This window comes from Hesperophylax consimilis, chromosome 27, assembly GCF_061612785.1.
Source record: "Hesperophylax consimilis isolate HC1 chromosome 27, BYU_Hcon_1.0, whole genome shotgun sequence".
In the NCBI taxonomy this organism is placed as follows: domain Eukaryota; kingdom Metazoa; phylum Arthropoda; class Insecta; order Trichoptera; family Limnephilidae; genus Hesperophylax; species Hesperophylax consimilis.
The window spans coordinates 816991-939311 of record NC_142862.1 but is presented as its reverse complement, the minus strand read 5'-3'; the positions used below and the strand labels follow the sequence as shown (position 1 = coordinate 939311).

Genomic DNA, 122321 nt, shown 5'->3' with positions numbered 1-122321 from the left:
ATAATGTCTGATTACGCCTAAATGGGATCGAAATGACAATCTAGTCTATTTCAACGGAAGCAATCTTCTCAAGAGTCAATATTTACAATGGAAGATGCTCCGAGGAACTAGCGTCATTGGTTCCTTCGGCTCCGGTGCATACTCAGGAAACGCGCCAAACGCGCGTTGAACATATGTACATGGTTGACATTTGTCACATGAGAACGGGTCGCTTCTACGACTTGTTCTTGAGTTCAACAGTTCGGCTGCGGAACGATTTTCTGAATTTTCCATGCATTGGTATTATTATTATATGGCAACACTTTTTATTTTTTGGTTGGCACTTCTGAAATGTGAGACTATTAAATAGTCATTAATTTGATTTTCTTATGTCATAATTGATAAATAAAACATGGTTTCTATGTATAACCCTATAACTCAGTTAATAGTGCCGACCCCCACCTAATTCTTACAGATTCGGATTCCCCAGCCCTAAATTAGTCTAAATCAAGTTCAATTTCGGTTATTCGAGTGACTCCCATAAACCGAATTTTACCCAAGATATTCAAATAGGTAATGTTATACATATATTTAGATGGCTTTTGAATTGTAAAAAAATAGTTTATTTACAAAAACTACAAAAGCATCGAACGTCATTTCTCTACATTCAAAGTAAAAATTACAAAGTCTTATATTTTAAATTCGTTTAAATAAATAATTTTAAAAGAGAGTCACCCTATTTGCCTTGCGTCATGAATACTGAAAAAAAATTGCCAATAAAAGTGATTTAATATTAATTTTCAAGGTGGAAAACACAACGAAAGGCTTATCGGATATATTGTTTTAAATAAAAGAACTGCATGTTTATTTGATACTTATCTAAATATTTAGTCATACTAAAAATATCGATAACCAACCTTGATCGAAAACACAAAAAATAGAGAAAACTTTCAATATAATAGTGTTGTGATAACGCCGACAACACCTTATATAAGTAATTTTCATAAAATATTGTACCAAGAAAACAATTTATAACAGAGAATACTATCGAAAGTTTTAATAAACTAATTCCAGGAAGGATATTGTCCCAAAAATTGTCGATGTTGTCTCTAATTTCCAAATTATGTTTGATAAACGTCAAAATCATGAGGCTGAACGAAAGGGTTAAAAATCAATTGTTGCCATAAACAGAGTTTTGGCGTAAGTACCTAAATACTGAGTCACGTGACTAATTTTTATTTCGCGCTTGCGCTTTTGCTTGTACATTTTTCAAAATGAAGGCTGCCCGTCTCGCCGAAATCACCCCGTGTTGTTTCTGAATACGATTTTTCGCTAAAATATCCATAACGTCGGGTATAAAACCCTCGCGCGAGTTGATGTGTAAGTGATTCGAGTGCGTACGTATTTATTTTATTACTGCGGGTGTGTCGTCCTCGTTATATGGCGATTCTCAAAATGGAAGTTCCTGCCCACTTTTATTAGCAAATGTTTTTATTCTAACGTCTTTTGTTTCGCGCGTGCTAATAACAGTATGTTACTTTGTGCCAATGTGTAGGAAACATCTCCCAAATCGTAATTGACGATGTAATTTCGCGTTTAGAGCAATATTTACGTTTACATCGGTGGTTTGGCCTTGGTTCCCAGCGCAATTCCTATTTTGACAGTTGTTCACTGCCAAACAAGGAACATATTTCATAAAATTAAACATCAGAACCGCAGAGATCCTAGCGGCGTAAAATAGAACCACAAAATCACTCGATGTTTAATTAGATTATGTATTTTATTTTCTACGATCGTCTTATTAGTTCTCTTTCGCTCCGCTAGACTGCGTTGCAAAAAAGTGAGACCGAGGAGTTTAACCGAATTGATGAGAGTTTCCCGTATTGTCATCTCACGTAGTGTAGTATTTTCTGCCAATCTCCTAAGTTGACGTAATGCCTGGCCGGTGCGAATTACCTTCATTTTTTCACCTTGTGTCTTTCAATTACCGCGTTATTCTTCCGCGGACTTACGCAGAAAACCTTCGAAACACGGCGCAACGACCATTTTTCTAACGTGTTTATCTTTCTCCGGTTTAATTTCTCAATGTTTGATCAATCCATGATGTCACTTTATGCAAATTTTGAATCCAGCCTTCTGTCCAATCTAGGTTTGTGAATTGCGCTATTACCGTATTCACTATCACTTCAAAGATAAAAATGAATAGTGCTAGTTCAAATAACAAAAATTTACGTTACCTATTCTTTTAATCCTGAACAATTTCGGATCCCGATAATATGACCTTATTTATATCCAAGTAAATAACTTCTTATTATTATTTATTTCACGTAACCACACATAACCTGAAAAGAAAGTTACCTATGTTCGGTTGAGATATCAACTTGTTGAAATCCATTTAAAATTTTAGGGCTTTAAAATAATATCCAGTTCTTAGTGATGTCAGTTTAAGTTTGAAGTGAACAATGAACTTTAACACAATTTTTGGTTTACTTATATTTGTGTTATCCAAAGAACAGTGATTCTTATAATCTCTCGTATTGGAGGTTGGCTATCATACGAGCAATCTTCACCATGAAGGCTGCAGCTCCGTAACTACGGAACTCCACGGAATTGGACTCGTAAGAGTCACATAGTTTTTAAACCATGAGATGTGGCGTTTTCCTTAAATAAGTCTTCTACCAATCATTCCGTCGATTTTCAGTCGGGTAATCTTGTATTTTTCGTTCCTCGTGTTATGTTCAAGATAAGACCATATCAAAGGGTCATCTTTTTTTGTTTCATTGTCTTATATGTGAACTTCCTGTGCAAAGTTAAGTTCCTTTGCCGACAACCTTCAGTTCTTATAATCTACTAGCTGATATGTACCCGGCGTTGTTCGGAGACTTTTCTCTACTTTCTACAAACATAATATGCATGTATTATATATATATATAAACCTTCCGGAAGAACTTCTCGAAATGATAGTGGAAACCCTATCAAAAGCTGATGCGTAGCTTAGAAAAACTAAGCCCACAAACAGACAGACGCGGATAGCGACTTTATCTTATACTATTAAGAGAATAACCCCCCAGCTGGGTGTAAAACCAAATAAAATAAAAAAACTGTTGTAAAATAGAGGCGTACCCTACATTACTTGGGGATTTCCACGCTTTTGTAACATTTTTATATTATTGTTATCCTAATTAAAGAAGAGTTTGTTAATTTTGAACTTGCAATTCATTAACAACTGTCCGACCGTCGATTAATTGTATCACAGGCTGATCGTGAAATCATATAACAATTTCGTTATTTAGTAGACCTGGTAGTGTAGTTTTCTAGTATGAAATTGTTTATTTTCTTTTTGCTACACAAGTCATGATATTTGAAAAAAAGAACACCTTGTGATACAGTTACTGTGAACGGGGAATTCTTGTCGCTAATCGACAAGTTTGTTTACTTAGCAAGTATGTTTGCGAAAGATGAGGAGGTTCATAAGGATGAGTGAAAGCTGAAGATGGGAATTTCAATTTATAGAGGGCTGAATGAATTAATATCTATTACAAAGTTGTCAAAGAAAGTGAGGTTAGAGTTCTGATGCTAGTGATGAAAAGATTCCATTGACGATGAATGAAGATTTAGAAAGAAAAAAAATTTACATATTGTTTCTGTATAAGAAAGGTGAACTAACTCATTGACTCATCAGCTCTGTTAGGACTGAACACAATACCAGATCGAAAACCTTATTTTATGTACAACATTTCAAGTAGAAATGCGCCCAGAAGTCTTAATTCGGACGTATCTGAAATCTTTCAATAAATACCCTAAGAGATATTGATATTTTCCACTGTAACCTTGAAACATTTCAAATTAAATTTATCTTACAATGTACTTAAATCAAAACAATTATTTATTTATTGTTCGTCTATTCTTTTCACAATTTTTTTACTTTTAATATCTACTTGCTTCCTAATCTGTAACCATAAGCAAAAGGTTGTAAATGGAACCTAACTGATTTATTTTATATTCAAAATATTAAATGTAAAATTAATTAACTGTATGTTTCCAAAATAAACTCAAATAAAAAAAAGAGAGCTTAGATGGTTTGACGGAGAAAGGAGTTTAAGAGAATATTATGAATGACAGGTGGACAGGAACGGTTCAGTACAGTTCTATTAAGTGAATCAAACACTTGAGTTGGCCATGTCAAGAGTCGGAAAGACTATGAGACAAAGTATGAATATGAATGAAGTAAAATGATTATGTGCCAATACACTTGTGTGACTTTGTGCTGACCTCTGCAGTGAAATGACTTGATAGTTTAAAATAATGTGTCTCAAGACAAAACTATATAATATAAGTAATGAAATTAGATTATCTTTCTTTCTACTGAATGTGTGAAAAAAATCATTATTTCTTCATAAATTGAAAATTTTTCTTTTCTCTCGCTTCGTTCACATTTCAAAATACATTTTATTTATATCCGAGGACAAAATAAATAAAAATTATTCATTACATGGTTTAATTACACAGATTAATTAATTCAATAATCATTCAAATGTGGGTGGTTAGGTTAGTCACAGGCGACCATGAGAAAGCCTGTGTGACAAAGTTCTGTACAATTTCAGTTGAGGGCAATGACTGTGCTATAATTATAATCAAAGTGAGGGTAGGCAGAGAGGTTAGACTAAAATGTTTCATGTTCTGACTTGTAATTTAATTTCTTACATTCTGTTACTTGTATTTGTTGGGAGTGGATTGTATCTACGACTGTTTTTAGATTTTGCAAGCTTTCTGGTATTTATGCGTTGAATTCTTCTCGGGACCTTTTCTATGTGAGCGCAATTGGAGCAGTCCAATCCAGGTGCCGATTTGCCAAGGCGCTCATAATACCTTACATCCAACACAACGCCCTTGAGATTATTTTTCAAATAAACGGCGCTACATAAAATTACAAATATTATTGATTACCTACCTACTACTTGCTGGCAGGCTACAGGTTTTGACAACGGGTGCACTAATTTTACTTGCATGAGGAGCTGCGCCGTTTGTTCAGGGTCGGCCCTGATCCTTCTTTATGTAGTCTTTATCCGTTATTTCGGTCTTCATTATTTGGTTCATATTATAACACTTCGCTAGATATATGAGCATGCCTCTTAGCTTGAAATGTTTAAAACTCTCGTCACTTTTGATGGCCTTCAAGTTGTTGATCAGCACCATTTTGAATGTTTGACATTTGAACAGTCCATCTCTCATCTTCCCCTTGTCATTTTTGGGTCAGGGGCCCAAATCGCATCAACCCAATGCCACCTGGTGTCCCTGTCCTGGGCTACTTTGTCCATAGTAGGCCCAGTCTCTCCTCGCACAACCTATAGAGTTGCATATCTCAACTTAGTCTGAGACAGCCCATTGGATGTCTTCCTTCTGGAATCCCACCCAAACCGCCTCAATTGCAATTTGTCGAGATATATTGATGTTAAGCCCTTCTCTGATCGTCCGGTTTCTTATTCGATCCCCGCCTAAATCCCGTAACGTATTCTCTCTTTTATCCTTCAGATTTGGTAATGAACAAGATTAATCTTTCTGATTCTGACCTACGGATTTATACACTTCTAACTCACTAAATAATTATACGTTTTAATGAAAAGATAATACTACTAAATCGAATGAAACATGAAACAAAAAAATATAAAAAAGTTAACGGTCTCGACTGGGAATCAAACCCAGGATCTCTGTGTTACCGGGGCAACGTCTTTAATCACTCGACCATTGGCACCTAATTATTATACATCATTTTTGTCCAATTCAGAATTAACAATATTATCTTGCAACTATTTTTTCCCATATTTTGGCAGCTACCTTTTTGAATGATTACAGAGTTCTAAAGAATTTTTTGTAACCTAGATAGTGTCTCGGATAAACACTATCCAATTTTTATTTATATGACCTATTGACTTTTTACAAAAGTCTAAATGAAAATTCAATTTTTATTGAAACAACTTTTCTTTAATAACTTTTGAAGGTTATATCCATCAATGTAATTTATATAATTGAATAATAAAATTAGATCCGATAGATAATAGACAGAGATACCGGGTTCGATTCCCAGTTGAGACTGTTATCTTTTTATTTTTCCCTGTCTTGTTCTGTTTCATGTTTCGTTTAGATTTATTAGTATTATATTCTTCAATGATATATTTACATTGGTGGGTATAACCTTCGAAAGTTATTAAAAAAAAGTTGTTCTAATTAAAAATTGAATTCTATGTTTAATTGTAATTTCAGATCTAATTTCCGAAAGAACCGAACCGAAAGATTAACTTACTAATAATAAATTAATAATAACAAAGTAAAAATAATATTGAACGCTAAATAAGAAAAACCTATTATTAAATAAATTGTGAGTGTAACAAGTGTTGTCAAGTTATCAGCGTTATTATTGTTGTGAATGGTTATTATTTATCAGTAAAAGTGACGCTTGCTGGTGCTGAAGTGATGAGAGTTAAGTGTTGTGCCTTCCTATAGGAACATGAAAGGAGATATGTTGAAGATATTATCCCGACAGACCTCACAACTCGCTGATACATAGCGACAGATCCAAACTTTTGGAATAAGTGAGTATATATATATATATTTTTTTTTTTGAGATGATCCAATTAATCAGGTACTTTCAATCTCCTTTTACCTCCCACTTCCCGCAGCTTCACGACATACCCAGATTCATATTGAACTCAATACGACTGACTGCTAATCGTCCTACCCTCTGGGCTATCGGTCATAAGAACAACGTTCAGTTGTAAGGCTGTTGAAATCTGAACTAGAAGTTATGTCTACGTCTCCAATGGACCAAGACTAATATGAAGTTGTGTGAGGTAGGAACATATGGGGTTCCTCTTTTATATGTGATACTGAACAAAATTACCAACTGTCCGTAGCCAATCGGACTACCACGTTCCCACCTGGGGAATGTTGTGATGCTGAAAGAAATGTTGGTATCGGGTCATGAAATATTTGAGAATTCAGATCTGATCAATAAACAAGCCATTGCAAGTAAGTTACGGTTTATTCTGATTGGTGAATTCTTACTGAGAGTATCTTTCGTTAGTTTATATATTTTTGTATGATTTTATTTGCCCGCTGCCTTGTTTTTCTCCAGATATCCTTTACTTTGCTAGCATCATCGTCGTCAGCTACTTGGGGTTCAGTGTTGGCCACCTTTGGTCCGGAGCCCCTAGATTTAGCAACCTGCAAAAACCCCTCTCATTCCATTCCCCTATCATCAAACGAATTGCAATATTTTGTACATAGACTATAGATGTCATTTGGGAATGCTGTGTTTGTTCTACTGGTATTTTAATGGAGTTCCTACGAACTAATATCATCAACCCTCCTACAAAATGGGACTCTCCAAGACACTTAACTTCTTCCCTTCTTTTTTTTTTGATGATACTTCACACGACTTTCCTGGGCGACATTCTTGGGTGGGGTTAATATTTTTTTAAATGTTGGTTTGTGTTGAAAGGGGTACATTTCTACTTATAATATTTTTATTTCTTTTAATTTGCTCTAATTACTACTAATTTAAATCATTTTCTTATGTAAGTAAACAACCTACTTTTTTATAATGAACTAATTCCTATGACCTTGACTAGTGGCGGTTCGTGCCTCTGGTCTATTTGAGTAATAGTTTTGGCAGAAAGAATGGATGGCAGGTTGTATATAAAAAACTATATAAAAACAGTTTTCGCAAGGTACTAACACGCGACCGTGTCATTTTGCTAGCAAAAATAGTCATGATTTCTGTTACGGAAAAGTTGAAATGTTATTAGTAGCTTTATGATGTTGGTAAAGTAAAAAATATAATAAAATTTCTTTGGTCCGCTTATAGATTTGTTTTAGCCAATCTAGACTAGACCGTTGATGTTTTTAGTTTAGATTGCAACATTATTTTCTGGCAGCGAGGATAGGACGCAAACATAACCTATCATTGCATTTACTTTTTGCTCCTTTCACATAAATTCAAGGATCTTTATTTTGGCGTGAGTAATAGATACTCTCACAACAAGAGCCAAAACGAGGAACGGAGAAGTAAGGGGGAGAAGTAGCAAGAGATGGAGAGTCAAAAAAGACAAAGAGAGGGCAGAATGACAAGGAAGAGACTAGGATATCAAATAAGTGTCAAGAAGAAGCGAGAGGAAGCAAGAAAAACCACAAATAAGTGTCAAGAAGAAGCGAGAGGAAGCAAGAAAAACCACAAATAAGTGTCAAGAAGAAGCGAGAGGAAGCAAGAAAAACCACAAATAAGTGTCAAGAAGAAGCGAGAGGAAGCAAGATAAACCACAAAGAAGCAAGAAAGTCTGGAAGAGCCAAGAAGAGACGAGAAGAAGCAAGAGAGGCAGGCGAAGTCAAAGTGAGCTAAGAAAAGCCAAGAAGAACCTCGACGAGCCAAGAGTAAGTAGCCTTTTGAGCTATGAAGGGGATAGAATATTCAAGAAAAGTCAAGGCGTGCCAAAAAGAGACAAGAGTTAAGAAGAACCGAGAATGACAAGAAGGGGTGAGAAGATGCAAGAAGAGTCAAGAAGAACCGTGAAGAGTCAAAAAGCGGCAAGGCAAGAATAAGGAAGATGTGAGGGAAAAAAACTCTTTATCAATTCCTTTATTTCTGCCAATCCTAAATTCCAATATTGGCTTATTAGGTTGCCACGTATACAGGTCGATTGAACTCCAACATCCTTCCTCTCCTCTGAGCAAGGGTTCCATGTCCTAACAAATCGGTGCCCCCCTGGTGTACCGGTCTCACCGGGACAACAATGCCCCTGGCTGGAATGGTACATTCTATCGTGAGTAATAGATGCTCTCAGTAACGCTCAGGTGAAAGACTTATATTCAGAGTAGAAACTAGGCCTATGGCCTGAGTGGTTGCGGGAGTTATTTAGACCTTTCCCCAGATTAATAAATTCATGTATTTCAGGAACATCATTCATATAACACTCATATTATGTACAATAAATTATTGTACTTTTGGTAAAAAAATACACTTTTTGTTTTACAATAACAACAGTATATAATGGCACCATTTTCAATCCTATTCAATCTTGTAGCCATATTCTACAGTTCCACTGTGTTTGACATTACATGTATATTTTGATTTTAGCAGACATTTTTTTTGCCAGATTTTTTGTACTGAAAGTAAAACGGGTTATAAAAAATTAAATATGTATCATAAATTTATAACGTCCTTCAGTTCTTTCCAACTCAATAATTTTTTCCAGCTTTATCTAGTGGGGATGGAGAAGAAGAAGGTGGGAAGTGCCTGGCTATTCCGATCCGGTCACCAAACTCGGCTAAAGCGATTTCAAGCAACTTTTCGATGTTAAATAATGGTCTTTCACTAGGGCGATACTGAAAGTATCCACCACTCAGGAACGTGCTGCAAATATCTCTACCCGAGAAGCATACGGATGCAAGTCCAAAATTTGAAGAAATGAGTTTTTGATGAAGACATGGAGTAAATTATCATGTTCATTAGTGGCAGAAAGATGCAAGCCCTATTTTGAATATTTATGGTATTTTCAAAAATATATAAGGATGCAAGAACCATTACATCGTAGAAGCATAAAGATGTACATTGGACTTGCATCTTTCTGCCTCTAACATTACTACGCTTTCCATGGAAGTAAACATTCGAATGTAGACTCAAGTCCATTTTGCGTCCTTCTGCCTCTAATTTCTATGTTTTCTGTGGAACTAAATACAGCAATCCCAGTGCTCGGAGCTGTCATACATTAGTATGGAATCCAATAAATAATGATGAAAAAGAGTATTTCCGTGTATGAATGGATGACGAGGCTCAAGAAACAGAATTGTTCTGAAGAGACTGATAATGGAAACATGGGTGGTGATATTATTATTGAAGACTTGACCATGTCACTTATTTATTTATTTATTTACCTTACCTCATCATTATACTACTGAATGGACTATATAGGGATGGAAAACAAGGGGCAAATGAAGTAGCTTCTTGCCTCTTAAAGTGGATACATATACAGCGATATGGGGGATAATGTTGAAGAAATAACCGTATGGTCTGACAACTGTGCAGGTCAAAATAGAAATATAACAATAGCCATATCCTACGTATGGCTGGTTTTACAAAAAATTAAAAACCTCAAGATCATTCATCATAAATTTTTATTACGTGGTCACACTCACCTGGAGGTAGACTCTGTCCATTCAGCGATTGAAAGGTCAAAAAAAAAAACTACCCAATTCCATAATCCCAAACATAATTCCCCACAAAAAAAATTCAAAATGAGTGCTCCCCGCAAAAAATATTATATCAAAAACCGGTGTATTTTTGTTTAAAAAGTACGCCTTCGTTGGCAATACTGGTGACCGCGCGCAAGCTGCATTGTTTGTTTTACCGCGGGCCCGCGACACTTTTTCAAATTGGCGGATTGGCGGGTTTTTTGAAAATGGTTCACGCGGGCCTGGGGTTGGGCAGCCTTGGTATATAATTTAAAATGAATGAACTGTGAAATATCACAAATTTACTGCATATAATTTAAAATGAAAGAACTGTGAAATATCACAAATTACCAAATGAAATTTACTTTCGCGCATCGGGATTCGAATTGTAGCACAGGTTCGTAACTACTCGATCACCTTATATGTGATGAGAGATCACAATTGAATCCAACTGTGTAGTGACCAAATGTGACCAGCCTCACAACGAAGATGCTGCAATTTCACTGGCCTGAATTATTTACCTTGCTTCCACAATCGCTGAAGTTAAAACGAAAGATCTGCACATATATACCGTAACATTATTTGAAGCACCAATTATTTTTTCTTTCAAAATCCTATTTCTCTGTATTTCCAATCTCTGGTACTTAGCGCATAATTTATTTGCTGTATTCAAATGATTCGCGTAAACAGCCGTTCCTTCGCGTAAAATAATATTATCAACGCGATATGCATATCCAACTTACTTCTCATCAGAACTAATAGCCTCACTACAACAAAAAAAAATACTTCATAAAAAATTCAAAAAAACTCTGAAGAAAATCGACTATACAAATTTCAGTGAAAGTAGGAAAAAATGCAAAGATCTCTCTAAAATCTGTTATAAAACATATATAAATTCTATCGAGAACACAGCCTTAAACTCGAACAATCTCTGGAAATTTATTAAAAAAATAAACAACGACAGCACAGACTATCCTCCAGAAATGCACATGGACGACAAATACGCCAACAATACGCAAGACATTGTAAAACTTTTTTCTGACTTCTTTAAAAATGTTTATGATGATGAAACACTAGAAGAAAATATTCCTTCATACACATTCAAAAAAACCACACATTTAACAGACTGCTACATCACCGAAGAATCTTGCAAAAAAAAATTAAATTCCTTAGACATAAACAAGTCTGCAGGCCCGGACACCATCCCGCCAATTTTCCTAAAACAGTGCTCCTCCGTATTGTCTAAACCACTAACCATTTTATTTAACCACCTACTATCCTCTGGATATTTTCCCGTCTACTGGAAATCCAGCTATATTATTCCAATATTTAAAAAAGGTGACGAGACTGACATTTCAAACTATCGACCAATATGCATACAATCTGTATTACCCAAAATCTTTGAATCTTTAGTTTTGGAAGAAATATATCCTACACTAACAAAATTAATAAATGACAAACAACATGGCTTCATTAGAGGTAGATCAACTACAACAAATTTACTACTGTTTCAAAACTATATATTGGAGTCTTTTTCTAAAAATAAACAAGTTGACTGTATATATACTGATTTTTCGAAAGCCTTTGATAAAGTGTCTCACAAAGTACTGATCCAAAAACTTCATGCTATAGGAATCAGAGCAAATATGTTAAGCTGGTTAAGTAGCTACATATATGGTAGAACTTTACTTGTTAAAATAAAATCTTTTTTATCTAAACCATTTTTGGCCACTAGTGGCGTACCGCAAGGTAGTCATCTTGGCCCAATTTTATTTATTGTTTTTATAAATGACATAGTCAACTGCTTTGAAAATGTCAATGTACTGCTATTCGCCGACGATATTAAATTATATAAAGAAATAACCTCATTAAACGACTGTCAAGTTCTTCAATCTAATATAGACATGCTAAATAAGTGGTGTTCACAAAACAATTTATATTTAAATGTAGAAAAATGCAAAATTTTGACCTTTTCCAGAAAAAAAACATCACAATTTTTTGGCTATTCAATAAATAAAACAAATTTAGAAAGAGTAAAGGAAATGCGAGATCTTGGCATAATAATGGATGAGAAACTAGACTTTACGGCCCACATTCAACAAACTGTGAATAAGGGTATGAAAACATTAGGTTTTATATTAAGAACAATTAAAAACTTTAAATCTTTACAAATCATAAAACTATTGTACATATCCCTTGTTAGAAGCCTGATAGAACATAACTCCATAGTTTGGTCACCCTTCTATAATGTACATATTCATAATGTTGAAAGAATTCAAAGAAAATTTCTACGCTTCGTCAATTTTAAACTTAACATCCCTTTAGAACACATAAATTACCAGTCATTATTGAATCATTTAAATATTCCGACATTAGAAAACAGAAGAAAAATAAACGACCTAACCTTTTTATTAAAATTATTGAACTCTAAATTCGATTGTTGTGAACTCCTGCATTTAATAAATCTACACATACCTACACGAACAACTAGGCAAATATCAACATTTTACATACATACATCTCATTCCAACTATAGTTTTCACTCTCCAATACAACGTTTACACAGTCTTGGTAACAAATACTTAAATAATATAAATGTATTTGACAATAATTTGAACTTGGCCAACTTTAAACGGAATATGTGCGAACTATTTTTACATACTTTGTAAATTATTGTTATCAACTAATTTTATACCTTCTTATTAACATTATCGTTGATTTGGAGGATTTTGGCAAATTTTATATTTTTTGTCGCACTTATTTGCACTCTATCCATACCTAATTTTTTAAACTCTTATATTTTATGTAACCTATATTTTGCTAAATCTGACATTTTTATATGTAATCTATATGTATTTTTTTTTTATATAAAATGTATAACTAAAAAAATAAAGATGTACATTATTATATGTAAAAGCCCTATGGGCGTTTAAATGAAATAAAATTAAAAAAAATATATATATATGGTAAAACAAATCTGGTGTTTCAATCCCTTTTGTCACCTTGTGGGAATTGCATATGTTCATCTCTAAATAGTATAAAACAAAGTCGCTATCCGCGTGTTTGTTTGTGCGCTTAGTTCTTCTAAACTACGCAACAGATTTTTATAGGGTTTTCACTATCATTTACAGAATTTCTTCCGGAAGCTTTATACATGCATAAAAAGTTAAAAGTAGAGAGAAGTCGATGTTCTGTAATCAAGTCGTAAATAATATAATCGGGCGCTTTCATTGCTAAGGCTGGCTAAACCTTATGAGATACATGAAAATGATGTACTACGGAATTGTATATCTTAAATAGGCCTACAGAAAAGTCCTAGATGGTGTATGTCTTATCTCCTAAGGATATCCCCTAGCAACGCCGGGTACCCGTCGGCTAGTAATGTTATAAATGTAACAGCAGCTGTCTAATATGTTTGAAGTTTGCAAATCAATGGATATATAATAGTACCCAGTAATACGTTTTTTTATTCGTTATTCGAAATGTTTTATTCGTTAGTTGTAGTATCCCCCATCCAAGCTAGTTATGAATAGGACAAAGATCTTCGAAATGTCTGTAATGATGAATTCCCCCGAAAATAGCAATTTTGTACCTACATAATATTTTGAATTATTTCGCATGATTCGCAGGATTTATTTTGTTGATATTAGTGATGAGCATAATCTGCATGTTTTACCCATTTTCAAATAATGATCGATTGAAATTCTTTCGAGTGCATTAGTTTCGAAACACCATTAAAACAGTAAAAGAGAGATGAAAACGACAAAAGACAGAGAAGATTCTAGAACGATGAGTCACGTAAAACCTTTCTCTGGGACTACTATAATGATCGGTTGGTGAGAAATATAATTCGATTAATTCATATAATATTTAACCATTTCAGTTTAATTCAGAAATGTTGCCCAAGAGACTGATTTAGGGTTGTTTTTTTTTTAGGCTGAAAAACTTCTAAGTAAGTCTAATGTCATGGTGTTTGAAAGATAAAGTACGAAAACAGTGTGCAATTAGTTGTGAATGATGAATACTTGGAGCAGGTGGACGAGTTTGTGTATATGGGAAGTTTTAAATGCAGGTAACTCCATTTCAATGGAGGACTGAACGCAGTTGGCGCCAACAAAAAAATGTCCAAAGAAGCGAAGTTAGCAGTCCACGATGGAGTTCTGGTACCTACCCTGATGTATGGAAGTGAGGCATGGAACTGGCAGATAAAGGATGAGAGTAGATTGAATGCTGTTGAAATGAGATCCCTGAGGCGTATGTGTGGTAAAACCATGTATGATCGTAAGAGGAATGTAGAGATCCGCAAAGAGTGCAAGGTTGATGTAAGTGTAATGAGTAAGATCAAGACAGGGACGCCTAGATGGTTTGGGCATGTAGAGCGAATGAGCGAAGAAAGGAGGATAAACGATGCAAGTGCGAATGGTAGCAGAAGTCGGGGACGCCCGAGGAAGACATGGCACGACAACAAAACAAAAAAATTCAAAAGAAGCGAAGCTAACAGTCTACATTGGAGTGCTGGTACCTACCCTGATACGCGAGGAAGGATGAAAGTATACTGAATGCTGTAGACATGAGATCTATGAGGCGTATGTGTGGTAAAATCATTTCTCGATCGTGTGAGAAATGTGGAGATCCGACGATGAAAGATGCAACGAAGAAAGGAGCGTAAGAATAATATATGACGCAAATGTGAACGGCGTGATGGTTAGTTAGTTAACTGTAAAGGGCATGACGATGTTTAAAATGAATAAATTATTAATTATTTTCTACGTACGTAATTCGTTCAACATTTGTTCTTATTTAATACCAGCGCAGGCCGCAGACCAGCGAGAAATTACGAGGTAGTCTGAATTCTCGACAATCAGTTCCAATTTTGAAAATTTTAGTTGAAATAATTTTCTGTTAAAAATATTATATTGTGGGTACTTTATCGCTTGTCTAAATTCTTTAAACTACCGCCACAATTTTAAAAATGAAACTTAAATTCAAAACAAACCCGAGTTCTAACCGAAATAATTTCGGTTATGTGTCTGTCTAATTATTAGTATTTTTGAAGATGTCCAAAATGACGTTTTGGTAATAATCGTTCGAATCATTGAGTTAGATTATAGTTTTACGTCCCAGTGGGAGATGTTCTGTCTTTTCGTTTTCAAACCCATGAGAATCAAGAGGATGAACGTCGATGGCGTCCGTACGAGCTCTCACTGGGATTAGTTTGATTCGTTTAAACTAGAATATCACTAGTCTCAATAGATTGTTTGATGCCCACACTGGCTCTCATTTATCTATGATTAATCGATTAATTAACATCAGTTCATCCGTATCAATACAATCATCAACACAATTCAGCCAGCACACAAATACACTCGTGTAAATAATAAGTAAGTTACGTATTGCATCTATCGTTCAGTCGCGACTGCAACGGTGTCGGTGTGACCCCTTGTGCATATGCTTATTGCGGGTTTGATTATCAGACAGATAAGCGAATTGCACGCCGCTTAGTGCTTACTGTTTTGCTCGGTTTAAATCTGCAGTGGAATGCAATCTTAACGGTGCAGTAGCGGTGCATTTTAACGGCCAAGTTATCGGAGAAAGTTTATTGATTTGTTATTTGTATCAGTTCGTTACTTTTGAAAGACAATCTAAATAGAGGTTGATCGAGTTTGAATGAGTTCGACCCTATGAAACTGAACATTTTGCCGGCAATAAACAAAAGGATATCTGTTGTATTATTCTATGGTTATTTATATGATCAAGGTAGACTTCAAGTAATACTTCGAGATTATTACTCTGATTAAACCGATTACAAGATTACGGATTAGTCTTAAGGCGAAGCTTAATGCCAAATCACTATTTTGATTAATCTTTATGACGAATTGGTGTACATTATGAATACCAAAAAATATACTTCAGATAAATTGAAGGTTTTCCTATCGCTTCGCTTGAGTAGAATACAAATAAAAAAATAAATTACTCAATAAAAAATATAAATGCAAACTAAAAAAAAAATTTTTTTTCAATAGAAATTTTTGAACGCAAAAAGGAAACAACTTTTAATAAATACAGTATTATACCTAAGATTATCTGTAACAGTTTGACTTGATTAACTTTTTGGCTTTCTTATAAAATTATTTAGAAAATAAATAAAAAACAGTTTTTTGCTTGAAATGGAACGTTTCTAGACTCCGTTTGTCAAGCGATTGTAATGCCTATTACCTACGATACAAGGTATACCAAGAATATACACATTTTTGGCATGTAATGCCAAAATGCTATAATGCATATAATCCCCTCAAGTCGTAAAAATCAACGATGTACTTAGTCAACAAAAAACAAGTCACTTCGGCATACCTGAAGGTACAGTCCTGGGACCGTTATTGTTTATCATTTATGTAAATGACATATTCAATCAAAGATTAAATGGAAAAATAATATCTTATGCTGATGACACTGTCATAATAATTGAAGGTACTGATTGGAATAATGTTAATAACTTAGCAAATACTGACATTAATATACTGAAAAATTGGTTCGATAAAAACCTCCTCTCATTAAATACTGAAAAAACAAAATGTATCCCATTCTCTATCAACAAATTTAAATCAATACAAGAATTAAAAATTATAATACATCAACTTAAATGTAACAGAAATAATTGCAATCAAGAATGTGCTATACTTAGTCTAACTTCTGAAATTAAATATCTTGGTATATATATAGATCAACATTTTAAATGGAAAAAACAAATTTGTGAACTTGTCAAAAGAATTAGAAAATGTATTTATATATGGAATGTTTGTCTTTCTTTTAAAAAAAAAAAAAAAAAAAAAGAATTATAAGACTTTTCTAGTCTAAGAAATATTCTTAGACTAGAAAACCTAAAAAGAGTGTACTATGCAATTGTACAATCTATATTACAATATGGTATTATTGGCTGGGGAGGAATTTATAACAATATATTAAATCCACTTAAAATAGTTCAAAGATTGATAATTAAAGTAATATTGAAAAAACCATCCAAATTTTCTACTGAGATTCTCTTTTCAATATTAAATGTACCCACAATAGACAATATACAATATGTATATGTATATAAAAAATATTCAATTCTACAAATTTATAAAGAAATACAGTTAAATAACTTACAATTCAATTCATCGGCAAGATATCAAAAAACTATCAAAATCCCAAAACTTAATACAAAGCACACACAAAATACCTATCTCTATCTAGGTATAACATATTTTAACATCCTTCCATTATATCTAAAAAATATTGAAGATATTCAGGAATTTAAAATAAAATTAAAAAATTACCTAAAACTACTATAAAAGTCGATATCTTACTATTATTATTATTTCATTCAAATCTTGAAACTGAATTATTGATAAATCTTGCCTATTTCTTACTTATCCCTTTGGTTTTGCAAATACAATAGTATTTACTTACTTACATGATTCCATATAATTGAGCTAGGATTCACTCACCAAACACAAGAGCCTCGTCTCTTTATGGTGAGGAAAAGCTATTATTATTTACCTTTATAACACTGTATAACATGTATAAATTGTATATTTATTGTAAAAAACATACAAATATTAAATAAAATAAAATAAAAAATGTAGCTTCCTCTTAACTTTCCAAGAGCTGGGATGTGTGAGAGGGATCTACCTACTACATTCGTATTTATAGCTGTGTCACCTATCTGTCTCGCTCTGTACTGACAGAGTTAACTACACTGCTAAATAATCCTAATTTTTTATTCTCTGAACTAGCTGTGCCCCGCCACGCGTTGCCGTGGCTCAGTCAGCCTGTGCAGATAGAGAAACAAAAGCACGTTTTGCTTTTTTAACATGTTTTTACCATGTCACAGGTGACATCTATATATTATCTTAACATATAAAAATCACGTGTCACTGTGTTCGTGCTAGCTGATCTCCGAAACTGCACAACCGATTTCAATGAAATTTTGTGAATCTGTATAGTTGGTTCCAGCTTGAAATAAAGGATAGATTAGAATTCTCAACCAAAAATACATACCACGATTTTTAACTTCCCTACATAGAAGGCGGTCTGTGGCAGGACAAAGTCTTATATTATAACTAGATGACGTGTACCCGGCGTTGTTCGGGGTGATGAATTATTTGGAGTCAAATTTTGAGGTTGTGAATTCTACAATAAACATAGACTTCTCTCTATTTTCTATAAATATAATATGCATGTATTAAATAATAAACCTTCCGGAAGAAATTTTCTAAATGATAGGGAAAACCCTATCAAAATCCGTTGCGTAGTTTCGAAGAACTAAGCGAACAAACAGACAAACGAGGATATCGACTTTATTTAATATTATTTAGAGGAATGCATTCCAAATAGTTGAATTAAATTCTAACTGGTTTCTAATCTATATATGAAATTTCAGCCTGCGTATGTTTGTGATCGCAAATTTCGAAAAGTAGTCGACCGATATCGCTAAAATTTTAAAAGTTTGTTGTTATTAGTGCCAGGAGTGTTTAGAGATATTTAAATTGTAGAAGAAGTCGGGGACGCCCGAAGAATATTTAACATTTGTATCTCTGCACCATAATGAGATACTGACTCGATGTAATGTAGTTTTTTAACAGTAACATTGTGATATACAGACAGTAGTGAATGGTGGAAGAAGTCAGTGGCGCCCGAAGAATATTTAACATTTGTATCTCTGCACCATAATGAGATACTGACTCGATGTAATGTAGTTTTTTAACAGTAACATTGTGATATACAGACAGTAGTGAATGGTGGAAGAAGTCAGTGGCGCCCGAAGAATATTTAACATTTGTATCTCTGCACCATAATGAGATACTGACTCGATGTAATGTAGTTTTTTAACAGTAACATTGTGATATACAGACAGTAGTGAATGGTGGAAGAAGTCAGTGGCGCCCGAAGAATATTTAACATTTGTATCTCTGCACCATAATGAGATACTGACTCGATGTAATGTAGTTTTTTAACAGTAACATTGTGATATACAGACAGTAGTGAATGGTGGAAGAAGTCAGTGGCGCCCGAAGAATATTTAACATTTGTATCTCTGCACCATAATGAGATACTGACTCGATGTAATGTAGTTTTTTAACAGTAACATTGTGATATACAGACAGTAGTGAATGGTGGAACAAGTCAGTGGCGCCCAAGAAAGACATTAGCAATAGCGAAGCATCGCGGGGTATCCACTAGAACAGGGCTTCCCAAACTTTTTTCAACTGTGACGCCCTTGGGAAGTTGCCATATTTGAAAATGTGTGAAAATGGCGGCCTTTACGCCACGCAGGGCAACGTTGGTGCCAGTCGTCTTAGCAGCCAGTGGCGTTTTAAATGTCACAATGACGTTGTAGCCAGTTGGAACCGTTTCGGAAAGTTCGATTTAACAAAGATTTTAAAATCAATAATTATGATTGAAAATATTCAAATTACACATTTTTAGTACAATGATCAGAATCTGAAAAATAAACTTTAAATCTTCCACACATTTTGAACGGTATTCATGGTTTGTGAAAATAACCTATTACATAGTTAGCACGCAGTGGGCAGGAGATCCCTCAAGAACAACAGGTATTACCTGCCTGATAACTAACTTGTATATGTTATTTTCGATTAATCTTTATAACGCATTGGTTTAACATTATGAATAGCAAAAAATATGCTTTAGATAAATTGAAGGTTTTCCTATCGTTTCCCTTGAGTAGAATACAAATAAAAAATTTAATTACTCAATAAAAATATAAATGTAAATCAATAAAAAGTATATCTTTTTATTAGAAATAATTAAAAGAAACAACTTTAAAAAATACAATATTATTGCTAAGATTATCTGTAACAGTTTCCCTTTATTAACTTTTTTGCTTTCTTTTAAAATTGTTTACAAAATAAATAAAAAACCACTTTTGTGCTTGAAATCGAGGGTTTATAGATTGTCTAGCTCTGTTTGTAAATTTATTTTTTTCTTCCTATTTTTTTAAATTCCTATTACCTGACGATATAAGACATACCAAGAATAAACACATTTTCTCTTAAACGTAAAATCGCTTTCCATACCTGTGAGTAGTGCCTGTAATGTGCACCCGGGAATACTCCCCGAACTAATTAATTTAATTTATTTATTTCATTAAGAAATTTATTCTGAAATAGGTTGTCTTTTTTGATGAAAATGTAGATTCAATTAGAGGTAATGACGACAGTAAAATTAGTTGTTCGATATCTCCAAAAATTACGAAGTTTTGTGCCTTCAAAGTGAACTTGGGTAATGCGTATATTATCGTGTCTCGTGACGTCACAAGAGACGCAATTCTGTATAGTAAATAACTCGAATGGCAGTGTATTTATTTATTCGGTATTTTCCAAAAATTCAAAAAGTTCTACCCTCAGCATTAATAAACATAATTAAAATTTGTTGTAGGAGAGAAGCTCATTAGGATTTCACCATTCAAATTAATATTTCCCTAAAATTAACCATTTAAATTAAAATTCCCCTAAAATAAATTCCTTGGAATTTACCCATCACTACCTCTAGGGGACTTCTGGGGTTCATAATATTGATCAAAAGTATTTAGAGAGATGCATCCCAAATGGTTGAGTTAAATTCTAACTGGTTTCTAATATTAATATATGAAATTTCAGCCTGCGTGTGTTTGTGCTGGCAAATCTCGAAAAGTAGTCGACCGATATCGCTAAAAAAATCAAAGTTTTTTGTTATTAGTGCCAGGAGTGTTTAGAGATATTTATATGGTAGAAAAAGTCGGGTATAATAAGATAACTATTCATGCAAAGCTAAAATTAAACCCACGTTGTGAGAAGTGGTACCCAAGACAATATTAAGATATCAAGTTGGAGACTTTGAACGCAGGATAATTTGCTAGAAAATGAATCGTGAACTTGAGCATCTAATCGATTATAGAGCTGTCGTAAGATTCTGAATGTCTCAGACTGCGATGGGATAGCCACGTGTGTCCCAGTGGAAGCGATCCAGAGACATACCGAGGAAGAAGTGAACAAGATTTGGAGACGAATGGTCATTCCCAAGGATTGGAAAAGAATAGACGGGAGATCGTCAGCGTTTGAAATTACTCGTGGAACAGGCTAAATCCTAACATGTAATGTAACTCCATGATGACGATGATGACTACTTCTATTGACGTGCTATCTATAATAAAATGAAAAAAGTGGTTTACGTCTTTTGTGTAACTATATTTTGACTACATTCCTGGGCGTCAGTTCTTAAAGTCTAAAATAACCTGTCTACAGTAAAGTTGTTGTCGCCTCCCATGTCTCTTGGCCATTATGCAATTACTTCCTTTGGTCATAAAACGTACTTTTATCATAACCATTAGTCGCGTAATGCCCTCTTTCCGGCATTGAAAATAGCCTCCCACATACCATTATCACCACACACATTTTGTGCTCACCCATTATTAGATACATTATTTTCAAACATTAGGCTGTGTTCCTCTTATCGGTATATTCTCATTACCTCATTAGAGATCTTACTGGAATGCTTTTTATCGCAGTCAATCTTGGGAGTCCCTTTGTAGGACCTTTAGGAGATCTACAGGGCAGAGTTTAGGTTGAATAAGCACTTTACAATATACATTTTTTGATATTTTTGGTCTTTATTGCCAACTCCCTCCGTTGTATTTATTACAACTGGCAACCTTTGGTTATTACAGCCGTATTAAAACATCAGTGACCCCAATGTAGTTCCTTGTGGAATTCCAGATATTGATTTATACGCGTAACAATTCATTAATTTGATTTGATCGGTCTTTATCGCCAATGCCTAATGCTACCCCCACAGTATCCTCCCTTGGATTACCTATATACCTGACCCCACTGAGAGATAGCCTGCAGTTTCACTGCCTAGTAAAATATGGTCCTCCATCAATAAAATAAGGTACTCCCACAGCCGTTGTGACCTCACGATGTATGAACTGGCACGAACTGGCGGAATTGATAAGGTCCACAGGACTTGGAGCTCTAGACTCGCAGGAAAAGATCACACACCATCCCTTTGTTGACATCTCTTTCAGCTTCTTCTCTATCTGTATCATTATTTTTATAACAAGTGGTTAACCCTTTTTGTTGCAGTCTCCCTGCGCGATGGCGTACACGCGGCCGGCGACGCTGGACGGATTCGCGCCCCTGCTGGCGCGGCCCGACCCGCGCGCGCGCCAGCTGCTCGGAGACGACTTGCTCGCCTTCCTGGCCAACCCGGCCAACGGGCTGCTGTGCGAGGACCTCGGACAGTTCGTGGACGGCCTGCTGCCCTGGATCAACGGCGGCAACTTCAAGGTCGGTCCATGCATATTTTCATACTCGCATTACCGCTCCAGTACAAACCCTTTCTTTCTTTTAACATCCAACAGGCGAGCTTCAACGCTCGACCGGAGACCTTTTACGCGCGGGTTCTTATTGCAATACTATTCTGTATTATTCATCATCATTCCCGGAATGGTTTCAATATAAAATGTAATCATTTCGCGAATTGAGTAGGCAGTCAGCACTGACAAACAATCTTATAAAATGATATAATTATTCTGTACAGGGCACACGGCAACTAGTTTTACAGGGTGTTTGTTTATATTTATTTATCGGCATGTTACATACGACAGCTGTGCTGTCCGTAATAGTAAATAATTAACATCGCGTTCCTCGTTCCTCATCTCATCTTCTTCCCCTCGTTCTATTCTGGTGGGAGGACTAATCGCTTCGATAAGAAAAGCAACACGCGCTATTTTTTTCTTTATCTGCACAGACAGACTGGGCCACAGCTACGCGTGGCGGGGTACAGCTAGTCTTAAATATAAATAACTTACATCATCCGTAGGGATCCCTCTAGAAACATTAGAGATTTTAGTAATCCGTTCATCAGAAATAATTAAAATGCGAGCGTCGAGCAAACCCTCGTTTTTAGAGTTTTATGTCGCCTTAAATGACATTTTTGTGAAAACTGAATTCGAACTCCTAATTTACCTATTTCGTCATGCTTTCTTTATAGCTAAATAAAGTACTAGTCACTAAATGCATTATGCGTACTTAAATATATTTAACTAAATCAGAACAGGCTGCTCTGATGATTTTTTTAATCCAAATAACAATGTTGTAGAAATGAATACCATTTTTTTTATTTATTCAGTGACATAGTGTTATTACTATTATTTGGTATGTTTAGACCATCAAGCCTAGGCACATGCCCGCGTTTTGGTGGTTATATACAGAACATAAAAATAATAAATCAAGTAGGTATGAAATATAGAAGAAATTAAAATAAGTATAAAAAGTATATAATTTAAAAGAAAATAAGGGGTATAGAGTTTAAGAGAATATATGTAGTATACAATAAAAAAATATATATATTCAATCAAAGAAATAACTGTTGATAATTTATGTGTGGGTATTACATCAAAATATTGAAACATAAAGAAATAAAAAAATATATATGTATAAGAAGTTATTCAAATTATATATATGTGTACAATCAAAGTGAGTATGTATTACTAGGGTGCATATTACATATGTAAATATTTAACCTAGTTTTTGTTTCATCACTTTTCTTAACTTTATAGCACTTTTTATAGGTGTGTTGAATTGTCATTTTGAGGAGTTATCATGAAACCGTGTAACTAGGTAAGCAAATGTAAAAATATGGTAAACTGTTGATGAGTATGTGCGAGTTACAGTGACATATAGATACATAATTCTTCATCATTTTTTGCATTTGCATTGTTAATACAAAATCACTAAAAATATTTTAAAGACTTTTGATAGTTTATGTTGTTTGTTTTTGGGGTGTTATGCCGTGTTGCGCTAACTCCTTCTTTAAAGAAGGCTAAAGAAGGAGTTAGCGCAACACGGCATAACACCCCAAAAACAAACAACATAAATGCTTTTGGCCGTGAGAATCTAAAAACTTACTTTTGATAGTTGGATAATGTTAAATAATCCTACAACTAATAATAATAAAGTACACGCATACAGAGTGGAAGGTACAATCAGTATAGCCTTTGTGTAAGGCCAACATTCAGAATCGAAACGTTGCTTGAAATGTTGCTTAGTGACTAGATCTGAATATCAAGTCACTTCCCAGCCTCACAAATATATATAAACGAACATATCCCAATTGGGGATGCCATAGTCTCACTGGTTCCAGATGGTTGTGAGCAAGCAGTCTGCGGTGAGTTTTTGCGAGACATATTACCAATCGTTGTTACAATATCATGATGTTTGCGAAAATTAACTAAGTGAAGTTTTTATTTAGTTTGAATGAAAGAAGAAATAAATTTCCACACAAAAGCAGTGGCAGTACATGAATAAAAGTGCATTTTAAATTCGATCTTGCTATTATTTTAGCTTGGTTAATTGAATGGTAGCTGAAACTTTAAAATCGATTATTTCAAAATCAACATTTTTTCATTTAATGACTTATAGCAGCGAATCTACGAAAATAGGAATTTCCCTGTTAAAATAGGACATCCTGTATCAAAATATATAATATTGCAGATGTGTTGCAGGTTTAAGTTGGTTGGTAACTGTTATGACTAAGATCGCGCCAGACTAGTCTACCTGAGGCCGGACTCCTTATAGGGTTAGGCGGAGCGAGGTGTTGCCGACTTCTCTTGTCGGGATGACGAACTCAATGTACGAAGATTCAATGTACATCGTCAATATTACGCTAAAATACGAAATGAAAGCATTGCGTTATGTTCGAACAATTCGAGGGCTTAAAGTCAAACAACGGTAAGATGTTACAGTGGGTTGCCATATTAATAGGGACAGTTCTAATATTTCCTGATTTTTATGTTTACGTTGTCTCTACTTCTAAATAACTTGGATATGATGGCCATTCCTTCGTTATTTTTGTTGCTGGTATCGCCACTGATACTTTTAAGAAGTGGCAACACTCGCAAAGTGCCACATCCCTCGAAAATTTAAGGTTTTTTGCATGTGGTAAGCATTTTTGTGAAAATTCGTGATTGAAGTTCTGGTAAATAAATATACATAATAATTATATTTAAGAGTTTTAACAGTTTAGCTGTACAAAATTGTAAGTAATTATTAATTATCTATTAATCTTGTAATTTTTTTTTTTCATATCTTATTTCAGTGAATAGTTTTTCCATATTGAGTCCAATGTTCTGTTTTTTCAGTATGGCTTGGTCTTCAGACACGTCCCAAAGAAAATGTGTGGAAGTGAAGTCACTATTGTTAAACACTCAACATTTCCAAAGGGAAATAGCAACCATTACAGGCATTTTAAAGTCTGTGGTTAACAGGATAAATTAGAAAATCAATCAAAACCTGCCCCTCGAATTGAATCACAATGGGAAATGTGGCAGAAAACGAATCACTACACCTCGTACTGACCGCAAAATCAAAGACGTCTGTCTCCAAAACCGCAAAAAGAGTGTGGCTCGTCTGACCTTGATGATCAACAAAGATGATATCGAAGTCTCCCAAAGGAGAGTCCAGAGGAGATTGGCTGAGGAGAACCTCATTGGTCATCGGCCAGCTAAAAAACCTCGCCTCACAGTAGATATGAGGAAAAAACTACTGGAATGGGCCAACGCACACCAAAACATGACTATAGAGAACTGGAATATGGTAATTAACAATTTTGTGGTTATCAAACTTAAAAAAAATTCCATTAGTTTGATTATGGCCTTTTTTTAGGTGTGCTTCTCTGACGAGTCCATATTCCAAATTTTGTTGGATAAATCATCGTTCGTCCGACGACGCCCAGGAGAGAAATTTCATCCGGACTGCCTTGTAGAGACGATCAAACACCCTACCAGTATCATGGTGTGGTCAGTCATCTCTTCCAAAGGGATGGGGCGCCTCCACATCGTGCAAGGGACTATGAGGCAGGATCAGTATAGACAAATACTGGAAAATCGATTACTGCCTCAAGTCGGAGAATGGTTCCCTGGTGGCCAGGAATACGTTTATATGCACAACTCCGCACCCTGTCATAAAGTCAGGACTGTCACTGCACTCCTGGCTGAAAAAAAATGTGCCGGTTTTACCTTTGCCGGGGAATTCCCCTAACATGAACCCTATTGAAATCCTGTAAGAGCTCACCAAGAGGGAGATTGCCAAGGATGTGGTCAAAACGAAGCAGCAGCTCATCGAAACCCTCATCCGGGTGTGGCATCATTCTCCTGAACTAAAGATTACTGCAAAATTGTGCATTGAGAGTATACCCCGGCGTGTACAAGCTGTTATTGCGGCCAAAGGCGAAATTACGAAATATCAACTTTTTGTTCGATAATGTTAAAAAATAATAAAAAAAATAAAATAATCGCAGATTAAGGACAAATACGGTGTATATAATTTTCAAAATTCAATGTCCTTGTTAATAAATAATAATAACCGCACCTAAAATTATAAACATCTTTGTTTTATGAACACAAAGTATGAAAAACACATTTTCCATAAGTGTCCCTATTAATATGGCAACCCACTGTAGTTAGATAGCTACATACCTCCTATGTCGAGGTAACATGAGAGTAAATTTCAATATTCACTTGAAGTTTTACTTTTGTAGATAACGTTGTTTTAATTTATACCCTCTAAATGTGTTTTTGTAGATACTGTTGTTTTAATTTAAACCCTCCGACGTCTATTTGTAGATAACGTTATTTGAATTTAAACGAATTATTTATAAGTTTTTTTTGTACATATAGTTGAAGGAATTTTGGTATGGTTTTTTGTAGATAACGTTGTTTGACTTAAGGCTTTCGAATTATTCGCACGTCTTTCTTTAAATAACGTTGTTTGAAGTTGCCCTCAAATTATCGGTATGTCTTTTTGTAGATAATATTATTTGACTAAGCCCTCCTCGAATTATTGATATTATTTTGTAGAAACCTGAAGTTGTTTGACTTATTGGCAGGTTTTTTGTAGATAAAAGTTGTTTTGACTTGCAATTTCCGGAAGCAATGGTTGTTCACCTTTTGAGACAAAGTGTTAATTCAAATTAACTGATCCGAGTGAGGATATCATTATCTCAACTACAAAAAAATATATGTAATAAAATATTTATTATTATGTGTTTATATTATTTCCATGTGAAGATAATGTTCATTCAGTTCTCAAAGTTTTATGATGGCTTTTCTACATAATTTTATAAAGAAACTCGCTCGATAAACTGTAAACTATAACAACTACAGGTAACCGTTTTATACATTAGAATTCAGTATCTATGAAAGGTGGTAGTACCTTTTATGGAGTTTCTTACGTAGTAACAATAATAATTGAACCTCATTATGTACACTTGTTGACGACTACTACACCTCTATACTATCGATCGGCATAATGTATTCCTTATATGCAGCAGTTAGGTAAACCCTGCGTCTCACTTATAGGCATGATCATGATCAGGATGTGATGCAAGATTGTTAGTATCAAAAAAATGTTACAAAAGATATCAAGTATGTATTGTGAGGCGAAAATTGTTTCTATTGCGATGACGGTTGATGAACGTCCCATCTCTACGGTGTGTGAGACAGTCATCTGAGACTCTTTCCCTTCCCATGTTAATTTTGAATTTAACGACTGTCTGGTAGCAAAGAACGTTCCTTTGTGAAGTTATACAGAGTTTTATTGTTGATGTCAAAATATGTTTAGAAACGTATTGTAAATGCATAGATTCATGGTATGAACTTCACACGACAGGCAAAGACAAGCAAACGTCACCAAAATAAATGAAAATGCCCATGAAAACAAATGGCGACTGGAAGTAAACAATTCAATATCAATGAATCTTACACCGGTTGAACCGAGCAACCGATCAGTTGAAATTTGACTAAGACGCAAGTTTTAGTGTCACCAACATTTAAGAAATCTCTATGGTTTCGCTAAGCGTAAACTTTTAGCATCTCGTCACTAATATTATTGTATTGAACCAAAGTGCAAAAATAAATCTATGACCGCACCTGATAAGCAATTTGCTGGTGTTTAAAAACCTGCATTACTACGGAAGAAAAACACTGTAGACCATAGATATATTATTCACGTAGACTGGTTGTGATGTCAGAATCAGCAGATTCTGACGTAACAACCAAATGGTGTGTTTTACTATGATGGTGTTTTGTACGTTTTTAAATGACGATTTATGAATTCTAATAATATAATAAAGCATATATATTCGGAATTAGCGTCAATTTTCTCTTTTTGCATAAAAAAAGGTTAGCAAAATGGATTACTACTACAAAACTACAAAATGGACTACTAAATCTTCAGTTAAGACAGTTTTTCGCTCAGTTTTGATTGGAGAAAGCCTCCTCGGGAGTATTCTCTCTTGTTACGAGATTTACTTGCCCGTCATACATTGTCAGGCGTTTTCATCACCACCTATCAAAAGAGATTAGAGACGCAGAGACAATGGCGATTACTTGGTGTTAACTAAATTAAAGTGGGTGGATCAAATATTTTAATTGAATGTTTATTATTGTAACTTCATTCGCTGTAAGATTTTTTCATGAACCGATCGACAAGGCATTGCAAAAAAAAATCAAGATACCACGTGTTATTATGAATTAAAGTTAAATGAATTTAATTACGCCACTTTATTAGATACGAAATCTACCCTTTTGTCAATATTGTTAAATCAAATATGATGTAAAAATAAAATCGGCAGAAGATAATAAAATCCCAAATCGGCAGAAGAATTGATGAAGAGTGGAAGGGGTAGGAGTGGGGGAGATAATTCGGGAATTGCATGATCGTTAGAAGGGAAAAAATGATTAAATGGGAAAATATTCTAAAAAGGATTATTCCTGATTATTAATTAACCTTCTAATTGCTAATACTTTGGAATAATTAATAATCTGAGAATCCTTATCACTATAATATATGTAATATTTTAAACGCTGTATTAATGAATACATAATATTAGTTTTATTTGTATGTTAGGTTTCCCCCACTTATGTGCATTATATTTGCGCTGGTCGCAATGAAGTGGCAATTGCTTTATCGGGACGATCGCCTATACAGGGTGTATCGGCACTAACCCGATAAACTTTAACCAGCTATTCCTTAGCACATTTGGAGTAAAAAATGTTATGGGCACTTTGCTGTCCGGTAGCATTTTTTTTTTCAATTAAAAACAAAAAATAATAAAATTTCCACACTACATCACTGTCATTGGCATTGCGTTTCGTGTTCAACAGCTGTTATAAGCAAGTATGTCAAAAAGCGTCTTCGCTCTTTCGCACACACTAAATAATAATAGTTAAAAATGAGACGAATGGTGCCGTGCCATTTCGTTATGATTGTAAGTGTGCGCCAATATAGGTACACACGTGCATTATTCAACGGAATTCGAATAAAATATTTGCCAGATGGGTTTTCAAACTGTGACAAAGGATAAAACAGTGGTGACATGTGGTGAAAATATGAATAATAATTTTTTTATTAAAAAAAAACGTTACCGGACAGCAAAGTGCACATAAGATTTTTTACTCCAAATGTGCTAAGGAATAGCTGGTTAAAGTTTGTCGGGCACGTGCCGATACACCCTGTATGTAAATAAACATATTTTCTCAGTATTTTCGCAATTTCATATTAAAATGTAATCATTGCATCTAAAATCAATTCTCCGTTCAAACATTCCATAATCAGATAAAATATCTTTTACAGCTGTAAATTTTATTTTACTTGGTTATTGTGCCAATCAGGGAAAGGGACTGCTCGGATTGCGGACTTCTGTAACTTCTAATAATATAAAAATATAAATATACAATAATCTTTTGCAGGTCAGATAAGATAAAGAAAGGTAAATAATTTCAACGTCAATTTAGCTTTGATTTCATTGTAGATAATTATTGCTTAACTGCACCAAATCAAATTTTTAGATACCCACAATGTAGCCCTTACTTTTTCTATAATTATTTTGATTGCTAGTATAAATTATCACGAGGGTGTGCCCACTTCAAAAGAGGACATTACATCGCAGAAGAATGTGTTCAATGTTCGTATATTAGAACACATTTCTTCAGATCAGGGTCGACCTGTGCAGGCGCAATAGGAGCAGTCCGGAGCTGAGAAGCCAAGGCCTATGATTCCTAACACCCAATTCAGCGCCATTGAGGTTTTTTAGCGCCAGGCACTGTTTGGTTCAGATTGATTTGTGAAAGATCTATCATAGAGAGCATTCATTTATATGCGAAGGTTATCTTCTTTATCGACAACATAATTCTGTTTTATCTGGCCTGCCGGTCTTATTCATCTTTATTTACTCATGTATTTCTGTGAGTACCTCACGAGAATCCCAACTGCTGCCAACTGTCTTGGAGCCAGTGAGATTATGGCATCCCCAATTGCAGTAGGTAGTGATGAGGGGAGAGAGATGGGGGAAAAGAATTGATGGTCAGCAAACACGGCTAAAGCCATTTCAAGCAAGTATCTACCGCTCTGGAATGTGTCGCAAATATATTATACGCCGGGGTTATCCTTAGGAGATAGACATATACTATCACGGACTTTTCTGTAGGACTTTTTATTATCTATTTACTGTGTTATAAATTTATTTATACATCGCAGGTTTTAGGCGAGCACGATAATAGTACCTACCTAATTAATAATGGACATCCGAAGGTTTAGCCTCACACTCTGTAAGCAATACCTAATACGTACTCCTCTCTCTCTCTCTCCCTCCCCACTATCCTCAGAGGTCTCCAAACGTTGGTTTGTGATCGTTGTGATTTTAAGTTACCTCCCATTATCATAATCTGAAATCAGTAGGACTATGGCACCCCTGATTCGGGACCTTTTTCACCCCTTTTCTAGTATGTTGTATTGCTTTTATTTTTCAATTTAAAAAAAATAAATAACAGTTATTTTTCTTTCATATGTCGTCACTGGTAACTCAACCGAGTAACCCCACAACCCCCCACCTGATCCTAAATATCCATTACCAACTGATTTGTTGTGTTTGTATGCATTTGAAAAAAAATACATCGAAAATTTTACTGGAGGCCAAAATTTAATTAACATATTTTATTCCAAATAATTTCCGGAATCACTGGTTAAAGTGAGTCAAGTACGTCCCTTAACACACTGTATAAGTAGTGCATTATCGGTAAAAAATACTGATTATTATGTTTATTTATTTATTTATTTATTAAACGCCATAAAAGGCTTTTACAGTAATGTGAAACATGGGATTATAAGTACACAGTTCAGGGCTGTCAGAGACTTGACAATTAGAAATAGCATTTTTGATTAAAATAATACATCCACAAGCAGTTTTTATTGATGCTATACATATACATTTCACATATATGTATATATGTGGAATGTATATGTATAGAACACCATATATATGTTACACATAAAGAAGAACACAACAGTCAGTATGATGCAGTACAAACAGACATTTAACATTTCACAAACATATCAATTACATTCATAACCAAGTATTTTTGCCTTGATGCAAGACGGTGAGGTTTTGAAAATATCAAAAAGGTCTGTATACGTGTTGGCAGTGCGGTGAAAACGCGCCAACGGTGAATGATACAAATAGTTAGTGCTATGATTGTCACTGTGGAAAAGATGGTGGAGTCGAGTTGATTTAACAGGGACACGAAAATTTATAACACTTAACATTTGAGGGCAGTCTATGAGATTGTTCAGTAATTTAAAAAGTATAAGAATGTCATTAATAGTTCGCCGGGTAGAAAGAAGTGGTAGATTTAGACCAGACATTAATGTATTATAGCAGATATCAATTACAGGCTGTCTCAATTTGAATTGAACGTATCGAAGAAATTTTCTTTGTACTTTCTCCAAGCGGTGTAAGTTACAGGTATAAATCGGAGACCATACAGGAGATGCATATTCTAGGTGCGATCTCACAAGAGAGCAGTAGAGTAATTTAATTGACTCAATGTTTTGAAAAGTCCTTGTGTTACGCATTACAAAACCTAGAATTTGCATGGCCTTATTGGAAATTGTTTCACAGTGACGATCAAAGGTAAGTTTTCTGTCAAAAATAACACCAAGGTCTTTGATAAATGGTACTAATGCAATTTCATTATTGTTAATTGAATACGATATGGTTATTGGAGTCCGTGAACGGTAAAAACACATGTGGAAACACTTTTTTACGTTTAGGAATAATTTGTTTATTTCACACCAGCTAGCAAGTCTATCTATATTATGCTGAAGGATAAGTGCATCATTTAAACATTTTATAATCTTAAAAAGCTTTAGGTCATCTGCAAATAGAATGAATTTGACATTTTCGAAACATAAAGATAAATCATTTATAAACAATACGAAGAGAAGTGGGCCCAGATGAGAGCCTTGAGGAACTCCAGATGTTACTTTAAATTTATATGAGACTTTATTATTTAATTTTACCATCAGTTCGCGGTTACAGAGGTAACTATTCAACCATTTTAGGATTATGTTAGCAAATCTAGTTAGTAAATAGAGAATTCTTGAAAATGGAAAATGTGCAGACCCTTGAAAATTCATGAAATCTGACTTTACTTGACAAATGAGAAATTTAAATAATAGAAATACAAATTTCAAAAATAGAATTTAAATAATTTTCTGATAAAAAATATTTTCTTCCAGGTAGGTACCTACTTGAACTCTTGTTAGAATTTTTGATACATCAGTGCCAAAATGTGAATTAGAATAATTTTCTGTTAGAATATTGATATTATAGGTAGCTACTTGTATCGCTTGATTGAATTCTTGAAACAATCATTTAAAATTTTGAAAATGACTCTTCAAAACTAATCCGATTTCATTGAACCAGGATTACAATCACTCACAGACATACTGTGAGTGATTGTAATCTCGTGATAGCGATGTACTGATAATATCTATTTTTCAAAAACCTATTAATTTAAATCACGATGAAAGAGAAAGGGACCTTTTTGGCCCGGAGTTCTGTATGCCATTATTTCAAAAAGTCTTAAAGTGATGTACTTCCCACGGTGACCTATCGCTGGACAGACAGCCTATTAAAATTGTAGGCAGTTGTAACACACTAATAATGTGTAGTGAGGTAGGTGGTATTTATCGATTCAGTTCTCGGCTCCATCCATGTCACCATTTCTGTACGTGGATGGCAATTGGAAACAAACGCGACCGTTTTGCAACTAGACTGATTATTTTGCTCTTTTAAATGTCACTTTTTCTTTTTTTATGCAACTACGATATTGTAAAATATTTGTAGGCATTTGACATTTGTTAATTTATGTTTTAAGCACCCGATCGTGAGTGATTTTGACTAAAAGAGATCAAGAGATAAAGTAATTTTCCAATGATCCCCTCAAAGCAAACATAAGTTACCATCACAGGCGATGGGTTCGTAATAAGCTTCGCCCATTCACTCCTCTCTAAGCACGTGAGCGGTTTTTAAGTTAGTTTAACTAACAAGTAAGTCAATAAATACTATAATACCCGATTTCATTATTATTGTCACAATTTCGCACACTATTGACTGATTAATTATTTATTTACTAGTTGGGAACGGTTCACGTGCGTTGTGGGTAGTGTCTGAACGAATCTATTGAAGATTGAGAAGTTGAGCAATACAGATACTATAAGAATATACAACCGCTGACCCTTCATTTATTAAATAAAATATCTTAAAATGTTTTATTTAATAAATGATATAATAATTTTTTTTAGTTGGTTACACAAGTTAATGTGTTCCTCCTGCCTTGTGATCTAGGTGGTTTTTGTTCAAATCGCAAGTGCGCCCTGCTGTTTGAATTTTTTGATACCTCGATGGCCACCTCTGGTCTGGCGCCCTTAGACACCTAAAAATTACCTCCGACTCCGTAAAAATAGTATTTTCAGTATAATGTTGAGTTTCTCCTATCCTGAGAACAAATGGAATCTTTGTAACACCTATGACAGGTGGGGGAATGCTGTGTTCGATGAACTGGTATTTCAATAAAAGCTACCCAGAAAGCTTTCATTGATCTTTCCGACTCCGGTGCACAGCCGGGAGCCCAATATTCGTACACTATTATTTTCCGCATGGGAATGGACATTTTTTTACGACACGTTTTTCGCGGAACGCTTTTCCTTATTTCATATTTTCTCCCTCTCACCACATGGATCTCTTCAAGACCTTGGTTAACTTTTCCATTTCCCTTAAAACCCCGTCTTCCCCAAATATGACAGGGGTCTGTGTGGAGTGAATATTATTTTAACTTCTCAGGCAAATTATTTAGCTTTTTGGGAACAGTAAATGGTCTCATAGAAGTCGTTGTCTTCCTTTCTATAGTTAGAAATATGATCTAAACGGTGTTAGAAAGAGAAAGCACCACGCTTTATATTCAAATGTAGAAATTAGCCACAGAGTAATTAAAATGAACTCCACTATATGAAACCAAAGGTTCCGACCGCAATTTTTTTATTCATTAATTATTTTTATATGAAACGTAAAAAAGGGATGTGACTCTTATATTTATAATACATTTGTGTAATTTAAAAAAATATTATGTTTCGAAAATATTATCTTACTTTAAATATTATCACATTTCTTTCAGAATGCTTGCACAATAATATACCGAAATTATCTTCCAATCTCGGCAACAGGTATCGAAAAGGGTCAAGGATGTTCAAAGGTCGAAGGAGAACCTTGTTTTAGGCCAAACAAAAGATCTCTGTCGTAATCATAAAATATTATTATTGAATCTCTAAATAGTATAAAACAAAGTCACTATCCGTGTCTGTATGTTTGTGCGCTTAGTTCTTCTAAACTATGCAACGGAGTTTGATAGGGTTTTCGCTATCATTTATTGAATTTCTTCCGGAAGGTTTATAAATATATAATACATGAATATTATATTTATTGAAAGTAGAGAAAGTCTAGGAACGCCGGGTACGCATCAGCTATCTATATAAATAAAAATGTTAATTTTTCTTTTTTTCAAAATCTCAAATCTCCAAAAGTTCTTAACCCGATTGCTTTGAAATTTTGACACAATGTTGCTTATTCGAACACGCCTGTGTTTTAACCTATATTATATAGATGTCACCTGTGACCTGTGACAGGTAAAAACATGATCTATTTGAAAAACAGCGCCATCTGTTGGAAGTAAAAGTAACTCGCGCTATTGTTTCTCTATCAGCACACACGGACTGAGCCACAGAAATGCGTGGCGGGGAACAGCTAGTATATAATAAATATTTTTTTGCATTTTAATAAAATCAGTCTGACTTCTTAGCATGCACCAACAAATAATTTCGCCTTGTCTAAAAACAATGCTCAATTTTTCCAATAACAAAACAAACTCTAAAAGCATTCGCCATCTCTCTCCATCTCGTGCAGATTGCTTTGAGAGGTAACGGTGTGCGGTAACGCCGTCTCGTTCCTGCATTTTCAAAGTCAGTCACCATTGGTTTCATTGTACGTGGGAAGATTGCGTTCTAGAAGTTTTAAACAGCTGATCGATGGGGTTATTCGGAACTGGATGATATTAGTTAGCGTGGTGGTATTTTTAAAATTAGATGGATTTGTTTTCGGAGGCTACCAGTATATTCATTTGACAAAAATATTGTCATTATTTATATTATGGAGACTGTTTCATAGTTATTGTGAGTACTCAGGGCACAGGATATTATAAAAAATGATGAAAAAATACCGACCCATATAAAAGAAGAGGAAAATGTGTTAAAATTTGAAATACATGTAACGAAATATTTGATATGTAATTTTTGTGTGTTATTATTATTATTTGAGCAGGCAGCATTCTGCTGCTAAAATATATATACTATGAAAGTATGTGTGCAATGTGCGTTCTGCTAAAACTCAGAAACGAGTCCCGGTACGACCAAGGGAGAGTTATATGGTGTGGTAACTCTCTATCCCCTATCCATGAAGGTTTCCCTTTTTACCTGAAGGGCGTGCTTTTAAAGATATAAGGGCTGGAATTTTCGCCCTCTAGAAATTTGTAGAACATTCGAGAGTCTTCAAGAGCATTCCACAACATTCCGGAACATTCTGGAATGTTGTGGAACATCCCAGATCATAATGAACTAAAAACAGGATTACAGGCCGTTTCCTGATAAACTTTTAGTAAATTCATAATCGTGACAATACATTGGTATCTCTAAGTAGTATAAAACAAAGTCACTATTCGCATCTGTCTGTTTGTGCGCTTAGTTCTTCTAAACTATGCAACGGAGTTTGATATAGTTTTCACTATCATTTAGAGATTTTCTTCTAGAAGGTTTATATATATGTAGCGTCAAGAAGAATCCAGATTAACTCATTAATAATAAGCAGCTCGACCTACTTAAGTACTTACTTGCGAGTTACTACTGACAGCCGAAATCGTAAACAAAACAACGCGGCCTACCTACGACAATACGTCGCAGTCGGTCTGGCACATTGCGACAACTCGCCAGAAGGTTCGAGCCCATCGCCTATGCGTTAACGCAGCGCGACCGAAAGTTCCCGAAAGACCCAGACTGAGCGAGTGTCTCCGATTTAGTTCCAATTCCACCTACCTACTGTCGCCGCCGGCCGTACAGTATAAATAAGCCCGACGCAGCGAGCAGCCAGTCAGTCATCAATCTGCCGTCAGTGGACAAATCTCACGAGTGATAATCCGCGCACCTTTGCGTGAAGGACAATACTCCCGGCTTCGCACGTACACATCATGGACTCCATCGGGATATCATCATAGCGCCTTGGCCGCCGTCCCTTGGCCAGCGCTACACGGATTACAGCGCCCTGGTTCCAGTGTCTCTGACCAGCGCTTCATCCACGCCACCAAGACCACCATGAGGACACGCAGCATCCTCACTGGTCTACGCAGCTCCCGCTCAACCGCCTACAAGGTCATCCGCACCTTCGGCCTTCCAGTCAGCACTGGAGTACCTGAAGACCCACGTTCTTCGCCAGTGTCTGACCGTCATCGAGTCCCGGTCACCAGCGCCCGGCGTCGACTCACTGACCCGCGCTTGACCAGCCATCACAGCCAGCAACCGGAGAATACTACATCTGTCCTACATCAACTCTCATCACGGCAAACTGACTCAATAAACACTGTGACCTTCACGACCGTCTTTCATTTCGTGCCTCTCACCTGAGATCCCCAAATATATAATACATGGATATTATATTTATTGAAAGTAGAGAAAAGTCGAACAATGCCGGGTAAACGTCGGGTAGTTTAAAATAAGTTAATCCTTATTTCTCTGCAATTAAGAATACAATCGAAGTTTAAGTTGTAATTTTAAATACTTTTTTGTACATTAACCCCACACAGGAGACCCTGAGGAAAAATGTCACCTTTGGGGATGCTGTGTGGAGGTTCATTTTAGGGAAATGAAGGAGAGGAGGTTCTGGGAAGGAAAAACGTATTAGGGGTGGGTGGGGATCTAGGGAACAGTGTGTCCAGGAGTGATGGACCAATGATCTATCCCTCCCGCTGCGGCGCAAGGTGTCTGATTAAGAGAGACCAGCTGAAGAGGTCAAAGGGTCTCCCCAAACCAAACTCTCCCGATCCGGCCAGCCACGCAGCTGGTGAGCAGGAGCATCCTGATCAGACCTAACCCGATGAACCCGGGCACTTCTGATAAATCACTTAGGATGAACTATGGCAGAGGTATTTGTTATCCAACAAATGGTTCCTAGAGCGGCGACCTCCCAAATTAATACTGCCTTACTAATAAAAAACGCTGCCCAACCGTTAAAAGGTGTTTTAGTTACACATTGAATAAAGAATGTTCAATGTCTGTTTCGAATTCTTACTAATAAAAAAATGTCTTTAACTGTCTGCGAAAGAGCTGGCAACGTCGCATTTTGGCAGACTGAAAAATGAGGTTCCCGTTTTGAAGAAGTAGGTTATTTCTGACATATTATTTTTTTAATTGACTCTTACCGCCTGAATTTAACAAGAATCCCACCAATGTTGTGTTTTTTAATGACGTAAGAGCCTTATGCATCTATAAAATATTAAAAAAATATATATGCAATTATTTCGCGCTAAAAATGAATCCAAAATGACTTATTTGGTTATTGTCTAGGAATTATTTTCACAATGAAAAAGAAGAAATATATGACGTATTTAAAATACCTTCGAAATATTCCGAAATTCGATGAGAAATATCAAGTTTATACAACAGATAAACAACCCTCTTTGGCTCTATAAATAATGTATGAACTTTCGATGAACTATTTTATGGCTGTTAAAATTTTATTAGTAGGGCTGTTAGTTTCTATCTTTATTGCTATATTATCTCATTTTTATATCAGCACATATATTATGTTCGATCTTCAGTTTAAATAGAATAAAAAATAGGCCGTTTACATATTCTATCTCATTTCTTGACAATGTCTGACAACCTAGTTTTAAAAATACCGACAGTTCAGAATAACACCCGTTCAATTTATTTATTTTTCCTAATTAATTTATGACTCCTAAGTGTGTCGGGAGGTTAAATTTGTGACTTGTCGCGAGGACAACTCATAAAAAGGCACAAAGTATTGTTTGTAGGTTATTTTAAGCCTCTTTGAGAAAATCGGAACCCTTTCTTTAGGTGACCACCAATTAAAAACATTTTATTCGTTTAGCACCGTGTTGTTTTAGGCGGGTACGGGTGGGATTTATTATGGTCGACTTTCTACTGTTTTTTAAGATAAATTATAGGGGACTGATGTCATTAATAAATTATCGGCAATCCTCTGAACACTGCGGGGGATGAAAACCTCGCAAACAGTTTCCATTCTTCCTTTTCTGGTATTAGGGGTTTTTACCCCTAATAACACAATTTTATCTTTTATATGAAAATTGGTCCAATCGTCTTCATATAGTTGCCAAAGGAAAAAAAAATCCTCTGGGCCTGCCTGTCGTTGGGGATGCTGTGTGGAGGGTCTTTTTAATGAAAGGAAAGAGACAAGTATGAGGGGTGGGTAGGAATCTAGGGATCAGTGTGTCCAGTAGTGACGGATAAATGATCTATCCCACCCCTGCGGTGCAAGGAGATGGGTCGACAGAGACCAGTTGGAGAGGTCAAAGGGTCTCCCCAAAGCAGCCTCTCCCGATCTGGCACGCCACGCAGCTGGTGGGGAGGCGCAACCTGAACACGCCTCACACGATGAACCCGGGCACCCTTGTTAAATCACCAGCCGTAGCGAACCACTTGGGGTAACTTATGGCAGAGGTGTTAGTTATCCATTAAATGGTTCCCACGATACTTAAACTCTCCCAAATTGGATTGCTTAAATGCAGAATAAGATTCATTAGAGGTCAACATTTGATCCCAAACTAAAATGAGAAAAACCTCCCAAAATTATATATTTTTATTTTACGTGATGACCACATAAGATAGCCAGTGGTGTTTTTTACCAAATTTATAAAAAATTTACAGTTTTTTTAATGACAAATTTTTGTATTTTTTTTGTATGGCTATCTATCTGGCGATTGATTACACTTTCAGAAATTCTGCATAAAACAAGTTTATTGGTTTCGACATCATGTTGTGTAACAAAACTCACCACAGTAAGAACAATTCTCTAATCCTTGAAATAAAACTAACAGTTTATTATGTTTGTTTTTTTTTTTATTAATTATTTATTATTTATATACAAAACTATTCAAATCATCTGCTAACCATGTTGTCGTAAGACATATTTTTTAAGTGAGAGAATGCATACATTCCGTAAAACTTATTGTAAAACTATCGGACCCCGCAACACTTCGCTATTGCTAATGTCTTTCGCGGGCGTCTCCGACTTCTCCCACCCCTCACTACTGTATACCACAATGTTACTGTTAAAAAACTACATTAAATCGACTAATTCGACTCCGTATCTCATTTCGGTGCAGAGATATTGCGTTAATGATAGAACGATAGATATATAGTATTCCTCGGGCGTCCCCGACTTCTTAAGCTGGGTCCAGACATGTTCTTTTGTCCGTACCGTACCTCCGTTTCGTATCAGCGTCGCGATCAAGAACGCTAGTTTGGACGCCCGTTCGGTACGGTACGGTGGTACGGCGTCTCGATACGGATAGAGGTACGCTCCGATCCATCGCGAGTCGGTTTTTCGACCCGTTCAAAGGCGATACGGTACGGCTCTGCGCCAGTCTGGACGTGTTCGCGGCGTGCGACATCTTTCTCTGTTTTTGAACAATTCTAACTCCCACCAACGTCGCCTTTTTTGTTTTTTTTTTCGTTATATTATTGTGAATAACAATGAAAGACGCGCAAGCAATCGTCAAATTCTCAAACACTTCCGCAGTCGACGACATGGTGGGAGGAAATGATCACGCGATGATCGCAGCGACGTTACGGAGATACGGGCTCTTGATCGCGACGCGGATACGAAACGGAGGTACGGTACGGACAAAAGATGATGCGTCCAGAGTATTTGGATCGCGACGCTGATACGAAACGGAGGTACGGTACGGACAAAAGAACATGTCTGGACCCAGCTTTATATCATTCAAACCACTCTCTCTAAACACTCCTGGCACTAACAAGAACAACAAACTTAAGATTTTTAACAAACGAACAATTACATTTTTCTTTATAAAGATACTAGCTGTACCTTGCCACGTGTTGCTGTGGCTCGGTCTATCTGTGTCGATAGAGAAACAATAGCGCGTGTTGCTTTTATGTCCAACAGATTGCGTTGTTTTTCAAAAAAGCATGTCTCTCCAACAGATTGTGCTATTTTTCACATAGCTAACATCTATATAATATAGAATTCCATATGAGGAATGTTTTATTTTTAATTGTAACGGAACCTAATAATCTAACCTATATTTTTAAATAATTAATAACAATATCGCTCCTAATCATACACTTCATGTATAAATTGCGTCGTTTTCTTAAGTTTTTTATTTTATTTTATCGATCATTAACAAATATTCATATTATATCGTAAAGACGTACCGCTTTGTAACCTCTCGCACTTCCTAATAAACGACACATGTGACACAAATATAATGAATTACGAAGGATCTCTCAGCGGCAAAACAAACGTTGGTAACCGGTAAAACAGAACAATTTTGAAAAGAGGAATTGAAAAAAACTAGGATAACTAGGTTAAATTAGGTTTTTAGGCATTTTTTTCCATCACTTTCAAAGACTTTGTATTTCAAAGGTGTTCGGATTTGTCACGGAACCTTATACGAACGAAATACGGCATTTTTGTTTTAAGGGAATAAATAGCTGAACCACAACTGAAAAGGACGTTGTTTGAGTTTCGTGTCCTGCTCCAGCTGGCCAATGACGATATGGCTCTGTCTCATTGTTCCTGTAAGTAAGGTTTCACAAATAAAATTAAACGCACTTGGTGGTCAATCAACATACGTAAAGTTAGTATTAATATACATTGTATTTATTTTGTTTTCGTTCCACCATCCTCGTTGTCGCCGTCTTGCCATATATGTGAAATTCCACTAGGCCCACGCTCCGAGTATCTCAGTTTCTCGTCTTGACAAACTAACAACTCTGTCCTGCGCTGTTAGATCTTGTAATGATATGGACCTACATAATAGCTCGCTACGTACAGTTTTATATTTAATCTGTTGTCACCATTTACAAAATTAATACGACTCTGTCATCAACTGATTTTCTTTCTGTTGGTGTTCAACATAGCTATAAAACTAGCTCTTGATGTTCATCTATCAATGAAACTAGCTCTTGGTGTTCAGTTCGTCTATCAATGAAACTAGCTGTTGGTGTTCAGTTCATCTATCAATGAAACTAGCTCTTGGTGTTCAGTTCATCTATCAATGAAACTAGCTCTTGGTGTTCAGTTCGTCTATCAATAAAACTAGCTGTTGGTGTTCATCTATCAATGAAACTAGCTCTTGGTATTCACCTATCAATAAAACTTGCTCTTGATGTTCATCTACCAATGAAACTAGCTCTTGATGTTCATCTATCAATGATACCTGCTCTTGGTGTTCAGTTTATCTACCAATGAAACTAGTTGGTTGGTGTTCAGTTGAACTGTCAATGAAGAATGAAAATAGTTGTTGATATTCAGTTTACCTATTCATGAAACTAGATGTTGGTGTGTAGTTTACCTATCACTGAAGAATGAAACTAGGTGTTGGTATTCAGGTTACTTATTCATGAAACTAGCTGTTGGTGTGTAGTTTACCTATCACTGAAGAACGAAACTAGGTGTTGGTATTCAGGTTACCTATTCATGAAACTAGCTGTTGGTGTGTAGTTTACCTATCACTGAAGAACGAAACTAGGTGTTGGTATTCAGGTTACCTATTCATGAAACTAGCTGTTGGTGTGGAGTTTACCTATCACTGAAGAACGAAACTAGGTGTTGGTATTCAGGTTACCTATTCATGAAACTAGCTGTTGGTGTGTAGTTTACCTATCACTGAAGAACAAAACTAGGTGTTGGTATTCAGGTTACCTATTCATGAAACTAGCTGTTGGTGTGTAGTTTACCTATCACTGAAGAACGAAACTAGGTGTTGGTATTCAGGTTACCTATTCATGAAACTAGCTGTTGGTGTGTAGTTTACCTATCACTAAAGAACGAAACTAGGTGTTGGTATTCAGGTTACCTATTCATGAAACTAGCTGTTGGTGTGTAGTTTACCTATCACTGAAGAACGAAACTAGGTGTTGGTATTCAGGTTACCTATTCATGAAACTAGCTGTTGGTGTGTAGTTTACCTATCACTGAAGAACGAAACTAGGTGTTGGTATTCAGGTTACCTATTCATGAAACTAGCTGTTGGTGTGTAGTTTACCTATCACTGAAGAACGAAACTAGGTGTTGGTATTCAGGTTACCTATTCATGAAACTAGCTGTTGGTGTGTAGTTTACCTATCACTGAAGAACGAAACTAGGTGTTGGTATTCAGGTTACCTATTCATGAAACTAGCTGTTGGTGTGTAGTTTACCTATCACTGAAGAACGAAACTAGGTGTTGGTATTCAGGTTACCTATTCATGAAACTAGCTGTTGGTGTGTAGTTTACCTATCACTGAAGAACGAAACTAGGTGTTGGTATTCAGGTTACCTATTCATGAAACTAGCTGTTGGTGTGTAGTTTACCTATCACTGAAGAACGAAACTAGGTGTTGGTATTCAGGTTACCTATTCATGAAACTAGCTGTTGGTGTGTAGTTTACCTATCACTGAAGAACGAAACTAGGTGTTGGTATTCAGGTTACCTATTCATGAAACTAGCTGTTGGTGTGTAGTTTACCTATCACTGAAGAACGAAACTAGGTGTTGGTATTCAGGTTACCTATTCCTGAAACTAGCTGTTGGTGTGTAGTTTACCTATCACTGAAGAACGAAACTAGGTGTTGGTATTCAGGTTACCTATTCATGAAACTAGCTGTTGGTGTGTAGTTTACCTATCACTGAAGAACGAAACTAGGTGTTGGTATTCAGGTTACCTATTCATGAAACTAGCTGTTGGTGTGTAGTTTACCTATCACTGAAGAACGAAACTAGGTGTTGGTATTCAGGTTACCTATTCATGAAACTAGCTGTTGGTGTGTAGTTTACCTATCACTGAAGAACGAAACTAGGTGTTGGTATTCAGGTTACCTATTCCTGAAACTAGCTGTTGGTGTGTAGTTTACCTATCACTGAAGAACGAAACTAGGTGTTGGTATTCAGGTTACCTATTCATGAAACTAGCTGTTGGTGTGTAGTTTACCTATCACTGAAGAACGAAACTAGGTGTTGGTATTCAGGTTACCTATTCATGAAACTAGCTGTTGGTGTGTAGTTTACCTATCACTGAAGAACGAAACTAGGTGTTGGTATTCAGGTTACCTATTCATGAAACTAGCTGTTGGTGTGTAGTTTACCTATCGCTGAAGAACGAAACTAGGTGTTGGTATTCAGGTTACCTATTCATGAAACTAGCTGTTGGTGTGTAGTTTACCTATCACTGAAGAACGAAACTAGGTGTTGGTATTCAGGTTACCTGTTCATGAAACTAGCTGTTGGTGTGTAGTTTATCTATCACTGAAGAACGAAACTAAGTGTTGGTATTCAGGTTACCTATTCATGAAACTAGCTGTTGGTGTTCAGTTTACATATTCATGAAACCAGCTGTTGGTGTGTACTTTACCTATCAATGAAGAACGAAACTAGGTGTTGGTATTCAGTTTACCTATCAATGAAATTAGCTTTTAATGTCCAGTTACACAGCAAAGAAAGTAGCAGATTTTGTTAAATTCACCAACATATATTGAATACATATTGATTGAATCTGTTGGTGTTCATTTCATCAATGTATTTTGAAATATTAAAACTAGCTGTTGGTGTGCATTCATCTCTATTGAAAGTAGCTGTTGATGTTCAAGTTCACCTATCAATGATACCAGCTGTTGGTATTAGGTTTACATATAAATGAAACTAGTTGCTGATATTCGCTTCAGATAGTTCAGATGAAATAGACTGTCGGCAGTTTGTTTACTGTACTGATTGATGGTTGTGCACTGTGCAGTATAGCTATTCATTGGTACTTTGATTTGAGGAAGGATCGTCACAAAGCAGCCATTGTCTCGAATGTGCTCATCATCTGGATATTCTAGGACGTGTCATTACCATTAAATAAATCATTGTTTCACAAACTGTTTGTCACATAGGCGGTACAAATGTTCTTATTTATCAATCTAAACTGTATAATATACTATCTGATTTTGCCCAAGTTTCAGCCATAAGAAAACTGTGAAACAAACAATTTGTCATCTTGACTTAGTCGTTGACAGTTATATTCATTTTTACATACAGTCATACCTTATTATTGAAATGACGTTGCGTTGACCTTCAAATTTCAGCCAGGATAAACTGTGCTCTTTTTTACTCCATTCAACGTTCGGGAATTTTTGCTGCTTCAAAAACAAACGACACGTCCGTGGTTGAATGGTTACGATACCCGGTTACGAATCCGGAGGTCGCTGCTTCAAATTCGTGTTGTTTCATAATTTATTTATTTTAAATTGTATATAGAACTCTGCCCTGAGGAAAAAACGGTCGTTCTGAAACCGGTCTTCGAATATAATAAATATATAGTGGTTCAAACAGTTACATTGTTTCATTTATGTATAGTACGTCAATGATAGGTAGTGTAGCCCTGGTGAAAGCTTACCACTTAGAATCGAAACCTTGCGCCTTGGTTGAAATGGCTTTTGCCGTGTTTAGTGGACAGTTCTAAATATCCAGATACTTCCCCTCCACATTGCCTTCCACCTAATAACTCTCGAATTGGGGATGTTGTAGTCTTACTGGCTTTACTGTACTCACTTGTTGCTTCATTGATAGGATTTGTGGTTGTGTATATGTTGCGTACAATGCATACTGTAGGTAATTGTGTCGGATTATTTCTTGCAAGTAAATATCTTTTATTATTTAAATTTCACAAATGTTTACTTACAAAACCTAGTCTGAATTCATAGTCACACCTTTACCAAAATCAAGACCGAAGTCCATTTTTTTAACATTCAGTTTTTCGTTACCTACATTAATTTATTTCGTCATGTTCTCGTAAAACGGTTATACGCCAATATATTACGGAGACAAATTTGAGGTACATGTAAGTATAAAAAGGTCATGGGGCAGTTTTACTATTTTGTTGCTGAACTGTCTGTAAATGGCGTTGAAAATGTTTATGGTAAGTGCTGAATCGTTAAGGCGATGCACTACGTCGTGTAATATTTTAAATTGAGCCGCTATCAATAACAACCCTTACGTAGATAGCGATAAGGTTTAAATTCCCGCTTAACACCATCCGCCTGTCTTGATTTATGCAAGAAAAAAACATGGCCAAAAAGTGCCTTTTATTATATTTTGTGGATGTTCAGGCATAAATATTTAATTTTTTTTCGATCATTTTATAAATAACTTATTTTGCCACATTATACAATAAAATCATAACCGAAAATGGGTTCGTAAGAGGGAGATTTTGAACTTTAAAGCAGTTTTCATAGGCCTTTACATTATTTTTTCTGGGCTTATAAAAAGACTTATCTAAAAAATCCTAGATTATTTCAAAGGCCAAGATGTATTCTACTCACAGTATTTAATTAAAGCATCTGAAACATTTCTAGGCGACCAAATTTTCAAACCAAAAGCACATGATTTTGCATTACTACGTATGGCATCGCCTTCATAATAATAAGCGTTTTATTTATCTTCATTTTTGTAACAAATAAAGATAATGATATCTTCACTGAGATCCCGTGATCTCCCGTGCTGAGGATTGAATGTACATATTATTATAAAATAACAGTATGGATAATATGAAATAATTATAAATAAATTATGTAATATATTTTTACGGAATAATTTTTAATATTTTAGGTAAATGGTGTTTTTTCTTCAATCGAGTGGTTTCGGTTTCATTATGTATTTGGTGTCAGTAGGTTTTCCATTTCTGGTCTCCCTATGTTTTGTATCCAGATTTTTATTTGAGATTTAAAATTGGGGTACACCAGTAAGGTCACATTCTTTTCAAATGTAAAAAAAAGAAAATTGTCGTGAGTTTTGAATGAGAGTGGTATTTTGTTGTAGAGTTTAGAAGATTTTTAGCCCAAATTTTGTATTTGTAGTTGCTTGTTGGACATGTTTTTGACTATGAGATGAAATGTTTCTAATATTATGTGTGATAGTTGTTATTTCTTGTGTTTTGTATTTATGAATGTAAAGCAGTTGATTAAATGGTTGACGTATTAATTTAACTTCGTCACCCGTATCAAATCCATACGTAGGTTTTAATAATCAAAATGCACCCATTTGACACCGTTACGATATTATAAGTACATAGTGGGATTTTAAATGTGTCTCAGTTGGTACTTGTTTCCTTGTTTGTTACAATTTCCTGTAATATTATTGTTATTATCTAAACTAAATCAAATACAGTATAATGTTGACTACCTACATTCTAGAAGTAAAAGCAGCGACATACAGTTAGACGGTGTAACAGGTACCCGATAGACTTTACACCAACATGTTGTAATGTTTCAGTCTGGATTAAATACAGTATAATGTTGACTACCTACATTCTAGAAGTAAAAGCAGCAACATACAGTTACACGGTGTAACAGGTACCCGATAGACTTTACACCAACATGTTGTAATGTTTCAGTCTGGATTAAATACAGTATAATGTTGACTACCTATATTCTAGAAGTAAAAGCAGCAACATACAGTTACACGGTGTAACAGGTACCCGATAGAATTTACACCAACATGTTGAATCAAACTTAGTGTTTCAGTCTGGATTAAATACAGTATAATGTTGACTACCTACATTCTAGAAGTAAAAGCAGCGACATACAGTTAGACGGTGTAACAGGTACCCGATAGACTTTACACCAACATGTTGTAATGTTTCAGTCTGGATTAAATACAGTATAATGTTGACTACCTACATTCTAGAAGTAAAAGCAGCAACATACAGTTACACGGTGTAACAGGTACCCGATAGACTTTACACCAACATGTTGTTATGTTTCAGTCTGGATTAAATACAGTATAATGTTGACTACCTACATTCTAGAAGTAAAAGCAGCAACATACAGTTACACGGTGTAACAGGTACCCGATAGACTTTACACCAACATGTTGAATCAAACATAATGTTTCAGTCTGGATTAAATACAGTATAATGTTGACTACCTACATTCTAGAAGTAAAAGCAGCAACATACAGTTACACGGTGTAACAGGTACCCGATAGACTTTACACCAACATGTTGAATCAAACTTAGTGTTTCAGTCTGGATTAAATACAGTATAATGTTGACTACCTACATTCTAGAAGTAAAAGGAGCAACATACAGTAACAGGGTGTAACAGGTAACAGGACGCACCCGGTAGACTTTTCACCAACATGTTAAATCGAACTAAATGTTTTAGTCTGGATCAAAACAAAAGGTACGCATTTTTTCAGAACTTAATAACACCAAACCAAACATAACTCAGCACCATTATAATTACATATTTTTAACCTAATTAAATAACTTTAAACGACGATTCCTCGCAGAATAGAGAATTATAACATAATAAGGAATAAATTATGTATTGTGTACCATGGAGCGCGTACCTTTGGGAAACACCTGAAATGACTTCCCAATACTTGACTGCTTGAGATACGAAACCACAATATAGGTACAATGATAATATCCATAACTAATACTTGCCCACGTTTTAAAGTCCAAGATGCCTCGATATTCCAGGTGTGGCCAACCGGTAAACACTCGCTTTTATTTTAATCTAAACTTTATTAAAGTTGACGTTAAAAAAATATATCATACATTTTTCTTTAATCATAAATTTAATAACTAAAATACATAGAACAGTCGGTAGAGATATGTATAATATTTTCACCGATGTAGTTAACAAATTTACGAAAGAACTTCTTAGGGAGTACCTATGTATATCAGCCGTAAATAAACGGTTCATGAGTAGGTACATATCTGAGTGACAGCGATATATTCCATACATCTGTTATATGTCTATGTCGGCAGTTGCAGTATTGTTACAGTAATAAGGTAGTGAAATTTTTGTATTTCTGGCCGGCACATTAAAGTTAATTAGCTGCAATAAATCAGGGCTGTCAATTTTATTATGGACGATTTTGAATTTAAAAAAAACATTAGATCGGAATCAAATCTTTTGTCAACCAAATTTGACAAATTCGTTAATCGTAACAGATAAGTGTAGTTTAGTTGTTATTTAGGTATATTGAATTTATAATTTTAAAAGCTTAGGATTTTTTTGTACGTTTTCTATTGTTTGAAAAGGTGACCGGGTATGTCATAAAAATGACAATTCAACACACCTCCAAAAAGTGATATAAAAAGTCATGAAAAGTGATGAAACATAAACTAGGTTAAATAGGTTACATAGGTATTAAACCTATGTTTTGTATTATCACTTATGATGACTCTATATCACTTTTTAAAGGTGTGTTGAATTTTCACTTTGATGAAATATCATGGAACCAGTAAAATTTCGTCATTATATTCATCAGGAAAAGAACACCTTCATGAACATGCGTTCCTATATTATATTCTGAATTGACTAAAATTTTATTAGTAAATGGATTGCAATCACGTTTTTAATAGGATACTCATTCCAATCAGCCATACTCATTTTTTTGCACAAAACTAGAGTTGCTTGTGAGTATCTCCATGTACAAATGGCCTAAGAGTACCGCATGAGTCAATTGGGTTATATATTGTACGTTGTGAATCTGAAGGGAGTGGAGAGGAGAAGGCAACGGAGTAGAGGAACGTTGGGTTGGGAAGTACCTGGCTGTTCAGGGTATCGATTCTCCAATCCAGGCCGCTCGCAATCGCCGCCGAAAGTACATACATTGATCGACATTCTTATTCTCGAGTCTCGTAGAAGTTAGAACCACTCGTTGTTCGAGCGTTCACTCTGCGTTCACTCGTTCACTGAAGAAATGAATGAATTATTATTTGGCACGCGGTTCGCGGTTCCGACGCTCCTGCATCTGCGTTTGCGAATAATAAATTATTCGGATGCTCCGCTCCGTGCATATTATTATGTATTTGTATTATTATTGTATCCGATCTTCTTGTAGTGATTCGGAGCGTCTCGAGAAGTTCGCATCTCGTTTGGTCATTTTAATAAATTCACGAATACTAAACTTACTGACGATTTTTTTAAACGTACGCAAACATTTTTTACCTGATAAAATTATTAACTGCGACTAAAATTTTCTACAGTGACAGCTGTTTCGTGTCCGGCATTTTAAATGGTTGTTGTGTTATTAGTTTTCTTGAGTTATTGTATTTTTTTTCCATATTTATCAATAGTATCTCAACCTTCGTTGATGTATTTATAATTGAACGCATCCGTCTTAATATAGAAGTTACGCGTCTATTAGATTCTTATTATTAGTAAAATCATAAAGTTTATAAATTAAATTGACGGCTAATTCTGATAATGTCTATTTTATTAAATATAATTTTTTGGTTAGATTGGGTTAGTGTTGGTTGGGTTAATGTTGGTTAGGTTAATGTTGGTTAAGTTAGTGTAGGTTAGGTTTGTGTAAAGTAGGTTACTTTAGGTTAGTAAAAGTCGAGTAAGTGTAAGTTAAGTTAGTTTGTGTAGGGAATGCAGTGTAGGGGGCATAATATAGTGTTTTCCTTTTTTTAATCTGTTAATTATAATTTAATGTTATTTGTCCTTGTACTAAGTTAATACATGTTTACCAGTGGCGTGTATTGCTATTAGCCTGAAGGTAATCTTTTTTTCAGTTACCCAAAAACAGAGTTGGGTGTTTTGAAGGACTTCCAATTCATTCCATTTTAGAAATATACCGATTTTTTTTCTTCATATCGTAATTCACATCTTTTTACCCTCAGGAATGCGCGCCCCTGGTTCATTTTTGCACTAACTTCCCTGCATCCCGGAATAAACTACTATTGTTATTGCTGCTAACAATAAATGTACTAAGTTTATTATTCACGACATAACTAAAGTAAATCCAGTAAAGCTGTAGATTCGTTATTTTTTTATTATATTATAATATAACTTCCGGTGGTTGCAATTTGATATGCGCAGTGCAGCTGAATCGATAAAAAAAATCTAATTATTATTTGCATTATCCTGTTGTGAACGACACACAATATCCATATTATTTGGACAATTTGTTTATCATTTTGTCGAACACAACAGTAGCATTTCGTCATAGTGTTTTCAAAACACATTCAAAATGACTTATTTATATTTTTCCACAGAATTTTTCATTAAATCATAAATTAATTAACTAACTAACCATCACACTGTTTTTCCGCAAGGGTATGCAGAAAGGACGGACCGCTAAACAACTCGGTCTTGCCTCATCCGCATTCATACATCGTCTCATGCATACTCTTCTGTTATTCTGACTTGGTCGTGCTATGTCTTCCTCGGACGTCCCCGACTTCTCCTATCATCCAAATTTTGCGTCGTATGTCCTCCTTACACTGCTTTCTTCGTTCATTCGCTCTATACGCCCAAAACATTTGAGCGTCCCTTTCTTAATCTCACTCATTACGCTTACATCAACCCTTGCATTATTTGCGAATCTCCTTCAATTCTCACACGATCATACATGATTTTACCACCCATATGCCTCAGGGATCTAATTTCAACAGCATTCAGTCTACTTTCTTCCTTCCTCTGTCAGTTGCAAGTCTCAGCCATACATCAGGGTTGGTACCAGTACTCCATTGTGGACAGCTAGTTTCGCTTCTTTGGACAGTTTTTTGTTAGCACCAATCGCGTTCAGTCCATTAATGGAGTTATCTGCATTTACCCTTTCGATATCTCTGTCAGCTTTCCATCTCTATAGACAATAGACATTCAAATTAATAGAATTGCCCTAACACGAAATCTGGTTCATTTCGACGAGCTAAAGGCAAACCACGTGACCATAATTTTGGCACCAGGATGGTTCAAGAATGTTATGACATCAGTTGTACATTGACCACTGAAGAGCGAACTTTTCTGCCCAGGATCTGAATGTTTGTTGTTCAACGAATCGTCTAGCGGAGCGACGCTAGAAATGAGTGAGTTAGCTAAATTATAACGCATTTGTAAAAGTGTCAAACTAAAAAGTGTAACAAAATATAAAATTTTGGAAAAAAGTCCAAACTTTTTTTACCCGTTTTGGGATATTATGTGGTTAAGTTTTTTACGCTGCCAGTAATTTGCGCGCCATTGTAAAAAAATACTAGTAATTTATTTTCCGGGACCGAATGGTATTATAATGTGAGTTGCCTGTATACTGTCAGATTCATTTATTGGTAAAACACCGAAGGTGGGACGGTCACGCCGCGTTCCGCACAAGATGCTTTGTTCCCCTATCTCTGATTGGCTCGTCTATTAATTTAAATGTCTGCATTTGCCTCATTTAATATTTTTCGTCTGTATGCTCCATCTGTAGAAAGGCTAATTGTTATGATTGAAGCTGCTTGGCTGGTAATTCTGTAATAATAACAAGGTATTCATTCAAATGAACAATGATATTATTTATAAACAGTACTGAGATTGAATAAAGGTGTCACTTTCTCTTGAGAACTTTTTCTTTAGCAAAATTTTAAACACATATATTATATTCCGCCTTTTGAAAATGGATTTTCTTTGTAAATTATTCATTTGAATTTCACTTTTGTTTTCGATAATGCAAATCTCGGAAATTAATCCGCTTCCCCACATCCGATCGAGTTGAAACTCGGCAGTTGGATTTGTTGTCGATGACAATGCGTTTTGTCAATTTTTGGTGGCAATCGCGTATACACACGGGGATGTATTATATGCATTTCTCTGAAATCTGATGAAATTACATTAGTTATCCGATCGGCATTAGGGGAGGTTTAGTAGAGTTGACGACTTCCTTGACGAGTTCCTGGGTAGGAAAGTTCAACATGTTTTTAAAGACATTTTAAAATAGATGTAGATTTTGTTTTTAACGGGTTGATTTTTAGCCTTTTATGTTAGCTTGAGGTTGTTATTATAAAAGCTGTTTTTAAGGTTTTAAGGAATTCTGTGTGCGAAATAAAGAAGACGATGATTCCAACCTCATAACATACACTCAACTATTTAGTATTTTCCAAACATAAATAATAATATTAACTTTTTTTTGTTTTTTTTTTTATGTATTCAATTTATATATTTATATATTCAATTAAGAAATCAGTAATTGAAATTAAAATACCTACCTAGAAATAATATAAATGTATCGTCTGTAAGTGGGCTACCCACAGTTTGATAATGCCTTCAGAGGGCGAAACAGCTGTCACGCGTAATAATAATTACACAGCAGAACTTGTTTAAAAATAAACTGTTTTTATAAACCCAATAACAATATTATTGAATATATAAAAAAATAAACAAATAAAAATAAATAAAATGGAGTTCTACAAATTAAACTTAATAACAATGAATAATATTAACGTCCCTCGTGTCACAGATATAGTAGGATATTTGATTAATGCTTTTTTTTCATTCTCTAAGCGACTTGCAGCAGTACCATCATGTATTTTAAAATGACGTCCATAACGTCATCATTACTGAATGTATCGCTTTAAAATTACCTATTAGTAGTATGTCAACATCTTTAAATTTATAATGATGCGTTTGTGTCGGTGAAGAGAATACGTAACTCGTAGATATAAATTATAATGTATTTTTATCTCAATAATATTATTACACGTTTTGTTTGGATTTCTTAAATATGTACTATTGACATTATTTTACAATTATTTATCTGTCAATGCGTGTTATGACACCTGTAAATCATTTATTTATCTTAGGACCAAGAAACTTATCATTCAGTCATTATCGCAATCATAGTCAAGAGCCTCTCCACTCCCTTCAGCTTCATAACATCCCCCAGGCAGTGCACCCCCGCTAAGTCACCAAACGTAGCAAACCTCTTTGGACTCTCTAGATCCACACGGATCAAGAGCGACCAGCCGAAGAGGTCAAAGGGTCTCCCCAAACCAACCTCTCACGATCCGGCACGCCACGCAGCTGGTGAGCAGGGGCATCCCGATCACACCTAACTCGATGAACGCGGGCACTTCTGATAAATCACTTGGGGTGACCTCTGGCAGGGGTGTTGGCTATCTAATAAATGATTCCAGGGGTGGCAGTAGCCATACCCGCCCCCCAAATTCTCTCCCAACTATTGTTCACATAAAAATATAACAGTTTTGATTTTTGCACTTCGGCGGTTATCGAACCCGCCACCTCCCGACTCGTATGCGAAGTCGTATGCGTTGACTACTACGCAACAACTTCCAGTTTTATTATTTGTTTATCTCCTAACAAATTGTTGATAATTATTACTCACGCGTTTTCAACGTCTGCATGAAGTCATCTGAATGTATAAATAAATGAATTACCTCATTTTTCGTATAAATGGAAACTTGTTTCATAATAATTTATTTGTTGTTATAATTGCATCGATGTCGTAGTCAGGCCAGGTTCATTCGATCAATTTTAGACTAATTTTATGATTCATATTAGGGGATAATTTACAACAACTAAACTAGGGTATATTTTACAACAACTTAAATCAAATAGACCACTCCAAAGAAACATTTATTTTAATAGTTACATGCTAACTCAACACAGTGACTATTCAACACACCTTTAAAAAGTGATATAAAGTCATTAAAAACGATGAAAAAAAAATCTAACCTAACCTAACCTACTTAATCTAGTTAATAAAGTTTTTGTTTCATCACTTTCTATGACTTTATATAACTTTTTAAAGATGTGATGAATTATCATTTTGATGATTTATCCGGTCACCTATTTTAATACATCCTGTTTTAGGGTGGTCCTTACTGCTAAATTCCATATGGAGAAAAATAAGTGTTGCTAATTTATTATGGATTCCTTTAAATTATTGGTAAGTCTTAACGAATGAATTAACAGGTTTCCCGATAAACTTTTAATAAATTATCACGATGTCGAAACACATTTTCATATACATAGTACAAAAAGTTTTTCAGTGGCGCGTAATTGAAAACAATTGCTTATAAAATTTATTATTGCATTATTTTTATTTTAAAGTAGACTGAATGCTGTAGAAATGAGATCTCTGAGGCGTATGTGTGGTAAAACCATGTATGATCGTGTGAGAAATGCGGAGATCCGCAAAGAGTGCAAGGCTGATGTAAGTTTAATGAGTTAAATCAAGAAAGGGACGCTTAGATGGTTTGGGCATGTAGAGCGAATGAGCGAAGAAAGGAGTGTAAGGAGAATATACGATGCAAATGTGAATGGTAGCGGAAGTCGGGACGCCCGAGGAAGACATGGCACGACCAAGTGAATCAGATACTCGAGTCGGGCCGTGTCAAGAGTCAGAATAATAGAAGAGTATGTATGAATGTGAATGAAGCAAGGAGTGTGTGCCAAGACCGAGTTATTTGACAGTCCGTCCTCTCTGCCCACCCCTACGGCGTGATGGTTAGTTAGTTAGTAATTTTTTTTTAATTTTCGAGGTTTCATGTGAAAGGCATTTATCTATCTAGTAGGTACCCACACTTTGGCAATTTGTAAGCGAGGATTTTACAGATAAATGAGTAAAACAGTTAGATTGTGGCATTTTATAGCTCTGCAAAGCCGTTTTCTTCTGGTAATGTTTTTAATGTTCCAAACTTTTGCACGCTTTAGTAATAAATAAACAATATCAAATTCTACTGTAATCTATAATCTGGAATTTATTCTAGAACAACTTGTTACGCAGTAGTTTCGATAGATCTGTTTAGTTAAAGTTAACGAATGACATTCGTGCCTTGTACTGCGCCGCGCGACGGACTCGTGCTCGCTTCTCTTACTCTTACACGGTTTGTGTAGTCGATAATAAAAACAATATTATCTAATCATTGCATGCTGAAATACGTAGTAGTTTTCTGCCCAGAACAGCCGGCTTCACAACATGGCAATACACGATAATCTTGCGCTATATTGCCCAGCAATACGTAAATCTTGACAGTAATGTAGTGAAACTGACATTATGGAACTAAGGCAGATCTACTGTGTCCAATGTCTTAAATTTGTATACACTCGTCCTTATAATTTCTGTAAAAATCCAAATCGTTCTAGCCAGAGACACAACATATGCATGTACACAGTGCCTCACTGCAAAACTAGGCTAGCCCAAAGACACATTAACTATATTGGCCCAAAATTGTTTAATTCCTTGCCGAGTTCCATCAAGATATGCCAAAACCTAAACTCGTATAAAATAAATGTCAAAAGCTGGGTAAAAAAGTATCTGGAAGTGAGAGAATTTTTTCTATAAGTTATACGAATATGATACCTATATATGATTATATGTTACCATCTAAATTTAAAAAAAAAAAAGTTTAACTTCTTTTGAACTCTTTTTTTATTAAAATAACCAAATGTACTATATTTTTTTTTCTTTATTCTTATCTCTTTTTTCATTTAAACCATAGATAATATAACCACCACTGTTTTAATTTTCACCTTATAATGCCCACGCACAGGCTTCGCCTTTGTGGGATTTTTTTGTTACTCCTTGTATTTTGTATAATTGTATATGTAACTGTATGTATCAAAAAAATTGACAATAAATAAAAAAAAATAAAAAAAATACCCTTGCAGGGTGAAAGCCAGAAAAAATCACCTTTCCGGAAAGACACTGCGTAAAAACTTGCTCGTTTAAAAGCCCTATTAATTCTATGTCGATCATTTGCGACACTTTTTAAGATTGTCGTTGGATGAAAAAATTCGCCGGCAGCTTTTGACTCGTTTCCCCCTCATTAGAGTATCACAATTTTATTGTATCCATCCTATATTTTGTCTAATATGATTTTATGAAAAGGACAAAATTTGTTATTTTCTCCTCTCTGCCTACCTCTGAGGAAACGGTGTTGGTTAGTTAGTTAGTATCTATCCCCGAAAAAGCTCTCATGACACTTTATTGAGGCCCCCATTGGCTAGAAAATTACGCTGAGAGATTTTTAAACTCCTAATGTGAACACAGCATTCTTTCTCAAACCGTTTTAAGTCTATTAACGAAGCTGCCTGTAAACTAAGCTGCCTGTAAAACTACATTTTAGTATTATTTAGCCAGGTCACAATTCGGAGGTTAGCGAAGGTTGTACAATATACATTCCTACGACTTCTCCACAAGAGTAAACAGTGATACTTTAGCAGGACAGTGCACGTCTCGATTCCGATATTCAATTAAATAAACTTGATTAAGTACTGTGAAAAAAGAAAATTATTTATTTTCCCTTATTTTTAAACCAGGAACATTAACCTTTAACAACTGAATTTATCAAAATATAGTGACAAATATCAAAATTGTTGATCAAACCCATTGATCAAAACGAATGACTATTGAGTAGTGTTTAGCGATGTTAATTTGGTGAAAGCATTCAAGTCTTGTTGTGTTGTTGTGTTGTTGTGTTATTATTGTGTTATTGTTTGCGATGTTGCATCACAAGAAGATGGAGACGTATTGGGAAGAAGACGAGGAAGTGTTGGGAGATATAATAGAGGAAGGACCCTTGGAGATACCGCCAGAGTATTATACGCACATGGTACATACAATTATTGTTTTTTGTTGTTGTTAAAATAATGTGGTAAGTCCATGTTTGAATTGTTTATGTGCAATCGTACTATTGCGATCTTTAAAATATGCATTCGATTGATGAATCTTAAGAATTTATTTATTATTATAAAACACGGATATTGCAATAATAATTTTAACAATTACAAATTACATTTTTATTAATTAAATAAACATAATATTTACGTAAAATTAAGGATTATATTTAATTTCCCCACAATGTCTATACATGACATGGTATTATAGAAGCCATTTACCTGATTTACTTTAACCAGTGATTCCTTAGGTTATTTATTAGGAGTTTATGTAACGCTAAATTCAACCCTTCTTCACCTATCGGAGTTTGACTACTATCGAAAGAACGCCGTAGAACTGCACAAGTTTCGAAGCCACGAGGTGCAGCTATTGTTGACTTATGATTTTTTTAGGTTTGAATTGTTTGTGTAATATCGGGCTATTACCGTGCACGAATTATGTTTTTGATTGTTGAATGTATACTGTATACATGGGATATGTATGCCCATATTCGAATTGACTGTTAAATTCTCAAATGATGTATTCGATTATTCAGTGAATAAATAGGATATCCATATTTGAATTGATTGTATAAAATCGGGCTATTGCCATGAACGAATTGTGTTTTTGATTGTTGAATGTATACTGTATACATGGGATATGTATGCCCATATTCGAATTGACTGTTTTTTTTTTTTTTTTTTTTTTAATGTATATTTTATTTAGTTATAAGAGTTTACATCTTATACCTAATATATTATTTTCTATGACTACTACAATATTATTTACTTCTTACATACTAAAATTTAGATTTAACAACATTGAGACATAATCCACGAAAAACTGCAAGACTTTTAGCTTCCTTAACAATTACCGGGAGTTCATTGAACATTTTAAAACCTTTATAATAAATATTGTTTTGTGTTTCTGATAAGTGTGTTTTAGGAAGCCTAAAATCGTTGCAGTTTCTCGTAGGATATAAATGAACTGCACTATTAATTCTAACATTCTTTGACATATAGTCAGGTAACATTTTATTTTTTAGCTTATAAATAAACACTAAGGTATTATAAACTAATCGTTGCCACACACTTAAAATATTGAGTTGACGTTGCATGGTTTTTATTCTGGTGTACCTGCTACAACACAGTATTGACCTCATGCCTCTGTTCTGGATTACTTCCATTCTCTTAATTTGGGTTTTGTTACTTAGAAATATTACACTTGTACAATAATTTAGATGGGATGCTACAGTGGTATTGTAGACCAATATCCTTGTTTTAATGTCCAATTTTCCTTTTATCCTACTTAAGAAATTAACCTTTTTCGCCATTTTTTAATTTAAAATTTCAAAGTTAGTGTTAAATTTTAACTTGTTATCTATTATGATTCCCAGGTATTTAATTTCTTTTACTTCTTCCATATTTTGATTGTCTATATTTAGGTCAGTATGTACGTTTAGTTTTTTCCCTAATACCATAAATTTACTTTTAGTTACATTTAATTTCAATTTATTTATGTTTAACCACTTAGATAATTCATTAAGTTCATTTTGTATTTTTGACAACGCATCTTCAATATTATTTGCTATAATATATAAAAGTGTGTCATCTGCAAAAAGTTTGATGGAACAGTACTTTAAGCACTTCACTATATCATTAATATATAAAATAAATAGGAGCGGTCCCAAAACAGATCCTTGAGGAACTCCAATGTTGATTTCTTGTTCTTCAGAGATAGTATCTCCAATTTTGGTTTTTTGTTTTCTATTTTTTAAGTAATCAATAAACCACTGCAATTCATTAGCACGGATTCCTATGTCCTTCAATTTCATTATTAGTCTTTCTCTGTCTATCGTTTCAAAAGCACGTCTAAAATCCAAGAACACTGCTATTGTGATTTTCTTCTGATCCATAGCTGTTTTCCATTCATTTATCACATAATTTATTGCTGTTTCACAGGAATATTTATTTCTAAACCCAGATTGTTCTTTTACTAGGATGTTATTTTTTTCTATACATTTACTCATCTGTTCTTTCACAATGCATTCTAGTAATTGTTCATATTTAGGCAATCCATTTATTGGTCTGAAGTCTTCGAAATTTTTAGCATTTATTATTTTGGGCACTGGTGTTATTATGGAGGTTTTCCATGACTGCGGAAAAATTCCCTTAGTCAGAGATTCATTTATTAGTGCAACTAATCTGTCTCCTATAGCTGGCAGTGCATCTTTGATTATGCTTATAGTAATTCCATCCGGCGATGATTTTGGTTTCATTGTTTTAATGATTTTCATTAAATACTCATTGTCAATTTTATTAAACCTGAAAATATTTTTATTCTCTCTTTTTTCCGATGATTGAGAAGAGGTATCTGCGACTAATGGAATACTCTTATTTATGTTTTCGACACTAAGTACAAAATTTGTGTTAAATTTTTGGGCTATTTTAAGTGTATCATCTTCAACTCCATCTGGAAACCGAACTTCCTTAATGTTTTCCCTCTGTTTGCCGCTTATAATTTCTTTAAGTGTAGTCCACATTTTTCTTGAGTCACTTTGAGAGGTAATTATTTTTTGCCTGATATACGAATTTTTGGTATGTTTTATTTCTGTACTGTACATGTTTCTAAGTTTCTTATAAGTTTCCCACCTTTCTTCAGTGAATTGTATTTTACAGGCTTTATAGGCTGTATCCCTTTGTTTTTGTAGAATATGTAGGGATTTCGTATACCATTTATTTGTATCTTTTAATATAATATTAGTTAAAGGCATTAGCTCATTTACTACTGTTTTCAGATGTCCTACTAGTTCATCGGCTTTTCCGTCTAAATTTCCTTGGGTATCGCAGATCCATTTTTTGTTTTGTAATGCTGTACACAATGTATCCTTATTATAGTTATTTTTTTTTCTATACATTATATTTCGTATTCCCTGTGGCTTCGGACTTGTGGTCGTTTCAAATATTGTTAATATATTTTCGTGGTCAGATATTTTTGGAGTATCCATAACATTAACATTCAAGTAAAAATGATTTGTTATGACTAAATCAATAATGCTTGCTGATGTATTTGAGATTCTAGTTGGTTTGGTCACAAGTTGTTTCATTCCTAGATAATTCACTAAACTCTGAAGTCTATTACTGTAGGTATTCTTGACTTTCATGTCAATGTTAAAGTCACCGGTTACATAAAACATATCTTGATTTTTCATGTTTTTACTACACCAACTTTCGAAAAAATCTAAGAATTTTGAATGGCTTTGGTTTGGTGAGTGGTATAATACAGCGTATGTTCCTTTAATAAAGTTTTTTCTTATTTGTACTGCCAGTATCCATGTATTTTTTTCATCAAACACTTCATTTGATATTATTTTAAAAGATATACCATTTTTAATAATCATTAGAACTCCTCCCGTATGCCGACTAAATGAATTGCATCTTACAGTTGAATACCCAATAAATGATACTTCAGAATCGTAAATATCACTGGTTATACATGTTTCACTTAACATTAAAATTTCTGGTTTCATTTCTTGTAATAAAACTTCAATTTCATTTACGTGGGCCAAAAGACTTGAAATATTTAAATAGTATACGTTTGTCTTTTTTTTTATCCTAAAAAATCAATTTTTCTCTTCTCCGATTCTATGTTTCTTTTGTAAATAGGACACTCTTTGCTCCATGCATGGTGATTATCATTCAAATTTAATGAAAGTTTTTCATTTGTCAGTTTGCAATTTACACATTTGATTTTTTCACTATTTTCCTGACAGTCTGACGTATCATGTTCATTTGAGCATCTTCCGCATGATTTTTTATTTTTACAAACGCCTGCTTTATGTCTGTATCCGTTGCAATTGAAACATCTCAAAACTGAGAGATGATCGAAGACAGCACATCTATTCCATCCAATATTTATCTTCGCTTCCTCTAACATTTTTGAGTGTGTTTTTCCATCTACTTCTATGAATACAGTAAAGTTATTGTTTTCACTACTTTTTTTATTTTCTTTTATAAATTTTACCGATATTTTTGAGTTTTCCTTGTCTATATAATCATTTTGCATCCTTATTTTATTTTCTATTTCTTCGGCGGTATATTTATCCGTCATTCCTATCACTTTTACTGTTGGATTCTTGGGTTTAGGAATATCAACATCATACCTATCCCCAAGCTTAGTGATAACTTCTTTTCGGATCTTTTTTGTTGCCTCTGTGTTTTTTAATTCCACTATAACTGATCCTTTTTTGAAATTCTTGATTCCGGCCACGCCCACATCAACTGGATCTATGTTGTTCTTTATGTCCTCTTGTGTTTTTGTGTTTTTTTGTTCATGATTTTTAGGTTTAATTATAACAATTGGTTCATGTTTCCTTAATTTTTCTTTGAAATGTTGTTTATCATCGAATTCAAGAGATTGACTGTGAAATTCTCAAATGATGTATTCGATTATTCAGTGAATAAATAGGATGTATAAAGTATAAAATCGGGCTATTGCCATGCTCGAATTAAGTATGCACATATTTCATTGTCTGATGTGCAAATGGGATGTATCTAACGATATACGAGTCTCTTTGGATATATTCATTTTTGTAGTGATTATGTACAACCGCACGGAGAAAAATTACTGATTAAAGTATTGCTAATTTATTAACAATCTCTTCAATTTATTCGTAACCCTGTTAAAAACGGGACTGCAGGCCCATAACGAATGAATTGATAGGTTTTATGTTAAACTTTTAGTGAAAAAGAAATGTTTTCGACGTCGGAACACGTGTTCATGAAAATAATTATATTTTTGCATTTCGTCATTATATATTACTCATGGCAAACGCAGGTGCATGACCACGTGTTCCGATATATTCGGAAAGAAGTAACATTTTATTAGGAAACGGCCTGCTATTCCGTTTTTCACAGGATTTTAGAACAGCAAACTTATTTTTGCCCGTGCGAGCTATTGCGAGATTAGAAAAATGAGATTGATTATTGACTGTATCCAAAAATGACCATAATTTAACACAATTAAATTTATTTTATACACCTTCATATATTTTTTCGACTCTATCAATCTATTTAATTCATTACACAATTAATCACATATACAATGGAACATCACGGGATATTATGATTCCAATTTCGAAAAGTCAAATTATAATAATTCAAATAATTTTCTGTTAAAATAAATATTATGTTATGTTGTACTTGTCTGAATTTGAAACACAGTTAGTTCCAATTTAAAAATTGACAGTTAAATTAAAAGCAAATCTAAGTTGTAGAGTTAATTGAACCATAGTTACAGACTGATAGACCAAATGTGCCCTCCATCTAACAAGATAAAGTAGACAAGTCGCATAGGTAACTCGGTCTTTTAGTCGCCGATGCGCTCATAAATAATAATAATATAGTAATAACGATTCCGCCTATGAAGATGTAACTAGGAGTGGCATCGAACCGTCCCAGATACAAAATAATAATAATTGTAACTAATTGTCCGTGACTGCCCCTCTCATAGCACACATAGGAAGTGGCCTTGGGAGGTTTTATCTGTACTAATTAAAGCGAAAAAGATGCATGTACCACTTGAGACATAGCGTGTTGTTTAGGACACAGACACCGACACAAACAGAAATTGCCTAGAAATGTGGTTCTTACCCTGTAAAAATCTCAAGAACCTCCGAAAATTTAAATTGGAAGCCACCTCTGGGCTGGAGCCCCAATATATATCTGATAAACTTATTTCGGCCGTCTGATTGACAGTCCGTTGTTAATAGACCGATTGACCCTGTAAAAACCTCAAGTACCTCCCACAGTTGAATTTGGAAGCCACCTCTGGGCTGGAGCCTCAAAATATCTGATAAATCTACTTCATCCGTCAGATTGACTATCCGTTGTTAACAGACCGATTGAACCTGTTTTTATAGGTTTTACCTCAAGTACATCCAACAATTGAATTTGGAAGCCACCTCTGGGCTGGAGCCCCAAAATATCTGATAAACTTATTTTTGCAGGTTAAGTCTGATCTACTGCTATTTCAACGGAGCTCGCTTGAGCTGGCTAGCAGCATTGATACCCGTTCACAGTTGATGTCGGCTTCATGAGAACGGGTCGTTTCTTTGACTCGTTTTTGTGTTAAGTCGGCTCACGTGTGGAACTGGCTACCGGCACCTCCTCCTTATAGTCCGAGCCTCTTCAAGTCCCGCATTCATAAAGCTTTTCCTACAGACCCTACCTTAACATAGTCCCCCTGTCTTTACACTGTACAGATATGGGCGCTCTTGGGAGGTGTAATACAAAAATAAAATATTAAAAAAAACTGATGTCGCCTTTTTTTTACATTTTTGGGGATGCAATGTGGAGGGCCTTTTTAAGGAAGAAGATACATGTATGGGCTTGTAGGAATCTGGGGGGTCAGTGTGTCCAGAAGTTACATATAACCCATAACTCTCACTGCAGTGCAAGGCGATGGATCGAAAGAGTCCAGGTAGAGGTGAAAGGATGTCCACCAACTGAATTCTCCCGATCCGGCCCGCCAAGCACCGCCACGACCTGAACAAACCTCACCCCATAAATCCGGACACCCCTAAACACTTGGGGTGATCTATGGCAGAGGATCCAATAAATGGTTCCCGGGGCGGCGGTACCCATACCCACCTACAAATTGAAAGTTAATTAAAAAAAATAATACCTTTTGTGTTTTAGACCCGAGACAGGTCATTGAAATTGATTATATTACCTATTCAAGAAAAAATTGATTATATCACCTGTTCAAGAAAGAATTGATTATATTACTTGTTCAAGAAAGAATTTATTACATTACCTGTTCAAGAAAGAATTTATTACATTACCTGTTCAAGAAAGAATTGATTATATTACCTGTTCAAGAAAGAATTGATTCGGGCAATTGGCACAGTTGATTTGGTAAACTCCTGAGTTTTCCATTTTATCCCTTTTATCTTTATTATTTATTAGGATTTTACCTAATGAATTTACATTATAGAATGCTGTTTTACAATTGTCTTTATTGGTTATCCTAGATATTTTTGTGGATATATCACCAATATACGGTATTTTAACCCATTGTTTTTTTGTGACATCATTTTCATTGTTGATTGTAAGACCTTGTGATATGATTGCCAGTGTGAGTTTTTTATTCTTTTTCTTTAATAAACTATCAATAAGTTCACTACTATATCCATTATTATTTGCTATGGTTTTAATAACATTGAGTTCATTATTATAATTTATACAATTCAGGGGTATATGTAAGAGTCTGTGAATGAGTGAGTTAAATACTGATACTGATAAAGATACGTAGATGACATTCTAATTATCTGGATGGGAACTCACAGACAATTAGATAACATCCAATTTACAATGGAAATGGGGGGAAATAAAATTAATTTTTTAGACATAGGTATTGAAATAATTAATAAAAAATTAGAATTCACAATTTACAGAAAACCAACATACAGCGACAACATTATACATAACACATCTAGACACCACATTTCTCACAAGTTATTATACAAGAAGTCGGGATTTATTTCAGTTCTGGGACTAACTACCATATGTATTCCTCATTGCCCAGAATACTTATGGAGGGAAATCTTCAATTTTTCACTTAACAAATACAAAAGATTGTTACCGAGGCAGTTTAGTTGTGTATAATAAAAACTGTATAATTTTTACCATTTAAAAGCCCCTAAAAAGTGCATTAATAAATAATTAAAGTAAGTTGTACAAAGTATGATAGTAAGTGTATAGTACATAACGCAATAAAATGGGTATGAAAGAAGGTAATAAGGTAAGTTGTACAAAGTATGATAGTAAGTGTATAGTACATAACGCAATAAAATGGGTATGAAAGAAGGTAATAAGGTAAGTTGTACAAAGTATGATAGTAAGTGTATAGTACATAACGCAATAAAATGGGTATGAAAGAAGGTAATAAGGTAAGTTGTACATAGTATGATAGTAAGTGTATAGTACATAACGCAATAAAATGGGTATGAAAGAAGGTAATAAGGTAAGTTGTACAAAGTATGATAGTAAGTGTATAGTACATAACGCAATAAAATGGGTATGAAAGAAGGTAATAAGGTAAGTTGTACAAAGTATGATAGTAAGTGTATAGTACATAACGCAATAAAATGTGTATGAAAGATTATGTAGGTACAATACAAGATTATGAAAAGTTATACAAAGGATTTCAATAAGATGTGAATGCACTAACAAGAGTATAAAAGAAGTACGTAGGTAATATGTACGTAGCGCAATGTGTAGTAAGCTTATTATAAATATTTTAAAAATAAACATGAACAGTAAAGCATGTTTGTAATTAGCAAACCTTTATTACTCCTGATTGGGTGTTTTCTAGGGCAGCTAAATTAATACAACGGTAAAAGGTGCACATGAATAAGAATATGAAAGATATTAAATAGGTACAATACATGCTTGCAACGGTGCATCATTCAATTATTTATATAACTAGCTGTTCCCCGCCACGCGTTGCTGTGTTATGCAGATAGAGAAACAATTGTGCATTTTGCTTTTACGTCCAACAGTGGAGTAGTTTTACGGAGACTGCAATGTTTTGTCAATATTTCAAAGTAATCGGTGAAAAACTTATGGAGATTAAAGATTTTGAACAAACAAACATTTCTATTTATATAGATATACTAATAATGTTAATGATGTTCTTAGAGCAATGTGATTGTTACTTATTACCATCCTGATATTAATTGGAATCTTGCAAGAGTTTTAAGAAATCCATTGTTAATGCGTCTTATTACTATTTCTTGCTTTTTAATAATTATATTTCCCTGATTTATATAGTGCTGTTTTCCTGAAAAATCACCTCAAGGGCACTAAACAAATATGTATATTTATGTTATGTTTAATTTTAAGAAAAAACTGGGTTTGATCATTTTACTAATGGATATTTTCCTTTGTTTCCAGGTTTCCCAAAATGGTCTGGAGGTGCTCACGGCGCTGATATCGCGGATGGGCTCAGATTTTGGCACTTACACGCCCACAGTGCTGCCTCATGTTATCGATAGGTAAGCTCTAAGCTGCTTTCCCATATTCAATAATTATTTATTGAAAGGCACTGCTTTGTGCTATATTCACATTGCCCATACGGTTGCTTTTAATCTAAAAGATAACATTAATTTATTTAGTTTTGGAATAACTTAAAGAGTAAAACCCCAAATTGTAATATTTAATCATTGAAGAAAATGTCAGCGACTCTCAAACGAAAATTTAAAACAGAATAATCAGAAAAAGATCGCATCTAGGAATGATGCATGTAGAAAAGTAAGTAGATGTCGTACATTAATATAAAAATGTATATATTTATCTAAATTACATTTAGTTCGGGAAGAATCTTGCATTCATTCACAAAGATAGCAGCCAATACAAATATGTACTAAGATAATGTTGGTAGTTCTTAGTCGAATTGTGATTCAGTTAAATATGACCAAAGGGGATAGGGTCAAATTAGCTCAGTGGTAGAGCAAAGCCTCAGCAGGGCTGAGGTCCTGGGTTCAATTCCTGGATGTGACTGAATCTTTTTCTGATTTTGCTCTTTCAAATTTTCGTTTGCGAGTCACTAATATTGTCTTCAATGATTAAAAGATAACAATTTGGGAGGCGGGTACGGGTACCATCGCTCCAGGATAACCAACACTTCTGCCATAGGTCACTCCAAGTGGAAAGCTGTGTTTGGTGACTAATCGGGATTGCCCGGGTTCATGAGGTGAGGTTTGTTCAGGTCTTGGCAGCGGATGCGTCTGTCCACCTATTACGTGACGGGCCGGATCGGAAGAGGCTAGTTGAGGGAGACCCTTTGATCGTTCTTTGCTTCGATAATGATCTTCTCCGTGCTCAACTTCTCAGTTTCGTGAGCCAATGTATCCATAGTGTCTCTGGATACGTTGCAGGCGTCTAGTCTGTTGATTTTATCTTTGATGACTAGCTCTCCTATAATGGATAGATTGGTGCAACAAACAATGCTATTTGAACAATTAATTCAAATATAAAAGATGAAAGAGGAAAAGTAAATAAAACTATGGCACAAAACATTTTCATCTCTTTTAAAATATAAAAGTAAATATACAAATTTAAAATATTAATTAACCTTTTCGGGAGTAAGTTATGTAAAGCTGGCCGTGCTCTGGGGAGTGAGTTTTTTTTACAAAAATAAAAATATATATTTTTTGATAAAATTTTATGATAGTATGCAAAATAAATAACAGCCAATATCTCTGTCGATAATGATGTAAAATGTTTAAAATTGGTATAAAGTAACAGTAATATGCCCATAGATAGCAATACGATGCATATTTACAGAATATGCATCGAATATGAATATGCAACCCCTGTCGTCCATAGCCGTCCATACTCCTTTGGCGAAAGTGTGTACCGTCGTCCATTAGCGTCCATACTCCCGGAAAGGTTAAACAGTGGATTATCAATAAAGTTCATGCAATAATTAGTCAACTGACCCAAATCTAAATGAAAAGTTTTCTAATCCCATTATTGTTGCCATTTGCAACCTGATTAAATTCATCAAATATTTTTGCTTCCAACTTTTAAAAAATATGTACCTATGGTTAAAATAAAATATTTGTGAACTAGCCTGTCTCGACACAGGATATTCCTAGTGAGATAGGCACCGTAAAAAATATGTGTACACATGTATAGATTTATCTAATAAATACATAATAATAAAAAACAAAAAAATAATACACTTCTTTCACCATAAATATTTACTTCTGGTTCTAATATCTAGTTCCATGTAATGCAAGTACATACATAATACATTCCAAAAAACCGAACATTTCCACAGCATGTCATCGATTCTACTAATATAAACCTATTTAAAGCTCGATTCGATTCTTATTTGGAGAGAATATAGGATTAACATATTTTAAAATTTAAAACAACCCAATTACTGTTACAATGACGGCCGGCATAGTCCAGTGGTAACGCATTGGACTGCCATTCCGAAGGTCGCGGGTTCGAACCCGGCGTGCGCAAATAAATTTTATTTGATTAATTTGTGTTATTTCACAATTAATTAATTAAAAATTAATTAAAATAATATATAGTATAATATATAGTATATTTGCGGCACGTTCCAGAGTGGAAGATACTACCAGTATCGCCCTGGTGTAAGACCACCATTCAGAATTGAAACGTTGCTCCAAATGGCTTTAGCCGTGTTTAGTGACTAGATCTGAATAGCCAGCTACTTCCCCACCTTCCTCTTTCCCTTCCCCACTTACCTTCAGCCTCACAACATCCCCCAATTGGGGATGCCATAGTCTCACTGGCTCCAGACGGGAGCAGTTGGGACTCTTGTGAGGTATTCACTATAAAAAAAAAAAAAAAAAAATTACTGTTAAATTATTGTCAAATCAGATCAGCTCATGCTCATCAGAAGAATACTGCCTGCTCATTACATAATAATAAAAATATGTTGCATATGCACAATCAAGTAAACTTGAGTCGGGCCATGTCAAGAGTGAAGAATAACAGAAGTGTATGTATGAGGCAATACAAGATTGTAAATGAGGCAAGGAGTGTGTGCCAACACCAAGAAGAGTTGTTTGGTGGTCCATCCTCTCCGCCTATCCCCGTAGAGAAACGGCGTGATGGTTAATTAGTTATTTGGTTAGTTTGCAAACCTCCAATGACACCGCTGATCAGGTTGAGTATTTCATTTGCTTTCTAAGCTTGGCTTGAAAGATTATATTGCTATCTCTTAGTAATCCTAAAATCCCAATCCAACTGATAACATTCCTGAGTATACTGAAATACTGGCCCTAAGACATTCTTCCATTTTGCTTCCAGACTGGGTGACTCCAAGGAGGTGGTGCGTGGGGCGGCGCGTGCGGCCCTATCGGCACTGTGGTCCAGCGGCTCCCTGGCTGGCCCGCAGCTGCTGTCGCGTCTCGGCGCTGCCTTCCGCCACAAGAATGCCAACATGCGCGAGGAGGCACTGCGCTCGTTGCGCGAGGCCCTCAACCAGTGAGTACATGCTAATGTATTTGTGTGTTAATGGACGATACAAGTCTTCACCGTCCGCAACCAGTGGGACAATGCCATCTCGAATTAGGGCACGTTGTGTGGGTGAAGGAAGTGAGGAAGGGAAGGAGATGGGAGAGAGGAAGGTTTGTATAATGTTTATATTGTTCACCTAAGTGATATCAAATCTCTAAGGTGAACAAATGAATGTATTTTTATTACACTTCGTTATGAAAATAATTGGCCTCCGATTAACCTTTGATGTTATAGTTTCAAATTTGCAACAATTTCAATCTAAAATTGCTTTTGTTTTTGTGTTGCAGACAAGGCAGCGCAGAACTTCAACTAAAGGCGGTAACACCTGCCATTGCTGCGCTCCTGGGAGATCCAAACGCCAACGTCAGGGATCAGGCCTCAGAGACACTACTGGAGATGTACAAGCACTTTGGTATGTTTTATTAAATAAGTACATTTTTATTATCTAAATTATGACTGATCTAAATTTGTCAGAACTTGTAGTAAGGTCTGTAGTGCTGATGAGACATTTTTCGATGGTAGTTAGATCCCTTCTTTACTGAAATCTCACCATCATTAAGGCTCTACATCTTAGGGTCTTCAAAAGCTCTCTACCTGCTGCAGTCCCTCACTCGCCTCCGTTTTGTAAACTTATTCAAACAAAAAACATGGCAGAACAAAACAAACCGAAACACATGCGACAGTGCTCGAATATGCAGGCTAACCAAAATAATTAACCGGTAATGGTAAAATGGTCAGCTAGACGGCAGTATAGTAGTAACTGGTAAGAGTAAGATAAACCAACCTGTCAGAGCTCGAGTACAGACACAGTGGACTGCTGAATTTGACATATGAATACCGGCAAATTGTTGAGCTTGATTTTGTGTTTTCAACTAGTAAACAAATGGCGAATTATAGGAGTTGTCGGATAAACGAGCGACGAATTACTGAGAGAGCAGTGTAGGTTATATTAAATTACAATGAATTAGAGGAATTATCGGATAAACGAGCAACGAATTATAGGAGTTTTCAGATAAACGAGCGACGAATTGCTGAGAGACTAGGTTATATTAAATTACAGTGAATTCCACTTTGGTTTCGATTTTCTAAATGTTTAAAATTTTGATCTATTTTCATGCGTTGATTGTCCAGTTATTAGGGAAAAGAAGTTGAGTAAATGAATAAACATCTGTGATGGTGTAAGTAATTGTGTTTGAAGATGTTTGGCGCATTTATAAAGTTCTCCCATTTAAAAATGCTCCATTTGATGAATTGACAGGAATTTAAAATTACAATTAAAATAGATTTCATTTTGCGCTGATTCTTAACAGCATTGTATTTATTTGTGCAGGTGAGAGGCTGCGTACAGACCTGCGCAAGATGGAGCTGCCCGCCAACAAGATGTCCGCGCTGGAGCAGAAGTTTGATGAGGCGCAAGGGGCGGGGCTCATGATGGCTTCGGCTATAACAAGTCAGTACAAATCACAGGATATTATAATTGTAGGATTTGTGAACCGGAAAGTATATATGTTTTAATATTTGATTCAGTATCATTGTCTTTCAAAAGAACAAACTTACCTATAGAATGTTAGTAAAATTGAAAAATTACAAAATCTTTGACGTCCTCCGTGGTCGAGGGGTAAGGCTCTCGACTAGCAAGCCGAAGGGCATAGGTTCAAATCCCGGGGTGCGTAACTAAATTTTATTTGATTTATTTGCGTTATTTCACAATTTATTCATAAAAAAATTTATAGTATACTTGCAGCACGTTTCAGAGTGGAAGATACTCTCAGTATCGCCCTGGTGTAAGACCACCATTCAGAATTGAAACTTTGCATGAAATGGATTAAGCCGTGTTTGGTGACCAGATATGAATAGCCATTTACTCTCCAACCTTCCTCTTGCCCATCTCTTTACCCTCCCCGCTACCTTCAGCCTCACAACATACCCCAATAGGGATGCCATAGTTTCACTTGCTCCAGACGGTTGTGAGCAGAGACTCGTGTGCGGCATTCACATAAAAATAAAAAAAATCCAATGACGTTAGGGGCCGTTCAAGTATTACGTAAGCAGATTTATTACAATTATTTACCCCCTCTTCCCTCTTGTCACCAAAAGTAAGCAAAGCTCTTACCCCCCCCTCCCAATTATTTGTGGGAATCCCCAAATATGTATTCGGTTTTCAAACATAGACAATGTGTGGGTTGCCAATGTGTAAAAAAAAAATAACTACTGCTGAGCAGTGCTGACGTAATCACTATCTCGACCCCCCACCCCCCCATGTCATCAAAAATAAGCAAAGCAAAGACCCCCCTGCCCCCCTATAGTGCTTACATAATACTTGAACGGCCCCTTACAAAAAAATACAAGAAAACTTATATTCATACTAATCGAACAAAAAATATAGCACCGCTCATGAAAAAAATAGCCATTCATAGAATATGTATATGAACGGGCCGCTAAAGTATGTCGCAAAAATGTTAAAAAGTTGCAATGTTTATTTACCCTGGAGTAAAATTTAATCTTACAATATTATTGCTTTGCTGTGACAATATAATGATAATTGAAAAAATCTTTATTAACTTCCGGCAAACATTATAATTCATTATGTACGGTAATGTAATAATACGGCTGATTAGTGTGCCTACACAATTTTGAATGAAGTGGTATAATTGCATTACAAATGCTAGATTTCATCAATTACGCGCTTTAATTGGATGTAATCAATTTTAATCGGCCTATTATTATGTAATCTCGTTCCGTCAATGTCTTCTGATTTATGGAATGAACCTTTTGTCATTCAAACAAATATGTTTTATGTTATTTATCTTCAAGTAAAAGAAGCCAACACAATTAAAGAACAATTCAATTGACCTGCAGTTATTTAGTTTTGGGATATGCCGTGTTTCGCTACCTCCCAACGTTTCGGACAGCATTACAAAGTTCATCATCAGGGCAGATATGTAAAATAAAAAAGTTAATATGTACTGAAAATGTGAGAATTATGTATGTTTCAATTTCAGAATGTTACACAATACATCATAACAGAAATTATACATAATAAATAATTTTTCAAATCCTTTCTTTTTATTTTCCAGGCGCCGCAAATAGCAATGATGAGATCGACAATATCCTGATGCAGAAGCCCGCCAAGCCGGTCAAGAGGACCTTCAGTATCCCTACGTCGGCTAAGAAGCCCACAGAACCCCAAAGTCAGGCTTCGACCGGTAAGATTTACTTCTTAGCCAAGATTCACAACTTTCTCATAAAACAGAACAGCTATCAATGATATTAAATATGCTACCTAAATGACACTCAAATGAGATTATTTGAAGTGGGCTCATTTATTTAGTATGGGAAGGCCCATTAAGGTATTTTGTATCACTGATTAAATTAGCTTGTTATACATGGTGTTTGAAAACTGGTGGTACAAGCGGGAAAGTTGTGAAGAATCCAAAAGAAACCAAGCATTTTGATTTATTATTCACTTTTTTCCTTTGTTTTCAACAAGTGAAGGGTTAATAAAACTTTTGGAGCCGAGTCACAATAAAAAAAAAATAAACAGCTGATAGTAATGACTCCGTTCTTTTCAAACAATAAATAGGTGATAGTAATTATCCCGTTCTTTTCAAATAAACATCTGATAGTAATGACCCTGTTCTTTTCAAACAATAAACAGCTGATAGTAATGACCCTGTTCTTTTCAAACAATAAACAGTTGATAGTAATAATAATAAATAATAATAATAATACTTGGATGACTTGTATAGCGCCGTTTTTGTGCAAAAACACCTCAAGGGCGCTGTAATGACCCCGTTCTTTTCAAACAAACAGCTGATAGTAATAACCCCGTTCTTTTCAAACAAAAAAGAGCTGATAGTAATGACCCCATTATTGTCAAATAGTTCTTTTCAAATTTGACCTAAAAAATTCCAACTTTGAATTCAAGTTCAAAAAATCAATTCTAAATGTTATGTAGCAGTTTCTCACTTGTACCACTAGTTTCCGGACACTATGTATGTGTTTATTTCGTTTTATCATTTATTTATCATTTTAGACTGGTTTTCTATTTTTTTTTATTGACTATTGCTATTAACATGTTTTTTGCAATGTTTATTTAATTTCCAGAAAGACAACAAATATTACGTTTGTTTTGGAAATGTATCCTATTTAATACCATTATCAATCAACCATTCATTATCATAACATAACATACCTTTGGTTGTGTTGTCCTTTATTCTTTGTCAAAATCATAATTTTAAGTTATGCGTTGGACGGAATGAAAAAATGCAGTTAAATACACAGTAGAATTTCACAAATCCGCCACTATCTGAGTAGGTACTATCTGAGTAGGTACTATCTGAGTAGGTACCATCTGAGTAGGTACTATCTGAATAGGTAGTAACTGAGTAGGTACTATCTGAGTAGGTACTATCTGAGTAGGTACCATCTGAGTAGGTACTATCTGAATAGGTAGTAACTGAGTAGGTACTATCTGAGTAGGTACTATCTGAATAGGTACTATCTGAGTATGTACTATCTTAGTAGGTACTATCTGAGTAATTACTACCTGAGTAGATACTAGAGTTTTTTTTAACCCCTCAAGTCTCTGGCACATTTTGTCAGAAGGTCACAGTATTTCTGCTTTGCAATAAAATCCGAATAAATGGAAAATTTTTGGTCATATCTGAAAACTAACAACTGTTTTTTTGAAAGTTGATGAATAAGCTTTAAAATTTTATTATTAGAAATTAACCTGAATTTTGTTGAAATATAAAAATTTTGAATGCAAAGTAAAAAGTTTTAAAAATGACTTGCCCATTTTTACCGAACTAAAATTACATACTGACAATGAAAAAAAAAACATTTTAAGTAAAAAAATGTATTACAAACATTATTGTTGCCTCCATTTTTTGTAGTTTCATATAAATCAATTAATCAATAATTCACGAGGTTTCATAATTTTTTCTCAAATTGCAGTCGGAACTTTTGATTTCATGGAAGTGTACATTTTAAATCTTCTGTTAAATTGATAATAATAATATTTAATTAATAATAAGAGTCAGAATAATAGAAGAATATGTATGAATGAGACGATTTATGAATGTGGCAAGGAGTGTGTGTCAGAATTAGATTGTTTGGCGGTCCATCCTCTCTGCCTACCCCTGAAAATCACCTCAAGGGCAATTAGTCTGAGGGATTACTGACCAGGTTTGCTGACCCTTCGTGTAAAACATATCAATTTGCAATAACCAACATCAACAGGTTTTATAGACTACGTAATGCCGGGTTTAGTGAGATTCTTCTGTAACAATCGTTCAATTCTGTATTTATTTTCTGCATTCTATCCATCGCATCATTACCAACACGTAACCAACTTGCTAACCCCCATATCAGTGTGTGTCGTTAACTAACTCTGGTTGTGTGTGGTGTCTGATTTATTTGGGCACGGCTTGGCGCAAACAGGAGGCAGCGAGTTCCAACGGCGCGCCACCACCGCTGTCTGTAGCGCCGGTCTGCCACAGCCTACGCGACGTACGGGATCTAGCGGTTTGTATACACATACATTTTTAATAGGTATAACTATGTCGTAATAATATTTTTATTTGTTGATATGTGTGTAGTTTAGTTCAAATAGTATTAATATATACACGCTGGAAGCCGCCAAATAAATTATAAGAAATTATTGATGGTTATTTTTTTACATGGTATGAAATCATTGGTCATTGTTTATCTAATATTGGTTTTATTTGAACAGTGGATACTTCAGCGGGAGCCGTGACCTCGGAGGCGTTTGAGGCGCAGTTCTGCACAGTGCCGGCCGTGGCGCTGTATAACGCCCGCGATCTGGACGATGTCTGCCGCCTTGCCGCATCCGTGGTGGGCGACAAGAACGCCGACTGGGAGAAGCGGATAGACGCGGTGAGTCTCACACGAGGACCTTGCTAACCACACTTTCAATTGCTTTTTGAATTCTCCTCTGTAGTAGCAGCAGTAATAAGTTGATGAATTTATAAAATCTACCTCTTAGAATAGTTAGGTTTCTGACACAACAGTCGCACGATAATAGGCTCTAGATAAAGTTACTTTATAGTTAATTATCTCATCAAATTGCTGTACCAGGAGGAACCGTGTTATAAGGTCAAATTGTCTGTGGGTGTTTCTCGCTTATCCACGTCTAAAAGCGGACAATCAAAAAAATTTATCAACTCCTGCCAATTTGTACAAAAATGCCTTTTGGCGTCTCCCGCGCTCTAGCCATAGTAATGCAAACATACTTTAAAGTGGCCCCCTCAAAGAAGTGTTAAGGTTTTATAAAAAATTCGAAATTTTGAATGTTGAAAAAAATTCGAAACAATCGTCTACCTACGTTTAACCAGCCATCGCACATATCCTAGAGCGATGAGACCTAAATATGGGTACACACTGTTTGACTGGTTAAAAGTATAAACTATCATATCAAAGGAAAGTGTAAATCATTAAAAGGAAGTGTAAGGTCATCAATTGCCTCCAAAGGAAACGATGGACTGATAGAAAGCATCACAGCAACAGTGGTGACGTTAATGTTGTTGTCATGTAAATTAGTACATGCGTATCATTGTTGTAACCTCTCCTTCTTTCTGATAAACGCCGCATGTAACTATTCAAATAGTATGATAATAAGTGATTGTTTTTGTTTGCAGTTGAAGAAAATTCGGGCGCTATTAGTTGCAAACGCCCACTCCCTCTTCCCGGTGGAGTTTGCGGCCCAGCTCAAGGAGATGTCTGTGCCATTTCTAGTCGTTATTAAAGAATTGAGAAGTCAGGTTTGTAATACATAATAATAATAATTCTATTATTGTCCTGTCTGTGACATCAGTTTTCTTTTGAATCGGTATAGATTGTACTCAATCGGTATGGATTATCTAGTGAGGTTGAGTTGATTTGGTCGATGATACAATCAAAAGGCTGTACTATGTCCTCTACAACACTAGTCTTTCACGCATTCAGTATTGAATTGCTTAGGAATAATTTGTTCTGCACGCGATATGAAGAGGGGGATGAGTTGAAAGATGATTGGTCAACCTTCTTCATTGTTTTCCCCAATGAGTTTTCGATTGAAGATGAATTGAATTTTGTTTCAGGTGGTTCGAGAAGCCTGCATCACAATAGCATTCATGGCCAAGACGCTGAAGAGTAAACTGGACCAGTTCTGTCTCTACATTCTGGCGGAGCTCATCAACTTAGTTCCCAACTCGGCCAAGGTAAAATAAAAATAATGAGCTCTAGAACGCAAGTAAAAGAATGTGCGCTTTCTGTGCATGTCTCTTGCCATGCACAGAAAGTTTGCTAGCACTCGTTGGTGGTTTTACCATTACACCTTTAGCCCGCACCTTGAACTTTTGCATCTGGGCACATATATGTCTTCTTTGGGTCTTTGGATGCAGAAGACGTAAATCGAAAGAATAAAGTTATTTTTATACATAATAATATATATTTTTATTTCCACAGGTCATATCGTCTGGCGGTACGATTGCCATTAAATATGTGGTACGTTACGTACAATCTCCCCGCCTCATCCCCATCCTGATGCAAATGATGACAGTTTCCAAGGCTAAGGAGATCAGGGCGTGCCTCGGGTAACTATCACTAAAAACCCACTTCACTAATGCAACAGGGTAAAGGTAAGGACACACTTGACCCACATTCACAACGTAAGCATTAAGACATCTGGACAACTTACAATCATTTTCTATGAAGATACACGCTTTAGAAACACACTTGTCACACGCAACGCAATCCAACGCTCCCCATGCAATGCAGATCTGTGCTGTCCAATGGGACGTGTTAAAAAAAGATGGCGGTGGAGAAGGGCCTTCTAACGAGTTGATTTGATGTAAGGTTATGTTTGTTTATTGACATTTATTGCTAGTTTCGTTGTTAAAATAGGAGATTAGCATCGCGTGCGTAGGACAAGTGTGCACATCAGCCTGGGGACATAGAATTGCATACGTTGCTTAAGTGGACCCAGTGTGTCCTTACCTTCATACTTTATTGCTGCGGCTATTAACAATTAACCCTAGGAATGCAGGACTTTTTTCTACATAACACATACGCACACATAGTATGAATTTTGTTTCATTTAGCTTAGGCCAGTGAGACCACGACTTCCCCGTATGTTGTGAGGCTGTGGGTAGTGGGGAGGGAAAGGAGGTAGGAATGAGGAAGGTGGGGAGGTACCTGGCTATTCAGATCTGGCCACCAAACACGGCTAAAGCCATTTCAAGCAATGTTTCGATTTTGGATGGTGGTCTTTCAACAGGGAAATAATAGTATCTGATAGTAATGAATAAATTGTGAAATGACACAAATGAATCAAATAAAATTTACTTGCCCACAAGGATTGAGGTCTGGTGGTGGATGACGAGGGACCGCAGAAAGTGGAGAACATTAGTGGAGGAGACTCAATCCCGTCTTGGAATGTAGTGCCGCGATGATGATATTAAAATAAAATATAATGTTCAGAAGTCTTACTTCTAATGTGATGATGCCCTTTATTTGAAGGCAGATAATATAAAAAGTCCCTTTCTTCTTCTTCCAGCGATATTCTGTGCACCCTGCTGGAGACATGGAGTCCGGCCACCCTGGAGCGGCAGCAGGCCGTCGTCAGGGACGCCATCAAGAAGGGATGCTCTGATGCAGACAACATGACCCGGGTCCACTGCAGAAGGTACACTATACACTACCATAAGTGTTAAAGATTCACCGCACAATCAAATTATTGTAGATGTTTATATTTTTTATTGAATGTAATGTAATGAACAAAAACAAATATTATGTGTTATGTAACAAAAATAGCACAAAGGCAAAGCTTTTGCGTGTTTTAAATTTTACACAAATGATAAAGAACCATTAATTTATGGTTAATGGTTGTTTATCAATTATGTATTTATAAATTAGTTGTGTAAAATTTGAAATACTTTTATTAGTAAGACTAGGGGTGCGAATTGTTCTAATCAATAGTTTGACGATTACAGGGCATTCTGGCTGTTCAAGCGCCACTTCCCTGCGGCCGGCGAGGCTCTGTTTCTGCAGCTGGACGGCGCCGCTCAGCGCGCTGTGGAGAAGGAAGGGGGGGCGGGAGCCGGGTCGCGCCACGGCTCCAGCGACAGTCTGCACCAGTCCACCCCACAGCCTCCATCTTCCATGCCCCGCCCGCTGTACGGTAAGTCTGCGCCATTGGGCTGCTAACATTATTAGTTTCACCTCTGCCTTATTCTGCTCATCTCGCTCCATCATATTTTCCCCTTTCTATCCAACAATCTTTAATAAAATGTTTATATTTTATTTTCAGATAGGAAAATGTTGACAAGCACAAGGAGTCCATCCGCCAGTATAACAGGTCAGTTACATGCATTGTGTTTTATTCTGGTACATACCTCCAATATAATAATAACACCCTGCGAATTTAAAGCGCACATGACCTAAGAAACTATATTTTCGTAGGAAATGGACCCTCCTGTAATCGCCACTTTTATACTTTAAGACTCTTTCTGATTCAGTGATATTCTATTACCACCTGTGTACAATCTATCTATACATGGGCGGCGTGGTGGCGTGGCTCTGTTTATATACAAATGTATAACTTTATTCAGAGATTGATGGAATTTTCCACACTTGACTTTCAAAACAGGTAAAGCGAAGGTGGCTGTCTACGCACCCCCACCCCCCTTTTCTCACCCCTTAAAGCAGAACTTTTATACTTCTTGATGAAATTTGTGACCATCAAAATAAGAGGAAAATTAGGTACAGTCTACATCTGATTTTGAAAAACTACTTAAAGCCAAGAACTTCTGCTAGTTCATAGTAAATAATATAAAAAAGTTTTATTGTTTGACTAAAATAATTTTTTTGGCACCTAAAGTAGTATTGACAATCAGCGCCATTTTGAATTTTCGATGGTAAATTGTGATCAGTTGACAAGCATATTCAAGTTGTTATGCTTGTCGGCTGATCACAATTTACACAAAAGCTGAAACAAGCCTAGAATCAAAAAATTCAAAATCGTTGTTTTGATGGTAAATAAAATGTGATGACGTTTGGAGCACATTAACTTTAACCTATCTATCTATTTATTTATATGATGGTTTCTCTTGTTTCCTGCAAATCTAACGGATGGGTAACGTATACCTTTATTATCACTGTTACTATCACAATGCCCCAGCCTCTGCGGAGAATCTGAGCCAGTGTGGGGCGACCCCCGTGGGCGGAGGTGCCGGGGGCTCCGGCTCGGGGCTGGGCAGGACAGGCTCCTTCCGCAGGACCCCCGGGTCGCCCCGCAGGAGGCTGAGTCACGATAGGACCAATATTCCCCTTCCAACCAGAGGTTATTAGGCACCTGAATTATACATGAATATTACACTGAGGGGAATAAATCCTATCATTACGTATCCCAGCTTCTACCGTAGAACCCTGTTAATTCAAAATCCATGGGACCAAAACTTCGAATTGTCGAATTCCCGACATTTTATGAAAAAAAAATCTATTTACTAAAAAGTTGAGTTTCATGGCCGGCCAATCAAATTGAAGTAGGTGTTTGAAGTAAAATTGTAATGATATCACTTATTCTCGCATAAATTGAGTTTTGCGGCCGATTACCGTCTTGGCCAGTCCTTGCAAATTAGTTTTAAAAGTAAATTTGTAAAAATACGACATATTTCTGTGTAAATAGAATTGTCGCGGCCTATTTACCATTGCGGCCTGATTTAGATATACAAAATAATAATAACAATTACGACAATGTATAACTTTGTAAATCAAATTGTCCTGTCAGATTCAGATATACAAAATTACAAACACTATTAAATCGAATCTATTCAAATTAAAGCTTCCTTTTCCTTACTATTCAGTCATCAGTATCCAATGTAAATCCAATCACCTAGGTCATCATTATCCAATGTAAATCCAATCACCTAGGTCATCAGTATCCAATGTAAATCCAATCACCTAGGTCATCAGTATCCAATGTAAATCCAATCACCTAGGTCATCAGTATCCAATGTAAATCCAATCACCTAGGTCATCATTATCCAATGTAAATCCAATCACCTAGGTCATCAGTATCCAATATAAATCCAATCACCTAGGTCATCAGTATCCAATGTAAATCCAATCACCTAGGTCATCAGTATCCAATGTAAATCCAATCACCTGGGTCATCAGTATCCAATGTAACCTATTGCACCAACCTACCCCAATCTATCCCTTATTCCATAAAGCTTCCATGATCTTATTGTTATTTGTTTTTGGGGTGTTATGCCGTGTTGCGCTAACTCCTTCTTTAGCCAACGTTTCGGACAGCATTGCAGTGTCCAAATAACACATCTGCCCTGATGATGGACACTGCAATGCTGTCCGAAACGTTGGCTAAAGAAGGAGTTAGTGCAACACGGCATAACACCCCAAAAACAAATAAAAATAATACTTTTGGCCGTGAAAATCTTAAATCATATTTCCATGATCTTATTTTATATTATACTTTATCCTTGATTATACCTGTCCATTATAACCTCCCCTACCTAACCCTTATTCCAGAATCCCTCCTAACCCTGGTTCTGGAGGTAAAGGCCATACAGCCTCTGCAGGCCATTGACCTAGTAGATTGCCACCTCAGTTTGGAAGAACTGCACCTCTTGACCAAGAAGGACCAAGGACCACTTTCCGCGCGTTCTTGGGAAGGAGGCCAGTCTGCATTTGGAATTAATAATCCTTACTCATTAATGTATTTTCACCTGTACGTTGAAGTGACCAACACATACTATAATTGTGCCTATTGTTGCAGACATATACACTTTTGACAGCGATGTCTTTAAGCGTCAGCCTTTTGTCTTTCCTATTCTTTTTTTATTGCATTAAAAATAAACTATTTTCAATTTCTCTGAAATTTTCTTTTCTCTAATAACATGTTTGCAAACGTGCTGTATGCAAGCAATGCATCTTTATCATGAGTACCATCAACATTTTTTGCGATACCTATGGCAATAATAAAGCAGATACTTTAATAGTACACAAATGTTAATCCTGTACAAATCACAAGTGTGCCCCACTTGTTGGCAGCCACCTCTGGCCTGGAGCCCCAAAATACCCGGGCGGTCCGTTTGATAGATTTCCCTATTTTAACAAATGGATTGCAATCTTTAGAGGTACTAGCGAGGCATCATTGATTCCTTAGGCACCGGTGCATAGCCAGAAACATGCCCAATGCTTGCCCAACGCACTTATCCAATTGCACACGGTTTAAATGTGTCACACGTGAACGGGTCGTTTCTACCACTCTTCTTGTGGAACGATTTGTCGGCCTTTGTGTCACTTCCCTCTTACAACATGGGTCTCTTCAAGACCCACTTTCACTCCTTCTTCTCCTCAAAAGGCCATCCACACAGCACCTTCAAAGATGACATAGGCCCTGAGAGAAAAAAAAATGACATTGACACTAAGAAGTGTGTAAGTATAAATTTTGAATCACCCGCTAATTATGTATGTTTGCCATTTGTAGATCGCAGCGTGGGCGCTGTGGGGGGACGCAGCGTGTCGGCGGTGGACGCGGCCGCGGCGCAGCGGGCCAAGGCGCGAGCGCTCTACTCGCAGCAGGCGCGGCGCCTCGCCAGCAACACGGCCAGCTTGCGTGAGTTACATATCCCTCACATATTTTTTAACACTTCATAAGTGTGTCAATTGAAAAATTTAGGACAGAGTACTAGTATTGATAATTTTTTTTTTAATGTCCGTCCGAAGCCAGTGGGACTATGACATCAACAATTGGGGTATAGGGCAGTGGTTCTCAATTAGTGGTTCATGTACCCCCATGTCGTTTGATGGGCAACACTCACTCAAACATTAAAATCAACAAAGTATGTTTTGAGTTCAATCTGCGTTCGACAGCGTCAGTATCTACAAGGGCAACTGCATCAAACGAGTTATTATTGGAATTGTTATGCCATTAACTTTTCGATGGCCGGCGCTAAATTTTCACTGCGATTGATTTTATTTTCGGTGGTCTTTCCCCCTGAGAGTATCTACCATTCTGAACATGCCACAAATATACCATATATTTTTTATATTGATTACGCAAATGTGAAATAACTCTTCTATTGCCTACCTTGCCAGATGCCGAGCGGGTAGAACTGTCATTTATTTCGTAATATTAACTATATTAGCTGTAATATCATCTAACATACACATGCGCATGTGTATGTGTGTTCGCATGTGTATGTGTGATTGACACCAAAAGTGGATAGAATGCAATGTCATCCTCAATGATCCATCTGCCGAGTTTCAGCTCAATCAAATGTTGGGAAGTGGCTTCATTTCCGCGCCCAAGATTTGCGTTCATTCATTACTGTAAAAAAAAATGAAATTCGAATACAGTATTTAAAAAAGATTAATTTTCTGTGTTAAATTATTGTTTATTAAATATTATTATGTATTATAAAACATTAATATTATTATTATCATTGATTATTAGTTTGTATAATATTTTGACTTGACAGTAATAAATTGATTATATTTGTATGCCTTCAGCAGAGGCTGAAACGCCGCCAAGAGGTAAAAATTCTATTAGAATTGAAATATTAAAAAGTAGAACTCATTTGCATAAAAGAAACAATTTAATAAACATACAATTGAACACTACCTACAAATGAAATATGTTTCAATACTTTTTGGTTCAGTCGTAAAACAGTTTAAAAAGATTGTTTCTTTCTTACAGATTGGTACCAATAGAAGCACCTACGTATTGTCCACTCGAGCGATTGCGTTAATAATTGATATTTCAATTCATAATTTAGTCCCAACCACTGGGATTTCTGAGTGTTCAATTTGGAAATTTCCCGAATTCATTAAAAAAATCATACCTCCTAATTTTAATATGGAGACATATAAACTGATTATAATGCTATGTAGACAATGAATCCGCCTATATTTTACCGCTCATACAATATTTTTAGGATGTATAAAAAAAATTCTATAAAATCGTTAACTTTAAAAGTGCGTAAATTCTGCATGTTAGTTCCTTTGAAATTGCCGAACATGGTACTTAATCGGGCCAGTATTGAATATTTTCTATTGCTGTATGTTGTGTATTGCCTACTTGATAATCACAGATACAAATATATATTAGAAGACTTAATTTAATTTAATATTTAATCGTAAACAGCTCTTTAAAAAGTTTTGTATGAACAAAATATTTTAAAGAATTAAGGCTCATTTTGGGATGGTGTCAAAATTGAATAATAATAAATAATAATACTTGGATGACTTGTATAGCGCCGTTTTTGTGCACTAAATTAGGATATTTGATACATTTACCACAACATGTCAGCTTTCTACTAAAGCAAACTGCAGATTGCGTGGAGATTTTTAAAATGTTTTACGAATGGTAGATAGATTGGGCACATTTTGGCAAGCGATCGTTCAACACGTTTTTCAAACTTGCCATAATATGCCAAAAATCGTTCGAGTGGTTATTAGAACATATTTTATAAATATCACTATCACTATTTGACATAGATTAGCAAGTTTTTTTTATTGTTATTAAGTTTAATTTGTAGAACTCCATTTTATTTTTTTATTTTTTATATATACAATAATATTATTATTGGGTTTATAAAAACAGTTTATTTTTAAACAAGTTCTGCTGTGTAATTATTATTACGCGTGACAGCTGTTTCGCCCTCTGAAGGCATTATCAAACTGTGGGTAGCCCACTTACAGACGATAAATTTATATTATTTCTAGGTAGGTATTTTAATTTCATTTACTGATTTCTTAATTGATTTCTAAGTAAAATATCAAAAATTATTAATGGTTATTACCCCAGCAAAGTTTCCCCAATTAGTGTAATGTTTAAATTTGACTGAATGTCTTTATGTTAGTTATTCCCAAACGATGACTCATAGGGTTATTTTAATAGCATTATTAAGTACTTCATAGTGCACTCATATTTGCATTAGGTTTGAAGATATCTAGTAGGGGTGAACGAATTATATTTGTTTGTTCATTAATTAGAATAGCTTTTGGATTATTAGAGTTTTTGTTAATTTCTAACTGCTCTAAAAGATTCAGTTTACGGCCTTTATTTTGTATGTGTAACGGAGTTGGTTTATTATTATCATTAAGTGAGTGATTTTCATCTAGGAGATGTTTGGCAAATTGAGATTGTATTTTATTATTATTTTTAAAAGATCTTATATGTTCTTTAAACCTAGTGTTAAAGGACCGGCCCGTTTGTCCAACATAAACAGCGTTGCATTCGTCACACTGGAGTTTATAAATGCCACTATTTTGTAATTTGAGTACCTTACTTTTTGAGTTTTTAAGAGATGATCCTAAGTTGTTATTTGTGCGGAAGGCAATATCTAAACCACACTTTTTGAGGACTTTGGCAATTTTATTAGATGTCTGTCCGATGAATTCTAAACACCCGAATTTATTATTCGTCTTATTATTAGTCGTTGGGTAAATTAATTTAAGGTTATTTTTGTGTTTGTTATTATTAATTATTTTTTCAATGTCTCTACCCTTGAAGCCATTATTTTTAGCAATAGTTAGGATTGTATTTTTTTCCTTCTCGTATGCTTTCTTGTCAAGTGGGATATTAGTAAGCCTATGTACCATTGAGTGGTAGGCAGATAATTTATGTGACCATGGGTGTAAAGATTTATAATTAATGGTCGTATCTGTAAATGTAGGCTTACGGAAAATTTCAAACGTATGTTTATTATTTTCTCTACCGATAGTTAGGTCTAAAAAATTAATTTTATTATTACACTCTCTTTCAACCGTAAAGCAGATTTTACGGTTGATGGAGTTAGCAAATGTGACAAAAAGATCTAATTGTCTGTTGGTACCTTTCCAACAGACCAAAATGTCGTCAACATAACGAACATAGTATATTATGTGTTTGCTAAAGATTGAATTTAAAATTTGTTTTTCAATGTAATCCATGAATATTTCTGCAAGAAGTGGACTGAGGGGCGATCCCATTGGTAATCCGTCGTTTTGTTGATAGAATTTATCATTAAACTCAAAGTAGTTAGTTTCAACACAAATTTTAAATAGATCGAATAAGTCTTTTTTAGTAACTGGGTTTATATTAGATTCGTCTAAAATATCTTCAATGATTTTAAGGCATTCTTGAATAGGGATATTGCTAAAGAGACTGACCACGTCTAAAGATATGAACTGGCAATTGTGCGGTAGATTAATGTTTTTTATTTTATTTACAAGTTCGAGAGAATTTTTAACGCTATGTTTTGGGTAGAATTTAGTATGTTGTTTGAAAAGAAAGTTAAGTTTTTTGGCGAGTATTGTCGTTGGGGCGTTTATAAAAGAAACCACGGGACGTATGGGGATATTATCCTTGTGAATTTTAGGTTGTCCGTATAATGCAGGAGCCCTTGGATTCATCACCATTGCACTTCTTCTAGCGAATTCCTCAAAAAGTGTGGTTTAGATATTGCCTTCCGCACAAATAACAACTTAGGATCATCTCTTAAAAACTCAAAAAGTAAGGTACTCAAATTACAAAATAGTGGCATTTATAAACTCCAGTGTGACGAATGCAACGCTGTTTATGTTGGACAAACGGGCCGGTCCTTTAACACTAGGTTTAAAGAACATATAAGATCTTTTAAAAATAATAATAAAATACAATCTCAATTTGCCAAACATCTCCTAGATGAAAATCACTCACTTAATGATAATAATAAACCAACTCCGTTACACATACAAAATAAAGGCCGTAAACTGAATCTTTTAGAGCAGTTAGAAATTAACAAAAACTCTAATAATCCAAAAGCTATTCTAATTAATGAACAAACAAATATAATTCGTTCACCCCTACTAGATATCTTCAAACCTAATGCAAATATGAGTGCACTATGAAGTACTTAATAATGCTATTAAAATAACCCTATGAGTCATCGTTTGGGAATAACTAACATAAAGACATTCAGTCAAATTTAAACATTACACTAATTGGGGAAACTTTGCTGGGGTAATAACCATTAATAATTTTTGATATTTTACTTAGAAATCAATTAAGAAATCAGTAAATGAAATTAAAATACCTACCTAGAAATAATATAAATTTATCGTCTGTAAGTGGGCTACCCACAGTTTGATAATGCCTTCAGAGGGCGAAACAGCTGTCACGCGTAATAATAATTACACAGCAGAACTTGTTTAAAAATAAACTGTTTTTATAAACCCAATAATAATATTATTGTATATATAAAAAATAAAAAAAATAGATTAGCAAGTACATAAAATAAGTAATAGTTGTAAGTAAACTTTTTTTTTTGTTGTTGAAAAAAACCTATAGTTTTATCATATTTCATTATTCTGCATGTAATAGACCTTATTGTAAGTGTAATTTAAAAATAGATGCACTAATAATTTCTTATAATATTACACAGTAAAAGTAGTAAATAAATTATTATGATTATGTATCCTTAAATAATAACATCACATGAATTTGTTCTTTAATTTTGTTATAAAATTATTTACAATGTGTTTCACAGCCCGCGCAAAGAAAACGGTTTCCACAACTTCGGCGTGCGTGACACCGCGCAGTCCCGAATACAACTCCACAACACGGTCCAGGCCGAGAGTTTCGCAGTCGCAACGTAAGTCTTCTTCAAGATAACTAATAAAATAGTTGATCATCTGGGCAAACCTTCATTTTAACTGTGTTGTCCATGGTATTATTAATTTATATTTCGATAAGGAAGATACTAAGATGAATTTTTGTAGCTTACATCTATGTACTTCTTCCCCTGTCCTGTTGGGTTCAGGGACCTATCGCACCGTCTCTCGTTGTCCCTGTTCTACTGAATTGAATATTTCAGCAGCCTCCGTCCATAGCCGGCATTGTCTCTCCTCGCATTCTAGAGTTGTTTCTCCCAACTATGTCTGGATGCAAAATTTTGGAGCCATACAATAAAATGACTGAGTATATCCACGAACTACGTTACTAATTTTTTGAAGAAATGCAAATAACAAAATTTATAAATTTGACGGCTTTACTGGTCAGGATATTTAGCGAGGATGGAAGATAGCTGAACGCCAAGGAGGCTTCTTTATAATAAACCTGCAGGAAGGAGTGTTGGGAGACCTAAACTTGGTGACCGACAGTACGGAAGTAAACAGCGCATTTTTAGACATAAGTATGAACTGGATGGAGTGAATTTGTTTCTTAGACACTTCAAGATTTGTTGCACCTAAGATAATGATAATAATGTCCATGCGACCTTTAAAAATTCAACATTTTTGTTTTTTTTGCGCTGATATAATTTTTCATTGTCATCATGGTGCTACGTCCCAGGGTGAGATTTGGTCTCCACAAATGTTCTCCACTGGCTGCGATCGCTAGTCATTTGCCTCCAGTTAACAGGCCTTCCCGTCCTGCTCAAATCCTCTCTCCCACGCATTCTCCTCCTGTTCCTCAATCTGCCTCTGGGTCGCTTCCATTATTTCCTCATGACCAGCCCATTGCTGACGGGATCTACATAATCTGAACTTATTTTTAATGATGTGTTTTTTCTTTCAGCTTCTTCCCGTTCTAGTTCCCCCACGTCCCGTCTTCCCCAAGTCAGTGGTGCCATTCCCCGCCCCACGAGGAGGTCGTCCGGCATCCCTCGCTCATTGGCCGGGTCCAGAGAAACTTCACCATCCAGGTGAGAAAAACAAACCAAAGAAGAGAGAGATAAAAAAGGTCACTACTACCACTGGATAAGTAATCCAAAAGAGTGAAATATACTGATCAAAAAATAAATAAAAATGGTCCGTCTTTCGCAGGAATACGCAAGTATCCGATACTGATGTTGTGTATTCACATCGTGTACAACTTGTCATACATAATCTGTACATGTCGCTACTGATATGACAAGATCCGCGTCGCCACCATCTCTTGACACGTTAAAACTAGCTCTCATAACCTCACAACTGTTATATCTCTATTTTGACATTGATCTGATGAACACGCATTGATACAAAATGTCTGATAAAGGAACAATGAAACTATCATATTTATTAATTACTCCGCCATGTTTAATGTCTCGATAACATGAGTGGTAACGACTTGGACCGGCTGGTTGCGGGAAACGGGCTTCAATGAAATGTTTGCAACGTTTGCATGTGTACCTGATAAGTCTATAACCTCTAAGGACTCTTTACGTCTAGCCATCTATGTCATGTAGTTCAAACTATCACAGAAACAAAGGGAGATATGGCTTGGAAGTGCGCCGACTGTCATTGCCTATCGAAGTGGCTACGCAATGAAAGTTATGTGATTGGTACATAGGTATTGGATTATAGCCTTTCTTCCTTGTTTCCCATATGATGTCAAGCAGCTAACAATGTTATGTGTGTGTTGTGTCTCAGATCCACCATGAAGACTGCCCTGGGCAGGGGCCTGGTGGGCATAGGGGGCAGGAGGATGTCCTCTGAGAGGCCCCCTCCTCCTCCCCGCGCCGCCCTCTCTTCACACCGCCTTCTGCAGCAGTCCCGGGATGCAGAAAGCACGCTGGTAATTACGTTTTTTGATCACTAGTTGTTTGTTACCTGTGAATAATCATTGGATGAGTTGAGTTAATAAAGTTCTATTAATTTTAATTTTTACTCCACCAAAGGCTATGCTATTACCCTCCCCACCATCATGTCACCTAGACTTTGCCCTCCCAACATCCGTTTATCTCTGATATTTACTTCCCCAGAGTCCCGAGGATCCAAACGGCGGCGATCTGGCCTCGGACATGTCTCGCCTGCGCCTGCGCTCGCACGAGCTGCAGCAGGACAATGACTCGGAGGCGTCGAGCGTGTGCTCTGAGCGGAGCTACGAGTCGTACCGCCGCCCCAACGACGTGAGTCCCGGTCTCTTGAAACAAGTAATGTGAAACGCTTCTTTTTTTACACTAACCCAACCAATCAACTAACACGGAGGAAGAAGGTAACCTACTAACTACTAATAACAACCTTTTTAACCATCGAATTGATATAGAGCAGGGCCTTGCATGGCCATATCTTGTTGGGAAGTACCTGTCTATTCAGATCTAGTCAAAATCAACTTTCAAATGTCATTGTCGATTTTCAGGCGTGTTAGTGAATGTCTTCTTATCATCGACATTGTTGATAAAAATCTTTATTGTGTCGATGTTGACAATTTTAAGGTGTTTATGCTAGACCTCCGTAAAGTGAATGCTCTTATTTCTGACTACCATGTATTAAACCACTCAGGTTAATTTGTTGGGTTTTGTGAACAGCTCATAATGGTCTCGTAGAAATCGTTGTCTCCCTGAGAAATATGATCTAAATGGTATAAGAAAGAGAAAACACCACGTTTTATTTTCAAATTTAGAAGTTAACCATAGAAGAATTGAAATGTACGTACACCTCTATGAAACCAAAGGTTGCAACCGCAATTTGAGGAGAATGATGAATCTTGGTGAATATTTTGTTAATTATATTTAAATTATAAAAAAGTGAGGTCGCTAACCGCGTCTGTCCGTTTGTGCGCTTACTTCTTATAAACTATGCAACGGATTTTGATTGGGTTTTCGCTATCATTAAGAGAATTTCTTCCGGAAAGTTTATATACATATATATAATACATGCGTATTATATTTATAGAAAGTAGAGAAAAGTCTCCGAGCTACGCCCGGTACACGTCAGCTAGTCAACTAACTTTTTTTTTTTGCATACGAAATTTTAATATTTCAAAAATTATGTTTATTACTAATATTAAAATTTGAAAGTTTATTTCATCACCTTTCAAGAGCAGATTTTATTTTTTTGGGTTCAGAAATATTCCATTTATGTATTTAGATTTTATTACAAAAGCGAAAATACACACAACTTCTAACAGCGTCTTTAAGAAATATAACAGTCAATATGCCAGAGGCAGGTGGGGTTAATAAGAAATTGAAGGTAATAATAATATACAGGGTGTCCGGAAACTCGTAGTACAAGCGGGAAACTGGTGAATCTACATCACATTTGGAGTCGATTTTGTAGTATATTTTTTTTTTATTTGAGCTTTCGTTATCGAGTAAATCGAGTTTGAAGTTGATTTTTTTTTTTTTTTTTTTTTTTTTTAATCAAATTCTTATAAATTATTACTGAAGATCAAAGTACCCAACTAATTAAAACTATTTGAAAGTAAAACAAATGAAGAAACTCGGATTTGAAGCATTATTTTGAAATCACCCTTCATTTAACCTGGTGTAATCATAAAATATTTCTGCTCTGCAGGGTTAAAACATCTGTTATTCAACCCTAAACACCAGAAAAAACTTTAACCCTAAAATAGCCGAAAAATATATTTTTTTGGTTTTTTTTTTTTTTTTTTTGAAAATGCTCAAATCAAAAAACTTTATGTTTTTTTGGGTTCCCCATGTGGTGTAGATTCTCCAATTTCCCGCTTGTACTACGAGTTTCCGGACACCGTGTATATGTTGTATGAAATCAATGCTTACTTACTGTGTTTGTTTGTTTGTTTATTTATTTTTGTTGTTTTGTGTTGATATTTTGATGTATGTGACTCATGCTTTAATATATCGGGAAATTATTAAATTATTCATATTCAGCGAATAGAGCGGCTTCAAAAACATTTTATGTACCACCTAGCGTATTGTGATAAGCGAGCTCGATCACTTCCTCATTACACCGATAGACTAAATTTCTACAATGTACGCACCCTTGAACAGAGAAGACTAAATATTGATTTAAATTTTCTTTTCAAAATTGTTAATGCTCTAATAAACTGCCCTTTTTTACTCTATCAAATTATGTTCAACGTTCCTAGAATTGGTTCCCGACTCATACATTATATTCCGTTACATATTAAAAAATATAAAACTAAGCTGGGGTATGACTCACCTTTACCAAGAATGTGCCGTTATTTTAACGAGACATATAAAAGTCATCCCATTGATTTGTCAATGTCATCACTGGCCACCAAAGATATTAGAAGAACGAGATGTGCTATGCGCAGTTCGTACTGAGTGGAATTGTTTTGCCGGAGTGTCGCCGGTTTTGTTCACCAATACTACTGCACACCTTCGCTTGCGCTAAGGTATCCGCACTAATACATAGAACAGATTTCTGTGCGTACACGTCCCGATACCGTTCAAAGTACCCTAATTAGGTAGTACTCCGGCTACGGTCCGGCGGCCAACATAGCATATCTCGTTCTTCTAATATCTTTGCTGGCCACCTTCAAATCAAACGTAAACAAGACTTAAAGCTACCTATCGTGTTGATCTATAAAATAATTACTGTTGCTGTTATGAAATGTATATGTAAGTGTATGTATTTGTGTATACATGTATGCATGTAGGTGCATACATGTACATTATTCTTTACTTATAGTTTTGTGTTCATCAATGTTGTGTTTGTCTGTAATTAGTGATAGTATCAACCAAGTTTAACTAGTGTAATTGAATTTCGAGAGCTTTGATATGAATCACTGTTGACAAACCTTTTAATTTTTACAAAGCTTTTAATGTATAAAATGAGAATGCTTACTTTTATTAGTTGCAGCCTTTTGATTGTTATAAATTATTTGGTTTCCCATCTCCCATATTTAACATTTTTAATATTTTGTTGTTGCTGTGTTCTGTTATCAATGTCTAATTATAAATTATAACTTATTATCACTTTAATATGTAGGCCTTATCATGGAGCGGCAGCCAGAGTCGACTTGGCCGCCACGAGACCAGCATGGACGTGAACCTGTCACCCGCCGAGATCATCACCATGTGCGCCTCCGCTCACTGGACCGAGCGCAAAGACGGCCTTCTCTATCTGGTTAGTATTCTTTACAGATTTATTTATTTACAACCTTACTAATAAAACATCACCTCACAACTGTTAAACGGTGTTTTTGTTGTATTTTGTATTAAGACTAAAAGTTTAGATTCAAGAAGGTACTAATAATAATATTTTTTAACATAAATACCTAGTGCACTTGTATCGAAAAAATTAACGTTTTAAGATATGCAAAATTTCAGATTGTTTTTCTGGGAATTAAAAGCTTCTTTAAATTTTTTTATTGTGTCAACAAGGGAAAAATTGAAGTTACATTCTTCTTGCAAATTCCTTAAATAAAAGGACTGTGTTTTTTGAATTTTGTTTTTTCTGAATTTTTTCACAGCCCAACGTGTACAGGGCAGTGCAGTATTAAAAAGTAATTTCCTGACATCGTCGCTATAATAGCAGCAACACCTTGAGGGCGTTACGGCCCGTATATTATTTGCTCTTATTTGTCATTCCATATCTTCTATACCTTGCTAATATTCTGTAAGGATATATCCCAGATATTTAACCTGTGAGGCCACAAACAGTTCATTTCCTTCAAGCCTTCTAATGACGATTTAATCTATTCCAGACGGATTACCTTAACCAGGGCCAACTACTCTGCCCTACAGAGCTGCACCAAGTGACCGAAGTGTTTGCGCGCATGTTTGTGGACGGACAGACCAAGGTGTTTGGGCTGTTCCTGGAGGCGGTGGCGGAGCTCATAGTGGCGCACGCTGACCAGCTGCACAACTGGCTATACATGCTGCTCACAAGGTATGTTGTAAACGGCCGGAACTTACTCTTCCTCATATCGTTCTCCTCTCCGCTCTCTTCAGCCTGAAAAACAGTGATGTGCTGTTCAAATAGACTGAAAACCTAACCTAACTTAATCCAAGAGCAAGTTTCGTTAACCTGCCTGGGGCCTAGGAGTTGAAAGGTCTTCTTTAAATTGGCAATTTTCATTCAAAAATCAAAAATCTCACTTACTTGAGAATAATCCATAAAAACTCAGTTAACAATCAAATAGGTACAAGTACATACAATTACAAAAAATCTATTCAAACATAGGATACATTAATTTGCATACATCTAATTAATGATTCAAAAACAAAAAAGAATCAAATAAAAATTAAAGCTCACTCAATGACAAATAATACGAAGAGTGGCAAGAGACACAAGAGACACAAGAGACACAAGAGACACAAGAGACACAAGAGACACAAGAGACACAAGATACACAAGATACACAAGATACACAAGATACACAAGATACACAAGATACACAAGATACACAAGAGATACAAGAGACATAAGAGACACGAGATACAAGAGACATAAATAGACACCCAAGTAATATGCAACACATTTTTTAGCAACTGCAGAAAATTTTTTCTGAAACCGTATAAATTTTCAATGAAAATGTCTACTTCAACACACTCTTATCTTATTATACAATCGACACATTTGGGTCAGTGGGCTAAAATAGGCAACATTATTTTTGAATGTGTGGAACACAACACACCTGAGGTGAAACAATGGGAATTTTGAACATTTATTTCAATATTGCTAAGACATAATGTAAGGGAGATGGCTGTGAATTATTTTGTGTAAACATTTAGATCAGTCAATTGCCTTATAGATAACCAATATAGATCACTCCTCTAGGGATCATCTATTCAGTGAGAGCAGGCATAAACAAATTGAACAAGAATATGTAAACAAAACAAATAAACAAAATGATTACCCCTTTTGAGAAAATGTTTATATGCAATTTATTCTTTCCAGATTACTGATAAAGCTGGGCGGAGACCTCCTGGGATCCGTAAAGGCGAAGGTCCTCAAGACCCTGGAGATGGTTCACGAATACTTCCCATCTGAACTGCAGCTGCAGTGCGTTTTCAAGTAAGTAGCATTCTTGGTTTTTAGGTACAACTAATTTTACTGCCCAGGAAATCTTAAAATCATGTTATCTTACTTTTTGACATCCCCAATTGGGGTACGTTGTGAGGCTGAAGGTAGTGGGGAGGTGGAGGAGACGGGAAGAGGAAGGTGGGGAAGTCCCTGGCTATTCAGATCTGGTCACCAAACTCCGCCAAAGCCATTGCTTGGTGGTCTTACGCCGGGGCGATACTGAGAGTATCTTCCACTCTGGAAAGTGCCACAAATATATATATATATATATATATACCTTATATTATTTTAAATGCTTGAATTGTGAAATAACACATAAACTTCTGCCTTCTGATTGGCAGTCGAGAGCCTTACCCCTCAACCACGGAGGCCCTCATGAGGCGGGGGAAATATGACTTTATGAACTGAAAATACTTTCGGACAGAAAAATCATTCATATTTGATAATGTCAGGGGCAGGGGTCATTTCCATTACCATTAACCATTACCAGTAATTTGCTACTCATTTTAAACTGATACGATTGTTTCCCTTTTATGGTTAAGATAACAGAATAACTCTCAATAGTAGAGGTTGCTGTCTATGTTAATTGGATATTTTCTATGGTGGCTTTTCGTGAAAAAAATCACCTCAAGGGCGCTCTAGAACTGTTTTGGTTTATGGAAGAGGTGTTAGTTGTCTTTAAATTAACACTTGTTTCATAAAGTTGACAATTTTACTATCTTTTGAACAATATTGTGAAATATTCTTGCTTTGTTAATTTCTCAATCCCCTCTCATTGCAGATTCCTAGCCGACAACGTGCAGAAGCCCAACGCCAAGACCAAGTTGGCCACTCTGAACTTCCTGACGTCCCTGGCCACGGAGTACTGGGCTGGTGGATCCGGCTCCGGCTCAGCCAACCCTCGCGCGCTGCAGAGGATCATCGTCATGACGCAAGACAGGAACGCCGATCTCAAGCTCGCCTCCAGGAGGGCGCTCATTGCGCTGTTTGGCTGCGATGCTCCTATGGTAAGTCAAACATATATCACCGGTACTACATCATCAGTATTCATCTCAGGATTGCTGGCTATCTGCAGCCTTAGTTCTAGGAGGGATGTTGCTTTACTGCTAATGGCTTATAAGCTTATGAATGGTTTACAATCAATAATAGACATTCTGGCAGAAATAGGATTCTATGTCCCGGATAATTCCACGCGAGGCTGCCAAAACAAGTTTTTCTAATTTTCCCATGTGCAGAAATAACTTACCAATACTGATGCCCCGGGAAGACTTTCCAAGTTAATTAACTATCTTGTCGGGTAAGTTTTTAGATTCTCACGGCCAAAATCATTTTTGTTGTTTGTTTTTGGGGTGTTATGCCGTGTTGCGCTAACTCCTTCTTTAGCCGACGTTTCGGACAGCGTTGCAGTGTCCATCATCAGGGCAGATCCGGTAGATCCGAAGATGTGTGAAAAAAAAAAAAAAAAAAAAAAAAAAAACTATCTTGTCCTTCAATAAGTTTAAGCACCAAGTATTATTTAACTTTTAACTGTATGTACTTTCGTGTAATCTTTTATATTTGTTATGCCAACCAAATATTTTTAAAATTTTCTTTAATGCTTTCGCAATGTATTGATTTTTGATACTGTTTTTGCAAAATAATCATTACGGCGCTACATCCCAGGGTGGGATTTGGCTTTCATTGTTGTTCTCCACTGGCTGCGTTCTGTCGCCTCCAGTCCACTGTCCTTCCCCGCCCTTTTTCTTCATCTCTTTGTTCTTCCTTCGTTTTTTCCTTGTCCTCTTCCACGCAGTCGGTCCACCTCTCCCTGGTCTGCTTTTGGGTCACTTCCACTGGGGGTTTTTTAAAACTATTTTATGTCATATTCTACCAGAGTGATTGGACGAGCTAAAGCTGAGCAGCTGGACTTCATCAAGCCTCAATATGCTGATTTGCTGGGCTTTAGGAACTAGATTCTTTAGGTGGAATTATTATATGTTTTGCTCTTGCCTGTGTCAATATAATTACGTGGCACCTGAGGTGATATCTCACAAAAGCAGCGCTATACAAATTGTCCAATAAATAAATATCACCAAATATTGTGATACTTCTACCCATATGATACATGAGGTTGACTGTCTGTAGTTAGTAATAGGAATGATCATTGTAGACATATACTATATATTTGCAGAACACCCTTGAGGTGATTTTGCACAAAACGACAATATACAAATCATCCAAATAATGTTATTATTTATTATATGCGGTATGTTTATTTGATATGTGAATTGTTTGTTCTAGATGACATCAATGCTGTCCGAACTACCTGCAGATCACCAAGCTGCCGCTTCTAGTATAGTACACTCGCATATCAGGAGGACCAGCTCATGTAAGTTAAACAAGTTAGTGAAAATATCTTATCAAGGGCGCTTAAAGTTAACGATATAATCTACTCTGTTATTCGTCCATCCAAAACATTTTTCTTATCCTTATGACCTCTAATTACTGAATTACCTGTATATAAAACTTTTGTATTTGATTGGAGAGATGCTAGAATTCAAAAGTTTTACCGGCGATGTCTCAGAAAACGCTTTTTGTATGTACAGAGTGTTTGGGGATAAAGTGCACAAACTTTGGGAGGTTATTCTACATTATGGTTAGAGTTAGAAGTAAAAAAGATGAATGACTTTTTGTGAAATGTGGCTAGGATATAATGTGAAATATGTATAATTAATTTACTTACATGTGTTTATGAAGCTGGAGGTGATAGCCCATCTATTCCTCATGGTGGGTCGCCGACAGCCTGTTCCGAAGATGTGTATCGCAGCCTCAGGCGAACCACCGCAGAGATTCAGAGTTATACGCACTTACAATCACATGGTGAGTTATATCCATTTACTTATACCATTACACCGTATTGTTAGTTGGTATTTCTATTCCATTTTTGTGGATATTTTAACATATTATGTCTCCATATATTCAATATTTTTTATTGTGTTTTCTAAGCCATGATTGTATTGTCAAGTTTGAAGTTATAAGCATATTTTGCAGGTATGACGGAGGTGGTTGGTGATTCCGCTTCCAAAGACTCTGGCATCAGTCAGATGTCGGACGCAGCCAACAATAGGCCCCTCAATGGAATCAATGGCCATCACAGGTAATAGCAACATATTCATAGCGTTTTTGGTTACTGCCAACAATGCTTCTTATTGGACATTATGTACAGTCCCCTTGGGGTGATTTTTCACAAAAACAGCGCTTAAAAGTATTATTGATGTCATTATAATGAATGCTACTTGTATTGTTTGTTAGTATTGTTTTACTGAATATGAATACTTCTCCCAACAATATTTACGCCCTTGTCACATATATGATCTGTCAGCGGCCAAACCCCCTGCACGTAGATATTGCAATGAGGGGTATAAAAGCAAAACCAACTCGAAATATTCAGCATTTAAAAAAACAATTTGCATTTTTCACTTAAACTATTTTATTGATTACAAAAAAAATTGCAAGCTTATACATTTTGTTTAGATTTGTTTCTGCTCTAAAAACAAACGTATTTTGAATAATGGAGGTTTTGCAGTTTAATTGAGCTTAGTGGCATTTTGAACCTCAACATTGGTTAGAGTGGCGGGTTTGCATTTCAACAAGCATGGCAGCCATATTGGATTTTGCCAAGTGATTGGTGCATTTCGAGAGTGGCGCTTTTGAACCTCACCGAAAGTGGGAGGGATGCGGTTTTGCATTTGACCGCCAATTTAATAGTAGTTTCTGAAAGGCTTAGAAGCGTTTTTACTTTAGTTTGAAGATTGTGTGGTGTAGAGAGTGAGATACTTAATAATGATTACTAATCAAACATTAGGTGGAAATGAACAAAGTGTGGATAGTGGCAGTTTTGCTTTTATACCTCTAATATGTGTTCCACAAAGTTTGAAGGATTGTGCGGAAAGGGCCAGCATTGTAAAAGTTAATGACACTCTTCTTTAAAATTGTCTCAATGACTTCTTCCACAAGTAATTGAAAATATAATGGTAATAATATATATATTTTGTTGCAGTCTGGATATGTGCGACAGCAAGCCGATATCGGCCGAGAGTTCGGAGGCGGGAAGTACCAAGGATTCCTCCCCCACACCTCAAAATACCGCCAACTTACTGCACTATTATCAAAGGTAATTAACGACAATAAATCATTTTCAACAATGTGTGAAAAAGCAGAATTTAAAAAACACACAATTCTCGCAGGTTAGATTTATAATGATTCTTTTAAAATTGCTCTGTTTTTGCTGTGGTTTCCTTGCGGTGATGCTGCACCAACAATCTGTTTTTTCCTTAGCAGCGTGAACCTGCTGTCATTTCAGTTTTACCATTGTTTTTGCAATATTATTTGTGAGGTGGGTACAGGGTCTACCATCTTTCTCAACACCATGGGGCAACATTCATTTTATTGATAGTTTTTAACCCCTGTTTGTGTGTGTATTTCCAATTTGCAATAAAATTCAAATAATTATATGTTAGATATTTCTGAAAGTATTCATAAACTAAAAACTCTTTTTGAAAGGTGATGAAATACGCTTATAATTTTAGAAATATTAAATTCAAACATACAGAAGTTTAAAAATGGCATACCTTACTTTTTTCCTCTAAACACTGTAATCACATTTTACTAGACAAAGAACACATTTTATTATAAAATTTACGTGGTCCGAACGAATGGTTTCATAGAGGTGTTCATTTTATTTCTTCTGTGGTTAACTTCTAGATTTGAATATAAAGCTGGTGTTTTCTCTTCCTAACACCGTTTAGATCACATTTCTCACCATGACAGTAAAGGAGACGCAACGATTTCTGTGATACCATTTGACCTGTTCCCAAAGCGAACAAATCAGCTTGAGTGGTTGAAAATGGATGATTTAATAATACGTTTTTGTCATTTTAGGGATGGATCCAGCGAAGAAAGGGAAAGATCAAAGGACCGAGTGAGAACACACGAGTTTGACAAAGATGGTTATCTTATTACAAAAGGTAAGCGACCTTTGTTCATTCAAAATAATAAAATCTTGCTTCTACAAATATACAATACAAAAACTGTTCTCAAAATTCTGTGATGGGTGGGCTATGTTCTCTATAACTGTATAGGGGCCAGTGTTAAAATGTCCGAATAAGTTAGCGGACCGAGATAGCTGTTTGATGTAATGATTCTACCATATTTTTTTGCGGTCGTTTGCTAAATTTGAACTCATTGTTGTTTTATTTCCCTCCAGATGGATTAACGGAGCAGCAAGTCCTCGACAAGTTCGGAACCCTCAAGTCTTCAGATGACGAGAACACCCGCATGACCATCATGCATTCCATGCACGAGGTCCTCAAATACGGAGACTGCCGCAAGCCACAGGAGCATTTCAGGTACAACACTCTCCTGGATAAAGTTACAACATAATTACTTCACGTTTATATGCACCTAATCAGTACAGGCACCTGCTGTACTGTTCAGTCTAATCTAGTTTATTCTACTCCACTCCTTTGTTTTGGGATAACAGCGTCTGGGTTGTTTTCCGCTAGTGTATTACATAATAACAATATATTAGCTCTCTCATACCTCATTTCTATCTAAAGATAATACCATCTAAGAGTAATTTCAAATAAACTCCCCGTTGAATTTCAATGCCTCGCTTCGAAAGTCTAGACATAAATGCAAGTTCTCTACCATATAAAACAGAGCATACAGTTATCCTCAAATCCCACATTGTAATCATTTTATCGGCCAATAGCAAGCCTAAAAGGCATTGCGTCACAAGATATAGAGGTGAACTTAACAACCCAACTTGATGTAAACTTGTTGTACAATCTTCTAAAAACATATGCGAAACCAGCGAAGATCGTTCATTTTGTGGCAAAAGTGTTGTCGTAATTTTTTGTGTCATCTAGTTGTTTTGCTAGAAAAAAATGTAAGATTTTTTATCAATTGTTACCTTCATCGATAGGCCGCCCCGATCTGAACCATAAGGTATATTTTTGAAGAATATTCATTTAGCTTATTATATTATTGTTAACGATAAAGTCCACATGAACCCCTACCTAAAATATTGCCTCAAATTATAATTAATAACTGCCTCAAATTCAGGTTTTAAAAATGATCTTCACAAAGCTAATCTATTGAACGCTGGGATGAACTTGCTGGAAGACAAATTTGCTCCATGCAGACCAACTAAAAGCAATGCTTCTTCCCATCTTTCGACTGCGAGATAATGCATTTTCTTTTTTATATATGTTTTCATAAACCAATGTAATTTTTGTTTTGGTGTTAATTTTAAGGTTCACATGCCCTGTCTTTTATATGTGTTTTGATGTGTTTTTGTCTGTGGCAAGGATAAATATAAGCAATATAAATATGTAACACTAAAACGTGGGTGGTGTTTGTTGTTGGTTTCAGGAGCATAATGCGCGCCATCCTCGCTCTGATGGACTGTCCCGAGGAGGATTCTGTGGCCGGAGCCATACGGGTGCTGGTGCAGCTGTGCCGGCGCTCCGAGATGCGCACCACCTGGTTGGACTACTTCGACCTCATTCTCCTCAAACTGATGGACAAGTATAGTGTGCAGAGCAAGGAGGTAACAACGGTTATATGACCAAATTACACAGGCGTGAATTTCAACTTATTTAAAACAGTTTTTTTTCAACGTGTGTAGATGTAATTCTCCGTGCGTAATTTCACCCATGTGTAATTTTGGCAGTGTAAAAATTGGTATGTGAAATTCACTCTTGTGTAATTTCATCCTGACGTCAGAGATAACAAACACACCCTCGCTGTGTTCTGTTTTATCATGGAACCCTTACAATTATTTGTTCTTATCTGTGTTTTTTTGTGCAGGTGACGCGCGCAATAGAAGGAGGCATGCCCGCCCTGGCCAAGGCGTTGCCCGCTGATAAAACGGTGGTATTCCTGCATCCCATCATTAGTACGCGCGAGTTCCCGCATAACCTGTGTGCCCTGAAGCTGGCCACGGAGCTGGCGAGGGCGCGGCCTCAGGACATCAGCGACAAGCACCTCACCGCTCTGATGCCCGGTGTTGCTAATGTGAGCATATTGAGCTTCTTGTTACTGGTTACTGTTTGCTTCCACCAGGCACCCATTTCAACTTCCCATTCGCTTGCATGATTTATGAAAAAGTTGTTGAAACGATTCCATCGGCCGCTCTGGTATCGTATCTTATCTCTGGGTGCCTGTAGACATCATGGTTGTGCCACACTGTTGTTCCGTTAAAATCGGTTACCGTACAGCATCATCTTTCTGCCATCATTTTTTAATGAAACACTTGACTAACTGTTGTTTGTGTCTGTGTGTGCTGCAGTTGGCGGACCACGAGAAGAGTTCGGTGCGCAAGGCGGCGGTGTTCTGTATGGTGCAGCTGCACCTGGCCACAGGGGAGACTAGGATGAAGCCGCACCTACAGCAGCTGACAGCTTCCAAGATACGCTTACTACAGGTAACCAACGAAAACCATTACCAACTCTACTTCTTCATAAGTCTTCTGGCATTCAGCTTTGGACATAGGCCTCTCTCAAATATCTTTAGTTTTGCGCCACCTTCCGAGGACAGCAGTTCCTTATTGGCGTCCTATATCTCTAACCCATAGGGGCTGGCAAGAAACTTCAATAAATAAAATATTGAAGTGACATTTATATCTTTAACTAACCCAGTAGAGGTAATATCTGAAGGCAAAATGAATGTATAAGGTCGATACTGTATAATGGCAGTGATTTGTACCGTACATGGGTACGATTCTTCAACACTGCAAATGCAAGGGGTTAAACAGCCGTGCTATGTTTAATTTGTTATAAAACCTTTCACTCCAGTTCTTGCTGGTTAATTAATCGAATTATCTATTTATATAAAGAAGAGTGTTTGTGGCAGGAGGGCCATTGGCAGACGGCTGCAGGTCTTTGATTTTAAACAAATCTACTCTTATTACGTTTTATTCCGAATCTCTTGAAATTTTGCACACTTGTCCTTCAAAACGAAAGAAAGGTCACTGTCATAAATAAACCACTCACTAGATCGATCTATAGATATAGATATCGATATCTTCAGGCTTTTTGTATGAAACAAATTGGTCCTCTGTTTAACCATAGATATGCCAATATTCAGACAAATTATATGCTTGCGACAATACTATGTCACACACCATCGACGAGGATAGCTAACTCAAAAAAATGGCTCGGAAATAATTGGTAACAGAAAAATGAAAAACTCGGTTACATGTTAAGTATTTTTATTTCAGTAACACAATAAATAGATAACAGGTTAAATTATTAATGGATAACGTAGAATGATGGAATTATACCTTGCATGATATAATATGCACACAATCCTGACAGGAACATGGATATGGTCTGAAAAAGAACATAGATTCAATTCTGCGGTCCAGTTAACTTAAGGCTGTCACAAATTAGAAACAAACAAAGAGATTCGTACCTGTTTTTTTTTAGTTATAATCACGAGTCCTATTTTGTATTGGAGATGTCACGAAGATTAAGCATTGGTGACGCGCAATTTCTCAACGAACCACTCGGTCCTTTGCTTCCGATTGAGAAATGAGAACAATGAACTGATAGACATCACGCTAATATTGGGTTTTCAATATATTCCAACCTGCTCCACTACCATGTCGAATTGAATTGAAATCTGTACAGCCTTTAAACATTACACTGAACTTTAGGAATCGACATTTTCACCAGATAAGATAGATATTCAAAATATTCACATTGACTTTGAAGTCGGTGTCAGGACCACAACAAAAAATGCACAACCATGGAGAATACCGTGTCTTTTTTCAGTTCCAATTTTTGATCAGAGTTATACCCCCTGATCACTGTCTACATCTGCTTTCAAAAACTCTTTTGTAAAATCCCGGCAACACCGGGGACTTCAGTCTACTATGTTCTATGTCTATTTTCGTCTATTATAGTATGCTGTATCTATTGTCTACTGTTTCTATTGTCTACTAGTTCTATTGTCGTATTATTGTCTGTCATTGTCTTTTATAATCTACTAGCTGACGTGTACCCGGCTTTGCTGGGAATTATCCTTAAGAGATAGACATACACCACAGCATACTTTTCTGTAGGCCTTTTTAAGATATACAATTCCGTAGTACATTATTTAGATGCATCCATAGACATATGAATATTAGTAGACCTGCCCTAAGTGATTAAAAGCGTATTATTCCCCACTCCCCATACCCGTTTCATTGGAGCCGGCTGGGCTCGCGTATGGCTTCCCGTGAATCTTGAGAATGTGACGTCATCATTCTTGTTCGAACTAGCGTCGAGCTATGGTCGAGGCATTTTATGAAATAACACGGCAAAATAGTGGTTGTGCTATGAAAACTTGTAAAAATAGATGTGAAAAAGAGAATAAACCCAATTGTCGTATTACATTCCATATGTAAGCATCATTTTAAGCTTATTCACATCGTATAATATGAATCAGTTGTAGAAACATGTACTATCACATCGAGCCAACATTGGTCGAATGTAGCGATTCTCAAGTGTGCGCATCGTTGTTACTGGGAAGTAAATTATGAACACTTATAAAAGTGTCTTAACTAAATACGTAAACAAAATATTCGACTCTGAAGATAGAAGAAATTTTTTTTTGCCGAATTTGGACTTTGCAAATTTGTTCATAACGTGGCGAGTAATTTGCGCTCCCATGTAAAAATGTCTATTCATTCAAAAGCAGATTTTACTTTTAAGAACTAAATGGTGATATTATAATGCAAGATGCCTATATACTGTCAGATTGATTTATTGACGAATCACAGTCAGCTTTACCCCCTTCGTTCTTCAACAGTTGATTTTACCCCTCACCTTTAATTTCTAGTCTATATATTCATATGTCTGTGGATGTATCTCATAAGGTTTAGCCATCGTTAGCAATGAAGTGCTCGAAAAAATATGTTTACGACTTGATTATAAAATATCGACTTTTCTCTACTTTCTATAATTACAATATTCCGGAAGAAATTCTCTAAATGATAGTGAAAACCCTATCAATATCCGTTGTGTAGTTTAGAAGAACTAAGCGCACAAACAGATGGACGTGGATAGTGACAATACTTTATATTATTAACTATTATTATTCATTAGTGACATAAGCTATTATTGACTGTTACTGCCAATTATTGTCTATTATTATGACGATTGATTTTTGGGGTAATACTTCGTGCTTTTTGGACTGCCTTGCGGTGATCATCATCACAAAGTGCACATGACTTATCATCCCAAATATCATTTATCTTAATGCTTTTTCTCCCGAGAATCAATCATAATAGTTATGGTATATTATTGTATATTTCTATATATGTATCATTGTGTACTACCGTCTATTTAAAAAAATGTATTATCGTTTTATCTTATTTATTTTTTATTAAATATACAAGCACATTACAATAATTTACAAATGTAGATATTTCAAGGCTAATTGCAAAAATGATATTTTTTCGACAAATTGAGAAATTATTGAGTCTATTATCATTATCTATTATTGCATATTATAGTGTATTTTTGTCTATTATTTAATACTATTGTCTGTTATTTCAGGTGTACTTGCGCAAGGAGAGGGGCGAACAGGTGACCCCGCAGAAGACCCCGCGCCAAGGAGAGACCAAGGTGTAGCCGAACAAGGTGTGCCGGCGAAGAACCAAGAACGCCACGGCTAACGGCACGCATTAACCAACGGCTAACGGCGCTCAACTTACATTGCAGCGTGCGTGCATGAACCAAGTGCGCCGAGAGCATGACAAATAAAAATCATTCAAGGAACGAATCAATCAATAACGGCGACAAAGTGAAAGATACAAACAAAATTATTATACATGCCTGAAATACTTTGTGTTACATGAAAATCTAATAAATCAAATTAAAATATCAGTGGAAACGTGAAAGATATAGGAAAAAAATTGATTACCGGAAATAATTCTCGGTAATTTAATTGAATGTTACACAATGTGATTCAATGTTTGCTCCGACGTTTTAAGTGAATTTTTTTTAATGAAATCTTAAAGATTATAATAAAATACTTAACATTCGATCATCACATGATTTTATAAGCTACTCTGAGGTACAAAGGAGCTCTATACATTTGGTTAAAGTAGTTCTTACCCCTTTGGATATGTCGACTGAAGTCGGCTGTTTTATTTCCCCATTGGACGCGTAAATCAACTATATTCCACGTTTGTGTAAAAACCATTACTGTTAATGCGTTCATTGACTGAAGTTCTGACCTGATCTACTCATCTATGATGTGATCCATCTGCGGGTAAATCGTATGCGAATGTTATGTAAATGTGATCATTCACTAAAGCATATACATTGTGTGAAATAGATCACATCGAAAAGGCTAGCATTGTAAAGGTTAAGATATTCCTAGGGGATGAGAAATGGAATGGGAGAAACAATATCATTTGTTAAACGCGTCCAAATGGTTGAAATAAACAGATAAGGCCTCGAAGCTTATTCGTGCATACGACCATCACATAATTCTAAAACCTGCGTAAAGAGCTGTAATACAAAAGGCTTAAGTGGTTCTTAAAAAATAATAAAAATTAATTATGTTACCAACAAAAATTAAATTACTGTCTTCTACCAAAAGTGATGACAAACTTGAGCCAAAACTATTACGAAAAGTGCATATCTTTAAATGTCTTGACGATGAAGTGATCGACTAAAAATAACTAATAAGTTATAAAATAAAACCGACTCTACAAACTAATAAAAATTCTATGTGTTTAAGAAGCATTTTTAACATTTTGTGTTTGCGAATGATTTGTTGCGGCTTACGCTACGTTCTTTTGTATCGACGATATCGCCAAGTTAAATACTAATTGCCAAATTTCAGTTTATGGATTAGATGCACGTAGTGAAACATGTATCCCGTATACAGAAAGCTATTGATGGAGATGATGTAACATAATTATAATTGCACGGATCTGAGATATCTAAAGTAAAAGGATATGAAACTATAAACTATTGCTTGAATGATTCCAATTCTATTCATAATATTGAATAAAGACAGAATGTGATTCATTTATGGATTGAATAAAGCAAAAAACTGCAGAAAATTTGTGACATTTTTAAATTAACAGATGTTAACAATTAAACGGAGAGATCTTGCAATACAATACATTATGCAATGTTAACATGACACGCTAAACAACCTGTTTACACATAATATTGTTATTAACACCAACTAAAGAATGAACGACATTATAAGTTAGAAATTCCAATTATTAAAACATTAAAATTGTTATTTGAAATTAAAAGTTGACCGCAGAGCTGCGGTCAACGGAAGAAGATATTAAATGTAACGCAACGATTATTTTTTAAAACCTTCGTATCGGAGTGTGAAGTTGTTGGATATTGAATAGACACGGAGGAAATTGAAGGAATTGTTAAACAAAGTGAAGTGGAACTAAGTGGAAATTAGGAAGGAGGAGGTCACGTGGAAGTCACGTGGAAGTCAAGTGAAAGCTGAATGGCGGTGGTTATTATAATGCTTTTGACAATTGCCGGCTTTATAAGTATAGTGTATAATCGCTTTTGTGAAAACAATGTTTTAAAAGTAAATCCTAACTTTGCAAAATGCTTTCAAAATATCACACACACACACAGACAGTTGTTTTTAATAATGATCATAATTCTAAATATTAAATATTAAAAGATATTTACGTGGGAGATTCGATGTGGAATAATGATTTTGATTTCAAAATTAAATTAATATCGTTTCATTTACGTTTTGTGAAAATGCAGAATGTTAGAGATTAAATTATTATGTTTTTATAAAAGTTATGTTTTTTATTCGTCGGTTGAATCTTTTGTTGGAGATTTTGAAACTGCCATTTCAAATGAAAACTAAATTTCTCTTATTCAAAAATTCAACAGTTTTTTATAACGATGTTGGCATACTTAAATTTTTATATAGTGGACTTTATTCAATATATAATTTTGTTTTGATTTTTGCCGACATGTTTTGAGATGGTAGCTCAAATCTAATGAAGGAACTGGTCGTTTGGATGTTCAGAGATTTCGCCATTGGTGTTTTTTTTCTCTCGCATTTTCCAGTCAAGTCACTTTTGTACATTGGATTTTTCAATAATAATTATTGCATTTACAAACTTTTTTAATAAAGATAAAATTAAAGAATGTTTCTCATGAATCATTCAAAATTAATTATTGATTCGATGACTTTTTAACCATCACATTGTGTTTTTTAAAATTATTTTTTACTTGTAACAGCTGGAGACGGGAATCGCAACCAGAAATCATTTATATTAATTCTATATATAACAAGTTAATACTTGGATCTTTAAATATTTATAAGCTTTGGTTGTTTCATTATTACATTGTGTAAATATAACCCTTTTTCAACCTTTGACACTTTTACTCATTGGAAAACATATTGATGTGAAAAATAGGCGTGGATTGCAAACTTGAAACTATTGAAAAGAATTTATTTCACTTGTCTCATATTCAACCCTTTTGGTTCGTACCATTTTCCCAATAAAAAGATCATTTACTAAAAATCAACAAAATGTAATGTTTTGTAAATTACGATTCTGCCAATCTATAAAATTTTTACGCTTCACAACATTTAAAAAAAATCCCCTTGCGTTTTTTCAAATAAGTATATAATATAGATCTGATAAATATATTAGACTATTGGAACTAACCTAACCTGGTTAAACTGCAATGCAAATTTTATTATTTTAGTGCGTGCTTTAATCCAATAAATTATGAATGTCTTGAACGCTCTTGTGTTTGTTGAATTGGGTGACTTTTTAGTTTAGTCAATAGATGGTGCCTTCTGTTGGATTCCCGTTGTTCATTATATTATATTAAATAAGTAGGGGGTTTTCATTGATTTAATTATTGATTGCCCTGTCTGTATAATTGCATTATGTATATTATAATATGTATACATATATCCACTTTTTTCCTCAATGATGTGTGACAAGATTAAAAAATTTAACTACTCTGTATCGTATGTTACTATATTAAAATTAATATATAATTTATGAATATGTTTTTCTTATTAAAAATCTCCATCTTACCATGATAATTCTATGCTGTTTTATTTCAACTTCCCTATTTCATTTTAAAATGTATTATTGCCAAAAAAATGTTTGAAAAATCATCAAAAACTGTTTGTAGTATCAACCACTATAACTACATTCAGCACATGAAAATGGTTTTCTCCGATTTTTGCAGCACACTTTGAACACGATAATAGAATTTTATCGTTATATTCGGAACACAATACTGGTTTTAACTTAAGGACGGGTTGTTTCGGAGAATTTGAACAATTCATCAAATTTCAACGTTCATTTTCGGGTTCTGTGACAGTCCTATTCAAGTTCTCGTATTATATCATTATAGGCTAGTTGCTTGACAAAACTGAAATAAAAACAGAACTTGAAAAAATCATTCACAGAACTTGAAAATGCACGTTGAAATTTGATGAATGGTTCAAATTCTCCGAAACAACCCGTCCTTAGAGTTACTCCTCATGCGAGTTCCCAACTTTAATTAAAACTACACCCAGAACACGAAAATGGTTTCTTCCTATATATGCAGCGCATAGTCTGCAACTAGAATTTTATAACTCAAATCATTCAAACACGAGAATGGTTCCAGGGACGTCGCCAGCTTCCAAGCTGGGGGGAAGGGTTGGGGGGCAGCTTAATTTTTATAGAGCTTACAGGGAAGGAACAAGGAAGTGGTCAGTTTAAACTGGAAATATTTATTTAGTTATGAACAGGACAGTTTTAAGCCGTGAGTAATGTAGTAATAACTGGAGTGGAAAATTAGTTACTCATAAAAACCTGGATAAACGCCGCCGGCGAAATGTTTTTCATGGTTTCCCCTCAGGGTAGGCATGTGGTATGTGTGAAGGAAATGGAGTATGAATTATTATATTCACAAACCCACGGAAAAAGCGCAGCAGGTGAAAAATTTTCTATGGTATTCCCAATAGGGTACATGCAGTGTATGTAATATAGTGTTTTCAATGCATTTAAGAGTGATTGTATACCTGACAAAATCAACTATTTTCGACACACACGAACTCTGTTGTTCATTTCCAAAACAATATTTTTTCTAACTAGAATTTATTTTAAAAACGTTTGCCTGAAAACAGTAAGATGGCGGTAGTGTAAATCTTCGTTATAAAAGTTATGAATTTCAGTTACCAGATGACACTATTTTTTTGTATTATTTATTTAATTAGAATATAAACGAATATATACAAGGTAACATTTAATTTAATTGTATGTATTTTAATATTTTTACAGAAAGCCTGACATTTCTTTTTTTTTTATGCTTCCGATTTTGTTGTCCGGGTTAAATCTTCCCCATAGGAAAAACTAAACCCTTCCACTCAGTTTTCCACAAATGATCATCTAGTCAATCAACATTATGTAAGTGCATTATACACGGTGTCCGGAAACTCGTAGTACAAGCGGGAAACTGGAGAATCTACACCACATGGGGAACCCAAAAAAACATAAAGTTTTTTGATTTGAGCATTTTCACAAAAAAAAAAAAAAAAAACCAAAAAAAAATATTTTTCGGCTATTTTAGGGTTAAAGTTTTTTCTGGTGTTTAGGGTTGAACAACAGATGTTTTAACCCTGCAGAGCAGAAATATTTTATGACTACACCGGATTAAATGAAGGGTGATTTCAAAATAATGCTTCAAATCCGAGTTTCTTCATTTGTTTTACTTTCAAATAGTTTTAATTAGTTGGGTACTTTGATCTTCAGTAATAATTTATAAGAATTTGATTAAAAAAAAATAAAAAAAAAAAAAATAAAATCAACTTCTAACTCGATTTACTCGATAACGAAAGCTCAAATCAAAAAAAAATATACTACAAAATCGACTCCAAATGTGATGTAGATTCACCAGTTTCCCGCTTGTACTACGAGTTTCCGGACACCCTGTATAAGCAAAATAAATACAAAACAATACAAGAACAACACGTCAACTCACAAAAGATCAAATGGGAAAATAATTCACCGACTCCAGATATTTTCATATCAGAGGGTTCGGCTCGGTAGAACTTCTAACAGAGCCTATAAATCCTACTGATCCCTCAACATAAATATTTAAAAAATCTTTTGTTATCCTACATGAATTCAAAATGACCGACTTTTGCATCTTTATATATAATTTTTTTGAAAGATCTAATACGCCTAAATTTTTAATTAGAGAGCTAGGTATAATGCCAGTAGCCGAAATAACGAATGGTAATATTTTTATAGTCTGAGAATGCCAAATTCTTTTTATTTCATTTCCTAAATCTGTGTATTTTCTTATTTTTTCGCTAACAGATTTTTGAATATTACAGGAATTTGGTATAGCGACATCAATGATATAAGTTAATTTTTTTAATTTTTTCATGTAAAACTATATCGGGTCTATTATGACTAATCGCTTATATTATTATTATTTTTTCATATATCTTTAGTCCTGATTTTCCATATTATGACATGTATGATGATGTATGTGCCAATTTCTTAATTATGTATATCTCTATTAAAAACATTTTGGCATTTGGTTTTACATAGTTTTATGCACAATAATTAACACATTAAATTCAATAGATAACAATGAATTAAATGAAATAATATAAATAAATAATTTTTTAAGTACTTAAAATTTTAAATACCAAAATACTTTTAACAAAATAAAATTTTATTGATTCTGTGGTCCAGAATAAATATCTAGGTTCAGATATAAATGCTAATACTTCTTTATTTGCGTACACCGGGTTCGAACCCGCGACCTTCGGAATGGGAGTCCAAAGCTTCACCACCGGACAGGCCGGCCGTCAGATGCACGCATTGTAAAAAATATACCTACATCTGGCCAAAAAACAGAGTACCTCTGTTCGTTCTACCTCGGTCAACAATAACCGTTATAAATAACATTATTGTTTTCTAAGGCCCACAGAAACGCCATCGGGCCCAAAATTCGCTTGTATTCAACAGTCCTTGGTGAAGCAAAACCTCAGATTTGGCAACATTCAGTTCATTTACAACGATGCCACTTGAACTAAAAAGCGCCTTGCGCGGGTGGACATTTTTGTAAGTTGTTTTACAGTGGACGGTAAATTGATATCCCGACCTAAAAATGTCAGGTTATTTGTGTTTTGTCTTTTCATTCATGTTTTTTTAGAATAATTTACAAAAACAATAATAAATATCGAGATTTGGCCCGACTCAACAGGATGACGACCTCCGTGACGTCGCGGGTTACAATCTTGGCGTGCACGAATACCAACCTACATTTTATTTTAATAATTTGTGTTATTTCACAATGTACATAAGTATTATATTTGCGGCATTTTCCAGAGCGTTAGATACTGTCAGTATCGCCCCGATGAAAGACCACAAATCATTATTTAAATTTAGACCGCAGAACGGGTATTATTTATTGAATAAGTGAATCTACCTGGCTATTCAGATTTGGTCACCAAACACGGCTAAAGCCATTTCAAGCAACGTTTCAATTCTGAATGGTGGTCTTACACCAGGCGATACTGAGAGTATCTTTCACTATGGAACGTACCGCGCATATACCATACGTATATTAATTCATTAATTGTGAATAACACAATTTAACCAAATAAAATTTACTTGCCCATTCCGATATTCGATCCCGCAAACTTCGAGGCGAGAATTTTACAGTATAGTGTACAGAATAGCATAACCTAAGCCAGTGGCCGTTTGGCTTGAATAACTGAAACCGATTTATACGTTGAATATTGGCTTATGACATGGGAAGAGTCAATAGCGAACCATGATAGCGCCATCTGTTGGGATATTTAAAAGAAGCTTTTAGTTCGATGTTCTACCGTATTTAAAATTTCAAATAGGCGCCAGCAGACGGCCTGTTTTAAAAGTAATTTAAAAATCTAAAAGTTCTTTCTTAAATTGTAGTATAAAAAATATTAAATTAACTTTAAAAAATGGAAAAATATAATACCAGTAATTTATCGTTTAGTTTTGTTAAATAAACGTATCCAAAGTTTTATAATCTGCATTTTAAAAACAAGTACAATTAGTGTTTATGAAAAAATTAAACTACGAACCTATTTTATTTATTTTTTAGTATTTTTTTTCGTACATTTAAAGAAAACCCCTTCAGGTATTTTTTGACGATATTCAGCCTTTAATAGTATTTTTTAAAACGCACGTATTACGGTCTGAAAAAGGTCATATTTTCGATTTGATTTTAATAATTACTAAGCCTATGTTAATTTAAAAAATGTATAAAAAAATTTTACTTGTTGAAAACACTATCATAATCGATTTGCTTAATAATATAATCATTATTTTAAATTAATAAAAAAACTACACTCGGCCTTAATATGTGTAAAGAATATCATACTTAAACCCCCAATTTAAAAAAAAAAATTAATTAAATCAATTTTAAAGTTGTATGAAATTCAAATACCATAAACGAGACCTGATTGGCTGGCGAGATTGTGACATCACAGCATCCTCATGTCAAGTTGCTTCTAGGTGTTTTTGTTTCCGCTGCTGGTTTAAATGCTATAAACGTTTAGTTACGCATTCTAAACCGATTTGTTTTTATAAAACATATATGTAAATACCTACCATCATGACAGACAGTGGTTTTCTACAAGGACTGTGCGATAATTTGCCAAAAATCGACACCATCTAAATTATTATAATGAAAATTACCCCTGACTGTTCGTATGAATAAATTACATGTGTTATTAAAAAAGCGCTTTTTTGTAATATGTACACATAATTTATCATATAATTTGGGTGGCGGGTATGGGTACCGCCGCCCCGGAAACAATTCATTTGATAACCAACACCTCTGCCATAGGTCACCCCAAATTGTTTGCTATGTTTGGTGACTTAGCATGGTGCTCGGGTTCATGGGGTCATGGGGTGAAGATTATATAGGTCTTGGCAATGGATGCTCTGCCCACATATTGTACAGCGGGCCGGATTTGGAGAGACTAATTGAGGGATACCTTTTTGCCTCTCATGTATATCATTAGGTTTTTTATTTACATAATTTGAGAGATTCTGATTAGAGGTTTGTGTGCTATTTTTGCAATCCATTTTTACTAATCATTTTCGTACCTAATTTCGAACTAGGGGGCCCTGCGTTTATTGCCCCTGGTTAAGTGATTTTTAGATTGGCAGTACCGACCAATCGAACCTCACATCGATCAGCTTCAACAGTGTTTTGTCAAGAATAATGTTTTACGAGCATATTAATATTTACGAAATAAAATTAAATAGCACTATTTTCCATAATCGTAAATTCAATTAGTCGAATAATATTGTCATTAAGTTGAATCAAAGGTTTGATTTAAAAAAAAATCAAAAACAGTAATTGTAGGTAAAAGTTTACCCACTTACATAGTGTAGTCATGGAGTAGTCGGCTGGAAGAAGTAAATGCGGGCGCAGTGACGTCACAAGCCTAAACCGCGCGAAAGAAAGCGTCTCGGTCGTAATATGAAATGTGAATTGTGAATATTAAAAAAAATTGTGATTGTACCCTATTGGGGTAGGCATATGGTGTGGGTGAAGGGAATGGAATGTATATTTTTACATTCACAAAGACACGGAAAAAGCGCCGCATGTGAAAAATTTTCTAGGTCGAAGCGCAAACCAATAAATGCTATCGATGTTTATTTTTCGGAGAATCAGTATAAAAATGCGAAATCCTTAACGTGTATCATTTTGGAACCTAGCCCCTCCGACTTTAGGGCCTTATGGAAAATTTGATACATTATTTTCAGAGTCCCGTGTCCTCAACGTGTACCAATTTCACAGCATCCCCAAAGATGACACAGTAACCCTTAAGGAACTTAATTCCCATAGAGGGACCTCCTGAGTGGATTTGACATCATAAAATATCGGTTCCTGGCCGGCCAGGACCTCTAGGGCCTTTGTGGAATTCCGGCCCCGATTGAGACGCTGCATTACGTCTGTATTGGCATTCACTATAATCCTAGACAATTTTTGCATACAAATCAAAGGCAGCTCCAGTATTGCTACATTAAAAAATCAGTATAAAGTTTTACAAAAAACAGGGCTTATTAAATAATAAAGTTATTCATGTCACGAGCTAAAAACACGGATTTGCTTACTTTATTATTAAAATAACGTTTTTTTGTAGCAATTCCTTCTCACCAAAAATCTGTTGACATGTTTTTTAAAGTCAGTAAATGCAGTCAAGTGAGTCATTCTGAATAAGCAAAAGTGCGTAAGTAGGTACAAATCACTGTTTTATCTTTTTCATTCTCTCCACGAAATTCAACTCTTTCCGTAACTCGACACACAAACTTCAACTTGACCCTGTCTAGTGCGTAAGTGAGTAAGTGCATAAGTGCGTGCAAATATTACGTGACATTGATACAGGTACTGTCTAACATTGTCCTATCTACCCATGTACAAATAAAACCCTGAACTTCGAGCTACTTTGTCGAGTACCTACCTAGGTAAGGTAACCTCAAATATATTTCTTTCATTGGTCACACCGGCATTTGAAAATCATAAAAAATGCAGTTATACAATAACAATAAATACCTTCATCAACCTTCATGGCCCAACCTAAGTCTTCCCCCTGGAACAGTCGCGGAAGTCGGTCTAAAGCAAAAAAAAATATAATATAATTGTATTTTAATATCTTTGGTCTGAAGTTCGAAATTGCCCAAAAGCAGTGAAGCCACCGCGAAAATGAAAAATTTCGGAGAACGAATAATTCCCCACAATATTTTCAAATCGACGGGGATAGGGGTAGCTATGGAATAGCTATAGATCGGTAGATTTTTACCGAAATCGGTAGATCTACCGAAAATTCGGTAGGTAGGCATCCAAAAGTCAAATAATATAAAACAAGATGGTAGAAAATAAATAATAGGCTGTGGCCTAATATTCAGTGAGAGTTAGGGTGACCAGTGCTGACCAATAAATTGAATGAATAGGTAAGTACCTACTTCCTATTAATAACTGGTAGTAGGTAGGTACTTTCCTAGAAACCTACATAATGTATTATTAACTACATGACTACACCGCACTTACCACAGTGTTACACGAATATAACATCTTCTAGTGTTATTAGTAACACCTCTTACTTACTTCTCTTGCTGTAGAGAAATCTGGAACGTGTACATCGAGCAAGCTACATATTAAATAATAGCTCACTGTTGATTATATATTTTTTAAAACAATACCAACAACAATCAAATATATTTAAACAATGTCAAACCGCTTTGTAATCATTACAAGAAAGCGCTCCCCGATTCGTTAAAAAAACTCAGTTCGATTTTATAAGGGATACAGTGAAAGAAGTCGATAATTTTTTTGAATATGTCTACTGTAAATCACTAGAGATGTAACGGAACTGTTATAACGAAAGCAAAAGCGGAAACGAATACATATTTTAGCAAAAGCAGATGCGCCCGGCCACTGTTGCTAAGGAATTCATTCGAGAAAGTTGTGCGGCCCTTTTACAAAACTTAATTTTAGATTTGGGGCCGAAATACCCAGCAAAACTACATAATATTTTTTTATCGAAATGAATAGCAAATATATAATACCCACATTTGCTACTTTATTTATTTATGTTTTAAATTGTAAAATATTGTATTTTAAAGAATTATTTTTTTCACGATACTAGTGAAATATATTGATAATTGAATTGTAAATAATTAAAACAAATAATTGCCTCTAAAGGCAACGTTCGAAATTAATCGATTTGCATTGGAACAAAAAAATGTCGTAAATAAACTAAAATTTCTACCCATAAAAACGCTTTATTATGTTTTTTATTTAATTTTTCATTATATTAACAGAGTAGATAGCGTAATATTATTTTGTTAATGGTTACAATTAACTCACAAACAATGCCAAAGTTGCCCCTAACTTTAATTTAATTATTTAATGGCCTCTATATCAGAGTTTAAAACACAAAAAAGAAAATATCCGTACTAGATATTTTCAATACTTTCTGATTAAAAAATAATTATTTATTTATTTAAACGCCATTAATATACGAATGTTAGAGGGAGCACGCTAATATAAAATAAAAACTATTATAATTCAAAGGCTTAAGCGAAAATATTTACAGAGCAAAAATCTCTTCAGAATGGTAGCATTTTTAGAAACAACGTGAAGTTTTTAAAACATGTTAAGTAACCGAACCAGATGTGTTTTTTTATAATTTTCGGAGCATATTATAATTTCATACGTCTGTCACTCCTGGACACAATAATCCCTGTATTTCTACCCACCCCTCGTACCCTTTTCCTTCCCAGAACTTCCTCTCGTTCCTTTCCTTAAAAATACCCTCCACACAGCATCCACAAAAATGACATAGTCCCTGAGGGAAATTATTTTTTTCAGGGCCTCCTGTGTGGGGTTAGTGTATAAAAAGAAGTAGAAGACGGAAGTGAAAAGTATGCAGAACTTCCGCGTTTGCGGAAACAGTAGCAGAAGCAGAAGTAAGTTCATCTCTAGTAATCACTAAACCGTCAAAAAACGGAAAAATATATACAAGATTATAATTCTTAAATACAAATCGATTTTCCGAAATTTCTTAATTATTTTCACAACCTTCAATGGCATGTCAGAGTCCCATCAGAACCATGAAATTGCTTCAAAATTTAATCTTAAAATCCTACGACAGAAATATAAATAGTACTCGACAACCTGTTGTCTGAACCAGACATATTAATTTATCGTGATCGCAAAGTTTGATAATAATTAATGACTTGTCAATTAAAATTTAAGGTTACTACCCGGCTTCGCCCGACATTTTTCTAATTTAATAAAATTAAAATAGAGGTCAAACAATTTTGCATCTTTTAAATATTTTTTTTCAGGCTTTATGTCCGGGTTAAATCTTCCCCACAGGAACAACTAAACCCTTCAACACAATTTTCCACTAATGATTATCTAGTCAATTCACATTATGCCTTTGCATTATATAAACATAGTAAACTAATAAATAGTTTACTTTGTTATATGTTATGTTATACTAATAGGTTATGTTATGTTATATTATATGTTATGTTATGTTATACTAATAGGACAAGCCTCAACACAGGCTTGTCCTAGTGAGGTTAAAAATTCTAACTTAAAAAAAAATAATACAAAAACAACACTTCAAATCACCAGAGATCAAATAGGAAAATAATTCACCGACTCCAGATATTTTCATATCAGAGGGTTTGGCTCGGTAGAACTTCTAATTGGACCTATAAATCCTACTGATCCCTCAATATAAATATTTAAAAAATCTTTCGTAATGCTACATGTATTTAAAATGACTTATTTTTGCATTTTTATATATAAATTCTTTGAGAGATCTAATACGCCTAAATTTTGAATGAGAGAGCTAGGTATAATGCCAGTAGCCGAAATAACAAATGGTAATATTTCTATAATTTCATTTCCTAAATCTGTGTATTTTCTTATTTTTTCAGAAACTTTCATTTCATAAATAAAGTGTAAAATATAAATACCGTTATTATTATTAGATAAAAAAAACAAGGCTACATGCTGAAAATGGTTCCGTTTACGTATAACAAGAAAACGAGTGTCATGTTCTGTTTCATGTTTTCTTTAGATTTATTAGTATTATCTTCTTCTTCAGTGATATATTGAGCCCTTGAAGTGTTTTTGCACAAAAACGGCGCTATACAAGTCATCCAAGTATTATTATTATTATTATTGATATAACCTTAAAAAAGTTATTATAATAAAATTAATTAGATGAAATGAAATGGTTACGTTCGTATCCATCTATCGTATATAAATGCAGACAAACAAATAATTATAACTGTATTATGTACCTACCTAGATACCTACGACATTTCTTTATTTGAAAGAGTTCTTTGACTTCCATAGATAAATTATAACATATTGTACGTCCGGTTCACATAAGTCATCGTTTGGCTCAAAAATACAACTGTATACAACTAGGTTAAAGGTGCAATGGCAACACGACGCGACGCACGGTTCAAAGATAATGATTGCAACTTTATTTCGAGCGTGAGAAAATTTTAGAAGAAGTCTTCAATTAACCAAGAATATGAATAGTAGGTTATATTTTGTCAGTGGATTAAGAACATTTTTTACAACTTGAAACTGTTTTCGTGTATAAATAACAATCTGGTAGATTTTTTGGTAATTTTAATGGTTTAGATCTGAATGGTTCTTTATTTTAGTAATGTTTTCTCTATTGTTCCGACAAGAAAACCTGGCAAAATCAACAAAGCAATGATACGAAAGATATGAATTGTTGATATATACGGTGTCTGGAAACTCGTAGTAGGTACAAGCGGGAAACTGTGTAATGCCATCGAATGTAACCAAAACTTGATATAATAGAATGTCATCGATAAAGAGTCTATCTGCTGAGTTTCAGCTCGATCGGATGTCGAGAACTGGTGTAACGGACGTAGTTGAACATATTATTTAATTTCATAAAAATTGTTTACTTTTATAAAATGTCCCTACTCCACGCCACTGGCAAAATCACCACTCCCCGCCACTGGCCATTTTTTCCAATTTTCGGCCCAGGCCGCTTGAAAACTTTGTCTACGAACGGCATCGATACCGCGTCGCCGGCTTACCTGCCGCGTGGATCAATGTCCAGCATTTTTTCTATGTAAATTTTACATAGAAAAATCAATTTTTAAACATTGCAAATATGTATATTTTACTTGTTCATCCCCTCGGCGGTAGTCAAATAAACACTATTTTCGATATACTACCGCTGAGGAGATATTAAAAAAGCTGTTTTTCACCCATATGTAAACCCATTTTTGAACAATATTTTTTACCCTTTTTGCGTGTACAAAAATCCAGGAACCTCGTAGCATAGTGAATCTTATCTCTTTCTGAGCGCTATGTTACGGGGGACCTCGGAAAAATACTAACTTAACATGTTTTACAAATTTGATCGCTTGAGATCATTTTTACACATTTATTTTACAAAAATTTCTTATTTTTTGTCGTATCTTGACAAACAAAAAATCTAGTTGTCAAGATACACATTCCTATAACTACTATGCATTTAAACCATGTAATTGTCATTCATGTAAGCGCTCAAAATCTTTTCTAACTCGCAAATTTAAGCGACTACTATCACCATTGCTATCGACAAAATGAATATGCAACAGTTTGTCGGAGGCTATAAACTCATTGTTGGCGCGGGTACAACCCCCCACCACTTTTGGGCTCCTAGCCCAATGTCGGGCGCGAGTCAGGCTAATTAAATATAAGCAGCCACATAATAAAAAATAAATCAGTTCATCTTTACCACCAAAACCAAGCGTTTTATTTATCAACAAGTGACTCCTGCTCAACATCTGCCTCACCTCGCCAAGTCTGCTGCTCCAAGATCTTCTGGTGTTACCTCTTCGAGACCAGCCGGCCCTCCTTTGGAAAACCGCAAACACCAGAAGCGAGCAGAGACGAAAGCACACCCAGTGCCCACCATTCACCAAGCCTGGGTGCGGGAGGCAGATTTCATCACCAATATTACTACTATCATCATCATCGGCCGTAAAGGAGCATTCTCATCGGTTGAAGACACGGTTTGGACCCGGCGCCTAAATCTACAGTCTTGTGCGGACTCCCGTCCAGTACAAGTGGTCCTTCGAGCCGGATTCTCACACGCCTTCAACCAGGATGTCTCCAACTTTACGGTCGAGCCGGATCCAAGACGATGGATCCTCAACACCATCTGCAGATGCCCTGGATGCTGGGTCTCAGGCCACGGCTGCGGTTCACGTCACGCCTGACGTAACCCCCATGCCCACGCCCAGCACTACTCCTGACATGGCACCACCTGCACATCATGACTCACCGCCCTCCACATCTCAAGAGGATGCGATGGAGTCATTGCGACAACAGCTTCGCAGTCAAACCGAGCACATTGAGAGACTTAAAGCAGCTCTTCAATCAGCTCCAACAGCAGCAGCCCCTGCCCCTCCTGGACCTTCGAAGCTCCTGGAGAGGTCACCACCATCATGGACGCAGCCCGGCCAATCGAGCCCGGTGCCTCTGGTGGACCAGAGGTATGAGGAACCAGCAGCAGCAGCGCCTGCCCGATCTGGACCCGTACTCCTGGAAGGGTACCCTGCTCAAGGAGGACCCTGGCGCTTCCAAGGGTACAGCCCTGGATGGGTGCAGCCCGGCCAACCGAGCCCGGTGCCTCTGGTGGACCAGAGGTACTCAGCAGCGGCGCAGCCAAGGCCAGCCGGTCCCCCGCCCACGTCACCCTGGCCCAATGCAGGGTGGCCAAACATGATGCAGCCTGGACCCTCTGGCCCCGTACCGCCCGCCCCTCTGATAGAACAGAGGCAAGCCGTACCTGAAGTGCCAGCCGGACCTGTACCTCTGGTGGACCAGAGGTACGCATCACGAGCGCAGCAAGAGCCAGCAGGCCCTGCGCAACCAGCACCCTGGACCATTCAGGGATGCCCAGTACTGGTGCAGCCTGGACCTCATGGCCCTGTGCTGCCCGTACCTCTGCCCCACCCGGGGTACCCAGCGCCGACGCCAGGATCACCTGCCGGACTGCTGGAGCAGTGGGACGTGCCATGGACACAGCCTGGACCACCTGGACCCTCCGGACCATCTGGACCATCTGGACATGTGCCGCCCGTACCACTGCGCGAACAGGAGTATGGCGTGCCGGCACGGCCAGATGGCCCGCCCACAGCCAGTACCAGCTCCATGCCGAGATTCCCGCCCCAACCTACGGCGGATGAGACGGCCCAACATACCAGAGCCTGGGTTCAGCATGATGGCAGTCCCATGGCTCAGCTGGCCTCCGCCCTGACAGAAGCCATCAGAGCTTCAAGGGCTCAGGACAGCCCCCGTCCCACAATCGAGGACGATCCACGAATGGCGGCCCTTATTGCCAGACAATCTATGGCCAAGGACCTGCCTCCATTCTCTGGAGATCCACTGGAGTGGCCCACCTGGAGGGCACAGTTTAACCAGTCTACCTCCACATGTCGGATGACCTCCAGCGAAAACTTGATCCGCCTACAGCGGGCCCTCAAGGGGAAAGCCCGAGAAGCCGTCGGCCCCCTTCTGATGGACCCTGCCCAGGTTCCGGAGATCCTGGCAGTCCTGGAGCAGAGATTTGGAGGGACTACTTCACTCGCTGCGCTGATGCTGGACAAAGTGAAGAAGCTGCCCCACCTCACAATTGAGGCCTCTCTGGAGGACATCGCAGACTTCTCTGGCACAGTTCAAAACCTGGTGGCATCACTCCGCTCCCTCAACAATGATGGCTATCTGACGAATCCAGCGCTGCTCAGTGACATCGCGGGGAAGATGCCGCCCACCTTGCGGTTGGCGTGGCTGATGGAAGTGCGGCACTACGAGGCCTCCGCTACCATCTGCCAGTTTGCCGCCTTCCTGAAAACCGTCGCGAACGCCATCCCAAAGTCCGGTTTGGTTGACCCCGCGAGGTCCCGCCCACGCCGTGAACATACGCTCGCCACAACGGAACAGTTTTCGCGCAAAAACGGTGCTAAAAAACGTGATACCTGTGAAAGTTCCCAAAATATGTCTGCCGCGTCAGAAAAGTTTTCGCGAAAAAACAATTCGAACAAAAGTGACACTTGTGACAACAGTTTAAACACGTCTGCCGCGTCAGAACGGTTTTTATCGCGGGAAAACAATGTTTACAACAACAATTCTAGTGAAAAACAACATTTCGCGCAAAATAATCGAAAGCCCCAAAATTTGTCTGGTAATAATCGAATGCCCCAAATTTTGTCTGGTAATAATCGAGAAAATAATCGAAGCGGGGAAAAAGTGCAAAACAGTTACGATGAAGTTCGCGAGTTTGACAACCGCGCCGGGTGTGTTCAGTGCGGTGAAAATGGCCACCAACTTAGCGAATGTCGTACTTTCGCCGCGAAAGACATAAAAACCCGTTTTGTGACAGTTAAAAGTGCCGGATTGTGCCGAGTATGCCTCAATGGCAAACATTTTACCAAATTCTGCAAAGTTAGTGACTGGTGCGGAGTGGGGGAGTGCAGATACCCCCACCACCGACTTCTTCACAACCCGAACTATCGTGAAAATAACAATACAGTGGCAAACGTTCACAATATGTGACGCCACACCGAAAGTGCCG

The 122321-nt window shown here is 35.8% G+C and overlaps 2 protein-coding genes across 11 annotated transcripts in view; both read left to right on the top strand.

The window, feature by feature from the left end:
• Positions 1-1241: 1241 nt before the first annotated feature.
• On the top strand, positions 1242-108210 carry chb (CLIP-associating protein). 10 transcript variants are annotated; one of them, XM_089648073.1, is made up of 36 exons: positions 1242-1359; positions 6241-6569; positions 22329-22532; positions 66282-66382; positions 69180-69356; positions 69677-69801; positions 70720-70839; positions 72467-72595; positions 74835-74918; positions 75127-75290; positions 76052-76174; positions 76493-76612; positions 76860-76987; positions 77950-78078; positions 78386-78573; positions 78703-78750; positions 79573-79734; positions 81904-82032; positions 86930-87034; positions 87958-88084; positions 88791-88935; positions 89123-89293; positions 92076-92213; positions 92794-92978; positions 93990-94106; positions 94897-95122; positions 96396-96483; positions 96852-96974; positions 97146-97251; positions 98155-98268; positions 99036-99121; positions 99361-99502; positions 100530-100707; positions 100968-101174; positions 101449-101583; positions 104702-108210. In XM_089648073.1, exons 3-36 carry the CDS (start codon positions 22341-22343, stop codon positions 104774-104776), a joined length of 4587 nt encoding a protein of 1528 aa, XP_089504199.1. In that variant the 5' UTR covers positions 1242-1359; positions 6241-6569; positions 22329-22340; the 3' UTR covers positions 104777-108210. The 10 variants fall into 10 exon arrangements, with proteins under 10 accessions (XP_089504199.1, XP_089504201.1, XP_089504197.1 ...); XM_089648075.1 differs by having other exon boundaries at positions 1242-1376; positions 89123-89269; XM_089648071.1 differs by having other exon boundaries at positions 1242-1376.
• An 11641-nt stretch (positions 108211-119851) lies between these two features.
• The window catches only part of LOC149410438 (uncharacterized), a 6387-nt gene continuing 3917 nt past the window's right edge, over positions 119852-122321 (top strand). The window contains exon 1 of the mRNA XM_089648248.1: positions 119852-121661. Coding sequence (XP_089504374.1) covers positions 119852-121661 — 1810 coding nt within the window. The remainder of the gene's footprint in view (positions 121662-122321) is intronic.

What these genes read in the sequence shown, in the direction of transcription:
- chb (XM_089648073.1), top strand. Translation starts at nt 22,341, where the DNA reads ATGGCGTACACGCGGCCGGCGACGCTGGACGGATTCGCGCCCCTGCTG. An exon ending in CTGCCTCATGTTATCGATAG is followed by an intron (nt 66,383 to 69,179) that starts GTAAGCTCTAAG and finishes TTTTGCTTCCAG; the next exon opens with ACTGGGTGACTCCAAGGAGG. An exon ending in GAGATCAGGGCGTGCCTCGG is followed by an intron (nt 76,988 to 77,949) that starts GTAACTATCACT and finishes TTCTTCTTCCAG; the next exon opens with CGATATTCTGTGCACCCTGC.